The sequence below is a fragment of the Photinus pyralis genome, unplaced genomic scaffold, assembly GCF_008802855.1.
Source record: "Photinus pyralis isolate 1611_PpyrPB1 unplaced genomic scaffold, Ppyr1.3 Ppyr1.4_LG7, whole genome shotgun sequence".
NCBI lineage: Eukaryota > Metazoa > Arthropoda > Insecta > Coleoptera > Lampyridae > Photinus > Photinus pyralis.
The window spans coordinates 3,203,334-3,347,512 of record NW_022170738.1 but is presented as its reverse complement, the minus strand read 5'-3'; the positions used below and the strand labels follow the sequence as shown (position 1 = coordinate 3,347,512).

Sequence of the window (144,179 nt, the reverse complement as noted above, 5' to 3'; positions counted from 1 at the left end):
ACAGCCAACCACAAGAGCGAGCCCACTATTTCGACTGTACTTTATCAACTGAACCAGCTCCCTGGTGGGTGGAGCTCTTCCGAGTCGTACGGGAGATAGGCCGAGCAGACCACCAAGTGCCTGTTCTGTCCTCTGCCATCTTTCAGCTAAAGGTTTAGAGCTACCAGATCCCTGAAACAGAAATCAGGCATTAGATAAGGCTCGACTCGTCTGCTTTAAAGCAAGTTCACGGCGTATTAAATAGGCTGCCCCCTTACTGTGCTACCAATTCCTCTGTAAGAAGGTTACTTCGTCCAATTGGATAGTAAACAACTCTAAACCTTCCCCGTGAATATAATTTAATTTTACGATGAAATTTGAAATTACAATACTACATGTTTCGATTGTTAAGTCATCTTCAGGTAATTAAAAACACCCTTCCGACTGTATCCGCAAAAACGGCGCCTTTAACAATACTTTAGCATTATGAAATAAACGCCCGGTATTTGAGAAATAAATATATTAATATTCAAGTACAGAGCTGAGGACTACAATTATTTTAACGGAATTGAGCAGAAAACTGTCATTTTTATTAACTTAAGAGTATTACAGTTACTCCTGTAATTTGCAAATCACGCAAGGAAATAAATCATTGTCACCATAGGAGGATGTAAAAGAAGCCGTACAGCGAAGTTAAGTAGCCAACACACACCCTTACTATAAAAGCAGGATATTATGTACACGGTTGGGTAATTGGAGGAACGGAAACCGTAGTTGGGATTTCTCAAAAGCTGAAAATTAAGTGTAACTGAAATTTCCTTTTACATCGTTATATACAGTGCCTATATATCAAAACAAAAAAGTCCAACCACTTGTCGCCTCACATCAAATTTATTAAAATACCGTTTTGAAAAATTACTTCTTGCGAGAAATAACAAAAGCAAACTCTTGCATTAAATTAAAATTTATGATTACATGCCCATTGCCAGTCATAAACTAGTGGTGTAATCCATCAACTTCATTCAGAAAGTGTAAGTAAATAAACATACATGGTTACGTATAGTCTAAAACATAAATGGTACCGTGTGAAAGGTCAACGACAAATGCAAATGTAGGTATAGTTATTTAACTCCAGTTAGAAAGTTTCATTTTGTTTTCAAAGTTGGCGAATATTTTTGTGAAAATTGTAAGTAAACATTAAAATTTATTACGACTTTTGAAAATACTCTAATACGCTAACATCCTGTATCTCTATACTCTGGAATCATTTTCGTTGTAGTCTAGTAGGTTAGAGTATTCCCATTCATATCTACTAAATTACCAACCTATTTCACATCTTTGCAAATTATATGATGTAACTGGGTAAGATGTGCGGGCGTCCGTATTTCTGCACTTCCTACCCAGTTTCCTACACACGTTTAAATAGGTATGGGTCGAAGATACTTTTCTTGCAGTTTACCTCAATGGGGGCATCCCGGCTACATTTTTTATTCCTAATCTACAAAGTACATTAAAAATAAAAAGACCCGTGTGTCCTCAATTTTTATTTGCGAGTAAAATAAACCCAAAATAAATTATTGAAAAGCTGTGTTTTTAGTGCTAATTTGAAACACTTCAGTCTAAATACGTCACAAACCTACAACCAATCACGTAGAAGTGAGCCGGCAACCTTGTGCGAGGGTCTGACGTTTGTCGGATTTGACGTTTTAAGAGGCATGTTTAACTGCAAACGCGAAAGTGAACGACAAGTGACAAGTGCCTGTGTCAGATGACGCAAGTTACAAATGACATTCTGCAATATTGCCAATTCGTTATGTCATCTGAATGGCTCTAGGAGGTGATTGGTTGGGCTTATTACGTCACAGAGCCCGCCACAATCATACCGTGAATAAACCCTTAAAATCGCACATGTTCATTATTTTTTTGCTAATCAGCCTCTATTTTTAAATAAACTTTTACTGTCCAAAAAAATGTTTTATGGTTTCAGGTACACGCTTATTAAATTAGAAGTACGGAATTCAAACCCCCATTGTAACATAAATATATGGGGTATGTACTGTTCAATATGTAAGAGAGGACATCCTCCTTCCTTATTTAAATACTGCAACAGTTTTAGAAGTATAATTTGGCAAGGTACACTTTATCACAATAACATTAGCGATCCGTGACACATTTGTAAAAAAAAGTTACTTTGTACCGTTAAGTGATCGCTACCAAAAAACAAACAGTTACAATTTGCATCAAAAAAATTCGTTTCGTTTTGAAATCTAGCTCATACACATAATGAACCGATCATTAGAACGTTCTCCTTTTTTGCAGTGTTTCTCGTTTATGTTGGTTTCCCATCACAAGGATAATTTGTTTTCTTTCAACGAATATTGTTACTTTATTGTGGGATTTGCTCCTTTTGTGAAAAATATTATGCCACTTTAAAATGCAATCAGTGCACTTCCAGAAAGAACAATAAATTATTAATTTATATTACTTTCTGTATCAAATTCCCGATTCCAAATTACGTACTATCAATTTACACGCATAACATGAGACTGTCCACCGTGAATTCGGCTACCTACTGTATTGATCTACGTTTGCAAATAACCTGCATGCCATGAAATGATTATCGCCGTGTACAAATTGGGAGATGGACTACCAATTACAACGTATAACGTCCTGAAAATGACTCGCGCAACAAAACAAAACAGGGACAGATAAAACGTGACTAATTTCACGTACATTTCTAAATATGTATATAGATGTGTTCAAGAAAATTTTTCCTGAGAATATTTGAACGGTAATTCCCTAGAAAAATCTGCTCAGATAATTTCCAAAAGAAATATGGGACTTCTTTCCAAAATTTGAGAACCAAAGAATTGTGTTTCTAAGAAATATTTTTGAAAAAGTCTAAGTAGACTAACATTTCTAAATTTGTAACAGGATCCCTAAGCAGTCTTCTAAGATCCAGGGAATATTTCTAAGAAGATTCATAAGACATGTTTTCCAGGCGGTCGATTTAAACTTTGCACATTTTGACAAATGAACCCATAGGGTCACACCGAGATCATCTGCTCTGTCGCCTTTTTAGACCTCTTTACGATTTTTATCTTGTTGTACTAATTTTTGTCAATCTAACTTTTTGTGTTTGCCATAAGGTGTTTTATAACCTTACATTTTTATGCCTTTAAAATAAAGAAGGGCCTTTTGACATCTCATTCCCAGGAGCTCGTTTGCTATATTTGTTTAGTTTATTTGTGAACAGGACAATTTGTTGATTGAATCATAAGATAACTGCGTACAGGGTGAGTCAACGATTGCGCGGAGTAACTTAATGCCTTGAAGATAAGATTTTTCGATAGAGTGCTTTTGTATTATGATATGGTTAAATATTCTTCACATTTTAAAAATATTTGGAATTATACAGGGTGCGCTCACTACGTGGGGCGCCAAAATGGTAATTTTTTTAAATAAAACCCGCTATATTTGAATGAATTTTTGAATTCTACGTGTAATTGTACGTCTTTTTTTATTATATGGTTCATATCCGAAAACCTAGTAGTTTTAAAGATAATTCGATTTGTAAAAAAAATTGGGCATTTGCAAGCGTCAGTATATTGTCAAAATTATTACTTAAATTTTGATTCCAGGTTTTATATCTTTTATCCTGGGTTAAGTAAAAGTCAAATAAATACTTCTACTATGAAACATTAAAAAAATAGTTTACAGGGTGTTTTTTTTGGTAGGCCCAAAGTTGCAAAACTTCATATTGAAATATATCATTTTTTTTAAATGGGACACCCTGTATATTTTTCTGTCATCTTTTAGCTCTTCCAAAAACTTTCAACTTTTGGTAATAATGTCCTATACCTATATCTGATAGTTTTCGAAATATCTTGGGTTTTCTGGTTTTTATATTCTAATCTTAAATAAGTTAGATGTAATTTTCATTATAGTGAGGTGGCCATGCAAAAAAAGGAAATTTTGATCTATCTCGTCCACAACGAAAATCATATGGATTAATTTATTTTTCAAAGAATTTATTTTAAGTCCAAAAACTGGAGAATAAGTAAAAACATTTGACTACAAAGCAAATTTAATTTAACCCCTAATGTCATCCAGTCAGTGATATTAATTTCAATTTTTTTTCATATTCACCTGGTTATTATGTAAATTAGAATTATTTCAGATTAAAATATAAAAACTAGGAAAGCCAAGATATTTGTTTATGTTTTTACTATCAAATTTATTCTCCAGTTTTTAGACTTAAATGAATTATTCCAGGAATTATTCGAAAAATGAATTAATAAGTATGCTTTTAGCTTTCGATGATACAGATAAAAATTGCTTTTTTTGCATGGCCACCTCGTTATTATTTAAATACATATAACTTATTTAAGGTTAGGATATTAAAACCAGGAAAACCAAGATATTTCGAAAACTATCAGATATAGGTATATAGGACATTATTACCAAAAGTTGAAAGTTTTTGGAAGAGCTAAAAGATGACAGAAAAATATACAGGGTGTTCCATTTAAAAAAAGTGAGATTTTTTAATATGAAGTTTTGCAAAAAAAACACCCTGTAAACTATTTTTTTAATGTTTCATAGTAGATGTATTTATTTGACTTTTACTTAACCTAGGATAAATGATATAAAACCTGGAATCAAAATTTAAGTACTAATTTTGACAATATATACTGACGCTTGCAAATGCCCAATTTTTCTTACAAATCGAATTATCTTTAAAACTTCTAGTTTTTCGGATATTAATCATATAATAAGAAAGACGTACAATTACACGTAGAATTCAAAAATGCATTCAAATACAGGGGGTTCTATTTAAAAAAATGTACCATTTTGGCGCCCTACTTTGTGGAGAATATTCAAACATATCATAATACAAAAGCACTCTATCGCAAAATCTTATCTTCAAGGCATTAACGTACTCCGCGCAATCGTTGACTCACCCTGTACAGTTTTAGTAATGGAAATAAGCCTCATTTTTTTTGCAAGTTTTTTATATTATTTAGCTTTGTGCGTTCTTTGTTCATATTTCTAATTCTATTATGTTTTTGTGTTTTGTCTAATTGCTGTTCCGTGTTTCGAACGAGGTTTTGAACTTCATGTTTGCTGTAAATGCCTGCACCAAGGAAGGAATCTTTTCTGTGCCAGTTGTAAAAAAGTTATTGAAATAAATCAATTTGAATAATTAGAAACTTACCTATGCCATTTAAGTATTGTGCCTATAAATAATATACGCTTGTTGCATTTTGATCCTTGTAAGCCAAAACTCAAAATCTCGATCTAAACCCCAATTTGATTGAAGAATCGCTAAACGCTATGATAGAGAAAAAGAACATTGGTTGTTAGCAGCCATGGTTATTACTAGGGCCATTATTTAATGGGTGGAAATTTTTTCTGGAACACAGAATATATGATCAAAACACCATTTTTTTTAAAGAAAATTTTTATGGTATCCAAAATTATACAAAGCTTGCTACCAATCTACATACTTTATAGGAATAGAACATAAACAATAATTGATGTCACAATCAATGATGATCTCAAAAATATTACAAATAGGCCACTATAATATACATATAAATCTGCTATGTTAATGTTTGGATTTAAATTGATTTTTAGTGAAAGGAGATCAACACGTAGTCAGAGAAAATATTAACATCAAAACAGGCAGACGAAAATGACAAAATTTGTCTTTGAATTTTGGTCGTGGGGGACCGTCTGAATTCAGACGGGTGCGTTCTGCAAATCTGTAACAGATAATAACACAACAAACAAATAAAAGGGGTAGTCAATCGTGCTGCGCATAAAAGATTGCGAAATAGCAATGCTAACGTCTGACACGGGGTCAATGTGATATAAAAACTGTAATTAATACGCAAAAAGAATCAATAGTTCGAATGACTACACTAGCTAAAGCAAAATTTTGATCGACCACGGATTATTCTTACAATATCGGGGTATAAAAGCATAAATTGAAGAAAAGTACTGTAAGATGCATCAATTATTAAATTTCTATTGAATAGCAATGCAATCTAATCAATTCAGAATGTAGATCAGATAGTATAACACATTTTTCAGAGTAAAACAAATAACGTGACTGAAAAAAATTGTATATATCGGTTTCGAACCAAGTCTCTGGAGCTCTCATATCGGTATAGCACAGCTAATCTGAAGGATACAATGCAATCGAATTAACAGAATGAATCTTGGTAGCAATCATAGAAAGTAACGCGGACAAAAGCGGTAAAGTCAAATCTTCGGTAGCGACCAAGTAAAGTACGTAGTATCAGGTATAACGGAGCGATTTACAAAATCGTTAATCTCCAAGGGGTTTCGTTATACCTACTTGCAGTTACGAATTATCTTGGAATCGCCAGGTATAAACTTCGATGTCAGTATACTCTGTTTTTTAACTAGGAAGACGGATTTAAAAGTTCCCGCAAAAAATCTTAGTTTCTATTGGCTCGCGCTGCGCCCGTTTTACACCCAGGTAAAATTACTATTGACATGATTTAACTGTCAAATTTAATCGCGATTCTCATCCTTAACTGTTGTACTTATTTTTGAGTTTTCGTGTGTTCCGAGTCCTTTTGCATAAATTTTAACAAAGTAAAACAGTTCTTTTAAGAACTAAAGTTGATATTTCGCGTCCTAAGTGTACTGGCATTGGTGATGGATTCAACTCCAAGTACCTACCAGTAAAGCAAGCTTGTCTCCTTTGAAAAAACGTTGTCGCTTAAACTTAGGTCATTTTATCAGTCTCCGAAAAGCAGTTTATTATAAACACTTATAAACAAATGTTATCTGATACTCCGGATATGAATTTTGCTACGCTTGTGTTGAAGATTACATCTACCACAGGTAACGTAAATAATGATGTAGGTATATTTTTGGTTATTAAAGTATGACACATATTAGGAATTGCACGATCAACAGTATACCGGATAATTAAAGAAGATCGAATTACTGGGATTGTTACCCCTTCGAAACGTTCCGGTGGTCATAAGGCTGTTGCAAATGTGAGCTCTGACGATTGGCGGAATGGGGGTTTACAGTATAGTTGAATTCCGCAGTTCTAATTTAATAAGCGTGTACCTGAAACCATAAAACATTTTTTTGGACAGTAAAAGTTTATTTAAAAATAGAGGCTGATTAGCAAAAAAATAATGAACATGTGCGGTTTTAAAGGTTTATTCAAAACGATATGATTGTGGTGGGCTCTGTGACGTAATAAGCCCGACCAATCAGCTCCTAGAACCATTCAGATGACATAACGACTTGGCAATATTGCAGGAGAATTTATAACTTGCGTCATCTGTCACAGTCACTTGTCACTTTCGTGCTAGATGCAGTCACAGCCGTCTATAATTACAAGCCGTGCTGAGAATTATGGCAACACTGCATGGTAGGCCGATTTCCTAATTCAACTTGACAGATTTTGAGTGTATTTTATATGTGTTTTGGGTGTAATATTCCAATTTACCTGTTTTAACAGAGCGAAATTGCGACAATTTGTGTTACTCCCTACGGAATGAACAGAAATTATTATTCAGGTAAGTTGCTAAACGAAATATATCGATTTGTTGTCATAACCTCTAAAGCAGGCTACTCCTTACTGGACCCTTTACAAGCACTTGTATTTGTTCAAAGTACCTGTAAGAAGCTCAAATATGACCTACACACTACCTGGTACGTAAGTACGGTAAGTGTTTATCGTGAAAAAATACAATTAGTTTGTATTTCAGGTATTCTAGCACGGACATGTCAAATCGATTTTCTGAAGGAACCTTTCAACTTATCCCCAAGAGTTCATGGTACGGGAATTTGAAGTCTACGGGGCACCCCTCTTTAAAAGCTTCGTACCTAGATCCACTGGAGTAGCGACTGGCTTAAAATCTGCCATTCCGAATCACACCTGGTCGTTGATAAAACCTCGCACATTATGATGCAGTTACCAATTTACAGCGTTCCGAATTTTAAAGTCAAATAAAAATGTTATTATCCATTTTTGTAAATAAGTAAAATATATGTACAATTATAAGCTGCCTAAGTATCTTTCTTCTGTATTAAAACCACCATGGGGAAACACAGGAAAGAGGAAAAATGCAATTTTTGAAGGGTAACAAGACTCCATTAAAACCTATATCGGCCCACCGATTGACTTTCGGACAACGTTGCCAAACTTCTCAGCATGGCTTGTAATTATAGACGGCTGTGTAGATGCAGTTAAACATCCCTCTCAAAACGTCAAATGTGACAAACGTCAGACCCTCGCGTAAGGTTGCCAGCTCACTTCTACGTGATTGGTTGTAGGTTTGTGACGTATTTAGTCTGAAGCGTTTCAAATTCGGACTAAAAACACAGCTTTTCAATAATTTATTTTGGGTTTATTTTACTCGCAAATAAAAATTGAGGACACACGGGTCTTTTTATTTTTAATGTACTTTGTGGATCAGAAATAAAAAATGAAGGCGGGATGACCCCATTGTGTGCAACACGTTATTAAGGAAGAAAATAAGATGTGTAGATTGGATGGCCTAATTGATACACTTATAGAACCATTAATTATTTCCCTCGGATCGGAGGACAGTGACAGTTTTAGTGAACTTTCGGAAGGCAGTGTCTAAATCGCTTATACATAAAACAGTGAACTGTGCTGTTTAATAATATGAATATAATTCCATTGCTCTGAATTTGTTCAATAACTTAACATTTGTTGTAAATTGTAATGTGGATTGTGTAGTATTACAACTGATAAAACATTTAAAACTACAATTCAAAACAATGTTTCAAAGGTCAAAAAATGTATGCAGCATTATTACCTATTATCAATGTATTACCTATTTATTATAATTCGCTTTTAAAAGTGTGATGTATGCATAATATAAAGTAGTTCCTATCAAATAATAACCCAAAAGCATAAATAATGAAATCTATCCAAATGTGAAAGAAAAACACATCACGCAACACACAATACATGTCTGTATAAAATGAGTCTATTATTTTTGTTACTAGATTCTAGTGACATTTTCAGTGTAAATCAGGTTTTTAAATCCGTCTTCCTAGTTAAAAAACAGAGTATAGGTAATCGTCATAGGTAGAATCACATGTTTGGTTTCACTGAAATGGTGGGGAGTCCGCCGGTAAAGTAGAAACTCATCACTATTTTGAGGGAAAGTTGACTTAAGGGTTGAGTGGAGTGTTGAGTGAAGGTAAAAGCCCTAGGTTACAGAAGAGCTAAACACACGCAAAAGGTTGAACTGCAGCTGTCTATACTAGATGCCAGTATATGACAAACAAAGCCATTAATAAGAAAATGTGCATGAACCTGAAAGGAGGGTGACAAGTATGAAGCAATCGACTTCGTTAAAGTAGTGGGAAAACTTTTGTCTAGGGTTTCGATGGAAATCTCTCAAAGAATTTATTTGACACAACGCATTTTACCAAATCAAAGGGTAATCCAGCATCTCTGATGGGTAAAAATCCTTCACCTTGGATGAAGTGTAAGTGCCACCATTTTTAATCATGGTATTTATTACATTTGCCGCTATTTATTTTGTTGGTTATACTGTCAAAGCTAAATTTGAAACGTCACTAATTGAAGGAATTAATGAACAAAATTTCTCGTATAATCTACCATGTAATCTATAAAAAAGTTGAGGAAATGAAGAATAGAGACATCGATTCCATCATAGCGCATTTGCGTTCGTGCGGAACGCAGGCAAATTCCGATTTTAATTTACTGGAACGTGAAATGCAGAGTCTATGCGAGAATTGCATTAATACGCTTATGTCACAACCGATGCTGTTAAAAATCGAAACTCCCGTTGCGATTTGTGGCGATATTCACGGTCACTTTCAGGAGCTGTTACGCATTTTCGAGCGTGGAGGATTCCCCCCAACGATCACGTATTTATTTTTGGGAGACTACGTGGATCGCGGTAAAAAGTCATTGGAAACTATTTGCTTGTTGTTGGCTTACAAACTCAGGTATCCCAACCAGTTCTTTCTCTTAAGGGGAAACCACGAATGCAAGTCTATTAACTATCGTTACGGATTTTACGAGGAATGCGTAGACAGATACAGTGCTCGGCTATGGAGAAGCTTTAACAAGTGCTTCAATTTTTTACCAGTTGCGGCAATAGTGGGTAAAAAAATTTTCTGCTGTCACGGAGGTTTAAGTCCGCACTTAAAAAAGATGGAACAAATCGAGAAGATATGCCGACCCACCATTGTACCAAGAAAGGGCCTGCTATGCGATTTATTATGGTCCGATCCCAGTAAAAAAAGCGGTTGGCGTCCAAATCCTCGGGGACTAGGTGTGCTTTTCGGCGAAGACGTCGTCTACGAATTTGTTCGGAAACAGAACTTAAAATTGATTGTTAGAGCACACGAGGTATGCAAAGATGGTTTTAAACTTTTTGCAAATGACACGTTAATCACCATCTTCAGTGTTTCCAATTATTGTGGCATGAGCAATGATGGCGCCATTGTCTTTGTTAATGAAAATTTCATGTGCACCTTCAAAATATTAAAGTGTAAGAGAAAATAAAACAAACTACTGGTGGTTGCGATGTGTACTGCTTTGTAAGTTTATTTACTTATTGAACATAGTAGACATCAGAACAATATACAGAGTGCGACGACTATTATGGGAATGCCTTGTTTCGTATAATCAAACAGTTTGGAGATGCGCTTTTTTTTTTTAAATATTCCTACAGCCACTACTATACAAGGTGTAGAATTGGTTTACGCACCATAGGTATTTCGATGGTAATTCTCTGTATATTGAAATATTCTCTCCCCTAATTATTTTAAGTTGTACCTAATTTTTTTGTAAATTGTAAAATTCTGCGTCTATTCATGTACCCATTTGTAATTTTTTTGTTGTAGGAAATTTCCGGTTTCCCGAATTAATAAACCGATACAACGGAATATCAAAGGATCCTCAATATTACCATCACTTTTTTAATGACCTTTTATGTTAAGGTTGCAAAATTCATGTGGTCGCCAAAAATGCATTAAATTTATGTCTTGGGCATTGAGATAATACTCTCAGTGCCGGTATTTCCATCTCGGGATAAAGTCAAGTATAAGATATCTTCCAGGTAAACCGACAGTTAGCGTCGCTTCGGGTATTTCGAACCTCGTTTAAATATTATGGGCAGGATAAGTTCTAGATAAAGTTATTGGGTAGATTTTCTACAGTTATCAACATAACCCCAGGATATTGCGTCAAATTTCCAGTAAACTGGTGACGTTTTAAAAATTTGCGAAATTACCAACCGTACCTATACTAAATAGGAAGAAAGAAATTGAAGTATGGAAGTAGAAGTACGCAAATACATACTATGTTTTCTTGAAGGATATAGGTAACCTATTTTAGATTCCAAATGGATCAAGATTTTCTTGACACAAGCACACGATTTTCAGATGTGCTGAAATTAGCCTTTTCTTTCTACGCGGTGCATTTACATCACGATTTTGGTTCATGTTCAGAGTACTCATAAGTAAAGCTTATTCTGTAATTTACGTTTGACAAGTATATTACAAGCATTGAACTATATACTCTGTAACTGGAACGGCATCACCCGTAATCAGACGTTGCCAGGGGCCGTGGCGAATTTTTGTGAGAGAGAGATGGGTAGAGGTAGGTATCCCTTACCTTGTTCCACTCATGTGGGCTTATGAGATGGTTTATACTACGTCTTACATTTTGCTTATTTTTGTCTAAAATAATTTATTAAGAGATTTGCAAGAATGGTCATGAATTATGTTGCATATACGTGCAATCATTTTTATAATAAAAATTCAAATATTCAATTTCATGGGTACGTTTTGATCACATTTTTCAACCTCTACGCGCGCATTTAATATTTTTGCGCATGACGGCATTTGCACCGCTCAGATTTCTTTACTAATGTGTAATGTACACTCACACTCATTTATACTGTCCTTATGAATGATAATTCTTCTTTCGCACTCTTTAATACTAATTCAATAGGGCATGCCACTCGCTAGAGAGCATCATATGAAGAAAAGCGTTAACGCCGCCAAAACCTATAAAGCCGTTTTGACTTACTAATTTGAATATGAAGTTCTTTATTATTTAATTTTTCACTCAACATTATTATTGATACTGCTCACTAATGGGGCGAAAAATACCTTTAAGGATTGATTTTTTTATTTATTACCGATTCCTTCGGCCTACAATGAACGTACATTAGGAGGCGTCAAAGTGTAAAGATAAAATATAAAAGCATACACATATCACACAGGTATATCACAAAAGTTACAGTAGAAAATATCACGGTTTGCATTTTCTACATCCATATCCATCCACATATGCTTTAATGGTGTAGAAGCAATTACATATGAAAAACTTTTTTATTTCCCTACGAAATATTCCGAAGGATTTGCAGGTCTTGAGTTTTTCTGGGGCCAAGTTATAAAGGTGAGTTCCGGAAAATATGGGAGACTTTTTGTAGAAGGTGTAATTCTGACCCCATATAACTCGGCGTACGTTTCATCTTGGAACAAAACTGGGTTATTGTAAGGTAACAATGTACCCGTGCCTTTATTTATGGGAGCGTGTAAACGCTCCTTTACAAATGCACTACATTGACATCAATAGATGTCGCTAACTAATCATTAATGACATTAATGATAACATAATCAAGTGTCATTTCCACTTCCTAGTCGTAGTCCTAATCATGGCTGTATAAAAGGAGGATCCCTTGAGTTTAGAAGACACTTCTATCCTGTCATTTGATGACCAATAACCTGAATCCAGACCTGAAACTGATAATCATTCATCCGATTTCCCGTTTGCATTCGATACCGTTTCCGTTCCGCTTATATCCTTAACCCACCTGTCCCTGCACCCTTAACCTCGCCATTCATTAGAAATCGTCCAGTCCTTGAAAGACGAACCCTCAAACACCCGAGTTCGATACCTGTGGGGCCTGTGACCCGCATGTAGCCAGCTCCCGCTTGCTTGATTTAGTCGTAAGGTTGTGAACAGAGTTGGACTGGGTCACTGGGTCAACTGGGTCACCTGGGTCACTAAATTAAACTGGGTCGCTGGGTCACGTCATACTCTTTTCAGTTAGACCCAGTGACCCAGTTTGACCCAGTGACCCAGTTTGACCCAGTGACCCAGTTTGACCCAGACCCAATTTCACCCGGGGACCCAATTCGACCCAGTCACCTAGTTTGATCGAATAACGCAGTTAAGTCAGTGCCCTCGGTTCAAGTGTACAGATTATGAAATAAATGAAATGCTGGTTTGTTGAAAATAATACTCGATTGCTTGACAACTGCCATTTCTGTGATGTTTGCTTTAATACTGCCGTAAAAAACTTTCCATGTCCCGAAATGTATTAGAATAATGTTATTTATTTGCTTCAGAGCTTACAAGTTTGCTTACAGGTGTTCATTCACATTTAATTTTTTTCTACTCGTTAGCTTAATCCAAATAAATCTTTTGTCTAAATACTTTCATTGATTACTTGACTACAAACTATAAACAAATGCATTTGATTTTTTTAGGTATTAGTTCTCTTGAATGAAATTGGGCTACGTGCTTGTTGCCGAATATTATTGAGGAAGTTTTTTTAAAAATTAAAGGTTACTTGAAATTGTTTTGGATGATACCTAACAATAATTTAATTACTGGGTCACCGGGTCACGACGGGTCACTGAGTAAAGCTGGGTCAAGATGGGTCACTGGGTCAAGCTGGGTCACCGGGTCAAGATGGGTCACTGGGTCAAGCTGGGTCACCGGGTCAAGCTGGGTCACCGGGTCAAACTGGGTCACCGGGTCAACTGGGTCACCGGGTCAAGCTGGGTCACCTGGGTCAACTGGGTCACTCACTGGGTCACCGGGTCACTGGGTCAGTAAACTAACTGGGTCACCGGGTCACTCTATGCTTGACCCAGTCCCACTCTGGTTGGAAACGTTAAGCGGAGGTAGTGGCCGTGTCACATCTTGCTTTTCGTTACCATACTATCACCAGTCCCTTAGATACGAGGCGAGTCAAAGTACGGGAACTGGGAACTGTGGGGCCTTCGACCTGCATTCCTCCAGTTTGCGACCGTTGATTCTGCTTCAACCTCGAGCGTGGTGTACGGGGGTAGTGGCCGTGTCACATCCTGTGTACCACCTCTAGCATAAGTACCATACCGCACTGACGGGTCGAGTATTCGGAAGTGCTGGTGTCATTCACCTGAAATAGAACCCGGCGGCACCAATCATTCGCACCCCGATTCATCGATAGCTTACCAACTCCCGGATAAAAACCCGCTAATCGATAAACTTACAGCTACCGGCCAAATTAGAGTACCGCTGAGCCGAGGCGATCAGCTCCGACATCTCGATACCTGAGATCGTGCCTGAGATCGCCGCCATTGCCCTTTTGCCGCAACCCGAGGCAACGGCATAGCAGAATACTACCGTATCGACAACACCAGGGATACCAACTAAATAATAATTCTGTATTCTGTGGTGTAGATACACGGTGTCCAAAAATAAAAGGAAACTGGTGTGTAAATAAGTTTTATTAAAAACCCTGGGGCACGACTGCAGCTACCCGCGTGCCCACCGAAAAACCCTTACATTATATGTATAAGTAGCGCAATTAACCGTCTGGTCCAATTACCGTGGTTAGATGCGCCAGAAACAAACGTTCCATAAGACCAGTATAAGGCATTCGTCTCAATTCGTTTCCATCTAATGGCAATGCGGTGACCACTACGAGTAAATTGAATTTTTGCTCTTAAAGTAACCATGATTCTTTAAACTCATTTTATTCTGAAAAAAAGTGCTTTTTTAGATTTAGTTTTACCTCGACGCCAATTGTAATATATTAGGTATCTCCTTGCTAATATATTATGTAAAGGGTACCTACGTTGCAAACGAACACAACCAATGTTTATAACTTTATTTTACGTTAATAAGCAAATGGAATGTGTCGAGCCACCGTGAATGACATTAGTTGACATTATACTTTTGTAAGTACAAGAATCAAGTATGTGAGTGTGTGAGTGAGAAATGAATGGCGCAGTTTACCACATTATTAAGTATACTTGAAATCACGAATCTTTGTCCCTGCGTCATTGATTTGTGAATCAATTTCAGACAAGTTTTTTATCGATTTCGCATACTTGACAGATATTACAGTGTTTTAGCGTATGTCTGAAATTGATTCACAAATCAATGACGCAGGGACAAGATTCGTGATTTCAAGTATATATATTTTAAGATATTCCATTAACAAATAGATATTGGCTCTTATAAAAGCATCGGCAAGCATTTATCTTTATCTTTCTAAAGCCTCAACCTTCCAGTTTATTTACTTATCTGTATTTTTAACCAAATACGTGTGATCGGTCCTGCATATGCAATACAAAACAACGTGCCAGACAAGGATGAGAATGCCTACGTTATGCTGGTTGCCTAAAATCATTGCGGCACGCGATTTTGGCGCTCGATGCCGTTCCAGTTACAGAGTATATAGTTCAATGATTACAAGTCACTGAATTTCTTTCCAAAACAAAAGCATTCGTTCAAATTGTCAGGTAGTAAGCTATCTTGCTCTAATATATGGCCCTGCCGTTCGCTATCTTTTTCTATTACAGACTTCTAAAATCGGCAACATTGGCTATGGTTAGGTAGCTATCTACGGGATATATTTATACCGGACGCTGATGGAAATACCCGCAGATAGATAAACGGAAGATATCGGGCGGTATAAGTTATTTTGCAGGTACGAATCTAGTACGTTATCCGAAGATGGAAATACCGGCCCTCAGTCTTTTTTGCAACGATCGCGGTACAAGAATAACAACTTTGATATGTTTTGATAAAAATCCACGTGGTCGCCAAAAATGCATCACATTTTGGTCTTGGGTATCGAAGTAATGCTCTTGGTATATTTCCCAACGATCTTGATGCATGAATATCGATGTTGATATGTTCTGATCAAACTACATGTGGCTTCAGAAAAAGGATTTAAAACATCTTTGAATCAAAGACACGCGGTTATCAAATGTGCATGTGTACATTTTCCGTTGATGCGTTTTAAAGCTTTTAAACTCCAAATTCGTGTGTAAAGAAAAATTTTACTCTGAAACTTTTGACCTAGACACTGGCCCGGTATGGGAGTGCGTACACATTGGTTTTCATTTTCGGTAAAACACAGAACGTACTTTTCGATCGATCTGAAACGACGGATTGGACAGATCGATCGTACCGTGTGTAGGGCCTTTAAGCTGGCTGATACTGCAGTCGTATCGCGACATCTGTGAGGTGCGGGATATCCAATGACCGGCGATAATACCATATATATTTCTTTTTAGCCCATTTCCTCAAAAATAAAAAAAAATGCGCTATGGTGGCCACTTTCTCCGTCTGTTCGCTCGTTCGTTGAGACGCTATTATTTTTTATTTATTTTTTTTGAGTTGGATCCATCGTTCCTCGAAATGGGGGTTGAAATATATTATGTTATCAAAAATCTCTAAACCTTCCCCATATAGTTGGATATATTTCAACCCCCATTTCGAGGAACGATGGATCCAACTAACTATATGGGGAAGGTTTAGAGATTTTTGATAACATAAGAGACGCTATTAGTCCTTTATCTTAAGAACTATTGTTCTACTTTTTTCGCTAGTTCGCTTTGGTTCGAGGCCAAGGAAGGAATTTTTTCTGCGTTTATTGCTAAAAAAGTTATTGTAAAAAAACGAAAAACCCGTTTGTTACTTGTTCCATAATTTTACACTTTTGCCGTTTATTAACCGCCCTAGAGATCGTTTATAATTTTGTATTGCTGTCTGTCTGTTGGTCTGTCCGTCTGTTCCTTTGTCTGTCTGTCTGTCCATGTATCTGTCCGTGCGAATGATCTTTGTTTAGAAATGTCCGATCGCTTTGACATCCCCGTTAGTTATGAACTGAATTGCATGAAATTCAATATGGGCATAGGTACGCAATGCCAAAAGTTGAATCGAATGGATTCAAAATTCACAGATGCCCTTTTCGCATCTCGACCATGTATAAACCGAATTGCAAACTTTTTTATTTAGTAAGTATTTGATACATAGGCGCTTGGAATAAAGGAAAATCAAACGCCGGTTTCAAAATTTTTATATGTATGGATGGATAATAGGTATAATACCGTCCCGTGCCGAATCATCTTGGTGGGAGCGAAATAAGGGAAACTGTCGTCCCGATCCTGCCACGTGGTCGTCATTAATTTTTCGAAAATGTATTATCATATCGCATCCACAAATTGTGGTCGTTCATTGTTGTTGCGTTATTTTATTATATATTTCCTTCTTGGCGAGCATGCAAAAACTTTTGTTCATTATGAGCTGCACGTAAATAAAATTCGTGAACTTTACCGCTGTTTCTCTGCGCTCCTTAAATTGTGCATCTTTACATTTTACGATCATGAGCTCGCCCAGAGAAAACCGTTTAGTTGTTCGTCTCGAATCAAAAATATTTTCCGGTTGAAGACATCTTACGGAATTTGAAACTCAATTTGCAATTCGCTTCACTTTCATCAAAAGCAATTGCAAGTTTGAAGAGATGAGAAATAAATGAAATTAATTTAAAAGACGCATAATGCACCCGTTTAAAAGAGATAGTTGGTCGACCATTGCAATGTTGAGATACATTCTCTAAATAAATGCAGCATTAAAGATGCCAAGTCGGTCGCTGTATTTACACCCGATCCCATACGGGGTTGACGACCTCTACAATATTAATTTCAAACTAGATTAATGCAATTACTAATAAATTCGTTTCAAATTAAACAATTTACGAGTCTACGAATGAAATGAAAATATCATATGGACAGTTAATTAGATTTAAGATAACGTGAAAGTGATATTTCAGTAGCTCTAGTGGAGTATGAAATTTACTACTAGTTTCAATTAGATTATAAAACGATTCGATTTCAATCACATGTACGACTGAGTACGCATTTGTTTATGGTGTTAATTTTTTTAAATTAATTATCGAAAGACGTCTACTTCTTGTGGTCCCCACATACTGAAACAAGTTAAAAAGTAATCGTAAACGATTTACATGAAGCGCATTTCCACTTGTGATTCATTTCCTATTTGTAAGATGCAACTTTTGTTAAAATTGTAAAAATCCGGCCACAAATATGAAAGATAGCGTTGCACATGTGCAATCCATTTTTGACGTGCTACTTCAATTTCAGTTTATAAGAAGAGTTTCATTTCAATGCTTTTCTAAATAAGAAAGTTGGAACTGCACATGCGCAAACCTAAATTTTGAAACTGGTATTAGCTTTTCCTTTATTCCAAGTGCCTATGTATAAAATTTCATCTAAATGCGTCCATAACTAAAAAAGTTGGCACTGCGCATGCGCAAAACCAAATTTTGAAATTGGCGTTAAATTTGCTTTTATTCCAAGTGGCTATGCATCAAATTTCATTTAAATCCCTTCATAAATAAGAAAGTTGGCACTGCGCATGCGCAAAACCAAATTTTGAAACTGGCGTTAAATTTGCTTTTATTCCAGGTGGATATGTATCAAATTTCATTGAAATACTTTTATAATTAAAAAAGTTTGCAATTCGGTTTATAAATGATCGAGATGGAACTCCTTTTTGTTGAGTGTATGAAAGTAAAAGAGTTTGATTAGAACCACGATAATCACATGAGACGCTGTCTACCGTTGTCAGCGCTAATGGCCTCATTCACGAATTTGTGGAGGTCGCATCGTTGGAAAAATGAATTCACACATGTGATTTCCATTTCTTAAAACTATCGCTCATTTTGCTGTTATCAATTCTCCATGAATATGTTTCACCATTTATGAACATTTTTAGCACATACGAATATTATTGCATTAGAAATATCAAATTAAATACCTACATTTTCAAATTTTCTGGAGTGCTATGATGCGGTGCATTTGAAAAGACACAAAAGTGCCTATACATTATCTTAAAAAAATCTCTCTGTATAGCTCTGGTTATTTTTTAAAACAATTTTGAAGACTACATACCTACATAGAATACAGTCAATTTTTTTACTTATACAGATATTTTTTGAAATCTTAACTAGATACTTCTAGTACAGACTATTGCATATAGTAAACATCAAATTTGCGCATGCGCAAACTGCATAATGTTAACTTTCTTACTGCTAGATATTTTTTGTAAATTTTTTAACCATAACTAGTTCTAATAAAAACAAACGCATACATGGTATAGAACGGTTTACGCACCATGGGCATTCTTTATATCGAAATATTTTCTCCCCTAATTAATTTAGAGCAAAGTTGTAAATAGGTTTCTTGTAGCTTGGAAAATTTTGCGTCTGCTAATGTCATTTATTATTTTTTAACTCGAGAAACTGGAAAAAATAAATAAATTAGAATTTAGTAGGTATTTGCGTAAAAATCGGATTTTTGTTTCAATAATTTCACAGCACGAATGATTTTTAAAAATCTTTAGTTTCTCCGATTTCCCACAACAAAAAATTACAAATGGGCACACGAATAGACGGAGAATTTGACAATCTATACAGAAAATGTATTCACAACTTGGCTGTAAAATAATTAGGGAAGAAAATATTCCGATATAAAGAAATTAGCATTGAAATCCCTATGGTGCGTAAAACGTTTCTACACCCTAAATCAGGTATTCAATGAAAACTAGTGTTCCAACCTCGGTTCCAACCTTTGTTTTATTTCTCAAAAACTCACTGCTTCGGTAGTTTTAAAAATATTAGTAATGGCAGAGGAAGTTGTGTACATTTTTACCTAGAAATCGGAAGCGTAGAAATGATTTTTATATCTACCTACTACAGTTTTTGAGAAATAACAGAACTGTTCTTTATGTTCGCTTGTTTCCATGGCACATGGCATACACGATTTGTTACAAGTAAAATTGGGTTTTGGTCAAACTTATTCATGATTTGAAAACAAATAAATCAATACATATTATTTATTTCTACGCCACTGATTTGTATTTACTTGAAAAATTACAAAACTTTCCTTTACTCTTTTTAGCGTATTTTTCATGCAAATTAATTCCACATTGGGAGTTGGAGATATCAGCACTGGCACCTAGATTGTTGTTTTTTTATTATTTAATACGAGATTTAATAGGTTTCAGCATGTAAAGTGATCGAAAAGAAAGAAGAATGTCGAGTTTCCGTTTCTGCCCAAATAAGGGCAGTTGTTTTCTAAGATATTTTAAAACAGAACTTGTCATTAAAGTGAAATCAAATTGATTTCTTCACCTACAGATCTAAGTTTCTGACGTATGCGAGCGATTCATTTTGAAATGATATCCATTTATTCCTTCTGTAAAAAAATCAAATGGAAATTAAGGAACAAACGCTCTTGTCGGTAGGGCCAGGCATCACATGCGAATATGTAAAGGGCGGAATGCTGGAAATGGGTACCTTTCTAACTCTCCAAATCAGTAATAAAATATGGGATGTTCCATTTAAAAAAATGCAAGTTTGATACGCCACTGGAATACAGCACCGCCCCTGGCGATCAAAAATATTTTAGGAACATGTCGGCGGTAATTGTGTACAATTTTGCTCTTAAGCCTTTTTTCGGTATCTTTTATGCCTTTATGGTAAAGGAGTTATGATTAGAGGGATCTTAAGTGCTATACCCTGTATACAGCGTGTCCCTTAAAGCGGAAAGTACCAGACGTAATTTCCCAATGTTATTTCCTTAATCGGCACGATAGTCGTCAGCTACGGGGAATTAGTGACGTAATTAACAGTATAGTCATCCAGTTATTGCACCAAAACGCTGTTGAAATATGAATTTGTTTGGTTATTTAAAAACCATCATCGAAATAAATGGAAGCGGATATTGTAAGCATTGCACAATTACTTCTTTTTGGTGTGTGTTGTGTTGTGGCCGCTCTAAAATTCTAAAATGATTCGTAATGGTACTGATTTGTGTGAAATTGCACATTCGATGGTGGATATGCAATATGTATTGCTTTGGGCATTCTATTATAAGGTCATCATTAAAATCAGCAACGCGTCCAAGTATGACACCCTTCAATACGCTCGACTGCCCTTTTCGACCTTCCTGTTACTCACCTTATATTGGTTGCGCTAGAAGGGAGAAACCCCTCTTTAATGTCCCCCGTATTTGTTGCACTTGTACAGATTACGCGGGTGGCAAGGGTTGAACGACCTATCCCGTTTTATTCTCTTATAATTCAAGACACGATCTTCGATAGGTACGTGATGTTTTTGATATGGGTAGAAGAAATAAAAGTAGAACTATAAAACACTGTCAAACAACATTGGCTTTCATTTCTTTTATACTATTTGCAGTTATTAAGAGATGCATTTAACGACGTAGCGAATTTGCAAACGAGCTATACAAAAAGAAATGAGGTACAGTTTATTAGACTGTGAAATTATACAATGAATAATTACCTATTTCATTGTCATGCAATTCGGCTATCAAATTTGCGGTTTAAATTGCAAACTCATACCTAATTTTTATCGAAGGATATTATGGTTACGTTCCTACTTTTAGTTTTTACTAGATTTTACAAAACATTCCCGATTTTATTTTTCTATCAGTAGGTGATTACGGTTGCATTAGCACAATGCTCGCAATTGCTATGGTACCGAGTATGGTACCTATATGGAGTCATCATTTTTCAAAATGCAGTCCCTACAGAACTATTACAAAACTAAACAACTAAAGTTTATCCGTAAGAGATAGAAGGCCGGTTAAATTAGAGAACAGTGGCACTATCTAGAGTACAGTTTCATCGCTTCAAAAAAGTCATGCCTAGCTTACTAGGTATAAACACAAATCTAAAATGGGTCATTTTGTTTCAAGTGGGATATTTCGATTATTACGTAAGCTGATCCGAAAATGTCTACAGACTGACATAATCATTAATCAAGATACCTATGTATATGTTGTCATGAAAACTAAAAACAAGTAAGAAGGTTTTCGCCCTAAGGCGAATATATCCAGCGCATTTTCCATGAATGATCAGTACTTCACAAAAGGCCGTAGCTATATGCGCTGGGATTTTCTTTACTAGAGGCATACATGGTTAAAATTTCAAAGAAATATCTCTAGAAGTACTACCGAATGCAAAAAGAACGAACTTAATATCTTGAAAACTGTAGGAGGCCACGGGCGGACAGAGAAAGTGACTGCAATAGCGCACTCAACTTTGTTGGAAAATGCGCTAAAAAGTAAACGAAAACGATTTAATGTTTTTTTTTGTCAAAGTGACCAAATTACAACTGTTCCTTTATCTATAGAGTTAAAAAAAAGTTTCAAAGCCCACTTGTGGGTGTTACGGCGTGCACAACTGTAAATGATGAGTCAACTGCCAAATAGACACCATACTAGCTATCATTGGGCAGGTTCGACATTTTTTATTTTAAGTGAAATCGAGAGATTTTGTTATTAAACCAGGTGTCAAATTCTTGACAGAATATACTTTGTTTCACTGGTGCTGAACCTGACGTCATAAATGTGATTCTCTCTTCATTACATTTAAATCGATTGAGACAAAAAAAATTACGTCATTAACGTAAGTCGTGACAAATAAACCAATTGATCTGTCATAATATCAATCCGTCAAACGATTTTCGTTATAGACAGATTTCCAGTGTTGATTAGGTAGTTTGTGTTAAAAGTGAAGTAAATATCATCAAAGTTAAAAACGCTTAGGCAAGTCGACAGTGCAGCAACGCCGTTAATAGACAAGTATTTTAAAAATTTTACCGCATAATGGTTCGATTCGCTCATATCGTGAATTTAGGTCATTCCCGTTACCATTAGGTAAATATGACGAACCGATACACAGAATGAAGATGTTCGCCAGAACACTTAGGTATTGAATTGATTTTATAGGTGAGAATGTTACACTCCGTTCCTTAGTGCGCGTTCACAACGGCGCACCGCACATCGCACTGCACTTAGCATCGCACATAGCATCGCACTTAGCATGGTATGGATATGTTCACGTTGGGGCACTGCAAAGAAGTTTGGAGCATCGCTTCGATAGTTTTGCTCGAAACGTCTCGCGTGTATCATGGCGAATTATTCCGAATCTTCTTCAGATGAAGAATTAATTCTTCTGAATAATCCATTGCACTTGTGGTACATTGAAATGTGAGAAGGATACTGTTCATCCCATAAAGCTATTATGATTATGTTTTGACGCTTATTTCCATATACCCTCTCTTGAGAATACTAAAGTTATTAACTTTTCCTTGTCCATCATATTCGTGCAACCCATACGATGCTATGCAAAATACTAAGCTCATTTAACATAGCATGGTACCATCGCCTCCAACATTGGGCGTGCGATGTGCGATGCTTCGTTATGAACATGTGCATTTAAATGTATGCTTTTATTCGCCTCGACCGGTCGATGCTATGCACGATGCTAAGTGCAGTGCGATGTGCGGCGCGCCGTTGTGAACGCCCACTTACACAGTAATCTTCAACGACTTGATGGCGTAGAAATATCTGCTACCTCTTTGTCCCGCAGTTTGAAGAAACTGAAATTCACGTGGCGGAGATGCACCGTTTCCAATAGATTATTTTTAATGGAACAGCCCTATGCAGTTCAAAGAAGACTACAATTTTTGAGAGACTTTAAACACAACGAAACTTCACTCTTTCCATTACGACCTGTGGTTTTAGACGAAACCTGGATATACAGTAAAGGGTCTTTTAGAAGAAGCTGGCAAGATGGTACTCTCAAAACAGTTAGAAAAAGAAGTGGTGAAGGGGTCCGGTATATACCTAATACTGCATGCAGGATCAGAAGATGGATTTGTGGTGTAGTGTCGTTTTTTCTTTTGTACATACGATTTGAATATGAACATTTGAGAGTGTTTTCTTCACTACCTGTTTTCTCTCACAATTGCGTTTTTTTTTTAAATAAATCGGATGAGAAGATATTCAAGATCCTTATGCGAATATCTCGACTGTGTGGCAAAAGAACAGAAACTGTATGTATGCGTTGTTATTTCAATGAGCCAGTGGTCATTAAAATTCGCGCAACTTAACGCGTATTCTTCACATTGGTAGCATACTTAATTTCACATCAACATTATGTAAACAAAATATTAATTTACGAACTGCCTAAACAAACTTTAAGTTACAAATGTTCCTATGCGTTTTCTGTAACCATCAAACACTTCATCTCAAAGAGTTTCGGATGCTCTGGCAGTATCCATTTGGATTGTCGGTGCAAAGAATCGGTTACATGAGGTGATTACAAACGGTGGAAAAGGTTTAATTCATACCAACGGACTTCCTCTACATAAAATACATGACCATTTAGCCATTATAAAACCTAAGAACAGGAAAAAACCTATCAGGACCAGATGCCTTACAAGTGATTGTCAACTTGGGCGGTCTAATAATGATGAACGATAGTGACACCTTAACAAATAAGTTGAAACGTCAATGTGACAATATGTAAACCAACTACTAATTTACGACCTGCCTTAATTTTGCTATGACGTCAGATAGTGTGACGAAAGGTTCAGCACCCTTGAAACAAAGTATAGCTTCCTAGCTGAAACCAAAAATTGCCAACATATGTACGCACTTACAGACGGGAAAAATTTATTCTTTAAAAGTTGCTTAAAATGATCTAAAACGTCAACATTTGATAAAATTTCGCATTGTACCTAGCTCATGCTATGAAGAGAAAACCGTCAGCATTTTGTTTGCTTTTATTAGAGGGACCTACCATCCAAATTTCGTTAAAATTGCTCCATAAATAAGAAAGTTGGATGTTGCACATGCGCAACACTATTTTTTGCGCATGCATTTTGTTAGCTTTTATTAAAAGGACCTACCATCTAAATTTCGTTAAAATTGTTCCATAAATAAGAAAAATTGCATTTCTGCGCATGCGCAACACGATTTTTGCGCATGAATTTTGTTTGCTTTTATTAAAGGGACTTACCATAGAAATTTCGTTTAAATTGCTTCAGAAACAAGATCGTTGCGTTTTGCACATATGCAACACAATTTTTTGACTTTGACAATTTTTTTCTCCGTTTTTTGATAATATAACCCGGCCCAATTTTTTGTAGGTTGTACACAGGAAAATAAGGTCTTCCAAATAATAGAATAAAAATTTTAGGTTGCTATTTGAAAAAAAAAGTTCGATGCCGTTACGGCGCTCCAAAATTTCTTTTCAAAAATCCGGCCCGTTATTTTTCTGTTCGGTATGCCTAAAACATATATACAAAATTTCAACAAAATCCGTCGAGCCGTTTTCTCAGAAAATTGCCAGCAAACGTACGTACGTACATACAGACGGAAAAAAATTTTATTCTTTAAAAGTTGCTTAAAATGGTCAAAAACGTCGTCGACATTTGATGAAATTTTGAAATGTTCAAAAAACGGCTATCGCAATAGCTACCTAGCACATGCTAGGAAGCTAAAAACGACCAGAAAAAAAATGGGTGCAAAACATTGATATTTACGTTCGCTGTAAGCACCTTAAAACAAGGGTCGGCGCGAAGCAAGGAAACGTACCTGTGCGCGACTGCGCGAGACTACTCCGCGTGACGTCAGTAGCCAGAATCATTTGCCGCCGTGCTGGCAAAGTATACGAATGTTTCTGACTACTGACGTCATGCGGGGTAGTCTCGCGTACAGGTACGTTTACAGCTCGGTTTACAGTTTGATAAAATTAAAATAAATTTAAAGGTTATGTTTCTCATTAAAAACAACTTACCTGCTCATTAGTTTCTAGTACAGTTATTTTTAAATGTTATGAACTTTTTAAGACTGCTCTTTAGAAAATCGTAATAAAGTATCGTATAGCACTGTCCAGGTGTACATGCCACCGTAAGCCGTACGTACAGTGGTATTTACACCTCGACAGTGCTATCAGACAGCAACTTTAACAATTTACTAAACTTAGCTTAAGTTAACTTTTCGTAAAAAATTCAATTTCTCTGCATGATTTATGATGTATGGTTTAATTCAAAGTTAGTTAGGTAACTGTAACTAATCAATGTAATTGCACTATAATAAACTGACTTATGACGCGTTCTCTTTCTTTAGTTTATAGATTAGAAAAAGATGGAGCAATGGAGCATAAATCTTTTAGGAAAATAATAGTAATATTGAAAGATTTTCGCAGTAACGAATTTTCCGACGTAAAAGAGCTATCCGTCATCAATACTTATCGTCCTGGTTCAATCTCGACTGATGTAGCACCTTCTATTGTCACCTTTTTTCTGAGAATCTGAATTTGTTATCACGTTATCAGATATTCCGCTAGATGTAGAAGTTACAGGCTACTACTTTCTTATTTCTTAGGGGCGCGATATTGGATTTTTACGGTGAGATAAAGGACAAAAAAAAGAAAAATAACCTGTCACACTCTATACTTCTATATACATTTACAACAAACATTTCAAATTCAAATGTTTTACATTCATTTCTCAACAAAACATCCACGTGTAACCAGATCGCGCTGAAACAACAATCAACATGCGATGCATTCAAATGAATTTCTTTGTTTGTCTTCTATCTTATTCTGTAAAAATCCAATATGGCGTCCATCAAAAATACGAAAATAGCGGCCTATAGCTTCTAAAGTGTTTTTCAATAACCGCTGGTAGATGTTGAAATGGAATAAAGCGAGCGGTGTATGAGGTATTAACAAAATTCTGTTTACCACCCGCACGTTAGTAAGGGAAGTTTGCATTGAGGTTACAAATGACCCCCCACTTTTTGACGGAAATACACGTTTTGAAGTCCAAGAAATCCGAAAAACAAAATCTCGATGATAATAATAGTACTAATAATATTGCCTTTAATTATCCCCAAAAACAACAGAAATAAACCGATACAACGAAATATCGAAGGATCCTCAGTATTACAATCACTTTTAACGACAATTTATTTTAATCTTACAAAATACATTTTATAGTTAACAAAAATGCATCAAATTCATGTCTTGGGCTTTGAGATAATGCTCTTGGTTTTTTCCCCAACGATCTTGGTGCATAAATAACGATTTTGACATGTTTTGATCAAAATCCACGTTTTCGCCAAAAATTCATCAAATTCATGTCTTGGGCATTGAGATAATGCGCCTAGTCTTTTTCCCAATGATCTTGGTGCATAAATAACGATTTTGACATGTTTTAATCAAAATCCACGTGGTCGCCAAAAATGCATCAAATTCATGTCTTGGGCATTGAGATAATGCGCTTAGTCTTTTTCCCAACGCTCTTGGTGCATAAATAACGATTTTGACATGTTTTGATCAAAATCCACGTGGTCGCCAAAAATGCATCAAATTCATGTCTTGGGCATTGAGATAATGCGCCTAGTCTTTTCCCAACGATCTTGGTGCATAAATAACGATTTTGACATGTTTTGATCAAAATCCACGTGGTCGCCAAAAATGCATCAAATTTATGTCTTGGGAATTGAGATAATGCGCTTAGTCTTTTTCCCAACGCTCTTGGTGCATAAATAACGATTTTGACATGTTTTGATCAAAATCCACGTGGTCGCCAAAAATGCATCAAATTCATGTCTTGGGCATTGAGATAATGCGCCTAGTCTTTTCCCAACGATCTTGGTGCATAAATAACGATTTTGACATGTTTTGATCAAAATCCACGTGGTCGCCAAAAATGCATCAAATTCATGTCTTGGGCATTGAGATAATGCGCGTAGTCTTTTTCCCAACGATCTTGGTGCATAATTAACGATTTTGACATATTTTGATCAAAATCCATGTGGCCTCAGAAAAATAATTTAACATTTTTGAATCACACACATGCGGTTATCAAACGTGCACGTTATCAACTCTTTCAGCATCAAGATAATGCGTTTGAAAGCTTTTACAACTCTAAATTCATGTGTAAAGAATAATTTTGGGTACATTTTGCTCTAAAACTTTTGACCGAGACCACAGAGAAGAGTTATATTGAATTGTTACACATCTAAGAGTCATAGGGAATAATCTAGCGAAAGTCCGAACTCGATACATGACCTAGGGAATGAAATATGTTAATTTTTATTATATTGAGTTCGCAGTTTTTCCTGTTCCCGATTCACTCGAAGTCGTATAACTTTTGTTCCTGTTGAACCAGCTTCCTGAAAATCAATAGCGTCCGTTCTTAATGTCCAACGTACCCGTATACCAAATTTCAACACAATCGGCCACTTTTAAAAAGAGTTAGAGCGCACACGGACGGACGGACGGACGGACGGACGACAATACAAAACTATAAAGGATCTGAGGATCCTTAATAAAATACCACACTTCTACAAGGCGAAGTTCAGTTCGGCGGACACTACCGCCGTCTGTTCTTCCACTTAACCTTGGAACTATTCCGACTGTTATTTACATTAAAATTAAACAAACTACAATATAAAAAATAAAATTACTTTCCTTAGAATCTTCCAATAAATCCGCGATGAAATACAATGACTATGTTAAATTTGGATTTGATGTTTGAGCTGCAATTTGCGCAACTTAAGCTTGAATGATTTAAGCGATAGCAACTTAAGGTTTGCAGGAAGATTATTATAGACCTTTGTGATCCTATATGAAAACTATCTATTGAAAAATTGCGTTCTTTGCACAGGTGGCGTTAGTGGTCCTTTAAAACTTAAATTGAGGTTATGTACATCAGTTCTAAAGGAGATTTTCCGATACAGGTACGTCGGTGACTTGGTAACTATGATGTTGTGATACAGTGCAGCCGTATGCAAGAAACGCCTTTGCGTCATATTAAGCCAACCATGATGTCAGTCGGTCGGTCCGTGTGTACTCCCATTTCCGGCCAAACGGCTGAACCGGTTAGAACACATATTCTCAGGAATAAAAGGAACAGCTAAAAATCGTTTGCACAGAACGCGCATGCCTGCGGGTGATATCTGCGCCATGTCAAAAAAATTACATAATAATCAATGTTTGAATTTTCCAATTCAATACAGTACTAGTAGTCCAATGTACAGAAATTGGCTACAGTGACTATGAATTCATAAATTTCCATTAAAATTATGTTGGGCTTTTCTTAGCCATATTATGATACTTACTAATGAAAACAATTAGCATACACGATCTTTGTAGGTGTACATATGATTTATGTTTTTAAATGTGCACTTGCTTCATGCTTTCTGGGGCGTACTTCTATCTGTCAATGAAATTAACCTACGCATAGCGTGCTTTGAGTAACCTTGCCCCCTATGCACACTTGGTGTGTGTTATTTGATTTCTCAATTTGCTTTGAAGCAGCACTATATCATGTAATTGTCATTAGAGAATTTATTACGTTTAGTATTTGGGAATATGATTAAAATGCTCAAACGAAAGTGGGCGATACCCCATCAACATATTTACATAGAGATCTTCATCGTTAATGCAACTGTGTGTTTATTAACAACCATTTCAGTGATGGTCAACATTATTTTGAATAAACTGTTGTTTTAAAACAAAGTTTAACGTTTTCTTTTCTATTCTAGAACCGACGGAACAGAGTCGCCAATTTTAGAAGAACAAGAAACGACAAATTCGGATAAACCAAAACAGCTTGTAAAATATGGGGAGCTAGTCATATTAGGGTAAGTGTTGTTTGGTCACGTTTCCGAAGTAAGTTGAATCGTTTCAGATACAATGGTTCTTTACCGCAAGGTGATCGGGGTAGAAAAAGAAGCAAATTTGTTTTGTATAAGCGGCAGGATCCAAACGGAGTTAAAAAATCTAAACATTATGTAGTTAAGACGCCTCACTCCTCACAAGCTATATTAGATGCTACACAACATTCTATATCATATACATTATCGAGAAGTCACGCTGTTATTGTTGAATATACATCTGATGACGAGACTGATATGTTCCAGGTATGTATTGTTATCTGCCCACCGTTTATTTAATAGGTAGGTACTTTAATTTGAAGCAGTATTTTATGGAAAAATACATGCGCAATGTCTGGTTCTCACTGTACGTGATCTACCAAAACAGTCATCAGGTGAATCTATCGGCCTACCAGTCATAATAAATCTTTACATCTTGTTGCGACCTTCCATTTTCTCTTTAAGGGTAACCTCTTCAGATACTAAGTTTCTAAGTCGGTTTCTAAGTAATCAGAATTTGAAATTTTGACTCCATCAACGAATGCATTTCATACACTCCCTCAAGCTAAAGCTTGCGTTAATTAGTTACACATTGTTCATAAGAAACGATGTTGACACCTTTTGATATTTTTTTTATGAATAGATTAAAGCATACAGATATTTTAACTCTCCCTCAAAAAATACTCATATTACTGTAGACTATAAGTGAAACAGCTGTGAACTTAGCCTTTGCCCTAACCTTGACTCCGTATCAATCATGGGATCGCGATGAAAATAGTCGCTGCACATCTTTGATAATTTTCTACAAAATAGCAAAAACAGATTTGATACCATTTGCTGCACAGTACTTCATAGTACAAAACTCCAACGGATCTGCCCTTCGATTACTGGATGGTGGCTATAGTGGAAGTACTGGATTCAATTAAATTGATCCCAGCTGCATAACGATGAGAAATAAATCTTCTGGGCTTAATACCTTGTATAAATTAAACTAATTAATTTAATATTATTTTGTAATCTAAGTGACCATAAATGGACCACAATTGTTATTAATTGACTTTACATGACCACGAAAATTCATTTTAGCTAAATGAAAAGAGATAGAAAAAAAGTTAAATACCTAAGTTATGGGGTTTCTCTGAAAACGCCAGAAAATGTTAAGTAAAAAACAAATGAATATCGCAACGTTAGTAAAAAATTCAAATTTGATAAATTTTTAATGGAACGGCCTGTATATTTTTCCAAAATTGAATACATCTTTTCTTTCCGATTACAAAAATGTATATGTTGACATTTGCTTTAGCCGTTTCTGAAATATTTGTATTTATAAATACATCATCAAACTGTTTTACCAATTCGTACTTGCCATGACAAAATAAATGATTTGACCGTCATTATTAATTGGTTATTTATTCTGCTGTCAAAATTATTTTATTCCATTCCTTCTATGAAATCGGTTATACAGGGTGGTGACTTGCGTCGCGCATCATAGGGATTTCAATGTAAAATTCATAACATGCCATTATTGGCTCCCCAAATTATTTTAGAGCAAAAATGTATGAAGGTTTTTTATAGACAAAAATTTTTTACGTCAATCAACCGCGTTAGTTTCCAATTTTTTACATAATGATCTTTTTCAATAATCTGTGATGCCATGGAATTTTATAATACAAAAACTACAATATCCGTCATGCCATGGAATGTCTGCTATAAAACAAATCAAATTCTATCAAAAAGTTTTATATTTAGAACAGCGAATTCAACATAAAGAAAGACCAAATTACTAAAAACGGTTTGCTAATACAACAATTGACAGTAAATGTTCGAATAAGTCACCATTCACTGCAAGACAGTAACCAAGTCGATCATAAAATCCAGCTGCTAATTGACAACTTGACATCTTTTTGTTTTAGAAAATTCCATGGCATCGCAGATTATTCAAAAAGATGCGGGTTTTATTTTCTCAATTTTCCGTCTTTACTATGTAAAAAATTGAAAACTAATACGGTTTATTGACGTAAAAAATTTTTTTCTACAAAAAACCTTCATACATTTTTGCTCTAAAATAATTTGGGGAGCCAATAATCGCATGTTATGAATTTTACATTGAAATCCCTATGATGCGTGACGCAAGTCACCACCCTGTATAGAAGAAGAAAAGGTAGATTATATTACAAACAAAAAATGTATTTATTTTATACTAGCAGTTTCGGCGAAACTTCGTACCTGAAATCCTGTTCCTGTGGGAATTTTAGAAAGCTCGTGGGCATACGTTTAACCATTCCAAAAAGTTTCATCGCAATTGGATTAGCGGTTTTAGGTAGTTATAAGAGACATACAGACAAACATATTTTATTTATATTGACTATAGCAGACATTCCCATATAATGCCATTACAGTATGCACATTTTAAGTCCGTTGAGATTTTGTGAGTTAAGAGACATGTAGGACATGGTGGTGATGTGTTGCAAAATCACACTGTGCACATTTTAAACATTTGGAAGTATTTCGGGTTATCAGATGTTTACTTAAATTTTAGGAATGATAAATCAAATTTAAGTAGGTGTTGTAAAATGTTCAAGCATTTATTATTTGAAAAAATTCGCGCATTTTCGCGCACATTTAGGTGTTATCAAAATCATAATATTTGTTCTGGAAGCAGTCATACACCTAGATAGGTACATTAGTGTATTGTTATTTTACCAGAATCGAGAAGTTGAGATAAACTGCGAAAGTCGAGCACGCTTATTAGCGTTGACCCCGCTGACAAACGTCTCTCATAAAAATACACACGCACTGTTGCCGGTGTATGTTGAAAATGCAATGTGCTCGCACATTTGTGGCGCAAATGCGCGAGTATTTGCTATTGTGCGCGGGGAATATTCGCGCACTTAAGTGTGCACAGTGTCAAATCCAATGACCCCGTGGAGTCACACTTCTTTGTCCCTGCCAAACGCTTGAACCTATTCGGTTGAAACTTTGCACAGTAGACCTATATGCCACATGTAACAAGTCTATTGAAAATGAGTCAAATCCAATGACTCCATGGGGTCACACCGAGGTGCTCTGCCGCTTTTTTAAACGCTCCTTATGGGTTTATTGAACCTATAGGGGTTGACAATTTGGGTCTTTCATACTCAAACCTTTTCGCCTTGATCGAAAACTGTTACTTGTCTTCAGCATAAACAAATCGCAAAATTTTGCTCCAAAAATGGCTTGAAGAGCAATTACAAGACTGACATATTTTATGCAATTACTCCATAAACGATAAGGCATTTTATATATGAGGCACTGTATACATTAAAATTATAATTTTATTTATTACAAACAAAATACAGCACATCTTCAAAGTTCATTGACTTAACATTATTTTTTGACATAGTCCGCCTCTTGTGTAACGCACCTGTGTCTTCCATGCAGCAGTTGTCTAATACCTCTGGCTGCATGGACACCCATTGGTGGACATTTTCTATCAGGTAATGTGATAAGACAACTTTTTCCCTCACCACTTAAAAACAAATGAAAATATGTTTAATGTTCCTTTCTCAAAAAAATGATACACAGTTTCCTTTTTAAAAGCCTATTTCGTACACGATCCTAATAGTCTGATAATGTTTTTTCCATAAGTTATAAATTAAGAAATGGAATAGTGCTATTGAACTTTGCTATTAAGTATAACAAAAAGAATGGTGTGTTCTTATCAATTTTCTAGAAATGTGATATGCAATCAATTTCAAATATGTAATTTCTATTCATTGATGTCTCGCATTACAAAGATAAATGTAATTTGTAAAAATATTGATAGAAAATACTCATTAATTTTTTCATTACTGCTTCTCTCAAGAACTAAATTTAGTCATGTAAAATATAAGTATTATTTTTAACTAAATCAAATAAGGTACAACCCAATTGAGATGAATAACTATTGTGTATGTGCGAGACCTTAGGAAAAGTTAGCATAAAAATTACGCAATGTTGATAGAGTTTTTAAGTTGTATGATGTAAATACGGAAGAGGTAATTTTTTTTACCGATCTACAGGGTGTTATAATTTCACAGTACACACTAAACCTTGAATTTATATATACAAACACAAGATACAATTTCAAATGGGAACTGGTAGGGCCTACTGGACCATTTTAAAAATTTTACTTTCATTTAGCTTACTACTGGACATTGGTTTTTTAGGTTAAAGAAACGCACATGCGATCGTTAGTGTTCGAATATTGCGAGTTTAACGTTTTATATTTCTAAGAAAATGAAAAAATGCGCTAAAAAGCGTGGAGGTACATTTTAATTCTGTGTTGTAATTTATTATAATGACTCAAAACACGAAATATTTTAGTTTTTTGTTTTCCTCGGAAACGAAAAACGTTGGAATCGTAATCTTCAAGCGCAAAACAGCACTAACGTAGCAATAATAATCACGTGGTTTCATCTAATTAAAAATGTATGGGCGGGGCTAACTTCACATTTAACTTTTTTAAGAACGGCGAAAAATTTGAGAAACTTTTGGTTTGGCATTTAATAGCAATACTGTGTGTGTTCATTATTTCGATAAGTAAGTTGGCCCCTCTCCGTTTTTTTAGCGCATTTTTTAAGAATAAAAAAAATGTGCTATTGATTGCGTTTTGTCCGTCCGGACCCGCCTTTGCCGTTTCGAACTACTTCTAGGGGAATGGTATTCTAATGAAAGGTCTGATCGAAAAAAATTGGTTTGTACAAACTATAACTTCCTCGTACGACTGGTCGGGGGGTTTAAAAATCTCTCATTTTATTCTAATTAAAGGTCTCGACGAAAGGAATAGTTTTCTACCAACTATTGCCCTTCTTTCTGTCCTGTTATCAAAGTACGGAGTGGAGGGGGAGTGGAATTAGTTTTATCCTTCATTGAACATTGTAATGAAAGGTCTCAACGAAAGGAATTAATTTCTACCAACCATAGCCCTTCTCCTCGACCTTTTATCGTGATCGGATATATTCCCTTATACCTCAAGAACAGATTGTCTGAAGAGGGTACTCACAAAGGGCGATCGAGACGTCTGCAAGAAATATATCCATTGGTGATGATAAAACAAAAGCTCTTTCGGTTAAAAAAATGCGCTTTATCTGTACAAGAGTTGCGCACAATTTATACTTCTTTTATTTTATGGTATGTCGTAGCGCTAACGATAGCCTTCGAGCACTAACGTTGCATTAACTGTCGACACATTTTTGTCAAATTATTTTATGTGGGCGGGGCCAACGTCGCATGGGTAGGTAGTTTTGTTACATCTAAATGAGTGTAGAACAACCTTGATGTATATTTGTCAAATAGTTAACTCTTTGAGTCTAAATACTTTTTGCTACACTACAGTCATGTCCAAATGCAAATCCATTGTAATTAGGTATGTACAAACGATTAAAAAATTAATGTTTTAATTTTTTTGTAGATCGGAAGGTCATCCGAATCACCTATAGACTTTGTAGTAATGGATACAATACCTGGTGATAAAATAGGAGAAAACAAAGTTGTGCAAAGTACAATATCTAGATTTGCCTGCAGAATTTTAGCAGATCGTAATTCGAAGATATGTAGAATATATGCTGCGGGTTTTGATACTTCTAGAAATATATTTTTAGGGGTAAGTGCACAATTCTGTGAGACTTTCAATCAATATTATTTGTATTAGGAAAAGGCAACTAAATGGCAGGATAACGGCAGAGATATTGACGGTTTGATCACAAACGGTGTCCTTATTATGCATCCCAATGGCAGTTTTTGTGGTGGAGAAGGCAAGTGCGGTCTTTGGTTGGAAACATCGGTTGGCGGCGGCGTATTTTCATTGAGGGAGTCGAGATCGGCGCAACAAAAGGGTCAAGTGGTAAGTGAATTTTGTATTCCGGACTGGTAGTATTGTCATTTGTATTAAATTACAGGTGGAAGGGGCAACGAACAGCTTACAAGATGGCACTCTTATTGATCTCTGCGGAGCCACTCTTCTGTGGAGATCGGCCGAAGGATTAGCATTATCGCCGGTATGTTATTGACATAATAACACTTGCGGATCTAACCGTATTGTTTACAGAGTAAACGAGATCTAGAAAAGGAAATTGATGAAATAAATGCTGGCAGACCGCAATGTCCGGTGGGTCTAAATACGTTGGTAATACCAAGAAAGGTTACAGGCAACGAAAGTCAACAACAACCGTACGTCTATCTCACATGCGGTCATGTGCAGGGGTTACACGAATGGGGACAGGATAAGGATTCGGGAGCTAGAAAGTGTCCAATTTGCTTAAAGGTAATCTTGCTTTCTGTTTATTAAATAATGTCCTAATCGTATTTTGCAGTTGGGTCCTGCCGTGAAAGTTTGTATGGGATTAGAGCCAGCTTTTTATGTTGATTCGGGTCCTCCCACTTTCGCATTTAATCCATGTGGACACATGGCTACAGAAAAGACTGTAAAGTGAGTATATTTAAATGTTGTATAGTTCGTTCACATGTTTTAATAGACATGAAAAGCAAAATGTAGTATGCATAAAAAATGTACATACTCGCATCTGAAAAAGTAAATAAGTAGGTACTAGCCAGGACTAGTTAATTCGTGACGTTGACATGTTAATTCAATACTTGAATTCATTCCCATTTCATATGTGCTTCTTGAATTATTTTGGCTTTTTTGAAATAATTCTTAAATTCTTAAATTTCAGAATACGTTATATTTACAGCACCCGTAATCAATTTTTTGATTACAACACGCCCCTTCATAGATCAATTAGTAGAGGGAAATGCTCCTTAGACAAGAACTACAAACGTATCAAAATACTTTTAAAGGGGATCACAGATTTGTTCATAATTTAGAACCCTATTCCGTATCCCAGCATCTAAATATGTAATGGGTAGATTTGAGTTGCTTTATTGTTGGTGCATTTTCCAACTCATGTTGGAAAGCGGTATTATGGTCACTTTCTTCATCCGTCCGTCCAAGGCGTTCACTACTACAGTTTTCAATATATTTAGTTCGTTCTTTTTGCATTCGGTAAGTAGCTTATAACTCTGAGACCTGAGGCAAGAAAAATCTTGACGATTAATGTTCACATTCGCAGACTGCGCAATGTCAACTTTCATATTTGTAGAGATACATTTTTTTAAAGATACTTCTAGTAAAGGCAAACATCGCGTATTGTAAATACTAGGCGTGCGCATGCGCAAGCTGCTCAATACTAACTTTCTTATTTGTAGAGATATTGTGTTGAAATTTTAACAACAGATGCTTCTAGTAAAAGCCCTCATATCATATATTGTAAAAATCAGATGTGCGCATGCGCAAACTGCACAATGCAACCGTTCCTATTTACAAAGACATTTTTTGAAATTTTAATACAAAAACTTTAAAAAAGTTATACAGAGTGATTCATGACACATGAGAATGCAAAAACTTTGAGTTTTTTTAGGTGTTAACTGATTTTCGTTATTCTAAAATAAATTCCTACTCAAAAAAAATAAGGGCAATTTGTTACGGTTTTTGTAGAAAATGAATGGAAATGATATTTTATGCATGCAGAATGCTCCAAAGAAATGTAATAATGGATCTGTAAATTTTACCAGTCGTAAAAATATATCAAACTGGAAAATTTTTTTGCCCATTGTTTGTAATTGTTTTTAATTTTTATCTTAAATATCAAAGTCGTTTGTATTTTGTCTTTCACGTTGACAGCATTTTAAATGAATGAATAAAAAGTAGGGCATCACAGTTATATTATAATAATGAGTTCGGGTTAACCAACAGTAAAATCTGAAATTGTGGAAAGCTGACAATATTTTAGCTGAATTGAATACATATTATAAATATTATTATTCTTAGAGGTAGTTTATTGTACCCTCTAGTTGTAGTCTCACTCCCTTAGAATGTCAATATCCAATCTAGAATTCTCCTGGGAGCAGCCTGTTGTAGCATTTCCAGCTGCATTTTCTCTTCATTCAACAAACCTGTGCCTTGACCTGTTGTATGCCTCTCAGTGAGATTCAGAATAGTTTATTTTCCTCCTAACATCTTGTGCGAAGTGCCCATATTGTGGAGGTGTCTTTTTATTCGACAAGAAAAGATATTATATCATTCCTACTAAACTTTAGCAGGCACTCCACTCCTTTTCTGAGTTTATCTAAAAATTTATATGCTCTTTTCAATGCCTCCGCTCTTACTACAAAGAGTGGATGCAGTAAGTTTAGGAAGGGTCTCTAGGGCCACCGTAGAGAATGTGGACATTGTTATGTATATCCAACAGGTCATTTTTTAAACTAATCCCCGCTTTTTCTCAAACATTTGTTTTCAGTCCACAGTGCCCCAATATCCTTGTTCATTATTGTATCTAAATGTGATTTAATTGTCAACACCTTTCCCTCCCCAGGGACTTGACACTGTTCTGCATAGAGATAGGCGACGATCTTATAAAATAAATACTACTTAAAAAAAATGAATGAGACTGTCATCCCACTATGCGTCACTAACACTGAATCTTAGATCACACAAACATGGATGGAGCGATGCAATTAGACTATGTCGCCAACATGTTCTGATTCAAGACTCTACGTACTTTTGTGCTGTATCTCTCTTGTCGACGTACTATTTATATGTTGTTAACTTGTTATTCCATATTGTACAGTTGCAGTGATGGTAACCAATCAGAAAATTCAAATTTTTAACCTCACAATGTTAATAAACAATGCAATATTTATTATTTAGGGTAAAAATGGTTCTCAATACATGAATAAATACATCTTTATAGGACAGTTTAGTGGTACAGAACTGTATTAAAACTTTAGTTTCATATATAACCATGTAAAGTTAAGCAAATAAAGTTAAATAACAAAAACAGCTGTTTGCAAAGATACCATGTCAAACGGACAAACGTCCTTACAATCGCCAAGCTTGCGCACTTTTACAATCAACCCGGCAAAGGATAAATACATTGCAACTTACTAATAGAAAAAGATGACAAGTATAAAAATGCACGTTGGAATGTTGGCAACGGTTATCTTATGCTTATGCTTATGAGATAGCTCTATCCATGTATATATCTAAGCACTCAACTATAATTATACTGGAACGCGCGCTCCGTTGGCCAGCGCGATCCGAGAGAGAGGGCCACAAAGAGCATCTCTGTCCTACTTTCGCGCATGCATAGAGCAACCCATTTGATATGTTTTGAATTTATATTAATGATCAGTTTCCTAATGAGTAACAGTGACAGAAATCCCTCTTGCAATATAATCTCTCTCGGCGCGCTACGTTTCTATGGCAAAGACCGGCAGTGCGCGTTCCACTTTAAAGTGATCACTGACATCAAAAGGTCAGAAAAACTAGATTTACAAGCAAAATTGATTTGCTATATTTTCACCATCACATTTTTTAAAATTTGTATTTCACAAATAACCACTTGACTTATCATGCTTACCCAAACTTACAAGAGCCCCAAGATTTACTGGGTTTACAAACACATGTAGCAAACTGTTTAAAAACAATTACAAACACCTTAAATCTAAGATAACACCCTTACTTTCCCCAATACTACCAAAATTAAATCTACCCAAAACAAATTTAATATTCATCAAACACCACAGATGAAAATAGGAAGAAAATGATGGAGCTGTCGGCCATTCTTTTTTCTGTCTGTACGAATTATGCCTTTGACTTGACGCAAACACAGGGATGCTGCTTTCTTCTAGATTTCCACTGCTGTCTTCTTCGATGAGCGCATAATTCCCCATAATGGACTTGTCAATTGGCTTTCACGAACTTGTGATATCAAATCTATGGATTATTTTCTGTGGGGATATGTGAAGTCTAGAGTCTACGCCGATAAACGACAGACGTTGGACTATTTGATCGGCCATTTAATTTTTGTCTGTTGTATGATCATATTTACAAGTTTCCTAATTCCTCTGGATTTCTCTTTTACTTTTACTCTTGGTACTGTGAGACAGTTACTTTTATTGGAACTAGAGCGAAGATTTGTTCTAATAACATTAGTAATAATAATAATAATAGTTTATTGCCATGCATAAATTCATTTACATTGGCATTGTCATGAATGTAGAAAAAACTAAAAACATAAAAAGGACAAACGTTATACATTGAGGAAAATAAGTTGTTAGTGTGTCCGGTTTAATTCGCATCAAGCTCGCCAAAGGAGTAGTAATTTTTTTCAAGTACCTAGATGTAATTTTAACTTTTTTTTAAACAATTGAAGATTCCTTGATTGTTTTATTGCCTTTGGTATAGCGTTAAACACTTTGATGCAATTATAGTAATAACCTCTCTCAAAACGAGTTGTTCAGTGAGTGGGTATGCTCAAATTGTCACCATTCCTTGTATTCATTGCGCTGTAAATATGGCTATTTTGATTGAAATCAGTTATGTTTTGCCACGTACGATCCGAGACGCAGTACATAAAAAGACTGGGGAGAGTTAAAATTTTCAATTGTTTAAATGAAGTTCGGCAAGAAGCTGCACTTGGAAGACCAACCATAGCCCTAATAATGCGTTTTTGTGCTATAAATACGCGACGTGTATCAGAAGCAGTGAACCAAAGTAGTATGCTGTAGGTTAGTACACCATGTACAGCTGCGAAGTAATACGCTCGAATTAAGTTAAGGCTTAGGCGCTCTTGGAGATATGTGATAGCATAGCATGCACTATTCAGTCTGCCCACAACATAGTCGACCTGCTTGCACCACTTCAAGTTTTGGTCAATATGGACCCCTAAGAATTTGGCCACTTCAGTTTGTTGAATGGACTTGCCAGACATTTTTACAAGTAAGGATTGGTCATTAACGCATGTGCTATAAGAGCAGTTTTTTGTGTGTTAAGGATTAAATTGTTATTATTGTTAGAATGGTGTACCATTCTCTACCATGTTTTTTGATTAATGTTAAACTGTCGGACAATTCCTGAGCAGTTTCACTGGCAAACAAACATGACGTGTCATCGGCATACTGAATAAGTGTTGGAATTTGTAGTGATGGTTTTAGATCATTGACGAAGAGTAAAAAGAGCAATGGGCCAAGGATGGACCCTTGTGGCACCCCTTTGTTTAAACTAGTTGTCTCTGACAGTGTTCCAGAACCATTGCTGCTGTTTTCAATATAGACCTGAGATCTACTACTCAAGAACGACTTCATCAACTAGTATGAAAATAAATGCCTACAACTCAAAACCAAAGCTAGAGATGCTCGTGTGAGCTGCCTAGAATATTTGTAAAATGGCGCCATCTATTTACATATCAAGAGCTCATTAATTTTAAGAACCAATTTGTGTCTTGATTTACAAGGCAAAGATTCAACTCTCGCATTGGAGGTTTATATAACCTGACGCGAAAACTAGTCCCTGGAAACAAACCAAAAAAAATTTGACTGGTTTAATGATGAACGACACAAATTAAAAAAGAATTATCAATTTTGTAAGGCCCATCTGTAAATTTATAAATTTTTCAGGTATTGGGCCAATCTTGCCATTCCGCACGGAACGAATGGGTTCCACGCAATTTGTCCGTTCTGTGCATCCCCGTTGGGCGAATTTCCTGGTTACGTTAAACTTATCTTTCAGGATAATGTTGATTAGATAATAAAGTTGTTGTTAAAATTGAACATTTTTGTATCTGTATAATTCGGTACGATGCATGTGAGAATGTATAGGTTTATTTACCAAAGGTTCATCAATAGCAGTTGCGGCTGCGTATCACAAATCTAATTCCCTTTTTATGGAAACAATTTTTTTCCGATACTAAATATCATAAAAATCTTGTACAAATATTCAAGAATGCATTACATATTTATATATCGTGTAAGTAATTGTAACTATATTTGTACATAACGATAATGTGGTATATCTGCTGAAGTAATTTTGAGATGTTTAATTTAATGCTCAAAAATTAGGGTCGGACCTATTAATTATTGCCATGAGTTCTTATGTAATAAGTTTTAGTGATTGAAAATATTTTTGAAATTTTGGATCCATGTCTTTTAATTTTATGTATAATATTTTTTATTAATGCAAGTTAATGGCTAAGAGGAAGGGAACTATTGTACAAAGTTGAAGCTGGTAACGTGTGACTTGCATCTCTGTTGTACCGTTACTCCCTCAGCAATGCGCAACCGCTTGAATTTGAATTTGCTTTAACGCGTGTTTTGTTTATACTACCCTTAGATCATGATCTATGATATTACCACGTTTCCAGCTGACTACGCAAAAAAATTTTATTAATTATTAATGATGAACGAGAACGCTTGCATGTTGTTTAATTTTTAATTCACATAATATATGCCTTCATTTGTATGTTATGTGGAAAGACATTTACTAAACAAAACAGTTCAATCTAAGTAGACACACTAAAAACTAGATGCGCACATCTGTTTATTATTTACCCCTTACCCTTAGTTAGACAGTTCAACGCAAATTCACATTCTAGTGCGCTTGCGCAGTGTTGAGGCCACCGAGAGAGTCACGGTGCAACAGAGATGCAAGTATATGTGTACTGCATACATCTTTGTCTAAGTAGTATTTCACAAAATACGTATATCTCTGTACAGTGTCACTAACTTAGTATTTATAAGTATTTATAATGACACCCAACCTAAATTGAATGTCTTTTTGTTATTATTATTCTTGCGTTTGCTAATTTGGTCTGTGATAGGCTATATCCTCTAGCGGTATTATTGTGTACTAGCTACGTATATTATGTAAATAACAAAAACATTCTTCAGTTATATACCTACCGTATTTTTAATATACTGCTTAATGAAATTTTAAATCGAAGTGCAAATGTGTGAAATGGAAGACTGTTAGAAATAATTAGTTAATATATTACCTATACTATTTATATAACTTTTTAGTTGTCGCTTTACAATAGACTGCTGATAAAATTTTAAGTTCTCATAATTCATTATTCTTGAGTGTAGCCTTTACGACATGTGATTCAAAATAATGTAAATTTCATTACTTAAATTTATTCTTGTGAACATTAACGAGAGATCTTAAAATAAAATGACTTATATTTATAGGACATTTATTAAGTAAAATGAACAAGGTGAAGGAAAAAATGTTCCAAGACACATGACAACATCTTGGTGTTGGATACATAACAGTGCTATACCTATATGTGTTTCAAGAAGGTGTGTGGATGACGTGTTGGTAAAAAATAGTTGTCTGTCCCCAAAAGTCACTGTGTAAGTTGTGACGACAGGCTGGTATTCATATGAACATTCACCCCTGTAAAAATAATTTTTTGGCAGCCTGAACGTTAAGTGTAACGTTTCTGATACATCACAGGGCTGAATGTTGCACAATCATGAAGAGAAAATGACATTTGGTAGGTATAAAAGCTTCAGTTCAATGCAAATCTATTAATCTTGAAATAGAAAGTTGTGTGTCGAAGTGTGAATTGGTTTCCTTCTTGTGAGGTGACCAAAGTTACTATTGAAGTTTGGCAATTCAGTGTATGTGAAGCAAAATTTGTATGTGATGTTTGTTTTTAGCTAAGACACAACCTAATCGATCTTAGGAAGCATCTGTTTGAATTATTAGAACAGGCACCTTAGGATGATAAACTGGTAAATCACCCGTTCAGAAACAATGACAAGGTGTAAGTTTTTGAACCCCTTTTCATGTTTTTCATTCCATTCACATTCACCATCGAGCCTTACTAAATTATGCAATTCCGCAGTCATTTGGAATAAAGTATGCTAATTATTTGAGCAGAAACTGTGAAAATGGAATTTGTTCTCCTAATTCAAATTTTAAAATTCGTTTTTTCCTTTTGCGAAATCATATTTACCCTTCAAAATTCAGTGAATTTGCACAAAACTTCATCTAAAGATCATTGAACAACTGGAATCCTTTCCAACAGTCGCTTCCCCAACCACTGAGTTTTCTGATTTATCATGTGAAAATAACATGTTGATCACATTACATAGTTTTTATACAGGGTGCTTGGATATCTTGATACGACCCTAAAGTACATTTTTTCATACGAACCACCCTATATTGATTTTGTTTTTGAAAAGAGCGTAAAATTTCCTACATTTTGAGGTAGCACTTTGTTATATTTGTATTAAATATTATTTGCAATATTGCATTTTATACGTTAAAATATGTTTATTACAGACATCTAGGTTTCCAAAAACTGTGTATCGCGATGGATTCTACTTAAAGTGTTTCAAGAATTAAGATTTTGTCAAAATCAATTATCTTTAATAATAGGAAAGGTATGAGGCAACTCCCTAGCTGCCAAACAATTAGCTGAATTGTATGTGCGCCAGTAATTTCCTCTTTAAAATTGATTTCCAGACACCTAGGCCCATTTTTTCTATCGCTTAAAATAAAGGGCGTTTCCGTAAAAAAGTGTCCAATTTGGGCCACCTTGTACAGGGTGAGTCAACGATTGCGCGGAGTAACTTTAATGCCTTGAAGATAAGATTTTTCGATAGAGTGCTTTTGTATTATGATATGGTTGAATATTCTCCATATTTTAAAAATATTTGGAATTATACAGGGTGCGCCCACAAAGTAGGGCGCCAAAATGGTACATTTTTTAAAATAGAAGCCCTTGTATTTGAATGCTTTTTTGAATTCTACGTGTAATTGTACGTCTTTTTTATTATATGGTTCATATCCGAAAAGCTAGTAGTTTTAAAGATAATTCGATTTTTAAGAAAAATTGGGCGTTTGTAAGCGTCAGTATATTGTCAAAATTATTACTTAAATCTTGATTTCAGGTTTTATATCTTTTATCCTGGGTTAAGCAAAAGTCAAATAAATACATCTACTATGAAACATTAAAAAATCTCACACTTTTTTAATGGAACACCCTGTATATTTTTCTGTCATCTTTTAGCTCCTCCAAAAACCTTCAACTTTTGATAATAATGTCCTACACCTATCTCTGATATTTTTCAAAATATCTTGGTTTTTATGGTTTTAATATACTAATCTTAAATAAGTTATATGTAATTTACATAATAACGGGGTGGCCATGCAAAAAAAAGGAAATTTTTATTTGCCTCGTCCAAAGCTAAAATCATATTTATTAATTCATTTTTCGAATAATTCATTTAAATCTAAAAACTAGAGAATAAATTTGATAGTAAAAACATAAACAAATACCTTGGTTTTCCTAGTTTTTATATTTTAATCTGAAATACGTTCTAATTTACATAATAACGAGGTGAATATGAAAAAAAATGAAACTAATATCACTGACTGGATGACATTAGGAGTTAAATTAAATTTGCTGTGTAGTCAAATGTTTTTACTTATTCTCCAGTTTTTGGACTTAGAATAAATTGTTTGAAAAATAAATTAATCGATATGATTTTGGTTTTGGACGAGATAGATAAAAATTGCCTTTTTTTGGATGGTCACCTCGTTACTATGTAAATTACATATAACTTATTTAAGATTAGAATATAAAAACCAGAAAAACCAAGATGTTTTGAAAAATATCAGAGATAGGTATAGGGCATTATTATCAAAAATTTGAAGGTTTTTGGAAGAGCTAAAAGATGACAGAAAAATATACAGGGGGTTCCATGTAAAAAAAAGTGAGATTTTTTAATATGAAGTTTTGCAACTTTGGACCTACCAAAAAAACACACTGTAAGCTATTTTTTAAATATTTCATAGTAGATGTATTTATTTGACTTTTATGTTAAGTAAGGATAAAAGATATAAAACCTGGAATCAAAAATTAAGTAATAATTTTGACAATATACTGACGCTTGCAAGTGCCCAATTTTTCTTACAAATTGAATTATCTTTAAAACTACTAGCGTTTCGGATATTAACCATATAATAAAAAAGACGTACAATTGCACGTAGAATTAAAAAAAAATATATATATTCTATTTTAAAAAATGTACCATTTTGGCGCCCCACCCGCACCCTGTATAATTCCAATATTTTTAAAATGTGGAGAACATTCAACCATACCATACTACAAAAGCACTCTATCGAAAAATCTTATCTTCAAGGCATTAAGTTACTCCGCGCAATCGTTGACTCACCCTGTAGATTCATTATGGACAATATGTATTTTATGTCCAGTATGGATATTCTATAAATGTACATTGTGGATGTGATATGGTTGGTTAATATTTGCAATTTAAATCTAAAATGTACAAGGAGTATATACCTAATACGAGGGCTATCCTGAAAGTAACAGACGTTTTGATATAAAAAATTAAGAAAGTGTGAGAAACAACTTTTATTATATACATTTGGAAGCTACACTCTTAGGCTATTTTTCAACATAGTCGCCATTCATATTGAGGCACTTATCATAAAGTGGTACACGTGTTTTGATTTCAGCTTTGTATACATCCGCCGCCTGCGACTTTAACCACTTGTTAACGCCGGTTTGAAATTCGGCATCACTGCCCATGTGCTGTGTTGCGAGCGAGGTCTTCATCACTGGGAAGAGGTGGAAGTCGCTTGGCGCTAGATCCGAGTTGTATGGAGGGTGATCCAAAATCATCCACAGAACTGTCCAGTATGGTTGACTGAGTACGGGCGGGCATTGTCGTCGAAAAACAAAACTTCCACCTTGGCCCAGCGATGAAGACCTGGCTCGCAACGCAGCGGTTCGATAGGGACGCTGAACTTCATGTTACCGTTACCCAGTGCAGGTTAAAATCTCAGGCGGCGGATTTATACAAAGTTGGAGTCAAAACACTTGTGCCACGCTATGATAAGTGCCTCAATTTGAATTGCGCCTGTTTTGATAAATAGCCCAAGAGTGTAGCTCCAAAATGTATATAATAAGAGAGTTTCTTTACAAGTTTACAATTTTTTATTTCAAAACGTCTGCTATTTTCTGGACAACCCTCGTATATGCAATATTATAAGCATTGAATTTATAGATAGTTTATAAATGGACGGCCCAAATGGGTGCAACCCCATCCCCCTTCCCTGACTCAACCTCGATCCAGAGGCAGGCTCCTAGAGCTATAACTGCGGTCTGGCGAGCAAATGGGTAGGTAGTGAGAAAAAGAGGCAGAGGTAGGATGACTCAACACTGACACAACCGCGCTGATGTAGAAAAGCCTTAACCAAAGGCGGGTGTCAGTAAGGCTGGAGCACCATGTAGTAGCTCCAAGCAAGCTGCCAAAAGGCAACTCAGAGTGGCGATTATAGATATCAATAACGCTCTGGGTAGGCTAATGGTTAACCAGGCGGATATGGTACAAAATCATCCTGGCCAAGGTTCTTAACCAGGATCTGTGCGCACTAAAAGGCGCTACACTACCACCCACGTTCCGATGGTGGAGGTACTCTGGCGAGATCCTAATAAGAATATATAGTGGTAGTGAGAACAACCATTCCATTGCGTGGGTGGTTGAAGGAGGTGGGAGGCTGCACACCATAGAGTAAATAATGTTACTCTATGCAGGTAGACCTTTAATTATATAATCAAAGAGGAAGACTGCCTTCCTAGGCTCCGCAAGGTTGCCATCTGTGTCCCGGGGAACCAATTTGATCAGGAATTCTGGTGTAATTTTGTTACAAATAGGCACATAATTGATGAATTTTATTTAATTCTACTGGTAGTTTTACATTTACTATACCTACATTTTGTTAAATAATTCAGTGGTTTTAATTTTTGTAAAGATATAAACGTAAAGAAACATGCGGTTAACTGAATTAAGTATTGCATCTATTTGAGAATTATTTTGTAGATGTCTTATAAGGGGACTTTATCAAAGTAACATTTAATTGATTTAGATGAACAATGGCACATGTGCAAAGTTTGTAGATAAGTGCTCGCATTTCGTCCGCCCTTACCGAAGATGAAAAATTCTGATGAAGATGGTTTGCACTTAAGAAGGCTGAGCGTGGGCTGAGCACGGATCTAACTGGGCGACGTCAGTTCATTTGACTTAGCGTACGTAACAGTCCGTTGCGTCTAAATTCAAATACGCATTTTTCCGGTAGTCTTCCGGTGTCTCGAAATCTTATATTTGTCAGTTCAAGAGGAGGTGATTCGTCAATTTTTAGGGGAATTTTTCGAGAGAAACAAAATTCCCTTTATGTGATGGTTTTGTTTGTCTGTCCGTTTCGCGTGTAACTCGAGAACGAAAAGAGACAGGCGATGTCAAACTTTCGCTAGCCGATTTCTATGAGTTCAAGAATCAGTGCTATAGTTACATAACACTGACAACCTGGTGGTTGTCAAGTGGCGCTTGGAGGTGCAGAATTCCTGGGCAAAGGTAGGCAATTTATGTCTATTCCACGCAGCCGTGAAGGATAAACCTTGGATTCAGAGATGGATGAAATAAATAGAATTTCTCATTTTAGGATGAAAATAATTTATTGTTGTAAAAATGCACGGCTACAGATTTCCAATAAACCTCGGAAAACAATTTCATGCAGTGGTTTTATACATTGTATAATTTAAAAATAGTGCTTATAAAAAATAAAATTTTAAAAACAATATATAAGTAATGACTTAGTTTTTAAGGAAATAATTAAGTAAAGTGTTAGTTCTAGCTTTCTTAAAAGGTTTATCACTAGACTCGTCATGGCTGCGACTCCTCTTCCAGTCTTCCCACAATTCACGTTGAACATCACTAGGCAACTCTTTGAAAACATCTTGGTCCGCATTTGGAGGACATTCAATGTCTTGATTTGACGAAACACTGTCTGAATTGTCACTATCTCTCGAGTTCAGTCGCAATTCCGCAACTCTCAGTTTGGAAGGTGATGAGTAATCTGACTCGCTCAATCGTGCGTTCCTCGTACTTAATGATCCCAGTCGAGATTTTTTGGGCTGAGGTTCAATTTCGATTTCAACTCCACCAGTGGAAGTAGCTGTCTGCAACGAAGTGCGAGGCTGCGAGATCGAATTTTTTCTTTCAATACTTGTAACCGATTGCACGGCTAGGTCGTTAACAAAATAGGAAGCGATGGAGTTTTTCCCTCCGATGCGCTCTTTAAATTTGGTAAACGACAAACCTAGGAGAGTAATGTGGTAGGAATGGGAGGTGTTAACTAGTTTTTTAAATAAACTCATAATGATTGACAATAGCTTTTTCTCAGAGGGCTCGTTCAGTGAAACCATATGTGTGACTTTATCGGTACTGAAGAGACCGGGACTGATGTTACACTGTTTCGTTTCTCTATGACTAACTCTGGAAGCACCGTCGAATTTTCTAATGGTAACTTTGATTGTAGTAGGAACGCGACCGTCTTCACTTACTAGAATGATTAGTCGCATCAGTAACTGATGAAACTTGTCTCTGACTTCAGTTTCAACGTTTAGCACTTTACAGCTGTCTTCTAAACCTATACTCTGCGGTCTTCCCGAAGTTTTCACTACAGAATTATCTCTACCGTAACTTAAATCTATTAACCATTTGGCTTTGTCCGCATTTAAAGCTTGGACTAATGTTTCAAAGTAGCACTTTTGTAAGTCCTCAACGGTTCTAATGTTAATCTTTTCCAAAACTTCATTTGTAGCACTTCCGACACCCGGTATTTCACTAACGTTATTTAAACTTAGAATTAATGGAACTGCGTGGTTTGGTAATACGGTTGTTTGTTGATTTGGTTTGTGTAAAGAGCATGCAAGTTTGGCTAATAGTTTATTGTACGAAATTCCGGCACACGTTGTTAATTTAAGTTCAAGTAGAATACCGTCACGTATTTCTTGCGCTATTAAGGATGCCATTTTAATTCGTTCTGTACAACCACACAAACAAGTTGCGTTATCGTTGTTAAACAGATTCCCTTTAGCATGTACGTTTTCGCCTTGGTGTTTCAAACGTTCATTGACCAATTGCGTGATGTCAACATAGTTTTCATCCAAACCAAGCCTCTCGACTAAGGCAGAATACTTTTGCAAATAAGATGTCACTTGATAGGATGTCTTTCGGTAGTCATACAAGTCTTCTCCGTTTACAATTTCCAGATTAGGGCATATCGTCAACGCATCCGAAATTAGCATGCATTTCTTTATGCCGTGCTTTCGTGCGATATAGTTACTCGTGACGAGAATATTTTTTTGTTTAACACCCAGTGGTACTTGACATAGTCGAGGATCTTTAATCATTTCAACTTGAGCATAAAAACAATCAATGTCGATGTGAATGATGGCTCGGGAATGATCATCTGCCTCACCTTCAATATCATACATCTGAAATGTTATACTGAAATAAGTAAGAGTACTTTTACTCTTAAACCCACCTTTTATTACACTAATTAAATACCAACAGAAGTGTCTCAACACAGCATATGCCTTCTTCCTTATTTTGTATGACCTAACCTCAAAAAATATTCAGTACACGTATTTTGTTAATTTATTTCTAATGTGTCATACTAATTGTTGTTTATTATTCAATTGACATATACGCAATAATTAACACAAAAGTCTAATTAAATTTATTGAAAAAAGCGCGAGTTTTAAAACTGAAATGGAGAAGATGCATAATGCCCATTACTTCTCATTATCTTCCCAAGGGAATATCTACACAGTTACGATACTTCGTTTAGCAAATAATACAAACAAATTATTGGTGGCGTCTTTACGAAGAGAAATCATCTACTTTGAATATTTGCAAGGTCCTACCGGCATATTAATACCGAGTACCAAAGAAGTTTCATTTACGTATCTACCAAGTAGGTATATTAGTAGTAAGTTTATTGCACTTGATTAGATAATGTTTCTTGTAGAAGGGGCCGAAATTATTTCTATGGATGCATTTAATAAATCCGAAACCGCCAATGACTTTGTAATAGGAATTACAATTATTAAAGTAAGTACGATACTTGCGAGCTGTGGGGTGTATATAATGCTATCAGGACCACATTTGACAGGTGCTATATCTATATAAGCATGTGGGAACATTCACCCTCAATTACTTGGCTCCCGATAGTGCCCAACTTTGTACCAATATTTTATCATCTACACACAGATAAATAGCAACAAGCGACAATTGTCTACTGATATAGCACTTTTCATATGGAAATCGTTTGTAATTTTGCAGTATAAGTATAACCGCCTAATTCTTTGGCTTATTTTATGACTAAAAGTTTATATAAACATAGCTGGACAAACGCTTTGATACTGATCTACAGGGTGTTAAATTTTTACAGTACAATTTAAACTATAAACATATGAAACAGGATACAATTTTGAATGCCAACAGTCAGAACTAATAGTCCAGTCAAATTACAGTTTGGGCTGGATGTTGTCATTTCACTCAACGAAACCAAGCGTATCCTATGTAAAAAAATCCGCTGAATCCGAAAATCATAGTCCCCCTGGCCGGAAACGGACGGAACATATTGTTATTAACAAAAAACGAAGAAAAAATGAGAATGTGTCGTGTTTTTTCGCATTTGACTTCGAATATCTCATTAACTATTGCTCGAAGGAAAGAATGAATAGAAATGAACTTGTTTAGAATAACATTTTCTATAAGATACAGCTGGTCCGGAACGCTCATGTTTAACTGTTATTGTTTTTTATGGCAAAATGTAAAAAATTAATCTCTTTAAAATTAACAATTTGTTATTAGTTATTACTAAGTAAAATTCATCCAATCTTTTTGAAAATCCGTATTTAGTAACTTCTTTTGATAACAAAACAATATGACAAACCCGATCATCGTAGGTTTCATAGTAATTGATTAATTAAATAAACAACTAAAAAAAGGGATGCCGTGTCTTTCAAACTGGGGGACTACAAGAGCGTTCCCAATTTTTTTATACATAATGTTACCCTAAAACAATCTTTTCCAATTATTATCCCGATAATTTTTACAAATCAACGGACTGTGGAATTTTTTTAGTTAACTAACAAATGGAATAGCTTCCAAGATATAACAAGAAAATTAACTCTAATATCGGCCCTTGGCACTCGAATTAATAAAAATCACTTATTTTGGTGAAATAGAAGCATAAAAGTTCACGCTTTAAAGAATCGATCGGTGCGACCCGATTTGCAAAATCATTTTTGGTTGTTTCGAAAACTGGCTTCAAAGTCAAAAGCTGATTTCTCGGAACTATTAATCGGATTTGGACGCATTTTTTTTAATGCATACCTCTTTCCGAGAGCTTTCCATTCGCCTATTATAGCGTTAATTTTTTGTTTTATTGCGGGAGTTATTCCATTTGTTAACTAAGAAAATTCTTTGAATTCCAGAAAAAAATTCTACAGTCTGTCGATTTGCAAGAATCATCGGGACAATTATTGGAAAAGATTGTTTCAGGGTTAAACTATGTATAAAAAAAATTGAGATCGGGACTACAACCCCCAGTTTGAAAGACAAAGCACCCCTTTCTTTACTTGTTTATTTAATTAATCAATTACTATGAAACCTACGGTGATCGGGTTTGTCACATTGTTTTGTTATCAAAAGAAGTTACTAAATACGGATTCTCAACAAGATCGGATGAATTTTACTTGGTAATAACAAACTGTTAATTTTCGAGCTTAATTTTTTACATTTTACCATAAAAAACAATAACAGTTGAAAATGAGCGTTCTGGACCAAGACCAACTTTATCTTATAGAAAATTTTATTCTAAACGAGTTCATTTCTATTCATTCTTTCCCTCAGAGCAATAGTTAACGAGATATTCAAAGTCAAATACGAAAAAATACGACATTTTCGTTTTTTGTTAATAATAATACGTTCTGGGCGTTTCCGGCCAGGGGGACTATGATTTTCCGATTCAGCGGATTTTTTTACATAGGATGCGCTTGGTTTCGTTGAGTGAAATTACAACATCCAGTTTATACTACTTTTAAAGCTAATTTGACTGGACTATAAGTAATAAAAACAAGATATTATCCAAATAAAGCCAGGGCCTACTGAATTTATTTTTATTGTGTTTCTCGATAACGGTCACTTCACACTATAGTTCAGGTCACGCCCCGCTCACACTCGGCTCAAGCCGCAGCAAAATATTGTAACTATAGCGCGTTCGCACCTCCAGATGCAGTATAGTGCTTATGGACATACAGTACATGCTTGCCAAACGTGACAATGACAGCACAAAGAGATTATGTTTTGTTTTAATACTTCAATTTAATCATATGTCAATTTGAGATCAATGCGGTTAGAAACAAGGATAGTATTATCGAAGAATGACGTAACTAGTAAGAGAGGCAATTAGTCCATAAGACCCCATACTGCATCTGGAGGTGCGAACGCGCTATAGCTATTTCAGAGGTATATTCACATTTGACGGCCCAGGTCACGTAAGTAAACGTACAGTGGTACAGTACGAATGCTGTGGTGTAGACTGGTTAAAACAGAGACGATCAATTTCACCTCTTTTAAGCGCAACCCACGAAGTTAGGTCCTCACTTTTCCGTCCGTCTGTCCGTTGTTCTGCGCTATAGCGCACTCCCTAGATCACGTATCAATTTTGGCTCTTCGCTATATGAAATCTTCTGCGTTCTCAAGTACAACTATAAAAAATTAACTTTGCCATTCTGGAATCCATCACGTTGTTGCCCAAAATCGTTATTTATACATCCGTTCTGTTTGAACAATATCTAACTCCTATTCCTTGATGCACAAGAAGTGATTCATATGCATTTTTGGTGCCTAAAATATTTTTACTCAAAAGATGCCAATATATCATTAATTCTTCATCAATTTTTTTGGGAAAACGACCAAACTCGATTGCTCGATGCCAAGAAATGATATATGTATGTGTATTTTTGGGTACCAAAATATTTTTACTTGAAACATATGAAAATCGTTATTTATTCACCCATTTGGTTGAGAAAAAAACCAAACTCGATTGCTCGATGGTCAACAAGTGGTCTAGGTATATGAATTTTTGCTTACCATAATGGTAATGGTTTACATAGTAATAATTACTACAACACAAAATATACAAACTGAATTAATAAACACAAAAAAGTAGGTGCAATAACAAAAACGGATATGGAGAACGGAGGAATCTACCGGCGAAGGGTGGGGTGGGGCAGGTGAACCTGCAATCTGTCAGCTTTCATTGCAAGCAACAGGTCATTTCGCGGTTACGAAAACTGATGGTTTTTACTTATCCATATTTCTGGGTCCAGTGACAGGCCTAGACAAAAAATGTGGGGAGCAGACATTAAATTATGGCAACTCAACTGTAAAAATTTCCATCTGAAACGGGTAGTATCTATTATTTATTTATTATTATCCGTCTCTTGTTTTTGGGCCCTCAACAGGCATGCGCCCAATTACGTGACCCGCATAATGCTATCTAGTAGAAGATAGTAGTATTAAATAAATAATTTGTAAATGTACCACTTTTTGTTTATTATAAATTGTGAAAACTGAGATACAAAAAAAGTAATAAGGAAGTTACTGCATAAGAAGAATTCTCCGCTGTTCTAGAAGAGCCCATTTTTTTTAGCGGGTTCTCCAACGTAGTAGAGTGCGCCTTTCTCTGTCCGTCGTCCACCAGTATCCAATGCCTTAACTACTCCTACAGTTCTCAATATATTTAGGTCGTTTTTTTTGTAGCCGGTAGTTTATAGCCCTGGCACATGAGCCAAGACAAATTTTGACAATTAACGCAGAAATTGCGCATTGTCAACTTTCTTATTTATAGAAATATTAATTTTTAAATTTTAACCATTTAATTCCTTTCGTTGAGACCTTTCATTAGAATACCATGAAGGATAAAAGCAGTTCCACTGCCCCCCCCCCCTCCAACACCCTCTTTTGATAAGGGGTCAGAAAGAAGGGTGGTAGGAGGTAGAAAACACTTTAACTGCAGAGGAGGTGTGCACAGTTTGTACTTGTTTAGTGTTATTCGAATAAAAAAATAAAAAATTTTCTTATTTCCAGTCTTTGAGCTCTAAAAGACACCATTGAGAGATTTTCAATGCACGAAGTCTGTTTTCACGATTTGCTGAGTTTACTTGTGTTTTTTTAAATGTATTATAATTCATTCTTTTAGAATAGCACAGATTTACACGCATTGGAAACATTTCTGAATATTTACTCAGGATGGGAGGAAACCAAAGATTTCAACATGGAGGTTATTTCTCAAAATTGCCTAAATAATATCGAATTAAAATACATTCCCTATCAACTAACGCATACCTTTTTAACTGTATGGCTAGGTGACAATTTGCTCAACAAAGAAGTAAGTAGTACGGCTTAAGATATGTTTGTATTTCAGCGGCATTTATATAGATCGTGTTCCTACTTTCCGGAAGTGATTGTAAAATACATATGTATCAGGAGAACAAATTAAATCACACTTACAAGGAGATGGAGATTGGCGAATATTTTCCAGAGTTTTTGAAACCTCCCACTGTTGTAATGTGGATGGACATATATTACTATAGCGAATATTCAAAGTAAATTTATTTAACTATTTTTGTTCAATGTTATATAACTCCAGTGATTGTTTAACATAGATTTTCAAACCCTAGTTCCACTTTTATTAGCAGTCACTACCGTCAATATACAGTGAACGAATGCGTGATAATTTGTCGTGTTTTGCAATTTATAATAGTCAACCCACATTTCTCAACCAGTCGTTAGGAACGAATTAGTTTTACTATAGACATTTCAATTCATAAAATGTTTACCAAAAAACTACAGCTCGCGAGCCCTAGAAAACAGTACTATATTCTTAGATGAATGTTATAATTTACAATTTGTAGGAGACTGACAGCCTTTGGATGTGAATGTGGTTACATGCGACTTTGTTGTGTGAACGTCAAAATCTCTACAATACTGTACAACTTCTCCACAGACTTCAACAACACTATTTCAAGCGTCTACATTTACCCCAACGAGCGAAACTTTAAACAACCAACTTTTATTAAAGACGTTTATGCAATGGAACCAAAAGAAAATACGGATCCCGTTATTAACTTAATAGTTACAAACACCCTTCTACCACCCGTCTGTTTTCGGTATGCCGAATTTTTTATAAAATAATGTGATCTATAAAGGTGTTTTTAGAGATATCCTGCGGCATGGTTTACGCAGGTATGATGCATTACCGAGGCTCGATCTGACTAGCGTTTTAACCAGTACCGAAATCGCCAACGTAAATTTTGACGGAAGTAATCAAATTTTTATCGGAACCAGCAATCACGTAAACCACAAGCAGAGTAATTTTAGATAAATGAAATGAGTTTTTAGGAGCTAATTGCATATGAATGGGACGGTGAAGAATGGTTTGTGTCCAACATTCGTACTTTTGCTTCTCCAATATTTGGCGTAAAATATCACGACATTACTGGGGATGGTGTTAAGGAATTAATTGTTTTGACTATGAAGGGGATTATTATTTTACAAGTAGGTCTCTGCTGTACGTATTAATGACTTATAATTTTTATTTTAGCATGATATTTCAAATGTTAATGAAGTTTTGTTGAACAAACTTAAAACGATATCCATACCTGATATAAAGCGGTTAACATTAAATTAAATGGTTAAATAAATTGTTTTATATATGTAGTCTTTTATTAATTGTACCAAACTAAGGTGTTTTATTAAATTTTTTGTATAATGTTTACTTAATGTGAACCCCATATTTATTTCTTTTGTTTTTGAGTGGGCGGGGTTTAATTTTAATTAAGCATATATATACATATATATGTAATTAAGGCTGCTCTACCAACAACTACAACTACAAAAAACTTTAATACATTTTTGCTCTAAAATAATTTGGGGAGCCAATAATCGCATGTTATGAATTTGACATTGAAATCCCTATGATGCGTTACGCAAGTCACCACCCTGTATACATAGTGATAAAAAATGAGTGACGTCGAATCAACTTTGGAATTTTTGTACATGCACGAACCTCTTAAAAAACGAGGTCCGTGTTCACATGGGAAATCGTACTTAACTTTCCAAAATTGTAAAGGCGACTTGACAGTCACTGATTTTTGATCGCCCAATACATCCAGACCGTTATCCACTTCGCACTGCAGAAGCCAAAATGTCGGGTTCAACCGTATTTTCCAAGATTGACCTTGATCGAACCTTTACGCAGGTGCCCAGTCGATAACGGAGCGGCGGACCTTATCACTAACAACACTATCCTTGGTTTGTACCGCGTAAGTAGAACAGGGACACCTTACTCGGTGGGGTGACGTCACGACCCAGGGCATGACTTTGTTATTCCCCCAGAGTTTTCCCAATTACGTCACAAGGATATTATCTTGGGGTTTTTCACGGTCGTGGCCTTCAACGTTGGCTGAAGGTCATGTATTTGAATTCTGGATCAAGGTTCTTGTCTTGGACGGCCACGACGTTGTAACATGACCATGGAAATCCCAAGGTCAGAATTTTGGTCCAGCATCTAAAGCCATGACACCGAGCGAAAGTTCAAGGCCACAACCTTGGGAAACCTCAGAACCATGGCCTTGTGACGTAACTGGGGAAATCCCAATGTCGTTACGTCACAAAAAGTGGTGGGGTGGGGTGTTGGTGTTCTACTCGCGTACATCGACTTCCTTTGGAATCTCGATATTCCAACGTTTCATGACAGACATACTCGCTTTCTACGACCCAAAGAATAGTCCCTTAGTTTGGCTGTGGATTGAATCACACATAAATGCAAAACAAGAAAAAAGCCCGATCACCTTCACATCATGCACCCTCACTCCTACCGAACGGCGTTACAACACATTTAACAAAGAAGATCCGGCCTACCAATCTATACAGACCACACCTTTGGTAGGATTTTTAAAGCCACACAGCATCGCTCTGTAACTGCTTGTTTTTTTTTGTGTTGTTTAATGCAGCTGTACTAACCTTTGCATTTCTTTATATTTGTGTTATGTATCCAGCATTTTATATTTTTTGTGTTTGAAGTCAATCTTTGATTTTGAAGTTGGATTTAACCTTAATGCAGATTCATGGGTTTGATACCGTTAACCTTTTATAATAATAATTTATTAACGCTACAAGGCATTTTGCATACAAATTAAAATTATAGTGATACACAATAAAATACACAACATAAATCAATAAAACGAAGGACAAGATCGACGTGTAGGAGAGATAGCGAAAAACTTGTTTATTGGATCAACAGTGAATTCCCAGTACGTTTGAAGGCGGCTAGTGGCAGTCCGAAGAAATCGATTTTCAGATGTAAGCTGTTGATCAGGTCAACCATGCGGTTTAAAGGGCTGTTTTGGAAGTATAGCGTTCGGCATTGTCGTGCATGTAGAAGTCGAGCCGAACGAACAAATCGGTACGTTTAAATTAATAGTGGATAAAATATCCGGACAGTTTAGGTGACCATTTAGTAGTTTGAAACCAAAACATGCGGTAAGTAAATTTCTCCTCTGTTTAAGAGTCAGTATTCCCAAGTAAAGTCGGACATTTTCAGTGCGATCCAAAATGATTCCATGAAGAAGGAATTTGTACTTTATAAGGCGAAGAAAATTGTTCTGTATCTTTTCCAACCGATTGACGTGAGTTAAGTAGTATGGTGACCAGATCGTGCAGCAATAGTCCAGATGCGACCTAACCAGGGAGAAGTATAAAGTCCTCAGTGCGGTTATGTTGAAGAAATCCTTACATTGGCGACGAATGAGCCCAACCATTTTGCTAGCCTTCGAAATAACATGATCGTAGTGATGCTGGAAATTCAATTTTGTGTCAAGTACTACCCCCAGGTCCTTGATGATGCCCATATGTTGAAGTTCTTGACCACAAAGATGGTAGAGCGGAACAGAAGGCGATGATTTCTTCGAAAAACAAATTGAACAACATTTGGTTAAGTTCAGTTGCAAATCATTATCTAATACCCATATTTCAAGTTGTACCAAATCTTGTTGAAGGATCAGCACATCCAGGGTGTTCTCGATAGGTCTGTAGTCGAGCTTAAGATCGTCAGCAAAAAGGGCATGATTTGAGGAGAATATCGAAGATATGTCGTTGACGTATGCCAGGAACAAAGGCGGGCCGAAATGTGTCCCTTGCGGAACTCCAGATTTGATGTCAATGGGATCCGACAAAGTGTCATCGATTTGGACTCGTGCTTTACGACCAGCTAAGTAGCTTTCCAACCATTTCACTGCTTGGTTACCTAGACCGTACTTTTTTAGCTTGAATATCAGCAATTTGTGGTTAACCCGGTCAAATGCTTTGGAAAAATCTGTGTAGATCGAGTGCACTTCAATACCTTGATCAAGAGAACCAAAAATCCGGTTCAAGTATAGAAACAGGTTTGTTTCCACGGATCTTCCTTTTGTAAAACCATGTTGATTAACCGATAACACTTGCGAGAAGGCCTGGGTGAACTGCCGGACAACTATGGATTCGAAAAGTTTCGGTATAGCCGACTGGATGGATATTGGTCTGTAGTTATTGTAATCGGGCTTGATTCCATTCTTGAAAATCGGTGTAATTTTCAAATTCTTCCAGGCACTCGGAAAAACACTTTTCTCCAACGAAGATGAAAATAAAAGGAACAATGGTCGGAATATTGATTGAGCACAGTTCTTGAGAAATTTTGGTGGAATTTCATCCGGTCCTGTGCTTCCAAATTCATCAATAGCTGATAGACCGCCAAAAACCTCCTCAGCCGTTATTTTGAACTGAGCGAGCGCGATTTCACTGGTCGTGGAGAACGAATTTTCGTGAATGCGGCCCTCCACAAAAGCTGTAGAAAAGTGTTTGGCAAAATGATTGGCAATTTCACGACGGTCAGATGTGGACTCATCATCTTTTATCATCAAAGGAGGGATAATAGAAGTTTTGTTCATATTATGATAAAATTTCCAGAACGACTTCGGATTTAAAGTAACATTTTCTTCACAGGTTTTAATAAAGGTGTCATAGCACTGTGTGGTCAAGGATTTACACTGAGTTCGCAACTCGGTAAAAACTTGATAATCGATGTTGCTCTTAGATGCTTTATATGTTTTGTGGGCAAGCTTCTTATCCCTAATCAGCTTATGTAGTTTACTACTAAACCATGGCGGGTACGTTGATTTAAAACATTTAATTTTTGGAACACATACATTTAAAATGTCGTAGATGACTGTGTAAAAGTTTTCAACATTTGATTCCAAATCTCCATTGAAAAATAGTGAATGCCAGTCCACGGAACGAATGTAGTCATTGATTTGATCATAAGGAGCCTTCGAGAAATTGAATTTGTAGACTGGTTGTTGATTCGAGTCATCACACTTGAAGAAACCTTGGTGGGTGTGAAGCGCTACACTAAGTGCTGGGTGGTAGGAATCACAGTTAACTAAATTAATATCACAGTTAGAAACGGAAGTATCACAGTTAGAAAAGACTAGATCAAGGATATTGTCATTCACCCGGTTGTTGATTGAGTTGAATTGATGGAAGCCGAACAGGTTGAATGCGTCACATATAAGCTCTGAAATGCGGTTGCGATTACAAAAAGCAGTAAGGTGTCCATCTTCCTCGTCGCTATCCCAAGTGGTATTAGTCAGGTTATAATCTCCTAACAGTATAACTCTGGCTTCCGGGAATTTATCAAGAGCTGATTCCACAGACGTTATGTGGGATTCATAGACAGCAACATCAGAGTTGGGCGGGATATAGGTGCAGCAAACAAGAATGGTCCCCTGAGGACTTAAATCGATTATTGCCCAAATTTCTTCTACGATGGAAACTTGATGTACATTCAGAGGAAGCGATTTGAATGTTGATTTGATTGCGATAAGCACACCACCACCACGAACTTTGACACTCGTTACGGGCGACCTATCTTTGCGGTATACAGTAAATATATTTGCATCGAATAGTTCACCGGAAGCAATTTCAGGAGTTAACCACGTTTCCGTTAAAGCAATAACGTCGAAATCGATGGATAATGAATTACAATAAACCGATTTCACCTTAGTCTTTAGGCCTCTAACATTTTGATAATAAATATCCATAAATGCAGAGTCATTAGTTATCCTTCTGACACCGGCCCCACCGCCCTTGAAAAATTTACGGCAGTAGAATTGATACCTCTTCTAGCAATGAAAACAAATTCACCTTGGGCCACTTGCTCGCATCCAGCAAACTTTTCAAGTGCGATTCCCTTACACCAACTTTAAAAGAGCAGGTGTCTTTATTATCAACTAGTAGAGAAGAGACAACATCGGTAAGATTCCATTTCGATTTAACAAAATCAGTAATGGTATCCGAGGAAGTACCACTTCTAACTCTGCCTACATACACCCATTGACGTCTCTCTGATCCTTCGAAGGTATTGGAATCGGAACCGCCATTAACATTCCCGGAGTCCATTTCCCCAATAAAAAAGAGGCTTTTGAAATCTCCTCCGGCGGGACGTTACTACTTGAAAGTCATCAGTCTTCGGCTTATCTAAATTATCTATGGCATTCGTAACGGCATTATGGACCTGCTCCTGCGATGTTGACGGGATAGCTGTTGAATGTTTAGTAGCAGTAGTAGCACGTGTTGAAGATTTGACTGGCGTATTGCGATTAATGCCTTTAGTAATATTGGCAAATGACATTTGTTGTTTGTTATTATTTGACACTATATCTTCTAACGCGGCGACCTTGTTGATAAGAGTCTTGTTTTCCTTACGAATTTCAACTAATTCGTTTTTCAAATCGACGACCAATACGTTCTGTTTTTTGACAGCTTCTACTAATTCCATTAAGACATATCGATCAACAATTACGGAATCACCATTGTCACTGCGCAACCGTTTTCTCTGATAGCCATCGCCTTCAGGAATTTCAGTAGGAATACACTTAGAACATCTCCATGTGGAACGTTTTGCATGAAACCCTCTTAAATCCGTGATACACACACATGCAGCATGATAACATGCTGAACAATTTGTACACTGAATTAACACTTTTAAATCGATAATCAAATCGGAACACTTAGCACAACGCTCCTCACTCATCGTGCGTTGCAATCCATTTTTGTTTGAAATCGCGTTCATTTTTGGTGTAATATTTGCTACATTTTTGTTTCGATTACATGGTCTTGGGCCCAAAGTTAGATCATTTTTGATCGTTCTTTCAAACATGTGGAAATTATTGCATTGTTTGATGTGTGTATGTGTACTGACTTGTTTGTAAACTATAACATCTTTGCCATGAAGAGACAGTCACAGGGGTGGTAAAAAACTGCTCTCGACTTGTCAACTCAACTATAGGGACCATAATTTGCTGCCTATCTCGGGGGAAAGATTTTGCTATTAAAAACTCTTCAGTTTAAAATCTGTGTGTTTGTGACATATGAATTGCGATTCACAGATTTCTACAAATTTTGTCGTAACATTGAATTTGCCGTACAACACTATGTAATTTAATCTTGCTCTCTCAACAGAAGAATTTTATTGCACCAAAGATTAGTCACATCCTGTGTATTTCACCCTTTCTCAGAATCTTACCTGATGCTTACCTGACCAATTGTTCCAAAAACTTGTTTTTAACCTATATGTCACCTTTTCCTACATGCTATGTACAGTGTGTAAAGCGATGGGGTATAAAAGAGGGAATTTTTTTAAATATTGATTTATAAAAAAAAATTATTCTTCATAATATGTTTTGCTTGCTTTAAAAGTACCAATAACGTTTCGACTGTTTGTGGTTTGATAGCAATACTCTATCTTAATTATAATGTAGAATGATAACTTTCAATAAAAAAAAATTAATTTTATTATTTTACCAGATTTCTATACATAAATTTTAGATTATCGAAACGTTATTGGTACTTTCAAAGCAAGCAAAAAATATCATGAAGAATACATTTTTTTCATAAATCAATATTTAAAAAAAATCCCTTTTGTATACCCCATCGCTTTACATTTATTTATTTACGTTATGCATTCACATCATTACAAACAATTAATTTCAAAGTTTATTCTTGCAATGCAATTTATTTCGACTCATTTTCCGAATTTTCACTCTTAGAATTTTTGCACCTTTACATCGTGAATTGCAAGCGAAATGTTATCTATTAGATCCTTACTTTACTGCATTCATTAAACTCCGCCAATCTGTAGCTGTTTTCATAAAAAGAATGAAGTGACACTGCTTCATTTTATATAGCATACCTTAATTTTACTGATATAATGTAAACTTATTAAGGAAATGAACATTCACTAGACATATTTCAAAAAATTAAATATGAAACAAATATTGCAATAACGTTTTAACTAAATGTCTAAATATATTGCAAACGTTTATTAATAAATTATCCATGTGCTTGCGCACCACACAAACTAGTATAAGCTAAAGCATCACTTAAAAACTTCTTTAAAAAGGGTAAACCACAAGATACTCTATTCATTAATTTCTTCATTTCCCTTATATGCACTTCATTTGTTGCACCATCTCCTTCTATCCTAATTGAGTCTTTGGATATGTTGTCTAATTCGGACATATCGACATAAAATCTCCAACTACTATTTAAAATAAGGTTGACTATGTTAAACGTTCCCCTAAAACGAAACAAATTCATTTTAAAACAAACAAAAGAAACACCCCGCATGTTCGCTTATTCATTTATTGTCTCAATTCTTATATTTTCAACATGTTTCATCACAATTTCTAATGTAATTACGTATTCCATAATGAATAAGTGAACATGGCATGAAAGACATTGTAAACATGTAACGTTACCAATTAATATACAGGGTGTTAATTTTAAAACTTGCAGTCGGCCATATTTCCCCAACTAAAGATATTGAAAATCACACAAAACCGTTACGGGGGTATCGAGGGGAACCAGAATGAAGTTATGAGTGACCCCCCCCCCCCTCTTCAAAAATCCTAAATGTCAACCCCATACTTGTGACACATCGTTGGAAAGCTACTGAAAAATCCTTTCCAGTGGTACCAATAGAGTCAATATTCATCTTGACAATTTAACAAAAATGTAACAATTAACAAAAAAAAACTAAATGTTGACATTGAGGGATTTATGGCAAATTGGCCAAGAACTTCAACCTGAGCTGCTTCATTGAACAATAAACTTTACACGAACAATATAATTAATAAAACTATTGAGAACCGCTGACTCTAAGTAGTAGAAAACTATTGCTCTATTGTTTTCAAGTTCCCATAGTTTGTTTTGAGCGAATCTTGCCCGTATGAAACGGAGTTTCACATTGCATTTCAGGTGTATATTCAATACAACTATCGGTTGCGTTACAAATGACATTTAATTTACGACTTAATGACATGTTACATTGCTCAGTGTACGAACTATAAATGAAGATCGATACTATTGTCACTTACCATATTTAAGCATATAACAATCTATTACTTACATAAACTGTTTATCCAGTTTAAAGTTGTACTTCTTGGAAAATGAACAAAATTCGTTAAAAATATCTAACATCTTTTCCATGTTTATATGCACATAATCTAACAACGTCAATATGTCGTACTTCTCACCGACTCCTGATTTGATGTTCTTTTCAATGAGACGGTGCTTAAAGTGTTTATGCACCAGTAATGCAATTGGATCGGAGGTATCTGTTAACAAAATAAATTAATATATTTGGGAAACTTAAAAACTCATTTATTACCCAATATGCAGTCGTGTAGAGCACATTCGGAAACAATACCATTCATTGTGTTGAATTTTACATCCAGCCTTATAGTTTTATATAAAGTGTGTATTTGACAGAAATCTCCTTTGAGAGATTTGATTGTCCAGTAGCTTTTACTTCTAAAAAGAAACCAATAATAAAACATAGTTATAAGCATTAGATTACACAAATTTGTTATTAAACAGAAGAAATAATTACAAAAGTCTGTAATAAAAATTCTAAGGCGAACATAAGGCCTTTCTGTACACAACCCGCTACAGAGCGGACGTAAGAAAGTACGGTTCGCCTGTTATAAGTGGTCCTTGTATCGCGCGTAACGTGCCCTTTTCTGTATAAACCAGTTTAAAACAAAACAGAGTTAGTCCGTATGCGACTAAAGTAATAAAGGCGAAAAATTTACGTTTCTAGCATGGCTAATTGTTATATGTTGTTTTTAATGAATGGATATAAGAACTTGTAAAGAAAGCGTTCGGGCATACATTGACAGAGGAAAAATGTAGAAATTTGCAACTTAATTCAGGAACTTACTTGGTAAAAAAAAAGCAATGTGGTACTTCCATGTGCAGAGCTTTACTAAAAATGTACACAATCAATGAATTGTAGGAGTGAAATGTAATCAGCCCCAGTTGCACCAACAAAATTACGCCTTGTTTAAAGTTAAGTCGAACTTAAAATCTATGGCAACGATTATTAAGACAATCGTTGCTATGGTATTTAAGTGATGCTTAACTTTAAGGGATACTTAATTTTTAAGGTGCAATTGGCCCTCAGACAATTGTTAATTATATGGAGTTTGAATCCATTATAGGAATATTGCAAAGAAGAATCTTTTCATTTATATTGAATAATCGAATGGCCTACGTAATTTAATATCGCTTTTGTATATAAGTCACAAGTCTAATTTCCTCGAAATGGGTGCAACATGCCGTCGTTGGGTGGCGTGGTCCAAACAACGAATTAAATTTAATGTTGTCAAAATTACACATTGTGCTTACTTATGATTAATTAAAATTGAGCCCTTGTGAATGCGTTCGATCATCAATTTTTTGTAATTGGAGTTAAGGTTACCAATTACGCAAGCTACTAGGAAATTAGATTAAATTTAACTAGCCGAAGGGATCCTTTTGATTGCTTCTCTTATAACCGACTTATATTTTAATTTTACCACTTCATGAATATGCATTGAAGTCCTTCAAAGGAAGTTCTACTGGTTTAAGTTGATTTTGGAATGTTGACTGCGCTTGAGAGACCGCAGGACTTTTCGGTCCTAATACCAGTCCGTGATTTCGTGGCCAATTGGTAGTGGAGTACTGCAATTTATGCGCTCGCTTGTAAGTAGATCGAAAATTAAGGGCCTCAGGCAAGGAAAAAGAAGTTGGCATACGGCTTCACACTCACCAACTCCTAGGTATCCAGCTTTGGTGACCGTGAAACTTAAATGGCATACAAAGCCAATAAATTCTGACCCAAAAGATGAAGGGTCAGTGATGTCGTTGCAGGAGGCTTCTCGCGGTAAAGTGGAAAGGTGGTGCCGTTAGTTTAGGGCATGCCACCATTGTCTACGTTCGAAGAAACCTAACACGGTTTCAGGCACCACGGTGTGCTAATGTCACAATAGCTTAGAACCTGTGACATCTGGTTGTATTGTCTATCAGGCATTGTGATTTAAAGAATAAAGCTTTAAAGATGCCGTGATGTTTTTAATTTGTCTCTGTGATACTTCAAATAAAAGATGCGACAGATGACGACCTCTAAAATTGTAACTTAAAATACTACAAGACACAATGTAAAATCTAGGGTCTTAACACGATCATTTAGGGCCGGTTTTACAATTACACTTTTACGCAGAATAAGACATCCTTGGAATAACTGCCATAGCAACATGTATCTCATTGGTTGACACAATTGTAACCAACGCAACCGTCGACATTTATTCTAGGTATAGCTTATTCTTGGTATATACCTTCATTGTAGAATCAGCCCTTAGGAGATCTCACTCTGAGTGAAGGTGAGTGGTATAATAATCAACCCTGTCTCATTACAGTACCTTAGTACCTATCTGTTATAATTTTTGACATGTCAATTCTACTCTAAAAATTTGAAGATGCAAGGGTCCATTCGAAAATTCATATCTTGAAAAAGTTGCAGGGGCTTGGGCTGGGCTCCAAGTTAGTAATCAAAAAATGTCAAAAACTTTAGTGTTTAGCGCAATTGCAGTTACTTTCTCTGTCCGTCCGCCCAAGGCCTTAACTACTATGTTTTTAATATATTTAGTTCGTTCTTTCTGAATTCAGTATGTAGCTCTGGCATCTGAGCCAAGAAAAATATTGAAGATCAATATGCGCATGCACAGACTGCCCAATATCAGCTTTCTTATTTAATAATGTTTTGTTGAAATTTTAATCGTCTAGTCGAGACAAACACACCGCATATTGTCACGAAAGTGATTTTTCAGCCCAGGAAGAGTCCATCAACACCACCTATTATGTACGTGCCACACCCTGAGGGAAATCGCCGATCTTCAACGTCGGAAGATACACATTATATATCGATGGACCAAGTGATGTGAATAAGTGAAAAACAATATAGTGATAAAGACACCTTGAGACCAATTGTGAGTAACTTTAAAACTAATTAGTGATACTTACCTAATGCGAGTACGTTTAAATCACAAATGAACTATAAAAAAGTCGTTTTTGGTAGACCCGGATACTTGCATATCTTACAGTGATAATTAAAAAAAAAACTGCGGTTAAGACATTTTTGGTGATAAACATTTGTTCATTTCCTTACTGTAAAACATGATTGTATAGTATGGTTTATTTGTATATAGTTTAGTATATACAGGATGGATAAATAGACTGGAAATGTCCTGGAACATCCTGGAAATTCCACTCTATTTTTCACCTTTTACGTTAGCAAGTAAGATTGAGTATTTACCCTCAGTAAATACAAGTCAATTCCTGAGGTCAGGAATTTCTGTGGGAGGAGGCAAATGTCACGAAAGTGATTTTTCTAAATTAATAATCTATCAATTATTAGGTATAATGATTCATGCAAAACCTTAGCTATTATCTTCACTACAATTTACAATCAATATATTAGGAAACAGTCACGGATATGACAACCCCCATAGGGATTTCTGAGCCTACGAATCAGGAAACATTGGTTAGCTGCATTGCGTTAGTTCCGATTTCTCACAACCCATACAAAGGCTGCGGTTAATTAAAGTCCTGGATGTAAGAATTTCCATTGAACAGGGGCGTGAGATTTCCGACCTAATTGCGGCGGCGGGCACCAATAAATAGACGATCCAAGTCTCTTAAGGGGATCAGTCATCAGCCATCAAAATCAGTGATCAGTAGTTAGTACTTAGTGACACAATGACAGATTACATGTAAGTACATTTTTTTATGTTTAAATAAATAATTCAATAACTACATCTTAACATGACTTATTGATTTCGGTTGAAAGTCACACACCTCTGGCTATGCTGAGTGCTAAAACCAGAGCTACCAAACCCCCTAGTGTGACAATATAGTAAAAATCATATGTGCGCATGCGCAGACTGTGCACTGCCAACTTTCTTTTTTATGGAGATATTTCTTTGAAATTTCAACAAAAGATGCTTTTAGTAAAAACAAACACGTATCGTATATTGTAAACATAAGATTAATGTGCGCATGCGCAGGATTCGTAATATCAACTGTCTTATTTATCGAGATATCTTTTCGAAATTTTGACCATAGATTTAGTAAAGAAAAACATACCAATAACCTTTTGGGAAGTACTGATAAAATCATGGAAAATGCTCTAACGTTACTCGCCTTAGGGCGAAACCTTTTTACTTATTCAAATTGCAACTACTATTAAATTTTACGGTCACTATTAACATTCTGTATGCATATGTCCCGTAGTTATTGAGTATTCTTATTTTTCATTACGTATGGTAGGCTTTGGAAGCAATTGTTTTATTTGGAATGTCCTTCGAATCAAATGTCAATCAGTGTTAACCATTATCCACATGGTGCATCTACATCTACATTCATTTCTGGCATTAGTAATAGTATTTGCAATTTGACAAACTGAAGTTTTTGATATTTTTTTATTGCTAACTTTGCAGCCTTGGAAACTTTTTCAAGACTTTCGGCGGTCACTCAAGAAATCCCTTAGACTTTAAGAATTCGATTACAAGAAAAGAGCACTCACTTATCTTGAACGGTTTAAGAGATGAATTTTTGAATGGACTCTTGCATCTTCAAATTTTTTACATTTAAATTATCTTCAAAAATTGACATGTCAAAATCTATGACAGATAAGTACTTAAATATTAATTGTGCTGAATTCGGAATAAAATAGCGCATTTAGAAAAAAAAAAATAGAAAATGGTATGTTTCTATTTTAAAAAAACCACCGGTATTTACGGAAGAGGTGCCATTTGGAAATTATTTTATTTCAATTCGAAATGGTCGATTATGCGGTTGTAAACCAAATTTCATGGGAATGGGCTATGTAAATTTCCGTGTATAGTATGGTTTCTAAAAAAAGTTCAATTTTTGGAACTTATGACTTTCCCTTTTTTGGTTGGCTATAATGGGTGTTAACAGTGCTCAAAGATTTGGGAGCTGAGTCGTGGATCTTGTACTGAGTGTTGTTTGAAGGGGGCGCCAACCTGTCTTAAACCAACTTGCCCAATGACAGGTAATCGGACAAGCTCATAACGTAATGCAAAAACCGATCCTATTATTAATTTATTTAAACAGGTAATTGACTCGGTAGGTAAGTATAACTTGACGATGATATCGATAACGTAATTTTTGTGTTTCAGATTAATGATCATTCAACGGACTTCAATATTGGGCTGATAACTCTAAATAACAATTGACAATTTAAGGACAGCACAACATTATCAAAAATTATCAAAATCAAAAAATATGCTTAATTTAAACAAATAAACTTGACATCTCCTTTCAAATTTTGTTATCTCAAACCTCAGAGCATTGTGTGAAGGTATCAAAGCTCGTACATACAGGTGGACGGTGGGATGGCGGCTTATCACCATAGAATTAAAATCTTATCATCAGGAACAGCGCTTGGTATTCCGCAGTTACTTGTGCAGGTAATAAATTTGCGTCCCACGTGACGTCAGGGGCGGCTACTATATATTCTTTCCAATTTCCAGTACTTAGGGGTAAGAGCCCTAAAAGGTAACGCGTACGCTAATATGACGAATATTCCGAATTAATAACTTACTTAAGGTGACAAACGCGAGGACAAACGGCTCTTGAAAGAATTTTAGACAACCATTGAAATGTAGATTAAGTTATTGCCTAATTAGGTTTGTACCGGAATAATTGCACGTAGTATAGGTAGGTAACCAAAATCCTAAAATTATTTACTGTCAATAAATTAATTTTACATTCAGTAACTCACGCGTTATTTTCGCTACCTAGCCCCACTGACTTAAATAAGTCTCGAATCACAACGTTAATTATTATGTCCGTGGGAACGTTTCTTTTCTACGACCGCCATTCGCCTTTTTCTTGGTCCCGCTCAAAAATCCCTCTTATCATAAGTTGTGTATACATGCATGCGCTCTTACATCAGACATAGTGTCCTCTATTGGTTACACTATTTAACCGTTCCCGCCTCATTTAAAAAGAATAAATTGTTCATAAACATAATCCACAATTTCTGCAAATTTAGAACGCTACAAACTTTTGAAGATGTACCCCTAAACGACGAAACCTTTTTTTACCATTAGCACTTGTGAGAAAAAAAGCATAAATCTTTCCAGGGCAAACTGGCGATTGCATTCTTTCAATTTTGTGTATGCTACGATTAAAAGAAAATAATTACCTTTTACACTTTCTTCTGATTTGTTCCTCATAGCTTAAAATTTCGATGGAATTTTCTGAGAAGTCGCTACTCGTTTGAAGAGGTAGTGAATCTTCGGCCACAATACTTGATGCCCTTTTTAGTACAATTCGCGAGTGACGGTCTTGAAATTCTTTCACCTTATGTTTTTCAGAAAACTGAGTTGCTACTTCTTCATACATTTTCAAGCAAGATTGAAATCTAGTTGTAATGCCCCTATTAGCGGCGGAATTTGTGATGCTGTCTGCTAACTCCTGCACTGAAGTTTCAATTCTTTGTGCTTCAATTTTATGACCATTCCATAATTGATTGAAATCAACGTTGTTTTCATCGGACGCTTTCGTTTGGTTTGCAATGTTTTGGATGCAAGATTGAGCCTCTTGGGTAATCAGATCGAACGTGTCTTCTGAACATTCCAGTAGTGTAATATCTTCTTGGGAGATATTTATAGATTTGCCAGTGTGACTATTTAAGTGTGTCTCTACGTCTCTAATATCAGTTGGTACTTGACTTGACATACTTTTTGACGGTTGTTTCGATACATTCGAATGTACAACGTATGTTGCTTGTAGGCCAAAACTTTTTTTCTTTCCATCTTTCATAGTTTCACGTGTGTTGTTTAATGAAGTTGGAAAGGTGTCACAACTAAAATCGCTTAAAGCCAAGACCTTGGAGTTGATAAAGGACGGATTTAGTTCACCCGTAATAATCTTTGAGAAATCGGACTGTGATTGACAATTACTCAAATTATTACAATCAGTCACAAGAGTTTCCGCAACTGTTCCTTGGACTGATTTGTTTTGGTAACAGTAATCTGGTCTCAGAGGCGACATTTGAGGAAGTGCTGTAGATTTCTCTAGCATTGACTGAGATGCAGAGATGCTTTTGCATTTGGTGTCTATACTGCACGTAAGTTCCAATTTTACATCTTCCATTTCCTTCTCTGGTTTGTTCGCTAATTCTGTACATGTGACCCCACTGATCTCACACTTTTTAACTGGTAATATTTGGCCCCCTTCTTTCTCAAGGTTTATTAGCACACCTTCCTTACATTTCTCAATCAAAATATCTGGACCAGCAGTCTGTGATTCATCTGTAGGAGCAACATTCATTGAATTTTTAGCTGTACGATTTCCATTTGAGTCACTCAGTTCTTTTATTGGAATTGTTTGATCAATTTCCAAATCTGTTTGAAACGAATGCAGTTGACGTGATCTGTTAGCCGCCGTGTTTGCAAAATGCAGTCGAGGTATTTGACAAGCTAAACCAACAGTTTGTGATTCATCAGTGGTTGCAGCATCCATTAAATTCTTAACTTCACCACTACAAACTATACAATTTCCATTCGAGTTATCTACCGAGATCTTCAATGGTATAGCAATTCCATCACGACTTAAGTTTAATTTACTCCGTGCTGTTATTGGAATTGTTTGGTCTATTTCCATATCCGACTGAAATGAGTACACTTCAACACCCCCATCGGCCTGTGCATTATCAAATGAGTTTAAATCACACTGTACCTTCAATGATGAATGATGCAGTTTATTTTTTTCTGCAAAAACCTGCCCTTTAATATAATCTACATTTAAGTTTACCAACAGACTTGTTTTGTCATTCTCTCCACTTGATTGAACTGACTGGAGTTCGCAACAAGTTTCGCCCAACTTTGTAATTTCATTCTGAACATTATTGGCCGAAACTATTCCGCTTGAGTCACAGCTAACCTTCGAAGACGAACAAAGATTGCTGAGTGACACATTCTGAGTCAGTTCTATGTTTACAGAACCTTCTACATTGGTCTTATCTTTGAATTGATAATCAGTCATGGGAACTGTTTGTTCCATCATTGATGGTGATGAATTACATGGTACAAGAGACTCCTCACCAATTCCTCCTGTTAAGTCCATACTAGTACTGTCTGTAATTGATCTGTTAACCACCAGAGGCATTTTTGGAAAATTAAGGTGGGATATTTGACAAGTATATTCAATGTTGGCATCGTATAACGTTACATTCTTGCAATTTTTCACTTTATTGGGGTTCTCGGCAGCCACACATTGCGTATAATCCATAGCTTCATTTATTGGTAGCGTTATATTTCGAACGTTTTGAAACGTTACAGCTCTAGTCAATTCCATGTCGCTATTGTTTAAAACAGTTTTATTGCCCATAAATTGCACACTTGACAGTGCTAATACTTTTCGGTTTCCTTTATTTGAAGAATGAACTAAAAATAAAAAAACTAATTATAATTTTAATTAAACAGTGTAGGATGATAGTTATAAATTGTATGGGTCGAGGGAACGCCAATAGTCGATTTAGGCTGTTAAACTAGCGCAGAGATTAAGTGATTTCTAGTAAACAAAATAGTAAATGTAGCGCTATGTAAAAATATGTGAAACTTTTGTATTGTGCAATAGTAAAACTTTATTTCTGTTACATTTTCGAGTTGAATTTTTCATCCCTCCCCAAGCTCTGTGGTAAAAAGATCTTATCATTTGACTAAAGAAGATGACAAACCCTATAATACTGTAGGTAATACTGTAATAGTCCAGTCGACATGTAGTTTCAGGTAGAAAAGATGTCAGCACTTAGATCACGTAAACATTTGCAGGTTTTTAACGCATTTTTTAACGAAGTTGGGTGCGCTATTACAGCCACTTTCTCTGCCCGCCCGTCCGTGGCCTTACCTACTCCTACAGTTTGCAATATATTTAGTTCGTTCTTTTTGAATTTCAGTTCGGTAGCTTATGTTATTAGTAAAAGCACACATGTTGCATATAATAACAAGTTAAAAAGTAATCGTAAACGATTTATAGAAAGTGCATTTCCACTTGCATTCATTGTAAGATGCAACTTCTGTTAAAATCGTAAAAATCCGGCCACAAATATGAAAGATAGCGTTGCACATGTGCAATCCATTTTTGACGTCCTACTTCAATTTCCGTATATAAGAACAATTACATTTCAATGCTTTCCTAAATAAGAAAGTTGGAACTGCGCATGCGCAAATCTAAATTTTGAAACTAACATTAGATTTTCCTTTGTTCCAAGCGCCTACAATGGGTCGTATGAATAAAAGTAAGCAAATGCTTATACTTGCAAAATTCAAAGTAAATACTCGTAAGTGCTCCTTCGCACTGGGCGACTTAGCAGCCCTTCTAAGCAGAAGGACAGGACGCAGTGCAGCGCTGCTAAACCTTGCTAAACAGACCAGTATGAAGGGGCAGTTACGAGTATTTACTTTGAGTTTTGCAAGTATAAGCATTTGCTTACTTTTATTCATACGACCCATTGTAGGCGCTTGGAACAAAGGAAAATCTAATGTTAGTTTCAAAATTTAGATTTGCGCATGCGCAGTTCCAACTTTCTTATTTAGGAAAGCATTGAAATGTAATTGTTCTTATATACGGAAATTGAAGTAGGACGTCAAAAATGGATTGCACATGTGCAACGCTATCTTTCATATTTGTGGCCGGATTTTTACGATTTTAACAGAAGTTGCATCTTACAAATGGGAAATGAATGCAAGTGGAATTGCGCTTTATGTAAATCGTTTACGATTACTTTTTAACTTGTTCTATATTTTTTCCAATGATCTTCAGTTTCCTAGATCTCTACTGCTACGCTGAACCCTTTCACCTTAGTCTTCCGATTACTGGACCTTTTAAAAGGTTCCCCGGTTCACCAGTGTTTCTCGATGAACTTCCCCCCTCTTCTGCAGCATCGTCGATGTCTTCCGCTTCCCTGAAGTTTATTTTACTTTTTCGAGATCTACATGTATGGCACTTATCGTTTTAGTTCGCCTATTACATGAATATTCCTATACTTTTGTGTTACTTAACTTTTTACGCATCGTCCTTGAACTACAGCTTCTTACGATTGACTCGTACCACACCTTTCTTGATTATTAACTTTCCTCGAGGTCATTGCCGTCTTTAGTGTCTTTAATGATTGCAACTACCTCGACACTCGCGGTTTCCTCGGCTTTCTCAAATTCTGTTAGATTTTTCGGCCAATTTAACATCTTTGATTCTGTCCGATTTTTCAGCATCTCAATCTGTCTCAGTTTGTTCGGTTTCCATGGCTCTTTTTTGGTTTACTCGCTTTTCATTTACTCTTGGATTATTCGCTCTATTCGGTTACATCATTTATCGCTTCTAACGTCTTTCTCGATATCCCCTGATGTCTTAAGTATCTTCATCTGCCTGACTACTTGATTCGTCGGATTCTCTGCTTTAATTTTTTGGTTCATTTACGTTCCACTATTTTTACCTGTTTCAAAAGGTACAGACTTCCCGTGCGCCAAATTTTCAAATAATAGCCAATATGGTCAAACAAATGTAGATCATTCTCTCGATTTCACTATAAATAATAATAATTATTCAAAAACATACGTGTTAGGACTGACGTGGGGGGTTAGTATGTTTTGATTTGTTAAAATTCAATTAGGGTCAGAGAAATACCCTTTTTAATGTTTTCCATTCCATTTTTGTGCTAAAAATTTGCTTTTTACTGCTTATTAAAAATTGAATTAGGCCTTTCAGGTCTCTGTTTCACACTTTTTTCCATGAAACATACATTGAAGGGGTGCCCATACTCCTTAAAACAAAATTAGTAAACATTCTCTCTCTGAAATGCAACCGACATTAATTTTCAAAAAAACCGACTGCGCATGCGGAAAGCAAATTTTTCGATTCGGTATTAGTTTTACTTTTATTCGAGGTGCCTGCATACAACATTTCATTTAAATATCTAACAAATAAAAAAACTGGGATTGTGCAAATACAACAGTTGGAATGCGCATGCGTAATAATTTTTTGCATCTGCCTAAGGTTTAAGGAATATTTACTAACCCAGGAAACCGGACAGTCATATGTGCTTTGTAACAAGAATTATAAAAGAAACCATTTTTTGGCGGTTTGGGCAGTTTTTGGGCTGTAACTTTTTGGCCCGTTGGTCTACGTAGCGGAAAATATAGCGACCTTTCTTATATCCTGAAAAACATGTATTTAATTTTTTAATGTAATTTTCAAAGCGATTGGATGTTTCTACACAGTTACACGGACAGACAGACGGACAGACAGACGGACCAGACCAGACCGGACCCAGACAGGACGGACAGACAGACGGACAGACAGACGGACAGACAGACGGACAGACAGACGGACAGACAGACGGACAGACAGACGGACAGACAGACAGACGGACAGACAGACGGACAGACAGACGGACAGACAGACGGACAGACAGACGGACGGACAGACAGACGGACAGACAGACGGACAGACAGATGGACAAACAAATAGCAATACAAAATTATAAACGATCTCGAGGATCGTTAATAATCAAAACGAAACGTGTAAGTAGTATTAATTCATCTACATGTGGACAACCGTTAACCATTTTTTTTTTAGAAATTCAAGGTGCATCCCGATATAGTTAAGTCATGGGCTGCTTTGATAACTCCTTACAGCGAGGAATGTGCTGCGGAAACTAATGTGAGCTCTAGGGAACAATTCACAGAAATGCTTGGTATGAATTTCCCCGACACCCACGAGTTCAAATGCTTTGGAGAATGCATTTGGCGTCGATGGGGTCTCTACGATCGAGAGACGGGTACTATCCTCGCCATTAGAGATTGCCGGTACGTCATAGTTCACAATCGTATGGTTTAATATGACAATTCAACTCATGTATAAAAAATCGCATAAGCCGCAGTAAAATTGTCACTTTGACAGCGGCAAAAGTTACCTGCACCTTTTCCAGCGACAAATGCACTAGTGGTTTTTTCACTTATTCATTTTCGATCCAATTATCGCATTATCCTTTGCCATATGACTAGTTTGACGTCTGTCAATAATTGATTAGTTTGGTGAATTTCTTGTTCGTTAAATTGTCCTGCCGAATTACACTCGAGGTTTGTATTTAAACCGAGCAAATTTGGGCTGTGGCAATTCAAATCTGTTTCCTTTAGCAATTGGACTCGAAAAACTGTCAACCTAAAAATGCTCCACCTGCGGTGTCGCATTTTTATTAGTTGACAGTTTTTCTCGTCTAATTGCTAGGCAACAGATTGTCATTACCTAAACAACCCAAATTTACTCGGTAAAATACAAACCTCTTGTGCAATTATAAGTGACAATTCAACTCATGTATAAAAAATCGCATAAGCCGCAGTGTAATTGTCACTTTGACAGCGGCAAAAGTTACCTGCAACTTTTCCAGCGACAAATGCACTAGTGGTTTTTTCACTTATTCATTTTCGAACCAATTATCGCATTACCCTTTCCCATATGATTAGCTTGACGTCTGTCAATAATTGACTAGTTTGGTGAATTTCTTGTTCGTTAAATTGTCCTGCCGAATTACACTCGAGGTTTGTATTTAAACCGAGTAAATTTGGTTGTTGCAATTCAAATCTGTTTCCTTTTAGCAATTGAACTCGAAAAACTGTCAACCTAAAAATGCTCCACCTGCGGTGTCGCATTTTTATTAGTTGACAGTTTTTCTCGTCTAATTGCTAGGCAACAAATTTTCATTACCTAAACAACCCAAAGTTACTCGGTAAAATACAAACCTCTTGTGCAATTATAAGTGAAAAATATGAGTCAAATTACTTCCGTAATAATGCCAACTTGATTAGAAAATATACTCCGAGATGGCGACAGCTGTCATTTATTGGCATAGATATATAAATACCTAGATACAGCCATCCTTAACAAACGTACCTCGGTTTTTAAAAAACATATCAAAGAAATTTGTACATCTCTCCATTACTTTCTAACTAAGAAGAAACATGTTCTATCTCTTTTTATTGCATTAACCACTATGTCGTACGCGAATCGGACGCTTAAAACAAACTTAGCGCGTCTCATAAGTCATGTGACATCTAACTAAAGTTATTCGCCCTAAACATGATGGGTGGTTTTTTCACTAAATATATGTAATTATTGCGTTATCAATGGAATACGAATAACATTAGTGCTTGCTATAATGATAGACGCCTCCATAATTGTTATTCCTGAAATAGTTTTATTACATAGAGCTACGCCATTCAAATTTGGGACTATGTTTACCTTGTTTGGCATGATGTGCTGCAGGGAATTCATTGCTGGCTTGCAGAATATTAAAAAAACCGTAAGTAAGTAAAGTTTATGTTCAACATTTTAATTTTAATTGCGTGGTTTTAGGCGCAATGGTAACAGAGATTAATTTGCGACAGGAAGTGAATTCGTTTCCAATTATCATTTTGGCCTATATGATGTTGATGCAGTGCGTTTGTATCATGATCACAAAGAAGGATCCGTGCAATATTCTTAGGAAAACGAGATTTATAGACTGTGTGTGCGTGCAATATCAAATTTTGGTCGCTACGCGTCTGGCCTACCTTTCGGCATATGTCCAATCGGTGGGGTTTCTTTTTGAAATTATAGTGCTAATTGTAGTAAGTAAGCTACACGTGTACATTTATTTAAAATAAATACAACATCTTAGCAATGATATCCAATTGGTGATAATACTCATTTAGTGAACATTCATTACATTTATAAAGTTCACAATCCGAATCATCGTCAGATGAAATTGACAAATCCGAATCATCACTGTCATTATTAACACTTATTATAAAGTTCAGAAACATCAACCAATATAACATCTCTTTTAAATTAATCACTTTCCACATGTTCACACACTTTCTTCCATTTGTCAGCTGTAATTTTTTCAAATTCTTCATTTTCCAGCTTTCTAAGTAACATCTTCCATTTTAAATGTAACATTTCTTGCTACTATGCGATTTAAATAAATAAAAAGGCGGTTTATTTATGTTGTAAAGTCTCAAATCTGATAATTTTCTGTGTGATTTGTGCTAACAATTTGATTGACAGTTATAATAAATAATGCGAATCTTGCCTTCCATGCTCAGGGTACCTCTATAAAGGATAGCGCTATACGTAATTAATGTGCCGAAAGTGATGGTAATAGATGGTACGTCCTTTTGAACTATGTTGGGGTATGGCTGTATCTATGTATTTATATATCTATGTTCCGATCATATCAAATACCACTTCCCGTTAATCCCTTCCCGATTACCATTTCCAAATATTCCCCCAAACGTAACCGGCCGTTGAATATAAAAGCGAGTGTCCCGTCTGTGAGCGAGCTAATTGAGATCACCTTCCTATAGCTCAAAACCTTCTACCAGAACCACCCTCCAGATCTCCTGCTCTCCCTGAAGCTTAGGCCGGTGCTTTGTACCAAAGGCCTAAATTTCGAACCCTGTTATCTCTTACCTGATCCAGAAGCTTAGGCCGGTGCTTTGCACCTACGGTCTAACTCCCGATAGCTACTTCCAGAAGTTCACGGCTGGTACTGTGTACCTGGTCAACTTTCACACCTGTTATTCTAAACCTTTCCCGAACTCTTGGTAACTTAGGGCGGTACTTTGTACCTAAGTCCTGAAAACCATCCTGTTTAGTAATAATCCACATCCAGATACTTTTGTTGAGTTAATTAAAGAACCCTTTTCATTTTATTACGTCCAGTCAATTTTGTTTAGAACCCGTTTCATTTTTTTTTGGAATTCTGTCTAGGTAGAATTCCCCCATAGTATTACATTAAATAATAATCAACAAGGTCACTCACCTATTGTTTAAACAATCACTTAATTACTCTGAATTTATTCGTGTTAATTATACTTCCGATTGTTAAAGGAATATAACAAACCTAAGAGGAAACACACCGTATCCAGCATCCACTGGAAGTGTCGCACTGACCGTTCCACTTCAATCCGAGCCAGTGACGTGCGGAGGCAGTCCACAGAGGCGTGCTTTTGTGTACATTATTTTAATTTTATTTTGTTTTATTATTGGAAACAATATATGTATTAAGCGATCTCCGCTTTCACCTGGTTTTACTACCGAACCCTGCTGCGAATTGAGCTACCCGAACCAGCACTTGTGAACTCTCAATTTTCCCACCCCGATTCCAGTAGCAGTGGAAAATTGGGAGCGTTATATCATTTACTTATGACGTACCGGCAATCTCTAATGGCGAGGATAATATACTTTCTTTCACTGGTACTGAACCTGACATCATAAATGTGATTCTCTCTTCATTACATTTAAATCGATTGAGACAAAAAAATTACGTCATTAACGTAAGTCGTGACAAATAAACCAATTGATCTGTCATAATATGAATCCGTCAAATGATTTTCGTTATAGACAGATTTCCAGTGTTGATTAGGTAGTTTGTGTTAAAAGTGAAGTAAATATCATCAAAGTTAAAAACGCTTAGGCAAGTCGACAGTGCAGCAACGCCGTTAATAGACAAGTATTTTAAAAATTTTACATAATGGTTCGATTCGCTCATATCATGAATTTAGGTCATTCCCGTTACCATTAGGTAAATATGACGAACCGATACACAGAATGAAGAGGTTCGCTAGAACACTTAGGTATTGAATTGATTTTATAGGTGAGAATGTTACACTCCGTTCCTTACACCAGTAATCTTCAACGACTTGATGGCGTAGAAATATCTGGTACCTCTTTGTCCCGCAGTTTGAAGAAACTGAAATTCACGTGGCGGAGATGCACCGTCTCCAATAGATTATTTTTAATGGAACAGTCCTATGCAGTTCAAAGAAGACTACAATTTTTGAGAGACTTTAAACACAACGAAACTTCACTCTTTCCATTACGACCTGTGGTTTTAGACAAAACCTGGATATACAGTAAAGGGTCTTTTAGAAGAAGCTGGCAAGATGGTACTCTCAAAACAGTTAGAAAAAGAAGTGAGTGAAGGGGTCCGGTAATATACCTACTACTCCATGCAGGATCAGAAGATGGATTTGTGGTGTAGTGTCGTTTTTTCTTTTGTACATACGATTTGAATATCATCACTACCTGTTTTCTCTCACAATTGCGTTTTTTTTTAAATAAATCGGATCAGAAGATATTCAAGATCCTTATGCGAATATCTCGACTGTGTGGCAAAAGAACAGAAACTGTATGTATGCGTTGTTATTTCAATGAGCCAGTGGTATAATGGCCCGTATGAATAAAAATAAGCAACTGCTTATACTTGCAAAATTCAAAGCAAATACTCGTAAGTGCCCCTTTATACTGGTTTGTTTAGCAGCGCTGCACTGCGTCCTGTCCTTCTGCTTAGCAGCGCTGCTAAGTCGCCCAGTGCGAAGGAGCACTTACGAGTATTTACTTTGAATTTTTCAAGTATAAGCATTTGCTTACTTTTATTCATACGGGCCAATGACTACGCTTTATCTCAAATTTGTAAGATGTATAAATGCGAAAGGCTTACCGATAAACCATGGCCTATTCTACTTCTGCAAATGGCTAGTTAAGGGTCATTAAAATACGCGCAACTTAACGCGTATTCTTCACATTGGTAGCATACTTAATTTCACATCAACATTATGTAAACAAAATATTAATTTACGAACTGCCTAAACAAACTTTAAGTTACAAATGTTCCTATGCGTTTTCTGTAACCATCATACACTTCATCTCAAAGAGTTTCGGATGCTCTGGCAGTATCCATTTCGATTGTCGGTGCAAAGAATCGGGTACGTGAGGTGATTACAAACGGTGGAAAAGGTTTAATTCATACCAACGGACTTCCTCTACATAAAATACATGACCATTTACCCATTATAAAACCTAAGAACAGGAAAAAACCTATCAGGACCAGATGCCTTATAAGTGATTGTCAACTTGGGCGGTCTAATCATGATGAACGATAGTGACACCTTAATAAATAAGTTGAAACGTCAATGTGACAATATGTAAACCAACTACTAATTTACGACCTGCCTTAATTTTGCTATGACGTCAGATAGTGTGACGAAAGGTTCAGCACCCTTGAAACAAAGTATACGCTTGACCTAAAGAGAGTTGAAAATGTCCTACTAGGATTTAACGCGGACATTCCCCAAGAATGCTTTGGAAAATACAAACACATTGTTGATCACTGCGAGAAGGTTTTCTCCACTATTACCTGTGGTGTTGTGAACCTTTTTAAAGGCCAATAGTAATATCCTTACAAATAAGCATTAGATGCGTTGTTACATGATATAATGATTCCATAAATTTTGAGTTTCCTAAAGTACCTAACCTGTAAATTGTAAAAGCTCTTATGAACGGACAGTCCCATCTGCGAATGAATAAAAGGATTAGGACAAAGAAGTGTAAGTTTGTCTTTAGCAATCGCTTCAGGATTGTTGTTAATATGAAAATAAAAGGCATTGATGATACTATTGGATATAAGATGTTCAACTTCTTATTTATCCTGTCAAGTACCCATTTGGTGTCTGCGTAATTATAAATCCGGGCAGAGTTAAAGGTTCTTACTTGAGGTTAATAAAATCTAACCGTGTCTAACCTTCTACTTATTTCGGCGAGATTTGACTTTGAAGCATTATGTAAGTATCAGCAACAGCTGGGAGAACAAAATATTCCTTATTGTAACATTTCAAGGCAGTCACAAACGACAGCGCAACTGAAAATTTAAAAACAAAACTTTCCGACCAAACCTCATGAACCCCAAGACCATTATTATGTTCTTGTGGTTAGAAGGTCTGGTAAATGTTAATGAGCACTGAAAACACACTTCCCACTTTATTGACCTATTTATTCCATAATAATGAAGTAAACAATACTCGCGTGGTACCATTACATGCTTGTCATTTCTCTGTCTACCGCCAGGAGGCGACAACCATAGATATTGAAAAATATAGACATTCCATTGACATAATAAACATTGAATAAATACATTATAGTCTCCCACGCTAAATAAAAACATAACGATTACTGAAATATGAAAAATAATACAATATGAAATATTTCGAAAATGATCAGTCTCGAACGTAATCTTGAAAATGTCTCGGAACCTGGCGCTGTCTTTGTGACCTTCGAATTTGAACAGCTGGCGGAGCCGCTTGAGGAACAGCTTCGGCTGGGGGAGCCATCACAGGAACATTTCCTTGGTCTGGAACTGCAGCATAATTGTCGGGTCTGATAATAATTTCTTCTAATTCCATTGGCTTGGGTTGGTCTTCGATGTTGTCCTGGAATGTGACCTTCTTCTTCGGTTGCACACTAGATTTGATGAGTTGGTTTATGTGTCGTTTAAAAATATAGCCATTGTCTAGTCTGATTTGATAGTGTAGACGACCATACTTCTTTAGAACTACTCCAAATTTCCATGTAGGCTTCTGGTTAGTGTACCAACGAACTTGGACTCTCTCTCCCACGCTGAAGTTTCGAACTCGGGGAAGGTCAGCTGGTTTACTGGCAGGTTCTTTTGATGGACGTAGTGCATCTAGCTTAAGTCGAATGTCTCTTCCAAGATAAAGTTGAGCTGGTGTTTTACCGCAATTCAATGGTGTGCCTCGATATCGGTACAATATCTCACGCACTTTCTGGTTCATCGAGAGCTTTTCGTCTGCCATGGCTGTAAGTTTCTGCTTAAGGGTTTGAATATTCCTTTCAGCGAGACCATTTGTGGCAGGGTGCCCTGGTGCAATAAACTTTTGCATGATTCCATTTTCTCTACAAAATGTTTGAAATGTATCACTATGGAAAATTGTGGCGTTGTCTGATACCAAATTTCTTGGCAATCCATGTACACTAAAAATGTCTTGCAAAAGGTATATTGTCGATTCTGAAGTTGGTGCTTCTTTTATTACTTTGACTTCTGCCCATTTGGATTTTGAATCAACGAGTACGAGGAAATAGAATCCCTGGAAGGGTCCTGCATAGTCGATGTGGACTTGTTCGAAGTTTTCCTTGGGCTCATCCCAGTGGTGTACTGGAGCTTTTACAGGATCTTTTTTGATGAGGGCGCAATTTTCGCATTGTCGAACAAGATTTTCGATATCCTTGTCGATATTTCGCCAATAACAATACCTCCGGGCTAACTGCTTCATTTTGACGATACCGACATGTGTATGGTGCAACTCCTTTAAAACTTCTGCACGAAGGCTCGTTGGTATTACTACACGTTGGCCTTTGAATATAACTCCATCGTGAAGACTGTAGTCTGGATTATTGAGATTTCCATGTATAAGGCTTTCCTTTATTTTTGACAGTTCTGGATCTTGCTGAGATTCGAATGCGATTGATGTACTTGTGAGAGAATAAGTTGAAATTTGATTTATCACCTGGTCATTTAAGTTCTGTAACTCTTGGTCTAATGTTGTTTCTATTCCAATTGATTTTTCATTAGAAGGTGCTCTTGAAAAGAAGTCAACATTGACGTGATCTTCGGCTTTCCGATGTTGGACTTCATAATTGAACTGTTGTAGAAAGGCAGCATAACGAAGTAAACGAGCTGATGTCATCGCTGGCAGTTTTGCATTCTGATGAAAGATTCTTGTTAATGGACGATTATCCGTGATTAGGGTAAATGGTTGACCATAAATATAATTGTAGAATTTGCCCACTGTAAACACGATGGCAAGAGCTTCGCGATCAAGCTGACTATAATTTGTTTCGGCTTGTGTCAGTGATCTGGATATAAACGCTACAGGTCGTTCAACTCCGTCGATAATGTTTGATAATACTCCCGCAATGCCTGTTGGGCTTGCATCACACGCAAGTGTAATTGGTAAATTGGGATCGAAGGGAACCAGTACCCGTTCACTTGATATTTCGGTTTTCAGTTTGATAAAAGCTGATTCGCATGATGACGACCAAAAAAATTGTTTGTCCTTACGCAGTAATTGTCTAAGTGGATGTGTCATGGTTGATGCATCTGGTATGAAACGAGAATAGTATGTAACCATTCCCAAAAATCTACGTACTTCATCTGCATTTCGAGGACGTGGAACACTGTTGATCGCTTCTACCTTTTTTGGACATTTAGAAATCTTGTTCTGACGAATGATATACCCTAGATACTGAATTTCGGTTTGAAAGAAAGTACATTTGTCTTTGTTGAGGTGTAGATCATATTTTCTTAAACGCTCTAGGCAGTGTCTAAGTCGATTCTGGCATTCTTCATGTGATGTTCCATGGATTATGATGTCGTCAAAGTATGACATTGTTCCCTCTAAGCCTTGAAGAATTTGGTCCAATATTCGGTTAAATTCACTTGGAGCTGTTTTTATGCCAAATGATAATCTGTTCATTTGATAAGTACCTCGATGTGTTGAAATCGTTTGTACTGCTCGACTGTCTTCATCAACTCGTACATGTAGATATGCTTTATACAGGTCTAATCGGCAAAAATAGGTTGAATTCCGGAGATTGTTTAAAATATCATCGATGCGTTTAAATGGATAATGAGCGGATTTGAGCTGAGGATTAACGGCTATTTTGTAATCGACACATAACCTAACATTACCATCTGGTTTGGGAATAACGACAAGTGGTGAACCCCAGTCGCTAAGATTTACTTTTGTAATTATACCATTTTGTTCAAGGTCATCTAATTCTTTTTCTACTTTTTCCCGTAAAGCATGTGGAACTTCTCGTTGTTTAATAAATACTGGTTTAGCATTTTCTCGTAATTTCAAGGAACACGTAATATCTGGAATACATCCTATTCTGGGTTCGAAAATTTCTTTATATTCTTCAAATAAAGCTGGTACTATATTGATGGATAAGATATTAGAAGTATTGGACATCGAGTTTCTTTTGTCGATTTCAGCTAAGTCGATTTGCAAATGGCGTATCCACACGCGACCTAGGATAGGAGGGAATCTTGAAGGTACGACGTACATTTCCTCTTGAGATTTTCGCCCTTGATACTCAACTTGTACCGAAACGGAGCCTACTGGAGTGAAGATGTCTCCTGTGTAAGACCGAAACTTTGTATTGGACTTTTTTAGTACTGTTTTTAGACGTAGTTTAGCGTAATCGGATTCTGGTATAAGTGTGAAGCCTGCACCTGAGTCTACTTCAAAGGTTTGACGTCTTCCTTGGATATAAACATTTGTGAAGTATTTTTGAGCTTCATGATTGGACGTTCTGGATTTTTCAAAAATATCGACGATTTGATTGATTCCATCAAAATGGTGTAGAACTGGCTCGACGTAGTTTGTTTCTGCAGTTGTAGATGGTTTTTGCCTCTGAGATGTTTTTTGTTTTAATAAGGTTTGGATGCACACTTTTTCTACGTGACCTACTTTCCCACATGATTTACATTTAAGTGCATTGATTTCGATTCGACAAGTGTTCGATAAATGATTATCTCGACTGCAACGTAAGCACAGATTTTCGATACCTAAACTTCTGTAATTAATTCGCGATTTTGACCGTTTTCGAAATTCACTCTGATTGTTTTTAATGTCTCTTGACCGATACCGACTCTTAGACCGATGATTTGCGTTTTCACTACTTCGATTACTTGTATGGTACCTTGATAACCGATTAATGTCACTTGATTTATCCAGATTATTCGAGATTTGTTTAGTATCGAGTTTAGACGCTTCCAGTGCTACTGCTTTATCCACGGCTTCTTTAAAAGTCAGCGTACTAATTTGCAAAAGTTGTTCTTTAATTGATGTATCGTTAATACCGCGTATAAATTGTGCTCTCAGGAAAATGTCTGCTATTGATTTGCCGCACTCACAATTAAATTCGCAACCATTTACGTATTTTCTTAGTTTTGCTACATATTCAGCAATTGAATCGTTACTGCTCTGTGATTCACACAAGAATTTGTGTTGCTCGACAATAATATTCTTTTTTGGGGAAAAATGTTTTTCTAATAATTCCATTAGCTCGTCATAAGTCAATTGTTTCGGATCCTGTGGTGCCGCTAATGAAGTAAGCAAGTCGAAATTAGCTGAGCCTATATATTGCAGCAATAGATTAGCGCACAGCGGTTTATTATCGATAACCCCTTTTACTCGAAAATGTATTTCCAATCGTTCTTTATAGTTTTTGAAAGTTTGGTGTTTTGGGTCGAAAGCTTCGAAATTTGATATCAATGTAACGTTTGATTGCTGATTTGCATTAGCTAGCTGTTGTTGTTGAATAGCAGTTGTCATGCCCACCATTGCGGTTATTAATCTATCGAGTTGAGTAGGGTCAGCCATATTCGACAATTTATATGTATTTGATAATAAAGTTGTACTTACAGTAGTCGTGATGTTTACGTACGGCGCTTCTAATCTTAACCTTTCCTATTAACCCGCATTTGATATCATCTTGCTTCTCTCGTCGCCACTTATTATGTTCTTGTGGTTAGAAGGTCTGGTAAATGTTAATGAGCACTGAAAACACACTTCCCACTTTATTGACCTATTTATTCCATAATAATGAAGTAAACAATACTCGCGTGGTACCATTACATGCTTGTCATTTCTCTGTCTACCGCCAGGAGGCGACAACCATAGATATTGAAAAATATAGAAATTCCATTGACATAATAAACATTGAATAAATACATTACAACCATCTAAACATAATTACTTAACCTAAAAAAAAGAAAAGATAATAGGACCACGTACTACGTTGTGTGTAAGTGCTAGAGTTTCTACAAGGCTTTGGTGCCGAATTTGTATGGAAAGGCCAGGTAAACATCAAAATAAGCTATTTGCAAAAATTAATTTTACCCTCGATTTTTCCCAAAATCGTCATAATTCTCATTTAACTTAAACTTTGTGGAGGGGGGGGGGGTAACGGACAGGGGAAAGCGTCGTATGTTCTGGAAGAAGCAGGCATGCTGCTCCCAGTAACCTAGAGAGCGAAATAAAAACTTGCTTCAGCGCTTAGCTACCCAGGGCGATACCTGGTGACTAGCTATCGACCAATCTCCTAGTGATGCCCCCTGGTAACAATCCCAACACTCCTAACGGAACTCTGAGATTGGCAAATCATAGTAAGGTGAACCAAATCCAAGTCACGGTGGAACAGCTAGCGCCGAGGACTACATGGCCAAGGTAGAGCTTGGTCGTTAGCCAACGAACTCTGGGTACCGGGCGCCCCCCTGTTTCAAGTAGCCTTCTGGTGGTAAAGTCAAGCTGCCAGTGATCGTTTAAAAGCCCAATATTCGTGGGACCTTCATGTCCGACTTAAATACAGGCACCATGGGTAAGAACCCTCATACCAAATGGTATCCTAATTCTGCAGGGGCTCTGATCTACGTAAGGGGCAATAACAACCCCAGGGCAGCAGTTTCCGAAACTAACAACCTTCCTTCTTTCGGAGTTCATAACAAAAGACTTGGTGACTGTGGTGGTCGAAGCGCCAAGAGCAGTGGTGTTGCCAAAATAGTGTGTGCTTCGGTATACTTCCCAGGGAACAACGAGGAAGCATTGCCTCCGCCGCCGGAGGTACGGAAGTTGAGGAGATACTACACGGATAAGGGGCTGCATCTTCTTATAGGATGTGACGCCAACTCCCATCACCTCCACTCGGGCAACTAGGGATACTCAATCAGACAAAAGAACCAACATCTGTAACCAGGAGTAGGAAGGCAGTCCTGGATATTACCTCTGCATCCTCCTTTCTAGCAGGCAGAATAATGAGATGGAGGGTGTCTGACGAGCCCTCCCTATCAGACGATAGACAAATCTGCTTCAGTGCAGGAAAGGTGCCCCGCTCTGGCGATAAAAGCGCACCCGGACAGCTCGAGTACACTCTAGTATGCAAATACTAGAAGCCTAGAAGCCTCAAATCACCATGGCGATCAACAGGGCCACTACGGCCTTAATCAGCTGACGAAGCCTTATTGGGATGAAAGGGGGCCTAAATCCTCAGTTCTCCTACTGGCTATACACCACTATAATTAGGTCCATTTTGACCTATCTTACGGTGGTTTGGTGGTTCAAAGCGGAAGTAAAAACAGCCCGGACTAAAATAAACCTGCTACAACGAATAGCCTGTTTGAGTATTACTGGAACTATAAGTACTACATCCACAGCTGGAGGTTTTGCTGGGGCGCTCCCCTTTTCACTTAGTGGAGAAGAAGGAAACAGGGCGAGGTGACCAATTATATTGTTCCGAAGCCAGGTGGGACGAATACACAAAGCTGCAAAACACTTAGGAGTGTCGGCGCCCTTAGGCGACGGTTGCTCCGACAAAAGTGGGGATAGGTATATTTGAGAGAAGGGCATATAAAGTTTTTCCTCCGCGTGGTGTAGCCACCATCATGGAGTGGACGAAGGCGGAACGCGCGTTCGCCGTCGAGGCATACTTTTCCAACGGTCGCTCAGTCATAGCCACGTAACGTGCATTCCGTACTCATTTTAATTTTTTTTTCTTCACATCACCAGTTTCCCTAAAATTGTGTACCCACGAAACAATCGATTGTCGGCCAGGAACACGTCCACGTGGCGCGATATTAAAATACAGATCGGTAACGTTATTTAGAGAGGCTAACTTGTTACTCGAATGCGTTTGAAATCCAATTTCTAAGTTTTTAACTGCACTGTAAAAGCAATACCTGTTAGCATTCGGCTGTTTGAATACGGGTTTATCATTAACGTATTATCCTAGAGTTTACTAGATTATAGTGAGATCAAAATATGAATTTTTTCGGAAACAACAAGAAAAAATTTATATGCAGTTGCTTGAACGTTTTGGTTTTTCTTTGTAATTGAAATCCATAATTTGTCATTTTTAAAAAATACATGGCTTAGGTGTGCAATATGGCATCTCTCCTTCTTTTTTTTCTCTACCGCTCCCTCTTCACTCGGATTATTTTACTTACACTAATTTTTATTTGCAATAGTAATAATCGTTAAATTGATACGATTGCTAGTTTTCCTAATTCAACTTACCTACTCTATTGTGTATTTTTACAAATGTGCATGAATGAGAATGACTAAATAATTTCTCATCATCCAAGTTCTAATTACCTAGTTTAAAATTTGTTCTTTATCAATCACCTTTTTATCAATTGTTTGTGTATTTTGAGGGCCTGCTGTTTAAAATTAAACTGAAAATTTAAAAAAAACGGTTTTTGAATCCATCCGAAATGATGCTTAATTATATTAGTTACATTATGAACTTTAACAATAGATTACTTGATCTCATTCTCACTAACATTTCTATCTGTTAAGTGTCCCATAGTGATGCACCGTTAATTGCAGAAAATGTTGACCAATTGGACAGTAATATAATTACTAGCAAATCAAATCTATCAAACTGTAAAACGATGAAACCTAAAGTACAATTTTTATAAAGTGGACTGTTGCAATTTATACCATACTTTTAGCTTTGTTGATTGGTCTCCATTAAATCACCATTGCGATTTTAATTCAGCTTTTGATGAACTGTATACTATAATTTATGCTGCTTTGGATACCATTGTGTAAAAATATAATAATATGAAGCGACATTGTAACGAAGCACCTATTTTCCGCCATGAAGTTTACATACTTTGGTGGACACCCGGCATCTGGAGCTCTTTATTACCTAATGTCCCTAAGGTATTTGCGTTGGTTCTAGAAGTTGAAGACAGAAAGTAAAGATAATTGACTTAATTTCTAGAGTTGTTTCAGCCGCCGTTACCCTAAAAAAACCTGTAATTAATTCGCCAATGGCAATCGTTCGCTATTGCAGTCTCGCCCTTAGTCTCGAAATCAAATTCTACGGTGACTATCTTCGCAGCTCAGTACCGATGTAAATAAAAATTAATTGTGACCAACACGGTGAATACATCCGTAGACCGCTAACAAATGCTTCAAAAATATCTTCCTACAATTATCTATTTTAATTTCTTTTCACTCATTAACGCTTACAAAGTGGCGACTTATTAACTCAGACATCTTTAATCGTTAATTCGTTTGCTTAATTCTCCCCCTACGATTCAACCAAGAGTTAAGGCAAATCTCATCGTATTTCTCAAATATGCCAAATTTCCACGATGCTGAAGGGACATCATGCCAAATTAGCAGTTGTAACCAAATACCTTTAATTAAGATGACAGAATATGATCTGAATTACCGACATCTAGTTTCCAGACATCCGGACTTTAAGAAAACAATGCTCTACAAAATTCAGAAGGACGCAAACAGGACGGGCTTCACTTCCACCATGTTATTGCTATTTTTAACCATGAACCTACTTCATAGAGCATCATCTTCTTTTTTTGAACGCTTTCAGTATTCTCATGATTTTGAAGGTCTATCATAGGGTTCTAAAAAGACTCTAGAAAGAGAAGTGTTCTAAGATAACCATAGAGTAGATAAAATATTTGTTTACTTAAACAGGTAAACATTAAAGTGAATTCGACTTACGAAAGTTTAGTCATGTGGTCAGAATACCAAAAAGCATTCCGCAATAGAAGTTTCAAAAACGTTAAACCAATTTCTGACTAAATAATTTTGAATACGAGTACGATTATGGTCTTGCTTCAGTTCATTTTGTGGCCATACGTCGGACCGTTTTGTAAGACGAATAGTTACCAGTTACATTTATCGGTTTTTACTACTCCACCTTCTCGTAGTTCATTAAACTTGTATAAAAAATTGAAAAAAGATCAATGTCTGACAAAGTTATACCATTTCCTGAGATATCACAATAACAGGAAAGAAATGCTGAAAACAAACAAACAAAACGTAATTCAATTAGTGAAATCTATACACCTCTGTTATCTTTTGTATTAAAAACCAAAACCAAAGTTTGGGCATATAATTTAAGAACAATTCAATAAAACAAAACAAATAAACAATTGCATTATTTAGTATATACCTCCTTATGATTATGAAACAGGAAATCTTAATATTATTATTTTTGTCAATCCAGATAAATCCAACCGTATAAATACAAACGGTCCTTGCGAAAGGTTGTTTTACTTCTGTTAAGTAACTACTGTACTGACCTCGTGATGAAAACTGCAATTTTAGCCTTTATGCTATTTTCTGCATGTTCTGCCTTTGTAAGTCCATCTACATGTGGACAACGGTTTAACCTTTTTTTTTCAGAAATTCAAGGTGCATCCCGATGTAGTGAAGTCTTGGGCAGGTGTGGTAACTCCTTACAGTGAGGAATGCGCTGCGGAAACTAATGTGAACTCCAAGGAACAGTTCACAGCCATTTTTAGTATGAATTTTCCCGACACCCACGAGTTTCACTGCTTTACAGAATGCATTTTGCGCCGGTGGGGTATCTACGATCCGGAGACGGGCGCTCTTGATCTAAAGAGATTTGAAGATTCCGCAGTGGGATTTAACGCGGACATTACTCAAAAGTGCTACGGAAAATCCAAACATATTGTCGATCATTGCGAAAAGATTTTCTCCGCTATTAACTGTGTTATTACAAACCTTTTTAAAGACCAATAGTGATATCCTTACAAATAAACTATTAGATGCGTTATTGTACGTTTTAAAGGTAGTAATGATTCTATATCTCTATATGTATACCCTAATTTTTGCATCCTAGAGGTCCGCCACTTTTTGGCGTGTACATTACCTGTATTATGAGATTCAAATCCCTATGATTGCAACAAGCATTTCATTATACGATCTGAATAGATGGGAGAGCAGCAACGTCAATCCTGGGGATGAATCATTACTTGAATATATGACAAATACTAATCCTAGAGATAATCAGTCAGGACCAAAGTTCATAACTAGCTGAAGCCAGACTGTGACCCAGAAATCCGCTCAAAAAGGTTATCGCAACCCCAAGCTACCGGATATTACCCTTTACAGACATCTCCTTGGAGAAAAAGCTCCCTCTCGGGAGACGTTTTTGGAGTCCTATCGACCTACGCTCTCCAACTCTATTATGGAGTTATTTGGCATGTCATCTGGGAACTAGACCCTAGTGCTGCAGGGCTCTCAAAAAACCAGAAAACTCAGTTGGGCAAAATGCTCAAAAGGAAAGGAAATGTAAAGCTAGAGTCGACTGGGAGCCCATAAGGTAAACCTAAGGCAATATAAGAAGGAGATTAGGAGACGTCAGTGAGAGAGAGAGAGACATGGAAGAGCTTTATAGAATCCACACCCTCTGCATCCCGCTTAAATAAAATTCTAACAAAAGGTTCATATTATAACCCAGCTAGCCTCAGATGACAGGATGGTTTCTACACGAACAACCTCACAGAGATAGCCGAGGTATTGAGAGACGCTCACTTTCCTGGAATCACCACAGAACCATACCGCAACTAGTCAGCGGCTTTCCCCTTCACTCCCAGGGAGAATGACTGTTCGGTTGCCAGTGCATGGTAAATGTTACGAGGGTGCCCTGGACGGTGTTTAATCGTTCTCAGCGTACACCAAGATTGGACGACATAATACCGGAGTAACGGAGCTAGTTCTCTTAACAAAAAAGGAAAAGGGAAATGGCCTTGGAGCTCACCCGTTATGCCAAAAACACCTCCAATTTTCACAATCAGTGAAATATCTAGGCATTGCGACAACACGAACACGCGGTGAGCTTCAAAACTAAGGAGTAAATGACGGACTCGGGCGACACCAAGCGAAAAATTTTGCACCTGGTCGAGGTCGGCGGTAGCAACGGTCTAGCGGATCGGCCTCGGTAGCCTCGGGTAAACGGAACCGGACAAACGGCAACCAGGAATCGAACAGTACTTACAAATGTTATTGAACGCGTTCAAACATTATTTTTTATTTTTTAAATTTTATTTTGCCTTTATTTTGGGCGGGGTTTCAGCCAAGGCTGCTCTACCAATCCAACCTACTATATATTTACAAATATCCGTGCCCGAACCCGGTTTCGAACCAGGGACCCTTAGCACCACAGTTCAAATTTAACTGAACTGCGCCACACGGGCCGCCCGGTAATTAAAAATTCTTTAATTAAATACTCCACCTGCAATTATCGGAAAAATATGGGATCGATATCAGACTTCAAATTTTTTTTAGCGTGATTCTTTTGAGAAAACGCCCAGCTCAAATGGACGGGTTCTTCTGCAACTCATTAAAATAATTGCTACTAATTATACTAAGGCCTAAGTATGCGTGAACCCTGTCCACCTTCCTATCGTAATCCAAAGTCCAGCTTGTGGAATCTTCTTAGACTCCCCTGAAGGTCATGTTTGACATTTCTTAGTATTTGTAGGTCCTTCCGTGAATCTTGGAATTTTCGGAACATCTAGGACCTTAAGATCCGTTAGAATTTTTAGTGTTCTCGCAGAATCGCTTTATGGTAATTTAGAAACTTGTTAGGATTTCCTTAGAAAAAATCCTTTTGGAACCTTCCAACAATTTTCTTAGAATCCCCCTTAAATTTTCTGGAGTCTTAGTGGAATCTTATTAGGGCCATTAGGACCATCTCCATTTTCGCAGAATCTTCTCTGGGTAGCGTTTTAACATTCTGTCAGAACCCTTTTCAAATTGTACGCTGACAATTTCACATTAAAGGTAGGTAGTCAACAAAAGTGGGGTTATGTTAATATACTATTGCAGTTGAATTCTTTTAATCAAAGTAAAGTAAAACATTAAAAATTTCAAAACAAACGCCCCCCCTCCCCCCCACATCATTACTTGGGATAGCAAAATCGAATATTTATTCAGTTAATAAATATATAGAATGCAGGATTATGGAAAAACAATATTGCTTAGTAAGGAAATTTCATGGGACATGGGACATGATTAATAAGAGTAACTATTTTCGTCCTATATGTTGGTACAGACTGTACAAACACAAAATGGATATTTGTTTTTTCAATAAAATAAGTAAATAACACAAACACTTATATCATCCCCATCATATTGTTAACTTAGTCAATATGAACTTGTTCCATTACATTATCCTCCCTAATCCAATTTACCTTTAATAACACAATTATTTTTTGCGTACCCAAGTCGTATTATTACGGTTGTATTACAAGAAGATAATTGAGGTAATTGTTTACGCAGCCCATAATTTATTTATCGGTCGACGGAGCTAACTGTTTGTATAATGGGAAAGCTTTAATTTATTTATAAACTAATTATACCAAATGTAATTTCTTACTGTATAATTTTTCTCACGAATGACTGAAAATATAACAAGAATTCTCTTCATTTTACGGGAATTTAATTCGGACAAGCTGACGTTTTCCTTTGTAAGGTTAGTAAATAATTGAAATCATGCAAATATTAAGTATTAATCCCTCTCATAATGAGATCCCTAAAAAACGAACGGCGTGCCCATATCTTTGTAGGGGTTGTTTAATAAAAAAACTAGAGGAAATAGTTATGTATAAATAATGTCCCTACCCATATATACAGCCCGTTTAATGGCGTTGTCGATATAATTCTACACCTTAGCTGGAAACTGTGTAAGTATATATAAATGTCTTTTAAATTTATGTCAAAAGTTTTTACCTCCTAGAATAAACGTGCACTTTTCGCTCTATTTTCTCGGTCCATTGTACGCGAATCTAGCGGTTGACACGAAAATTTAACTCTTGTAATTATTTTTTGCTTATATAGTCAGGCGGAATGTAAACTATTCGTTAAGGTTGCCTTATATTCCCATGAATTCCTTTGATCGCGGTAATTTTGTGTCCTTTAATTTTTATTTTGACATTTCTTTGTTAAGCTTAACGAATAGGTAACATCCTTGTACGTCCAAACGAGAGCAATCAAGGTGGCATTCGTATCATTCTTGAAAACAGGCGAACAATACAAAGAACCCACAATGTTATATAGAGTTATTTCGCGCCTGGCCAGTCTCTTTCAGTATGAGCCCCTTTGATACACCGACATTGTCCCGAAAAGAATCTTTATTTTCGAGGTAAAAAAAGGAGCATTAGCGAACCAATTGTATTTCGAATCATTTCATGTCTGTTAGCAGAAGTAAGCTGAGAGAAAATTAAAAAAAGAAAATTGTTTTTGTTTCGACCTTGCGATTCTAGACGTTTCCCTAAGAACATTTTGAAATTGCTAGGAAATCATTACTGAATGCCCGTAAATCAAAGTATGAAGATGCTTTTTCTTGCTAAAGTTTTCAACTTCTGCAGTGCTGAAATAATTTGATTAGCGACCTACGACCTTTCCACCTTAGGTATATTCAAAGCCTTTGGTGATATTGTTTAACTATTAACGCTTAACTTATGCCCAAAGAAATGATTTAGTGTTATTATTCTTTGGTCAGGTGAATATTAAAAAAATTCAAAGATCTATAATATATATTGGAGTCGAATGTGGAATTCATAACATTCTTGAGATTAAAATTAGTAGCGACATCTTTAGAACTAGCGTGTCACCTCCGCATAGCGCCATCCCATTGAGAACAGGAACGAACTACATTATTGATTGACTTAAAAATACCTATATGTCCCCAATTCATTTTCTGTAGAATTCCTTTTACCATTTGATTAATTCATTACAGATTTGTTCTATTCTTTCAAGCAGTAAACTTTACATTCTATTATTTGAACTAAGTAATGTGTGTTGTCTACGTAACTGGAAACAAAGCTCATAGGTACTACACTCTTTGCTGGAAAAGACATATTCTCACGCAGAATTTTCAATCAGTCTTTGTTTGTGAAGAGTATGCAACATAATACAAATACAATTGCAGCGAATATAAATTCGATTATGTAATAAGGGTAGGTCCCATAATTATAGCTATAGGCACAGAAATTAATCTGTGCTATAGGATACAAGTAGATTTCAAGTACGAGATTGAAGGCAATCGGGACTATTTCTTCACCTTGTAACTTGTGTCGGATTTGACTGTATGACTATGGAATGCCGTTTTAGTAAAAAGGCATGAAATTATCAAAAAACAATTTATACAACATTCATAAAACATATTAAAAAATTGTTAAATCATATTCGAACATTTCAACAAATTGTGAGTTGTAAAATATTTAAATACAAATTTATAACATTCTTTAAATTTCTGGCATTTTTACTAAAACGGCGTTCCAAAGTATTACCTGTAAAATTATTAGAAATTGGATTTGGCTGAATATAATTGCAAACAACACAAATTGACCAACTACAAAATGTTGGTGTTTTAATTTATTGGAAAAGATAAAAACGATTGAAAATTTCATAAATATCGCAAAGCTTTAAGTTAAAAATAGGTTCAAATAAAACATATGAACATATTTTTTTAACTGTTGTAGAAAAACGTTTGGGGTGCTTTGAAATGCATACTTTTGGCACACGGATCATCAAATATAATATTACTTAAAAAAAGATCTTAACGTTTCATAGAATACAATTTTGTTTCTCAAAAATAACATCATAAATATAACACTTGTAGAAAATTTGTATTCACAACACGGGTTTAATATTTTTACATTTTGAAAGATATGATTTACATATATACAAATTATTATACGTATAAAATAAAGAGTTGATGAAAAAATGAACCTTAACACAAAATTTGATGTAAAGTAAGATTTAGAGATCGACGATACGCCAAAAAAATAACACTGCTAAAAATGAAGTTCAAGTATGAAAGTTTCTTTAAATGTTATTAAAAAAAATTTAAGTTGAATTTGTTCGAGTGTTATAAAAACGAAAATTGTAGAGTTAAATAATTTAAGAGTATAAAAATATTTAAATGTGGTGTTTTTACATTTCAGGAAATTAAATTGTAAAGATATACAAAATAACGTTTATAGTTTTTTATTTCAGTAGATCTTAAATGTTGTAGATTGAACATTTGAGAAATATAAAATAATGATCTTAAAAAGTTAAACTAATATTTTTTTAAGTTCAATATTTTAGAGTGTTATAAAAATAACAGTCGATAATTTTCAACTTGCATTTTTATTAAAACGGCGTGGTAAGTATCGACGCCATCTACCGTTACGAAGATATGCAGACTTCTACCACCGTTGACCGTAATATACTGAAATAATATTACAGATTCCTTTGATTTTCACCCTAACGGATACTGAGCTATACGATCAGCTGTTTTTTTTTTAAATTTAAATTTTGTAAAGGCAGGCGTTACTTGTTTTATTTAACTTCCTTTATGAAATTTGGGCAAAATGAATGAAATTAATGAACGTGACAATAACATTCTGTTAATAAAACGAAGAATTAGGCGGGAATTGATGGATGCAGAATGCAAAATTGTTTTACCACATGTTATCGTTTACTACACTTATTTGTGGTAAAGGTCCACGTTATCTAAAGACACCGCTTTGGTTACACGCATACTGGTTATGACCGTTAGGGTTAAGATCAAAAGAATCTGTAAAGCCGCGAAATCTCCATCAATTCCCGCCTAATTCTTCGTTTTATTAACAGAATGTTATTGTCACGTTCATTAATTTCATTCATTTTGCCCAAATTTCATAAAGGAAGTTAAATAAAACAAGTAACGCCTGCCTTTACAAAATTTAAATTTAAAAAAAAACAGCTGATCGTATAGCTCAGTATCCGTTAGGGTGAAAATCAAAGGAATCTGTAATATTATTTCAGTATATTACGGTCAACGGTGGTAGAAGTCTGCATATCTTCGTAACGGTAGATGGCGTCGATACTTACCACGCCGTTTTAGTAAAAATGCAAGTTGAAAATTATCGACTGTTATTTTTATAACACTCTAAAATATTGAACTTAAAAAAATATTAGTTTAACTTTTTAAGATCATTATTTTATATTTCTCAAATGTTCAATCTACAACATTTAAGATCTACTGAAATAAAAAACTATAAACGTTATTTTGTATATCTTTACAATTTAATTTCCTGAAATGTAAAAACACCACATTTAAATATTTTTATACTCTTAAATTATTTAACTCTACAATTTTCGTTTTTATAACACTCGAACAAAATCAACTTAAATTTTTTTTAATAACATTTAAAGAAACTTTCATACTTGAACTTCATTTTTAGCAGTGTTATTTTTTTGGCGTATCGTCGATTTCTAAATCTTACTTTACATCAAATTTTGTGTTAAGGTTCATTTTTTCATCAACTCTTTATTTTATACGTAGAATAATTTGTATATATGTAAATCATATCTTTCAAAATGTAAAAATATTAAACCAGTGTTGTGAATACAAAGTGTTATATTTATGATGTTATTTTTGTGAAACAAAATTAAATTCGATAACACTTCGAGATTTTTCTTTATTCGGTATAACATTTGGAGAAGTTAATTATATTTGAATATATGTTAGAGTAATGTGATTATAAATGTTTTAAAATGCTAAATATTTATAGTTGAAAAATTTAGTACTTTTTACTAAAACGGCATTCCATAGTATGACGATACATCGAAAATAACTTAAACTTGTGATTTTAAAGTATATGGAATCATTTTCGAGCACACGTTACGTAAAATTAAGGTAAAGGTAAATGACAATATATATTTATTGTCCAACATTTACACAAGAGCCAACCAATGAACCAAACACGGCATATATTAGTTTATATCATTGAATCAAACGTTCTAGCACGTCAATTTTAGTTTTGAGGGGAACATCTAAATTAAATAGTATTATTTACGTATCAACAACCCTAATGACGGGGTTTTTAAATTTTAAAAGGAATGAAAGGAATGTTCAATTTGTTTTCAGCCGCGTTTCATTTTTTAAATGCGATTAGTAGCGTTGAAATAATTGTACAAGACAAGTACAGGGTGTAAATCGAAAAGTGGAAAATAGGCGACTTTTTCTTGTACGCAAAAAAATTAATTATAAAGATTCTGTTTTCACGAGCTTTGGAGCCATGGACTATGATAAAAGAAAAACATAATCCATGGCTACTTAGACTAAAAACTCGTGAAAACAGAATCTTTATAATTAATTTATTCGCGTACAAGAAGAGGTAGAATAATCGTTTCACATGATTTAGATGCAGAATTTATATCTCTATAAGTTTTATTTGAAGTATTTTTGCGTAAAATAATTAGGAAACGTTTGCGCAAAGAAAAAGTAATTTCCCATGTTAAACGCCTATGTTCCACTTTTCGATTTACACCCTGTACAAGAAAACTGGCAACTTTATCATGTATCAAGTGGTCAACGTATTTTAAAGAAAAACAAACTTCATCCGTATAAAATAAGTTTGGCACAAGAGCCCATTGGACATGACTCGACCGCCACTCATTCTTGATCGCCCGTTACTATGTTACTACTAGGAAGTAATCTCCAAAGGTAGTAAAACAACGCTACATTTGGTCCTTCGAACCGAATACTGCATTCGAGGATGTAGCGTTAGGGTTGTAAACGCTAACGTACACCCAAATGTAACGTTAAGATTACCTAATTGTAAATACTAGTGCTCGCCCAAGCAAATTTACACAAGGTAAATTCGGTCGCGGATTATCTTATAACTCCAACTCGGTACGTACTCGACAGTCGAAGATGATAATGTTTATTGAGATCTATTACAGTCTATTTATATCACAGATCTTCCTTAACCTATGTCAATTACGCTGGTATGCAGAAAATGCTTAATACGTCAACCTTGCCAACGATGTGCGTAAGATTACTACCTTTGCAGATTAGTTCCTAGTAATAAAATAGTAAACACATTTCCGTATTGGTCTGCATTTTCCTTGTTATTCTTATATTCCTTACTTTTGGCGGTCGCTTTAAATTGCCCCTTAAGTGAATATCTTGGCCGCCGGCAGGAAGGCAGGTCGTTTTTGTGGTGATACGGTTGATGGTGTTTCGGCTTCCAGCTCGAATTGTGCAGGTGCCTCCCCTGCATTTTGAAGTACCATATGTCTTAGCTCTTCATACTTTCGCAGGACTTCAACCTGAACTCCGTCTGTAGAATGCGAGCGCTTGCCTTTTTCAATTCGTCAACTTCTCCTTTTAGTGGCAGGCTTACTGTATAGGTGTTGTCTATATTCCGTGTTGTTAATTCTACATTTTCCTGCGAAAGGGCCGCGTTAAAGAAAACGGTCAACTCCATGGATTTTACGGGTAAACTGGGGTCGAAGTCACTAGCGAAATAATCTAAAACAGAATTACGGCACACGGAAACGGTACCAATTTCCCAAATCTGAACAGAAACACAAAGTAATTAACGGCATCTACTAGCTACGGGTAAACGAAACAAGGGAAACAAACCCTTTTATAATTTAAGCTCGCTTCCAACCATACCATACACGATCTATGCTTACTCAACCGGTCTGGTTGAAATTCTAAAAGTCGGTAGTCCAATTAAAATCCATTGTTGATTGAAATTCTCCGGTCAAGCGGAGGCGGTGGGATATTGGTTTCATCAAGCCGTAAAGCAAAATAGAACCAATGTGCTCAGCTACAACTTTTTAGCCATATCTACCATTTTTACAAAGGTTTCGCATTTAAGGCCACGGAAAGAGAGTTTTAAACATTTTCCTATTTCAACTGCTCCGCACAGGGAAGAATATCCACCTACACATACCTATTTCCGACTCTTATGAAGGCAAATTATTATGAGCATTGGTTATTGCTTTTTTTTCCTTTTTAAGCATGGCCGAAGAACTGTGGATGCTATCTCATGCATCTCCCCTTTCTTGGAGAACATATTAATAACATGGTTTCGAGAAATAAAACTTAATGGCAGAACGCAAACCAGATCCACGAGGGCGGCCGTGTGCTGCTGGGCTGAATCAACTCTTAAGATTTAATAATAAAATAATATGCATTGTTGGGTGAAGGGGGGTCGTACTAAGATACATTTTTGGACATGAACCTATATTTTTGGAACTGATAAACCAGATTCGATAGCATTAAAGTCTTTATGTCAATAATATGCGCGTGAATCGGGATGTAGAAACACAAGGAGACACTGTTACTGAAATCATCGATGAAGGATCTATTCGACACCTGAATATCTACCAACTTTTGTGCAGAGTATTGTGTCAAGACCGAAAACTGGTCGACTTCGGGGAAGACCTCTTGGGTCACCTTACGTCTTTAAAAAGTGCAATATATCAATAAGTATTATGTGCTTTCTAACAAATGCCAAGTCCCTGGCAAAGACCATCTCAGAAATAGGTATCTCACTTTCGAATGTTAGCAAAGACCTCTTTGTTCTGAGAACTCTTGGCACAATATATCTGCCCAAAGAATGGAAAGAGGGCATTCTATGGTAGACCGGTTCTTCAATTCTAAGCGTTACACACGGACCTCAATCAAATGGGCCCTTGAAGAACAAAGTGTTATTCTCTACTAGTGGCTCCATGAGTATTAAGCAGTCCTATTAAAAGATTCTTGTAGTCAAAGTCGTAAAAAATTCAATGGCGAGTTCAAAGAATGCTCAAATTTGAAAATTTGACCATTTTAACCATACTTATATGATAAATTCCAAAAACATTTTGGAATGTCCTAATAAATGTTAAAACTTTCTCGGCCTCTTTGATGTGGTTGGACATCATCTTGCCCAACCTCATCATCTTCTGGATTGTCTTCCATCTCCCCCCCATCAATTCCTTACTGAGTCCCTCCTCTTCTTTCTCCAATGGATGAGGGGTGCTGGTGAATACTTCTTCCTCAAATGGAGCGTTGGGGGTCGTCTGGGATTTACAATTCCCGCAGATTGTCGGACATTTAAGTCCTGCTTTTCGACAACTACGGAGAAAATTCCCAAAGTTAACATTTTTCTAAATTCTACCCACTATAGGCACATTTCCCATTTTCACGGAATATAAGGGTCCTCACATATTAGATATGCATGTGGCCAAAGTTTTCAATAGTTTACTCCAAAGTTAAAGTATCTACTATGTTTTGGAATGTGGCAGTCGCCCTGCATTCTACAATTGCAAGAGATTGAGTGAAGCACCTCGGTGGGGGAATGTTCCTCTGAAGTGATTATTGGGACAATGCCAGCCCGTGTGGTTTTGTAGGTACCTCAATCGAGGGTTATTGCCTTCCACACCATACCTGGTGGTACGCGCGGAGGGAGTGATCCCTTGCTACTGGTGAGTTAACTTCCTATTCCATCCATGGAAACAACTTTTCATATTCTTTATAATAGGCTTTACTGGATTTGGATTTTACACCTACCAACGTTTGTATAGATTTTACAACAATCGATTTAATGGACGGTGTATTATCTTTTTCAACGGAAATCGTTTAATTCACAAAGACGATGATTTTTATGAGCAAAGTCAAGTGACATTTCCATGGCAATCGTGAAATTACGAACATCCGCCCACTTAATTAGACATGTATTCGAGTATAACGTCAATATGATTTCATTGTATTTCCTATTTTTAAATTATACTGCAGGTATAATAAAAAATACTATAAGATACACGTGTATACTTGGTCTTTAAAGTACTTGCAACGTTAAAGGCACTACGCTTTGCGTCGTGCCCTTAAACTCGTTGCGCGTGCTTTAAAAACTTGATTATACACTTGTATCTTAATGTACTATTTAACACCTTTCATGTTCTACTCAATTAGTTTTATGTTCACTTCGAAATTTACCGGTGCAACTTACTATTACAATACTGCTCACAACTGTCAATAGTTTAGTTTGAACGATTATCATCTCCTTGGTTACGTTAAAGGAGTTTCAGACATAATAGGTTTGTTGAGATATTTGAAAATGCCTGCTTTCCTTAACACCTTGATTTAGTAGTAATGAAAAAGCAGGGAGTTGTTTTTAGTTGCTATGTATAGTTAGTTGTAGTAACACAAAATTGCTGATTGAATCTGTTTCATTTTAGTCATTACATTTTTCCATATTTTTGCTCATTCGTGTTCATTAAAGTGTTTTCTACTTTCCTTGACTATCGCTTCTTAAAAGAACTCCAAAAGGTTATGGGCCCAGCGAAGTCATGTTAGGAAAGTAAGAGTACTTGTAAATCAGTTTTACGTACCTGGAATACCTGTGTCAAAAATGATGGATAGTAAAGTAGACATCGGCGTCATTAATAAGTTTAATGGACGAAATTACCAGCAGTGGAAATTTCAAATAAAGTGTGCTCTAAGAGCAAGAGGAGTTTTCGAGGTAGCGAATGGCGATTGCGAAAAACCAAGTGGTGCTGAAGGTGAAGGAACAGCGAAAGAAGTTGAAGCATGGAACAGGAAAGATGCCATTGCAATGTGTATCCTGACGTCTGCCATGGAACTTTCGCAAATTACATTAATCGAAAATTGTGGAAGCGCTAAAGATGTAATTAGCAAAATGGACACAATTTACCAGCAAAACACGGAATCGAATAAGATGATGCACCAGGAAAAGTTTCACCAGTACAAAATGGATCCAGCTGATTCAATTGCGTTGCATATTGCGAAGGTGGAAAATCTTGCTAAGCAAGTTCGAAACTCGGGAGACACCGTCAGTGATATAGCCATTATGACAAAGATTTTGGGAAGCTTACCTCTAAAATACAGAAATGTGCGGCAAGCCTGGTTATCTGTTGATGAGAAGAATCAAAATATACAAAATCTTACCATGAGATTATTGGATGAAGAGGCTAGTCTCACAACGATGGAATTAGAAAACGAACAAGCGCTGGCTACGACGCGAGCTACCAAACCAATGCAGAACAAGAAGAAGAGGCCTCCTGTTACGTGTTACAACTGCCAGAAGAGGGGCCATTATGCAAGAGAATGTCGAAATAAGAAGCAAGAACGGGCAAACACTGCAGAAAAAGAAAAGGGACAGGAAGGAAATGTAACAGCTTTTACAACAGAGGAGAAAGCATTTGGATTAACGAGTGATGCATTAGCGATATCAAAGGACGATGTTTGGATAATGGACAGCGGAGCCTCGTCGCATATGACATACCACAAAGATTATTTTTCATCCTTGGAAGACAGTGACATAAAATCAGTGACACTTGGTGACAATAAAAGTCTCAAAGTGTCAGGTAAAGGAACAATCAAAATCCGTAAGCTGATGCACAATAAGTGGTATGACGCTATTTTGACAAATGTGTTGTATGTACCAGATTTACATAAAAATCTCTTTTCCGAAGGTGTCATTACCAGTAAAGGCATGAAAATTATTAAGGAAGATAAGTTTGCATTGGTGTATCACAATGAGAAGGTAGTGGCATGCGCATACCGAATGGCAAATATTCTGTATCATTTGCAATTTCAAACGATCAGATATGAAAGTGAAGTTAATGTGACCACAGATGCAAATATGTTAGCTTTGTGGCATAAAAGACTAGGACATATTAATTTCAATACTGTAAAAGAAATGGCATCAAAAGGTTTGATAAGTGGTGTAAATGTGAACGCTGCAGAGAAAATCTTTTGCGAAGCATGTGTATATGGCAAGCAGCACAGATTAAAGTTCTCAAAAGTTCAACGAATCACTAAACCCGGAGAAATGATTCACAGTGACGTGTGTGGCCCAATGTCAGAACAGTCCATAGGAGGTGCGAACTATTTCGTGTTATTCAAAGACGATGCTACCAGTTATCGTGTTGTATATTTCATAAAGCACAAGTCGGACGTTCTCGAAAGTTTTAAAGCGTACGTTAATATGTGCAATAACAAATTCGGTCATCGAGTAAAAGTGTTGCATGTTGACAATGGAACTGAATATGTGAATCATTGTTTTAAAGACTTCTTAATGAAGATGGGTATTGAGATGGAAAGAACAGCACCCTATAATCCAGAACAAAATGGAAAAGCGGAAAGGGATATGAGAACTATCGTTGAAAGTGCCCGCTCAATGTTATATGAAAAAGATTTACCTACGGAATTGTGGGGTGAAGCTGTGAATACAGCAGTGTACATTCTAAATCGCACTCAGAATCATCAAACAGTAGGGACATCCCCATACGAATTGTGGACAGGTAAGAAGCCTGTATTATCTCATATTAAAGTTTTTGGATGCGTAGGTTATGCACATCTACCAAAGCAGAAACGAACAAAGTTAGATGCCAAGAGCAAGAAGTTCATTTTTGTTGGATATGATGGCAACTCGACCAATTATCGTTTGTTTGACCCAGAATCAAGAAGGATCACAATTGCAAGGGATGTGATATTTAATGAAGAATTGATAGAACCTTCTTCAAGAAGTAATAATGTAAAGATTACATTGACAGATGATGACAGAAACGATTACGAGGAAATTCCTACATTGACAGATGATGACACAAATGATTACGAGGAAATTCCCGACATTAACAGTGAAAATGCGGAAAACGGAGAGGAAATGGAACCACAAACACAGCAACAGGCAAGATATGAGTTACGGCCACGTGAAAGTATTTCACCACCAACGAGATACATCGATTATGCAGCAAATTATGTAGAAGTGGATGTACCGTCAACGTATGAAGAGGCCATGTCAAGCAGAAATTCTAAAGAATGGCAAGCATCCATTAATGAAAGTAGGTATAGTTGGAGAGTTCTGGGGCCTCCTCCTCATTTAGGTCAAGGTCAGATTACCCCGTTCCCCCCTCCAGTTCTGGGGCCTCCTCCTCATTTAGGTCAAGGTCAGATTACCCCGTTCCCCCCTCCAGTTCTGAAAGCTCCTCCTCCTCATTTAGATCAAGGTCACAATCATTACTCCTCTTACATAGAAAATGTATCCCTGGTTACTACCAAAAGAAAAAAATACCAAAAGTAAATTAATCATTTATTAGATGTTGTTGTCAGTCATTACAATAATTAAGAGCAATTTATAATTATAAACGACAATACAAAAAAAATATTTGTGGAAATTTCATCCTTGTGTAGTATATATACCACACACATCTGTATTGGGTGGAGGCGTATTGTTAGATTTGTTCTGAAGGATTTTCGCAAAGACGCAGTTGGTTGACCATCGGAGGTGCTCCCGTAGGGGATTATCTTGACGTTCCCATTTGTTAAGTCGCACTTTACAATGAAAACATTCTACTTCGTCACCATATTTCGTAAAGAAAAATCCTACACTTGCCAAAGATGTGGGTGATGGAATTCCGCTCCAATTATTATAAGTTAGCAATCGTTTATCATAACACGCGTAGTCAGGCGATACATTGTCGAAACACATGATTATTCGTGCGAGAGACAACGTGTTATTAAACTTTACCTATGGTACGTGAGCTAATATAAGTAGTTACCCCCTCTACTACATTGGCTTGGAGTGTAAATGTTGGGGAGGAGGAGGAGGAGGAGGAATCGCTTAAGGCTAGATGGATAATTGGAGGGGAAAATTGATTCCGAAAGAGTATATAAGAATTGACGAAAAGAGAAAAGAGTAGTTTATTGTACAGTTTCTATACAGTTTCTATACAGTACTACAATATCATGGAGTACGAAAAAATTTTACGCCAAGCTGCAGACAAAATTAAAATTGATCGCACCGTACCAATGGTAAACAACGACATGAACTTAATAAACGAATCGCGTTACGAATTAAATAAAAGTGGGACAAAGTACGTGTGCGTTGGACTCTCACCACAAATATTATTTACCCCGGCAGTGAAAATTTGTGGAAACAAATCTCGTGGTGTAATATTCAACAGAAATGAATGGTGTGCTTTGGTGGAGAATCAAGGAATAATCACTAATTATTTCTACTCGGTAGATTCTCCATGGGTACCAATGAAAATTGGGTCTAAAACCATCTATTTCGAAACGATCAACAAAACCAAAGTAATTAGAGTGGTCGATTTTCTGGACGTTGAAATTTACTTGGGATGGGAGTCCTTAGAACAGCTATGGAAAATTTTGAATATCGTGGCGTATAGGATAATCTGTCTTGCCGAATTGAATTTTAATAGTTTCTACAACAACGTTGTGAATGTAGTGGTGGATATGGTTGGAGACGTTAAAGAAAATATTAACCAAATTATAATCCCATTACAAGATGTGTACGATGAAAAAGTGTCGTGTATGATGGAGGTTGTAGAGTTTGCTGCGAACAAATTATATGGTGATATCGAACATGCTAAAAACTTTGGAAGTTCTTCAAAGTAGGAGTGGGGAGCATATTATATAGGTGTAAACCTCTAGATGAGTAAATAGTATTAGTAAAGATGTGGATGTGTTATGCCGAACAAAATTGGCCGAAAGCATGTGATGGATATACAGCTGTGCAAAGGTTGTTCGTGGAAATGGATGCCCTCCAATTAGACGCAGACCATGAGATGGTATACGGAAGGGGAATGTATAGTGACGAATATTTGCAAGAATTGGTTAACAAGTACGAACAAGGTAAAGTGTTATGTGACGGGTTTTTAAACAAACATGACGATAAATGTGCACCTAATGAAATATGTCAGAAAATGAGTTTGTCAAATAATAAGGAATGTCTTTCGTGTCTTACGGAGTTAGTAGAAAAATTAAAAAGTGTTTCATTAGCCAACTTTGTCAACGTAATTGAACGGTACTTGTTAATTGCCTCATCGTCTGCGGAAAACATCTCATCAGATGAAGAACATGTGTAGTGTGCGGTTTGACGAATCAAAAAATATCGTTCGGATTTTAGTGGTGTGGCAGTATGCTTATCAGGAAGCTCGAAAAGATAAATGGGGAATGTACGTGCGAGATACCGCTCGGTTTCATCGACGAATTCAACATTTGGACAGTATTATATCTCCAATTCTTATGGAAGAGCATAGGACTTACATATTCACATCTAGATTTAATAATTTAAATGGTTGAAGGAGTAAATATTTAAATGTACTAAAAGTTAGGTTAAGTGATGTTAATTTGTTAGGTTAGGTTAGACGATGTTAGACCTAACATCGTCTAACCTAACCTAACAAATTAACGTCACTTAACCTAACCTTTAATAACCTAACAAATATGTTATTTAAAATAAATAATATGCAATTAAAAAAAATATATATATATTGTCGTCATTGGTATGTTTTTCCATTTCATTTACAGTATATCGACGTTAGATATCCAAGAATTATGAGAAGCGTCAAATCCTAGCCATTTAACGAAGGATTTATCACCTTTTTTTCGAATAACACGTTCCACCAAGTGAATATCGGGATATCGAACTTTTTGCAATTCGAGTTCATAAAAACGTCCTTTAATGTCCTGATGGCGACTATCTTGTAACGTATAAGTAGTTGGGTGGGAGCGCTTAACTGATGTAATTTGGAAGATCTCATAACTCCAGTTGGGGGTGTATCCTTTCGAAAATATCGTTCTGTGCTTGCTAATTCGTACAAAATCACCTTTCGCAAATTTTGCATGTTTGCTGTCAATTATTTTTCTGTAGTTGTAAACACGTTTTAAAATTTTTTGTTCGTTGTTGAAGTTAACGTCGACCGGTCGATGACCCGTAGTCCTATGTGTAGTGGTATTGTACTGCGACACTATTTCGGGCAAAAGCGTTAACCATTTGTATGAACCTTGTAGACTAAACGCTCTCCACATCATGGATTTTAAAGTTCGATTTACTCTTTCTACAATGCTACTTTTAAGGTGCGAATAACTACTGTAGTGATTTATATTAAATTTAGACATAACCTTTGAAAAATCCTTATTATAGAACTCTTTACCCATATCCGTTTGCAAATTCCGAGGTGGTTTCTTAATCTCCGATAAAAGCTTATTCATTGCATCCGCGAGCAACTTACCATTCTTGCGTTTAATAGGTATTGCCCAAACGAATTTCGAAAATGCGTTTATTACTACTAAAATGTATCTAAACCCTTTATTCATACGAGCATAGGGAATCATTTCTACCAAATCGGCTTGAAATAAATCATTAAGTCCTTTTAGAATAACGGGTCTCCTTTTAAAAGTTTTTCGAGCCGCTTTATGTAGTTCGCGTACTACCTGTTCTTTTGTCATTTTTTGATATGCATGCTTAATACTAGTTCCAAAATAAATAACTTGTCCGGATTGAATTGCGCACACTTCGCTGTTATGACATCCTCTTTTTGAAGTGTTAACCCGTTTAACTGTTCAGGTTGACTATAAAACCTTTCGTTTACGGTAATGATTGTTCCACGACAAGGAGACCACCCGGCTCGCAAAATAACAGCCTCGGTTAGAGGAAACTTCAATACTTCTGGTGTGTCAGTGGTGGTCGCCCACTTAATAACTGGCGTGTCTTTTACTTGCTGTCCCACGAACCACAAACGTGATTCGTACGTAAGCGACGACACCTCGTCTGATTTTGAACGATATTGGATGTGTCTACCGAACTTATCAATACTCATGCTGGGTTAATAATGATTGAATCATAGTACGATTTCAACATTTATTCAATAAGTCCCACCTTATTTTATTATTTTAGCAGTTCGTAATTCGTCTACTATATATATAATTTCGTTGTGATTGTTAGTGTTGCCGGCAGATTGAGATCCTAATAAAAGTTTTAACCATTCAACTAACTTGTTTGGATCTTTCCAAGGTATAAATTCAATTTTGTTGTTGTTTAAATGCAACATTTCTACACCTTTTCCTTTTCTTGTACTAACAGATGTAGTGCGCAAACGCGGAACTACCGGTACATGTGATGATGATGATCTAATAGGATTAGGATTTACGAGCGGTTTAATAATGTTACTGTATTTTTTGCCGGTTCCTAAGATTTGTTCTTCCGCGTTGTAATTACGTCGCGCAGCATTAGTCCTCAGTAAAATATCGCGGTAGTTAGATTCGTCCTTGGTTTTGAATCCGAGCGGGTTTCTTTTAAACAACAATTCGTAGAGTCCTGGTGTTCCCGAATAGTGTTGTTGATCTCCCGTAGGTTGCGTGAGAACAAAATCTTGTTTATTAAAGTATAACTCTGAATCTCCTACGTAAAATTTGTTAGCTCTAGGACTATACCGAACTCCATACCGATGATCAAATTCGTTATCTCCAGATCTGAACATATCTTCTACATAAATCTTCGCCAATCCTTCATATTGATCTAAGTATTCTTCAAATGCAGGACTGGTTGCGGTTTTAGATAGCTCAGCTCTTATCTCATCTAAAGTAGGAATTGGTGGTTCGTTAGAGTCGCGTGTATGGTCGATAAGCACGCTTGTATCTAAATATTGGGGTTCATTGAATTCACGCAAAAGGTTTTTAGGTATCCGGTAAGAAGTCGAAGTTTTTTGTGGGGTGTCAAAAACGGGTGTAGGAGGCTCTTCGGTATCGTATGTTTCATTTTCTTTTTTGACATTTTCTAGTTTAACACTTCCCAACTGAGTGTGAGTAAGCAATTGTTTTAGTGGTTGAGTAATAGGCTTAAAGTGTCGTTCGGCATCTCGATCCGCCAACGATCTGTCTCGTTGCAATGTTGTATATTTGTGCTTCACAGATTTTCTCGCTTCGAGAAGGTCCCTTACTAAACGTGGTTCCATTAGGACTACATTTTACACAGTGTTGTGTTCTCATTTATAGCACCATGTAAGAATCGAATCCTTTTCTATACCGACCAGAGGTTGGGTCATTTTCTTTATCGATAACTAGAAATCCGTATTTATCGCTCCAACAATGAGCGCATAAAGTTTTAAAACGATCAAATGACATATCAACGTTAACGTGATCGTCGTAAACATGCTTTAAATTGGTTTGATCCTGCTGAAATAGCACTATCAGATTCGCGTTGTCTCTAATTAATTGTTTAGGAATAGCCGAATACGTTTGACAAAGGTAAAAGCAATCGTTATTTTTATGTCTACCAAAACAAAAGTGGTCTCTTATTTGGTTTTGTTTATGACAAGCAACGTCGTCGAAAATCATAACGGAATTCGGTTGTGAATCGCTTGGTTGTACTACATCGCTATTATCATTGTATTCAAAATATTGGATTTCTGTAAGTGGGTCTAATAATTTGCGTAAATATTCGTATTTCGGCTGATTAAGAGATTTACAATACACGTATACATTCTCAAATCTCAATCCGTTAGGGTGTTCTAACAGTGCTATCATTACGTTGGTTTTACCACATCCTGAAGGACCAACGATAATACCGCGTTTACAACCACCTTTCAACAGATTGCTGTGCTTAGAATATTGCTTCACGGGAGAACATGTATCGTAGTTTTTTATAGGTAGTAACGTTCGTTGAGGTTTAAAACGTATGGTGGACATTACACTACTAACCAATAACCGCAATATTTTGTAGTATATATTCACAAACAACATATATTTCGCTTAGTCGTGTTATAATCATCAAGGTATGACCTTTATTTGCACTACTAAGAAAAAAATTAAAAAAGGGGCGGGCTTAATTAATTCCTTAATTAATAATTTACCCGTTGAATTACATTTACCCGGATATCGATATTGCGGTCCCGGAACTCGTTTACAAAAGAGGCTTGCTCGGGGCGATAAAGGAATTAATCTATTAGATGAAGCCTGCAAAGAACACGATATAGCTTATTCAAAATCGAATAATCTCGGTGATCGTCACGTTGCCGACAAAACGTTGCAACAAAAAGCGTGGGAAAGGTTTCGATCAAAAGACGCCACCGTTGGAGAGAAAACAGCCGCTCTTACTATAGCTGGTATTATGAAAGGTAAAAGAACATTAGGTATGGGTATGAAAAAACGTCACATGAAAAAACGAGCCTCTGCCTTGTCTTTTAACGCCGCCATTCGATTAGCTAAAAAACGTATAGGGGGTAAAATCAATTCAAATTTAAAAGCAAGCGTTCAGCGTGCTATGAAAGTTTTGAAGAAGAAGAGTATTAGACCACCCAAGCATCGCATTTTACCTATACCCAAAACCGGTGGACTTGTTCCTCTAATTCCACTCTTTGCTGCATTGGGAGCATTGGGTTCTTTGGGAGGTGGAGCTGCGGCTGTTGCAAAAGCGGTAACAAATGCAAACAATGCTGCAAAACAACTAGAAGAAAGCAAACGACATAATCAAGTAATGGAAGCGGCAGTAATAGGAAAAGGAATATATATAAAACCTCATAAAAAAGGTCTAGGCCTTTATCTAAATCCATACCAAAAAAACTTCCAATAAAGCTACCACGTCGCCCTTTAACCGATCGCGATCTATCGAAATATACCGGGAAGTTAAAAATACCACATTTTAGAGGAATTTTTATGAGAGATTGTTTACCAAAGTCAATACATCGTTACGAAAGTGGTATAATAAATCTAGATGATGAAAACAGCGTGGGTACGCATTGGACAGCGTACGTTAAGCGAGGCAACACTATTTCATATTTTGATAGTCTAGGGCGTGTAAAACCTCCTCACGAGGTGATACATTATTTTCGGAGCGATGGTAGCGAAAACACTATTACATACAACTTCAACCAATTACAACTTCTTAATACTTATAATTGCGGTCATTTAGTATTGAGTTTTTTATACAATAACACATCGTTATTAAGTCAGTAACATCTATATCGTTAAGGTGAAATGTCTTATACCTTTACATTTACGGGTACAACGTCGACCTTAAGCGCCTTTTTTCGCCCTCCTATATTACTTGAAGAGGAATATGTAATGGGACTAACCAACTTTGAAACTTACAATAGTATTCATAACGTCACATCTAAAAACAATAAAGTAAAATTTGGAGAAAAAACTATTACAATACCACCGGGTTGCTACGAAATAACTGATATTAATAATTACATAAATTCTCAAATTGAACGAACGGCTGGAGATTATGTCGAGCTTCAAGCTAATAACAACACCATGCAATCAGTTCTTAAAGCCAGTCAACCAATTGATTTTGCGATAAAAGATTCAATAGGAGAACTTTTAGGGTTCGGTACAGAAACGCTTAGTTCACGTGTTACTCACACTTCTCGTAATCCAATTAACATTCTAAAAATTAATTCGTTGTTAATTGACTGTAGTATTACTACGGGAAACTTTAAAAATGGTGTACCGGCTCATACAATCCACCAGTTTTTTCCTAGTGTGCCCGCGGGATATAAAATAATCGAGCGACCTCTTAGTGTAATTTATTTACCTATTAACGTTTCCACACTTTCCAACATTACGCTTAAAATACTCGATCAAGATGGTGACGCTGTTAATTTCAACGGAGAAGTGATCACGATAGGATTACATTTGAGGAAAAAACATGGTGAACCGCTATAGTTCTTGTGCGTGCAAGTGTGACAAGGATTACCCCAAACCCTGTTATAAAAAGCGTCAACCTCGTTCTTTTTGGACCAGTAAGCGTAGTTCGCTTCAACAATTAACAGCTGCCAACAAGTCCTATTTGCGAAGTCTCGGTTTCACCGTTATACAATGAGCGTCTTGAACGTTAACGAATCGGTTCGTGTTGACAACGCTATTATCAACTCGGAACTTCATACTCATCAACCTTATACCACACGATTTGGAAACAATGACGAAATTCGGATTCCTATTCAAGAAGACATGTGCACCTTACCTTCTCAAAGTCACCTCTATATTGAGGGAAAATTGTTGCGACAAGATAACACGGTATCATTAGGAGCCCGTTTCATTAACAATGGAATCGCATTTTTATTTAGCGAAATTCGTTACGAGATGAACGGCGTTGTGGTCGATTCTATTAGTAAGGTAGGGTTGACCACCACCATGAAGGGTTTAATATCTCTTACACCAAATGATGCTGCTAGATATGAAAATTCTGGATGGTTTCCCACAACCAATAGTACAATTGTAAGCCCTACGGGACATTTTAACGTTTGCCTTCCTTTGGGAATGCTCCTCGGATTTGCGGAAGATTATCGAAAAGTCGTGCTAAATATACGACAAGAACTCGTATTAATACGCAGCAATTCAGATACAGACGCCGTGTATTCTGCAACTGCCGACGAGGCTTTGAAGGTTGACATTGAAAAAATTTATTGGAAAGTACCCCATATATTGCCGGCGCTTGCAGAGGAATTAGCACTCACTAAGTACATTGACAAAAATATAAACACCCAAGTTGCGTTTAGGAGTTGGGAAACTCACGTTTATCCAGCTCTTCCACAGACCGATAAACACACGTGGGCAATAAAAACGGCCACTAGCTTAGAAACTCCTAGATACATTATATTAGGATTTCAAACGGGGAGAGATGGTAAAGTCAATCAAGACATGAGTAAATTCGACCAATGTGGTATTGAAAATGTTCGTGTATTTCTTAATACGGAACGTTACCCATACGATAATCTGAATATTAATTACTTAAATAACCGATACGCCAGTTTGTATGAAATGTACGCAGCATTTCAATCGTCCTACTACGAAACTGAAGGTCAACCTTTGCTAACCCCTGACCAGTTCAAACAAAATGCACCGTTAATAGTAATAGATTGCTCACATCAAAAAGATTCTTTGAACTCGAAAGCTGTCGTGCTTCGAGTAGAATTCGACACGTCGGCCAACGTTGCCGCTAATACCACAGCGATGTGTTTGATTCTTCACGATAAGGTTTTTACTTACAATGCATTAACCAAAGCAGTTAGACAACTGTAGCTATAAAAGATTCACCGTTTAATGATTCTACGTTAGTACCATGGTTGTCATAGTAGATATACAAGGTTTCTATACTTCTGCGAAACACTTCACCCCTAAAGAATTAGCAGTGTACGATGGGAATCAGATAGCTCACTTTGTCTTTAAACCACCTTTTCCTTGGACCGGTTTGGATGCCACCTATCAACGACAGGCACACTACTTGATTCACAATCATCATTTTATTCGATGGGATGAAGGTTACACACAGGTATTCTTGTTTCCGAAAATACTTCGCGAAACGATACGTACATCGGATGACGTCTACGTTAAAGGTAAGGAGAAAGCTGATTACATTAGAACCATTCTCAAGAGACCAGTTTTTGAAGTTGAAGAACAACCAGCTGTCCCTTTACTAGAAGCGTCTTGCAAATATCACACGCAATCATTATGTCATTGCGCTTTATCTAATGTTTATCACTTGTATAACAACTATGTAATCCATTAATCAAAAATTGACTATTTAATAAAAACATTTCTTTTTTATATATATATTTTTTTTCTATATATTTGCCCTCACATACAAAATAAATTACAATGAAACGTTATGAAACATGAAAATACAAAAAAAAAGGTAATTAAAAAATATTAACAACATTATAAAGCAGGTGAAAATACAAAACATTTAAGCACCCTTACGTTACAAATTAAGCATATTAAGGTATGTATTTAGTAAATGAGTGGATTGTGGGTGATAATATACACCGAAGTTAAATGGTAAGTATGCTGGAGTGTGGTGGTGAAAATACAAAAAAAAAAGGTAATTAAAAAATATTAACAACATTATAAAGCAGGTGAAAATATTAACAACATTATAAAGCAGGTGAAAATACAAAACATTTAAGTATGTATTTAGTAAATGAGTGGATTATGGGTGATAATATACACCGAAGTTAAATGGTGATTGGTAAGTATGCTGGAGTGTGGTGGTAACTGGGAAGTATGATGTGAATAAGCGAATATGTACAAAATTATGATGTGCTTTCAAAAGCTTTAATCAATCCATCTAAAAGTTCGTCACTTATGTCCATTGAGTCATCATCATATAAAACGTTAGGATTTTGAAGTATATTGTCAAGATCGATATAGTTTTCATACCTACGAATATCCCTATGACCCCACGCTAACGTATCACAAGTGTTGGGTATTACGAAACGTTTGTCATCATACGAACTTAGTCCGATTTTATTTACTAATTCAGTGTATATATCATGCAAAGTTGATTTAAAAACCAACATTTTGCAAAAAACTTTTTTATCCGTTTGTTCAGCTACACATTTATAATCGAATTCGCTCAAATCTTTTTTAATGGTAATTTTTTTCACACCTTTCGCTTTCTTAATTACGTCATCCTCAGTTTTTACACAATACGATTTCGCACCCGCACCATAAAATAGATGAATAGCTTTACCCGCATATTCGTCTTTCATTTTGCCAACTATAGAAGGAGTTGTGATTACGCCGTGTAGATTATTTTTATAATTAGAGGTATCGTATTCGTTTAAATTGTTTCTCATATGTTCATACAAGTCGTGAGTTTTAACCTCCAAAATAAACGAATCGGTGTCAGTATACAACAATGAAACATTTTTTCCATAATGGGCGCGTAAAATGTCATAGAAGAAACGATACATTACTATTTTAGAAACGTCTAGAATGGTAAACCCCACATAAATTGGTTTGTTATAAACTACTGAAACTTTTGACATTTCAACTGCAAATAAAGTATGACTGAATTGGGTAAATTTTTTAAAGTGAGGCTGCGTTATGAAACTTTCTAATCCACGACGTCGACCGTAATTTTCCCAGTGTGTTAACAATTTCAGTATTTTTCGTTTATCCACATTCTCCATAGTCTTACCAAATACGCCATTGTTCATTAACTTGAAGAAATCTTTTTCGAAACTATTCGTAGCTTTATTCCGCATTCTCGTATTTAAATCGATGTAGTCGCGTAACCACGGTTTTTGATTGAACTTAAGAATGCGATGAACATGTGTGAGTACGAGTCCATGTTTTAAACATTGTTTCAAATTTCGATAATGAATTACATATTTTGATTTATCGTATAAATTTGGAATTAATTTCGTTTGTTTGTACTTCGCTCTAGGGGGCAAAATATTTTCTGGGCAAAATGGTAAATCGTTGTGGGTAGAATGTAGTTCTAGTGGGTAATGCAGATCAACTTCCAAAATATATCCGACGTCGGATTCGTCTGATATATCGTGAACGTTAAATTTTTCAATATCTGCGCGAGTTAACCAAGAAAACCCGTCAACTGGTAGATATTCTCGCATTGAATTTCCATATAAGTTCGTCGCATCTAAGTACTGAATAAAGACCTTGGCCTGATTAGAATCATAACCAGGCACAAACTCATTATTAGCGCACGACTTTCTTTTAATACAAGTGCTAACACCACCACGAATTCCCTTTTTAATCATGTGGTACATGTCCATGTCCGTCAGTAATTCTAATTTTACTCGTGTAAATTTTAGCATAGCATCCCAAGTTAATCCTGGGGTAGTTACGTAATGAGCGGCATCTACTCCGTACACGTTCATACATAGAGATCTAAAATTTTGAAACACATCCGCTAAAAGTAATACGTCCGTTTTGAGATAAAGGTCCGAATAATCCCCTAATGTCTTACAATTAAATACGTTCCAGATGCGTACCACCCTCTCGTATTCATCGCGTGATATATGTTCTTGGGTCATATCGTTATAAAATTTTGTATGAGAAGGTATATCTTTCTCGTCTAATTTTGACATACAATCTACATATGAATAAGGAAAGCAACCTTTCTTTCGGAGAAGTTGAAATTTATTAGAATCATTAAAAAATTTTCTTATCTCTGCGCACTGTTCCGAAGTTAAATTTGTGGATAGTTTATCTAACGACGTAGGCATAAAGCGAAAACTATCTATAAATCGTAATTTCATATACTTTCGTTCCTTTTTACCCGATTCCAAATCTACTTCATCTACTAGAACCCGTTTACTGAAAGTGATGTACTTTTCTGTACTTGTAGGAATAACGTCAATGTCTTCGGTATCTGCTCCTAGCTCTTTAACGAACAAATGGGAATCGTATCCGCTAAGATTATGGAACACGACCGGTATAAAGTTTGGAATTTTATAATTTAGATTACACGTTGCGTGCGCGCTACCGCGATATTTACCGGTAATGTGACAATGATCTTTAACTTTGGGATTCGTGGAATCGTTATCAAACGGGTTTTGGCAAATAAAACATGTTCGGCTTTCATCATACATTCGCAATTCATCTTCTGAAAGAGGTTCCATGGGACGAACGTTTAGCAAATATTCGCGATATATATTTTTAATATCGTTTTGTAGTCGCGTAATAAATATTTGTGCCGCATTTTCACCTCGATACGTTTCCAATCGTGACCATTCGTCATTATACGACGATTTAATATAATAACAAAACGAATACGGTGTGTGTTTACATGTTTTTATCGTAAAAGATTTTTTGGGGTCTGGTTCGGCGGTATCTAGAGGTTGTAAAATTGACTCAAAATCTGCATAAATAACAAAAGGTAGTAGCATTTGCTTTTGAAAATTCGTAAAGGTAAGAAGATTTTCGGGACGCATATTACCGGTTTTGTCAAGTTTTAGGGTTGTGGTTGGTAGTATAGTAGACGTGTGATTGCAATCTTGCATTTGATGTTTTTTTAGTTGTTGTTCAGTACGAAAATAATTAATGCACCCGTCACAAAAATGCGTTGCTCCATTACGTTGACTTATTTGCTTGCTAACTAACCGTGAAAAATTGTTTATGTATGTATAGTGAGTGTTACCTGCCTTATTACTAATTAATAACATGTTTACGTGATTAATTTTTTTTGACTTACTGTAATACAGCGGCCCTATTACTTGAATCTCTTGCTTTCCATCTTTATAGACGCACTCAATCCCATAAACATTAACGGAAATTTTAGGGTTGTTGGCCTCAAACGTGGGTATTGACGACAACGGTACTGGAAATTGGATACCGTCCCAATTAAATATTTTTAAAATATCTGGATATGATTCTTTGCGTTGCGGTTTCCCCGTAGGATGAATCAACGCCGATGCGAGCGTCCATCCGAAGCACATCTGGTCGTTGTTGTCAACGTTGATAATAGCCTTTCTTCTTTTAAGAGAAGGAGGTAAATCAATATATGACGACGCTTTTATCGGATTAAATTGTAAGAAGTTGCATTCCAAGTATAATAAATCTACTAACACCCATCCTGAAATGCACAAATATGTAAAATAAAATTACTGAAATTATTATTTACCGGAATCGCGGCCTTGAAATTCCGATTCTTTTCTGCTTAAAATTTCAACCACTTGTTCCACGTATTCTTCCAAATTAGTGCCCAGAGTTGTAATTGCATATTTGGTTTGAAATGATTTAATTTCGACCTTTTCTTCCAATAAATACATTCCAAACAGTTCAAAATTGGTTTTTAGCGATGGGTACGTCTGTAACTGTTTGTTACATACTTTTAATACTTTGTTTTTTACATCTTCCATAAATGATTTCACTTCATTATGTTTACCAACTGGTGATATTCTAAAACTCATTATTTTCTTCTCAAATGAGGATCTAATAATTTCAATTTGGTCATCTATCACTAAACAAGCATTCGATTTATGTCTGTTACTACGCAAATGTCCTTGATAACCAGATCTTGCCACATCTTCAGAACATTGTGCGCAATGCACTGTAGGTACTCGCACCGGTGAGTCATCGGTCGATATTTTAACCTTTTTTAGGGTCGGTGGATCCAGACGTGCTCCAGTTGTACACGATACGCGTTGATGTCTTTTTAAGTTATCTTTGCGCGAAAATGCTCGACCACATTCACATTTGACTAAAATTTAGGTGTACATTATCACACAATATGGTTACAAAAAAAAACAACTATATTAGTAAGTAAAAACTAAGGGGTAGAATAAAAGATTAGATCTAAGGAAACTACACATCAGTCAATGAATACTTTAAAGCGTTAACGCTTTAAAGTATTCACTGTCCGGTGACGGGAATCGTGGACCCTGTGTAGCAACGTCACCGGGAGGGGATGGAAAGGTTGGTATGTAGTATGGGAAAAATAAAGATTAATAGAGAAACTTTCATTTTAAATGTTCTAATAAAGTACTAAAATCCTCATAATTTAAATGTCTTTTCAGTAGTTCTTTCGTTTCATCCGACACGTTTAAACTCTGACAAACTGTTTCTCTTTGTAGTCCTAAGCGCTTGTATCTCGCGTTCAAACGTTCGTACGCGTGCACGTTGGACAATAACTTGTTCATCATTCGACAGCGCGCACGATTCACGTGTATTACATCACTATTTAAGAGAAACAACTGTTCAAGTTTATCATCAATATTGTCTGGTAACAAAATCCTCGAGGAAACGTGTCGTTTTACATCCGCTACATTAGGAGGGGAATTACGGTGGATAGGGTAAGTTAGAGGGGGTGAACTTGGACGACTTCGTTTGGGATTAGGTTCTCCCCATTCGCTATCAAATTGAGTGGCAAGAGCAACGCACTCTTTCACTTCAACGTCGTCTAGTAAATCACCATCATTTACATTCACACACGTTTGCTCTTCCACTTTTGTTGATACCGCATCGGTTGCACCTTTATCTAGATAAACATGCGTAGATTGGGGGGATGGAATAGGAGAAAGGCATTCTAATAATCTATGGTACCATTCGGGTGGTTCAGGACTACTTGTGGATGTATTTTTGGGATCGAAACCGTCTCTATTGTTTGAATCGTTTATCGGAATAAAAGAAATATCTTGCAGTATTTTAGTTTGTTCAAGCATTACACATTTATTAACTTGAATAATAAACTTACCAGGAACACGATCACTATTCACAGCACTAGTAGACGGGTGGGATTGTTCAGCGCGCGACATGTTGAAGTATGCGTCTCTTATGAAAGTGCACTTCTTATATACGTTTTTCCTCTCCCATTAGTGTCGCTTTTATCGCCTGGGGCACTACAAGTACTGCACCTTTTTGCAAAGAATGAAAAAAAAAAAAAAAAAAAAAAAACAAAAACAAGCTTCATCTTGGTACAAGGAAGCTTGTTCCCAAAAAAATTTGCTGTAACCCCCCCTCCGAAACCCCATTTTATGCATCCAATTTGTCAGAACTGGTCATTATTTATGACGTCAGAAATGTGACGTCATCCCCTAGAACTATATATATTATACAGACTAGTGTGAAACATCGCATTTTGTAAATGACTGCATTACCAAATATCGAATATATAATTAATCATTTAAAAAACCCTAGTGCTACGTATCACAAAAAAATTGTTGACGAGTTTGTGTCAAGTTGGTGTGCCCTTTTAGATTACAACAATATATATTCGTGGGGATTACAGGTAACTATGAATTTATAAATTATTACCTATTTACGCGTTTGTATTCCAATTTAGATTCCGGGTCCGATTAATACCAATCAATATAAAAATTATCACCACATCCCAACAGGTCGCCGTTCAATTGAAGAATGTTTCCTTTCTGAAATTGACCGTTTTAGAAATACGTATAATCGCTGGGACATTATACGATTTTTAAAGGCGCGTAATTCCGAACAATTATATCGCATTTTTCATAATTCCATTTCCTGCATTTATTGTATCTCAAGTACGTCTTTACTTTTACACGACAAAGAACGTCGATTATCGGAGCTTTTAAGTGTAAATTGTCAAAATTATCCGGTTAGGTTTCGATCTAACCGCCCTTTTAAAAGTTTTCTAAATTAAATTTTGTTTTTTTTTCTTTGTTTCAGAAATGCAAACATTAAAGGAATTATGTATGCAAACATTAAAGGAATTATGTTTGGGAAAGTTTTCAAAATTTGAGAAGAGGTGGCAACGACGAATGCCACCTACTCTCAAGCCGTTACGTCGCCCTCGGACACTGTCCTTAATACTTCGCCGTAACATTCTTCAAATGAATTAATGTCCTCCTCCTCTTCCTTCAACATTTACACTCCAAGCCAATGTAGTAGAGGGGGTAACTACTTATATTAGCTCACGTACCATAGGTAAAGTTTAATAACACGTTGTCTCTCGCACGAATAATCATGTGTTTCGACAATGTATCGCCTGACTACGCGTGTTATGATAAACGATTGCTAACTTATAATAATTGGAGCGGAATTCCATCACCCACATCTTTGGCAAGTGTAGGATTTTTCTTTACGAAATATGGTGACGAAGTAGAATGTTTTCATTGTAAAGTGCGACTTAACAAATGGGAACGTCAAGATAATCCCCTACGGGAGCACCTCCGATGGTCAACCAACTGCGTCTTTGCGAAAATCCTTCAGAACAAATCTAACAATACGCCTCCACCCAATACAGATGTGTGTGGTATATATACTACACAAGGATGAAATTTCCACAAATATTTTTTTGTATTGTCGTTTATAATTATAAATTGCTCTTAATTATTGTAATGACTGACAACAACATCTAATAAATGATTAATTTACTTTTGGTATTTTTTTCTTTTGGTAGTAACCAGGGATACATTTTCTATGTAAGAGGAGTAATGATTGTGACCTTGATCTAAATGAGGAGGAGGAGCTTTCAGAACTGGAGGGGGGAACGGGGTAATCTGACCTTGACCTAAATGAGGAGGAGGCCTCAGAACTGGAGGGGGGAACGGGGTAATCTGACCTTGACCTAAATGAGGAGGAGGCCCCAGATTGCGTAGCGGCGTCGAGCGGTCGGTTAATATAATTTTCAACCGTGATTGGTGAAAAGTGTTCCTTTTTAAAGCGTAAGGGAACAAAATCGTTTCGTTGGATTATAGGATTAACGTGTTCGCATTTAAATAAGTTGTTATCACCAAAGCGTTGGGGTCTAAGGTGAAAAACGTTCATTGTGTATATATTCTTTCTAGCGGTAAGTAAAAAATTCAAATTCTTCCACTCTGATGGGTCTGGTTAGTCCAATCCTTTTGCCGTTTGAAACTTACCTTTAACCTTCTTGCTTCAATCACCGTTGCTGTAAGCCTGTTGAGATGTTCATTATACACCAGTGCTACCAATACTTCTCCAAGATCGGATTTCTGTTCCTGAATTTCCTGAAAGGCAGAAAATTGTAAATTAGTTCATGGCCCCTTTTTATTTACGAAACGATTGAATACGTGGATACAACTGGAACTGGAAACTGGACATTATCAGTAGGTATAACTGCTTTGGATTTCAAAAGAATGATCCCTCTAGGATGTTGGTGTTAGGATTACCCGTGACATTTTGGTCCATTCGAGCACGGATCGGTTCGTGGATTAGAGTCCATTGTAATTAGGTATTGGTTGTAAACTGTGATTGGCTGATCATGAGCCAACAAGGTGATGACATGGATCGTGTGAGACTTGGCAACCAAGTAAAAATACCGGTCAGGTGTGGTGAACGGAGCTATTCGGGTGACCAGACGAGGTTAATGGGGCGGAGAGACATCCGGAGACCGCTTGGACGTTACGACGACGGGACGAACCAAGACAATAGTGTTAGCAATACAGTGCGTGTACAGAATACAAATTGGTCGATCAAAAGAAAGACTTAAGGCCACGTTGGAAGCTAAATAGAGATTCGCTGACCTTTAGGAGAATAAGTTAGCTTCAGAAACCGAAACTAAGGAGGCCGAGGCCGAGCTTATAGCAAGAACAACAAGAATAAGTCATAGAGAAGCAGCTCGAGGGCAAGGAAACGTATATGGAATTGATGGATTGGATCAACAGGTTGGAAGAGACATTGGATTACCAGTGGGCCTGAGTATCATTATGCGTCTATTCACAGGCAGTCAATGAAGAGAGATACGCCTCTCTTCTCTGGAAATACGGTAGATTGGTTTGGGTTCATTGAGCGATTTAAACATATTGTGGATGCATGTCATAAGCATCACATACTCCTTCACGAGGACAAAGCAAAAGAGGAACCTGAACAAGTTGGAAGCCTTGTTCAAAAAGTAGGCACCAAAATTAACGTTTGTAACGTTATTGTAACAACAACGGCCATCCTGGATGATGGCTCAATCATTACGATTATGGATCAAATCTATTGGACGAAAAGGAAATCCAATCCTGGTGGGCTTGGAAGTGGCGAGTTCATAGGTACAGAGGCATTTAGATGACCGGCCGTGGTCAAAGGAAGACATAAGCGTGCGAATCAGAGCATGGAGAGAAACAGGTTTGCTCTGACACGATGAAAACGTTTGTCTTCCTTAAAACAGAGACCAAGGTTTGAGACGTTTCAATCTTCTGGAGAAAAGATCCGAGAAAAAAAAAGCTCACAATGAACCAATGTTCAAAAAGTTGATATGGACAATTGGAGTCTTCAATCCCAAAAAGTCAAATGAAGTCAGAGTGATTTTTTATGGGGTCGCAAAGAACCATGGTGCGAGTCTCAACGAAGATCTTCTCATAGATCCTTCCCTTCCCGGGATTTAGGTGAGTTCAGGGAGAGAAGAGTTGCCTTCATGGTTGATATCAAAGATATGTTTCATCAGGTCCTCATTCGAGGCGTAAAGGTTCCTCTGGAGGAAAGACAAATCTCAGCCTGTTGAGGAGTGGCGCAGATGAAGGTTTATCATTTTCCGGACTTTAGGTCAAAAACAAAAATGCAGAAGAATTTTAAAAGAATCACTCGAGAGCACTTAAACTCATCATTGATTCTCACTACATGGGACGATTATTTGGATTGTGAGATTGAGATTTGCCCCTGGGTTTCAAACTCAAAATATTATGGATGCCGTTCCTGACAACCTGAGGCGCTTTGATGTGTCGAAGCTCAAGTCGTCGAGTACTAGGATTATTTTTGAGGACGTATTCACATTCTCACTGAAGCTCAGAGAGCTACCTGGGGATGTAGCGGATGGGAAACGAATGCCAACAACGAGGGAACAGTTGAGTGTCGTCATGTCAGTGTTTGAGCCTCTTGGCTTTGTGGGGCAGTTCTTGGTTAAGGGATAAATACTGCTTCCGGAGGTGGTGTAGCGGAACGGAATTCGATGGGATGAACCTATGCCGCAGACACTCAGGGTGGACGTGGGGGAACGATTGCTCATGGCTAAAACAGCGGTTGCTCCTGTGAAACCGTTGACAATACCACGCTTGAAGCTTCAAGGAGTCGTAATTGGGAGTCGCTTGGCCATTAAGATTAAAAATCAAATGGAGTTGAAATTTAACTCTGTACCTTTGTGTACCAATTCATGGACTGTACCTGGTAGGCTCAAGTCGGAGACAAAGTATTTGTGGCAAGTCGCGTTGGAAAGATTCTCGAGTTCTTTCAAGGATTGGAACTGGGATCCAACTTCCAAGAATGTAGCGCGAGATATGGGATGCCAAGTTCTTGAGTCTACACGGTTGGGGGGCCCAGAATTTTTGTATCATGAAGGAGATAGGTGGTCAAATAATCTTATGATTAAGAAAGTCATTCCTGAATCAGCACAAGAGGTGAAAAAAGAAGTGATGGAAAAGTCAAGTTCCTCCGTTCAACCTAACATTACACGGTTTCTTAAAGTACAATCGGTGCTTGAGGATAATGGCTTCGATTTTGAGATCTGGGAATAGGAATACGATAAATGGAATTCCTAGTCTAGTGTTTGAAACTATGGAGTTGGGAAGGGCCGAGCGTTGGCTGGTGAAGAATGTTCCAATGGTGTCATTCCCTACGGAGTACCAGGATTTGAAAGAGGAAAAGGAGATTCCACTCTCCGTTAGCTCAATCCTTGTTTGAACGATGAAAGTTCAAGCAAGGATCGATCGATCACCTGACATTGTGAGCGAAATGAAATTCCCAATGATACTAGATCCTAAACACACCTAAACACAACTGCTTCTTCAACATCACGCGAGTGGGACACACTGGGAGTAGAGCGTCTCCTCAATGATTTGCGTTCTAAGTGTTGGGTACTCGTGGTCATGTGAGTACTTTGTGGAAGAGATGTGTGGAATGCCAAAGGAGAGGAGCTCAAGCTGATACACATGAAACGGGTCTCCTCTCCCTTTCCCTTTGTCCATTCACTTACACAGGAGTCGATTATTTTGGACCATTGTTGGAAGGCCTTTCCGTTAATTTGAAGATTGCTAACAGTCTGGACACTGACTCAACAATCATGGCTTCTGGACGATTGATGGCGAGACCCAAGAAGCTTAGGAGTGATAACGGGACCAACTTCAGGAGGGTTTCAGAGGAACTCGAAGAAGCTCTTCTTGAGTTAGATAAGGCTGTGACTATGCAGGGAAGTGAATGGTCATTTATTCCTCCTCCAGCCAGTTCCGACATGTGTGAAAACCGGGAAGAACTCGTTGAAACTGCAAAAAAAGCACTTTGGTCTGTTCCTCATGAAGTGATTCTAAGGGAGGAAGTAGTGAAGACCGCAATGGCAGAGGTGGAGCACTCTGTTAACAGCTGTTCTCTTACGCATGTATCGGACGATCCTGAAGTGCATCACTCCATCTCACTTAGTAATTAGAATGGACTCGTGGAGCATGAAGCAGATGTAGTACCGAAATGAACTATTTTGGGTTTTGCTTTCAAAACAGTGGGGGGGGGGATATGAGGGGTGTTATCTAGTAAAAACACTACTGTCATTTGTCACTTTGTCATTAAAACAAAACGAGTTGTTATGTCAGTTTATTTTATGTGTTTGTTTACAATGAACGTATACGTAAAAATTTCATAAACCGTAACTCGTACATATCCGTATCGTTTTCGTAAATTTACTTCGCTGTTTACAATAAACCAAAGATCATACTAGATAATAGTATGATCTTTGACCGTACGTAACTTTGAACCATTTTCAACTTTTGCGACCATGCGCAACACTTACATATCGCTTACGTATACGTACGTAAAAATTACGTTCATTGTAAACACCTTCGTATGTTTCTATACAGTTCAGCTTTTTAAGTTTTATGTATTTTTTACGTATACGTTCATTGTAAACAAGCACTAAAGCATATGTTAAATTGGCATTTTAATAGGTTTGAATGAGTGTAGGCTAAGCCGTTCTTTAACCGTAAGGGTAGATAAAGTGAAACAGATGACTGTGCATTCTAATGACATTTGTCATTTTTATTTCAAATGTACGATATAAAATGACGTTCAGAACCTATGACAATTCTGTTTCTATGGAAACGATGCAACTGCAGAACCTAAGCTTGCTAATTTTGATGTATATAAATTAAATTCAGAATTGTCACAAGCATTACAATGGGCGCGTTTAGCCGGGCCACTGCTGTCGCAACGCCAAGGTAGCGGTCATTTGGCGTCCACCTCCCCTCACCTCAGTAAATCGGCTGAAATTTAGCCTACTCATTCAAACCTATTAAAATGTCGTTTTAACATATGCTATAAAATAAATAACTATTATTTACTGTCCTCAGCATTCTTTCAGGAGGTCTTTCGAAAATATTGATGTCCATTGGTGCTACAACTGCCTCTGACACGTTTAATGTTTTCATTATTTAGTAGGAGTATAACAAAACCCATTAAATTCTATTTGGAACAAAGATTTGGCGAAGTAAATTTTTGTGGGGAATTTATTTGCATTGTTCCTCTTTAATCGCTAGCGCTGAACAACCCTCTACTTCCTTCCTACCAAATTTACATTCGTTTAAGAAGTTTTAGATATGAATTTCGACATTACTCTGTAACAATTTCCATAACACTGAACCCTATTATGAATGAAAATTACGTACCTTCTCTAAATCAAACTTAAACAGTTGCTGCTCCGTCCCATCTCCGACCTCCAAGTCCTTAAGTTGAAAGGTGACGTGCCCAATTTCCGATTTTCGCTTCGTCCGTCCAGCGTCAATCACCGTCAACTTGAGCGTGTGGTCAGTCATGTCCTTTGCGGAAACCTAAAATCCAATTAAAACTTAACGAATAATTAGGCGGGCAACACGAAGCTTTTAACGTTAATTTTAGACACAAAATATTATTCGAGGCGTACACTGCACCGTTTGAGTTTAGCCAGGAGGGTTAACAAAGTTATCTACTATTCCATGTTTACATTCTGATGGGAGTTGTACGTGTAGCTTCGTAAAATTTTAATTAATAGGCGCTATCTAAACTTTGGGGTTAAAATTGATGGGGATCCCTTTTAGTGACAAGCTGTAAAGGTTGAAGATGACACTGATGACTTCAAAAGAGCTTAATTGTGCACGCTCACGGACAATAAAATGTGTTCCACTCTTTCGAGGCAATTGATCTTTGTCAGATATTGTACAGTGTAAAGAGACGTTCTTTGGGATAAATTTATTTAATAATGGAAGGGTTTCGTACACCAAAATGGTTATTTTGCATTTTATTTGTTAGCATCAAGTTTACTGGATATAAATATTGCCATAGTCATAAAATTGATAGACAAATGTAACCGTCATAATAAATATTTAATTTTAAAAGATCTTGTCTTAGTCAATAATATTGGTTCTTCGACCCGGACAATATAATCACATAACACGTTATTAGGTAAGAGTCAATAAGATAAAGTTTTTGAATGGGAAAGCTCACCTGAAATACTAAGGTTTCGTCAAAGTACGGATTGCACGTCTTCTTCTTTTGCTTAGACTGCAAAAACCTCCTCTCGTCGGGCATGAGATGTAACCTAAAGGAAAACTTGGAATAACTAAGCTGTTAATCACGCACAATAAAGGTTTGTGTACCTTACGAACGGGTCGCAACTGTTAACCGTTCCAATACTTCGCGATGGCAGATTTTTTGCTTTCAGCAGCGACACCAGTAGCTTTTCAGTTGAAGGTTCGTATCGAAGCGAAAACCAAATCCTTCCGATGTGTCCCTCCGGCCACTGTAGTTCGTCCAAGTTCAAGGTGCTCTTGTAGAGAGCAGGTTCAATCACACCCAATCCGTAACAGCCTAAAAAAAGTAGGGCAATTAGTAGCTATGTACCGCTTTAGGCGATAATAATAAAATATTGTAGAGGTAGACCTTGAGACGCCATGAAAGTTTAATCATCAGCGATAAAGAACGAAGGTGAATGTGACGCATCTTTCCGGGAAATATGATGTGCTTTGCTAAATGTTCAAGGGCATTCGGAAGCGTTCGGGAGCACTCGAGAACATATACAAAAAGATTGTTGTTTGCTATATAAGCAAATCGAATTGTGTTTCGAGTCAGTTCCAACATCAATGCGCTCGTTTTATGTGAGTGATAAATACTAATTAACTGTAACAAAGTAATCCACTTCAATACTGTTATAAATTTATTGTTAAATAAACCCCTAAAGAACATCTAAAAAAGCGGCAGAGCACCTCGGTGTGACCCTACGGGGTCATTGGATTTGACCTATTTTCAATTGGCTTATTACATGTGGCATATAGGTCAACTGTGCAAAGTTTCAACTGAATAGGTTGAAGCGTTTGGCAGGGACAGATAAGCGTGACCCGACGGGGTCATTGGATTTGACATATAGATACATTCCTTTTCCCACAAATTGAATACACTGCATCGTAGTCACTCCTTTGATTTAGTGAGCGATTTGTGGGGAGATACTCCTCGTTTCCATTACAAGGTTTTAGTCCTTCTGCCAACTTATTGTACTTTTCAAGTGGCGACTCCTAAGACTATATCTGCGAGAAATTCCGTACTTTTTCTCCCACTCACCACATCATCTTCATTCAATGATTTCTGCTTATTGATGAGTGAGCACATAATTTGATAATGAGTGCGGTTACATGACTCACATCGGATTTTCTTCTTGCATTTCCTCTAGAGGTGACCAATTTTCAAGCACCTGAAGCAAGCATTTTTTCCCATTACTTTCTGCTTATCTACATAGGTCATTTTTTTCGCTTTCCAAGATTTGGCCGCCGTGATAAAATGCAGAAATTCCTTTTCATCACATTTTGTAACAATCCGGAAGCTGTGGGAGCATTATATTCTTGAATATTGTTTTTATTTTGACGTTCTCCCCTCCTATCATTACATTTTGATTTGTTGTGTGGGGGTGTATTTGAACCTGCAAGGGAAATCCCCACACATTCTTTATTTCGTGTCGCATGAAGTCTTGTGCTGAAAGTGGGCTTCTCTGACAAGCTCAAAGTAGTGACTCAGGAAAGCTTGAATTCAACCAGGGGGTTGTGTCGAGTTTTTCAAGTTATAGAATTAAATGAGTACTAAAATTGCCACGTATACGGCAAAGACTAAGCGTAGAGAAGTAAGGGATCCTGATCATATGACTGGGAAATATAGAGGATCAGCACGTAATAAGTGTAATTTAAATTAAAACTACCCAATTTTATTCAAATTATAATTTCATACTTTAAATAATTCTAAGCTATTTTTTGAGTGGTTATTAAAGTGAATTCCAATCTTCTTATCCTCGGAGGTCTTTGACCAACCTGTAGTAATCCTCCGTGAGCACGTGGCTTATCATTCTGGGTCGCATTGTCTATACGCTTTTTCACATTTCCCTATCTTCTTGTACTAGCTCGAAGACCAAATTTCGAATGCTTCTATCCTTACTTTTGTGTTCCCTGCCTATTCTAATATTAAACAAAATTTTCTTTTTCCAGAAAATGGTATTTTCCAATTTAAAAAAAGTGAAGAGCAATAGTATATTGAAAGACAAGTGTTACAATGCGACCTATTGTAATACGACTATCTTGTGGCACGAGTGGCGACGCGAAGCGTAGCACGAGTGTCCGCAAGATAGGAGTATTACAATAAAGCATTGTAACACGCGTTTTTAATACTATTTTTTCTATTTCGGTGCTTTAATTTAATTAAAAAAATCATTATCAGAAACTATACCTAGGGAACATTAGAACTAATATGTTTTATGTTGGGAACACTTTTTATGCCGTTAAGTTTTAGGTTGGCAGCGTAGTAAGACTGACATTTTGAAGTTCAAACATGGAAGTACCCAACGAAGTACCTACGTGTACAAACTAGTAACTGCCAACTTAAGAGATGAGTTCCCAAAAAAAACGACTGTTTTCGGCCGAAAACAGTTGTACAAAATCATCATTGTGACACCGAAATAGAAAAAATAATTTTAAAATGTTCAACCTGCAATTCAAAAATGAATTGATTCTTTGCGGTTCAAGGGCGGTTGAAAGTAGACCTATGCTCTTTTGTTCTTTTTTTGTAGGAAATATAGTCCTCTACAATTTACCTTCTATACATTTTGTCGTATCTATTACCGTTTATCTTGCGTTTTGAAATAAATGCCCTCGGTTATGACTTTCCTACGAAAACTCTAAAAGGTTCCTGTGCCTATAATTTCTCTTGCATTGCATCGACCATAAACTGAATACACTTTGTGCTCATACTAAAGTTTATACACCTCTTTAGAGAATTTTTATGTCAATTTATTACACATTTCAGAAGCCATTCGCTTTCAAGTAATACATCAAAGGTAAGGCCATAAGTTTATTAGGAATCTTAGCAAAAGCGAAGTTATGAAGTTCATTCTTGTCAAAATATCAAAGTGATTAGACCCGAGCCACCCTCGCAGCTAGCCATTAAGAGCATGTGTTACGTCGCGGAAACATTAAAAACCGGCGTTAAAATGGTCAAATGCCCGTCGCTGTAGACAGGGCATTTTTCAAGATACGTAGCTCAAATTTGGAATAGAGTACCTTCAAATCTTGAGTACAATATGTCTGAATTAGAATATTAAAAATCGCGAGTGTTTTTGCAAAAACTACCCTTGAAGTATGACGTTAATGAGAAATATAGTCAATGTTTGACATATTTTTTAGAGGGTTAGAATAATAAAAGTGGAAAAACAATTCAGTCATAATGGAGTTTAGACTGCTATTTACCTTTAAAAAAAATTGCGAGTCATTACAGTTGATAATAAAATAGTTCTGGGATCGGGTAAAAAGTATGTTTTCGTCATAATTTTTCCGTGATCCAGTATTAGTTTCTCCCACCTTACATTCGCAACAGTTTGGTGTGTAATCATTCGGTTATACCCGCGATCGTACGGTTTTATGGGCGTTTATAATATTAAAAGCGACACAACGACTGACAATCCAAAAAGGAAGGAAATATCACGAAGGATTAGAAGTGTACTACTGTACTGTAGTTATTATTCTTCTTATTACTTATTATTATAACATTTTTGCGTTACGAGGTACGTACGGGATTGTGACTTGACGAACGCACCATAGGAATTTCAATAGTAATTTTTTAATTTCCGAATTGGCTTCCCTAATTATTTTAGAAATAAAGTCTATTTAGGTTTTTTGTAGAGAAAAAAATTACGAATCCGTACATACTATTGTTTCCTATTTTATAAATTCAGAAACAGTAAAAATTTAAAAATTAAAAACCGTCGCGTTTAGAAAGTCGGTAATGCCATAATGGAATTATGAATTTAAACAAAAGCGCTCGCATTGTGTTTATGGAAAAATATAAAAAAAGAAAACTCGAAAATTAACAATCTGTTTTTACTAGTAAAATTCATCCGATCAATTGAAAATCCGTATTTGGTCAGTTCTTTTGATGACAAAACAATAAGACAAACCCGATCACCGTAGGTGCCACAGCCACTGAACGAGCTCCTAGCGAGTTTATAATTTTGCGGTACCTGTCCGTCTGTCCGTCCGTTACCACGATTTCTCGATAACGAATGGACCGATTACAATGAAATTTTGTAGGTGGATTCATTATCAAGTTTGTAGATCGGAGTTCGTGAATTGGTAATGTAGGTCAAAAAATAAGGAAGGCCCTTTTGACATCTCTGTTAGTGATGAACCGAATTGCATGAAATTCAATATGCGTATAGGTTTAGCCATATAAAACGCAATTCCAAAAATTGAGCCTAACCGATCAACATTCACAGTGCCTTTTTCGCATCTCGACCATTTATAATCCGAATTGCAAACTTTTTTATTTATGAAGGTATTTAAATGAAATTTGATACATAGGCACTTGAAATAAAACCAAATTTACCGCGAGTTTCAAAATTTCGGTTTGCGCATGCGCAGTGCTAACTTTCTTATTTATGGAGGGATTTAAATGAAATTTGATACATAACTACTTGAAATAAAAGCAAATTTAACTCCAGTTTCAAAATTTGGTTTTGCGCATGCGCAGTGTCAACTTTCTTATTGATGGAGGCATTCAAATGAAATTTGATACATAGCCACTTGGAATAAAAACAAATGTAGCGCCATTTTCCAAATTTGGTTTTGTGTAGGACGTGCAATGCCAACTTTCTTATTTATGGAAGCAATAAAATGAAATTTCATACATACATAACACATAATACACTTTAAATAAAAGCAAAACTGACATCGGGTTTAAAATTTGGTTTTGCACATGCTATAGCCATACCCAAGAGCTCGATTTTTATATTTGTTTAGTTTATTTAAATAAACAAATTTTAAAAAACGATGCTTTGTCGCATGCTCGGGTCGCATCAAGCGATTCTTTAAAACGTGAACTTTTTTATGCTTCTATTGGAGCAAAATGTACGATTTCTATTACCTAATGAGAGTGCCAAGGGCCTATTATAGAGTTACCGTTCTTGTTATATTTCGGGAGTTATTTCATTTGTTAGTTAACTAAAAAAATTCCAGAGCCCGTCTTCTTGCAAGAATCATCGGGCCAATTTTTGTAAATAGGGTTCCACTATCTGTAACAACATTATAAACGCTCTGGGAGTTACCCAGTTTGAAAGACAAAGCATAATTTTTTTTTAATTTGTTTATTCAATCATGCAATGACTATGAAACCTCGTATGAAAATTATGGTGATTGGGTTTGTCATATTTTTTGTTATCAAAAGAAATGACCAAATACGGATTTTCAAAAAGATGGGATGAATTTTACTTAGTAATAACAAAATGCGAATTTATTTCTTATATTTTTCGATAAAAAACAATAAACAAAACAATGTTGTATTAAACGTACCGTAAAATTCCCAAAAGGCGTTATGATATGGGGATGTATGTCAGCAAAAGGTTTGGGGCACTTTGAAGTTATCGACGGTACTGTAAACGCAGAGAAATATCAAAAAATATTAAGGAATAGAGTTCTCCCGAGTGTCAATAAGCTGTATGGCGAAAAAGATTTTGTTTTCCAGCAAGACGGAGCCTCTTGTCATACAACCAAATCAACTCAAAATGGCTCTCTGAGAATGGGATAACAGCTCTGTCATGGCCTTCTACTTTCTAGTAGCCCAGACCTAAATATTATTGAAACCCTTTGGCATAAGATGAAACAGCAGTTACTAAATAATCCCCAGAGAACAGTTCCAGATTTAAAGTCAAAACTGGCAGATATGTGGACTAAATTGTCACCTGTACACTGACTAAAAAAAAATTGAGAACGCTTTGGGAGTCGCCCAGTGTGAAAGACAAAGCATCGTTTTTTTTTAATTTGTTGGTGTAAATAAACGTGTAAACAAATACAGCAAACGAGCTCCTGGGTAGGGCTCTAGCATGCTCAAAACTAAATTTTTAAACTGGAGCTACATTTCCTTTTATTCCAATTGTCTAAGTATCAAAGTTCATTTAAATGCTTTCATAAATAAGAAAGTTGGCATGCGTAAAACCGAATTTTGAACCGGCATTAGATTCGATTTTATTCCAAATGCCCAAGTATCAAATATCATTTAAATACTTTCATAAATAAGAAAGTTGACCCTGCGCATGCGCAAAACCAAATGTTGAAACTGACATTAGATTTTAGTTTATTCCAAGTGCGTATATGTATCAAATTTCATATACATACCTTCAATCTTCATAAATAAAAAAGTTTGCAATTCGTTTCATAAATGGTTGAGATGTGAAAAGGGCACTGTGAGTGTTGCATGGGTTAGACTCAAATTTTGGAATTGCGTATTATATGGCACCATTCGGTTAATAATTAACGGAGATATCAAAAGGGCCTTCCTTATTTTTTGACCTACATTACTAACTCACGAACTCCGATCTACAAATTTGATAAAGAAACCACCTACAAAATTTTATCGTAATCCATCCATCCGTTATCGAAATATAACGCTAACGGACGGACGGACAGACATCGCAAAATTATAAACTCGCTAGGAGCTCGATAATAACGGAAACATTAAACGGCTTGTCTTAACAATTAGTTTTTAGGGCTCGTAGATTGTTAATTTTCGGGATTACTTTTTTATATTTTGCCATAAAAAACAATAACTTTTAAAAATGAACGTTCCATACCAACTGTATCTTATAGACAATTCGAGTATAAACAAATTCATTTCTATTCATTTTTTCCCTCAGAGCAATAGTTAACGAGATAATTGAAGTAAAATGCGAAAAGAAACGACATTTTGCCATTTTTTCTTCGTTCTTTGTTTTATAACAAAATGTTCCGGGAGTATGATTTTCAGATTCAGCGGATTTTTTTACATACAGTAGGTACAATTGGTTTCGTTGAGTGAAATGAGAACATCCAGATCCAGCCCAAACGGTAATTTGACTGGATTACATGATTATACCTACATTTTATTTTAATAAGCGTTGAGTTGTCTTTGCTTTTCTCTTTGTATTTGTAATTCTAATTACATACTTACAAAGGGAAAAGAGAAATATTGTCCTTTACAGTCAGCGGTATAGAAGATTATTGCATCGTGAATGCATATTCAATATTGTATAATGCAGTACATCAGTATCAGTATACGCGATAACGCGACACGAGTGCATGATCCCCTTCCCAAATTTGACTTTCCTCTAAAAATGTGGCGGGAGAAGTTACTGGAATTTCCCCTTTCGAGTCAGGCCAGCCGACTTCAACGCTAACGTTACAAATGCTCTTAAGCAGTGTTAATTAATAATTGGACCGCTACATAACTTCACCAGACACAGACACAGACACTAATCGTTATCTTGATGATTTTATCCGTGCGATTAGTTACCAGGCCTAGACCTGAGTTCTCACAAGATTACACGACCATAAAATAAAATATATATTTATTCTGTAAATTAGCAAACACACACACTAAGTAATGAACTCATGCCATTGCACACAGCACTATATTAGAAGCCAAGAGACGTTTGAAAATGTTCTGACTCGAAATTTCGTAAGCTGAACGGATAGAAATAAACAAGTCAGGTGTTTACGTAGAGACAATTAATGAAGTCCGATTCGACATGTTGGGATAAATTTTGCTGCCGACTTCCACATGTCGCCTAGTCCGATTGTTTATACATATTTGATCATGAAGGTCGGAATTTTTCCTTAAGAGTAGATATGTTGTAACAGTTTCTCCCTCAGTTTCTACAAAACCCCCCACAAAACCTAAAAATTCGGGATGTAGCTCTTCTGCTCTTAAGCTAAATATTTAGGATTCTCCCGCCCTACCCATTAGGGGGTACAAAATGTTTGCCAAACGGAAGGTATATCAAATCTCTACATCAATTTCGGGAATTGGAACATTTGTGTATTTGTGCACGTTTCGCACTTTTAACATTGATGGAGTACACAAGGGGATCAAGGCAGTAACTTTGATGTAAGATCATCTCCGTCGGGGGTGAGATTTTTAAAAATTAAAAGCCTCATAGAAAACGCTTTTTGCGAGGCTTTTTGATTGCTTTCCAATACACGTAACATAATAAGGTGTTTCTACTAAAAACGAAAAATTAATGCCATAAATTGTTGTCTAGGTTTATTCATGTTTGGCTAACCTTGGATGTCGTCTCTGCGTCATCGTACTGGCATGTCAGTTAAATTGGCTTTTAATGTAAACAACCGAGACTCCGATAACAACTAGGCATTAAATTAGTCTCACAATTGTAAAATATTATAATATGTTGCTAATCGACATCTAGGCCATTAACAATTATCGATTGTCAGCCTTCACAACAAATTTGTATACTAGTAAAAAAGGACCAAAAAGAATATCAGGAATGCAAAGAAGTATCAGACATTACTTTTTCAGAATTCGGAGATTATTAACCCCATAGATCTTTTGAAAGTAACTTTCTGGATGCATACAGCATAACAGCACGATCATTTCTGTATTGTTTAGTATTGAAATGCCGTCGGAATGAAACATTGCATATAATTAAAACTGATGATAGACTATAATTGATCGTCCGCGGTTCTAATAAAAAAAATACTCGTCATCGATTCGTCATTCATTATTTACAATGAAACAAATAACCGTAGGCGCTAGAAAATAAATATTGACTTAGCTTTATATAAACCTGCCTTAATTAGTCCAAATGTTTTAAATAATTGATGACACTTCCGGTAAACCATCTGTTTTTCGTATGGAGCTCTAATTATGGTACGCATTACTCACCTACAATGACAGTAGCAACACCATCCTTAATCTCTTTGGTAGCATTATTGCCCACATGGAGAAAATCGGAAAGTGACAGTGAGGAGGCGATGATTTGTCGCTTCTCTTCGAAATTCAAATAATCCAAACTGTTACTTCTTTGCGGAGCGACGATGGCAACGGTTTTCGTTTTGGTAACTGCGTTATTTCCGCTTTTATCACTTAAAACCTGTGATGGAACTAAGTACACACCACTAAGTTTAATAGACATTTCGCGCTTCGGTTGTTGCCTTTGTCACCTCGCCACCATTTGTGCCCTTTTTTCACTTTCACTTCACGTTAACAAATTTTCGCACACACTTAATAAAACTCATTTTAAGCCACCTGTTGTTGCATCCAAAGCGAAAAGTGTAGATATCGCGACGCACGCACAACACCTTCTCAGGTGCACGATATATAAATAAAACGGCGGCGGCTTCGGAATTTTTCGCGGTTAAAAACCTCACATCGCGGATGATTCACGCGGTTTCCAATCAAACCGAATATTCGCGCAAATCGATCTATACACCTTCACTTCGGTTTAGAAACAACAGAAAAATAATATATCGCATTATTACATGACACGCATTCCTTTCGATCGTTCGTTCGTACTGATCCGGCGCCAGCATTCATGTTTTCCGAAAGCTCACGGTCTCCACGTCCCCCATTTCCTATCCGCTCTACGTCGAATCAACAAGGATGCGGTTATTTCACTCGCTCCGCATCATTTAAAAGGCAATTGAAGTAGTATCTTGAGATACATGTGTGTTAACTGACAAGGTATGGGGGCACTTGACGCGACGTCGAGACGGAGTAACTATGGAGATGTGTGTGCAATGCATGCGGTACTCGCCCTTAAATGCGTTCATCCCTAAATAAAACAGCGCGTTTTTAAACGAACCCACCCCGCTAAATTTGTGCGACATACCTACGCACACGCAAAAAATTAAATTTATGTTGTCGGCTAACGATTATGAGGGCTGTTCCATATTTACACTCAATAAATTTTTATTACGGTAATTTTAGTAGTATTTATTGCTACAATGCGATTACAGTTAGTGTGCAGATCATACCATCCCTCCAGTTGAAATATTGATTTATGTGCAACCATCCACTAATGCGTCGAGGCAGGCAGGTGCGTGTTTTACATACACGTTGGTAGGTATAAGGTGCAAAATGTTCGCAGAAACATCTGCCACTAACCGAAATGTTCCCCATTTACAAACAAATTTCGCGCGAAAAGGTTTTAAAAGAAATAAGGTGAAGCTCGTACTGGTAAATGCACCAATTACGTCAATGCACATATACATAATATCGAGCATAATATATCCCTTAGTAATTCTAGTAATGTCTTCTCGTGTCTTGGTAATTTCAATAATTTTTTTGCAAATTCCGTTAATTTTTTCGAAATTTGAAATTGTTATTCGTTTATTTTTAGCGATGCACCTATGTATTAGTATTTTGCAATTCTTCTGATCAATTTTTCTTTGGAGATTTGTCCATTTGTCCGCACACACATCTGCGGTACTGAACTGCCTACTTTGAGGGAGGGAGTAGGGGAGGGGGGTTGTTTAAAAAACCTGAAATATTTTTCAATTTGTTCCACTTACTTTAAAGAGGGGGCTCGCAATGAAATCCTTCATTCCAGGCTATTTTGTCAGTAAAATTAGCCTTTACTTGTGTCCAGTAATTTAGTTCCGTATTTTGGTTTAGGACTTTTATGTTTCACTATGTTTGTGTGCCTTTGGATTGGGAACCGTGGCGCTTGAAATCTGCACCACATACCTCTGTACACAGTCTTTTTGATTTTAACTGTCACAGCGGATATTTCGGCTATTGTTAGAGATATTAGAATATTATAGAAGAATGGTTAATTTGGCATTGGGTATCTGTTATAGCCACAAAAACAATTGATAATCAAATGTATTAGGTGCAGAAAATAATTCAAAATTTTAAATTCTGAAACTGTTAAAAATGTTTAAGGCTTGTTTGCAATCGGCTTTCAGTTTTTTAAAGTGGGCAGTCCAGGATAGTCGTCTATCAAGTATCATTCCTAAGTATGTTACTTTTTCTATATATGAGGCTTTTGTTGTTAAGGTGATGATTAGGATTTTGAGGTCGATGTTTTTTAGCAAAATTTATGCATTTTGTTTTTTCAGGTGAAAAATTAAATCCTGTTGTTTGTGTCCACATGGTTAGACTGTTTAAGGTTCGTTGTAATTCGTTTTCTATGTGGTTCGTATTCTTGTCGGACATATAGATAATAAGGTCATCTGCATAAAGCAGGGATTTTACGGGATGTAATATTTGTTGTTATATCATTCATTGCTATTAAGAACAATGTTATACTTAGAACTGAACCTTGAGGGATTCCTGTGTCTTGTGTATATTTATTAGAATGTATGGACCCTACTCTAACTTGGAAGGTTCTGCCATCTAGGAAATTTTTGATAAAATATAACATTTTCCCCTTTATGTCCCATAGTCGGTTAATGTCTTAATTATTTTTCCTTTAGAGACGGTGTCATACGCTTTTTGGATATCTAAAAATATGGCAACTAACTGTTCTTCATTTATAAATGCATTTCTTATGTCTGTTTCTATCTTCACTATATTGTCCAAAGTGCAATGATTTTTGCTGAAACCGCTTTGGTATTTGTTAAATAATTGTTTGTATTCTAAGTAGTATGTTAGCCGCTGGCTCACCATTTTCTCAAAGATCTTGCACATTGTACATGTTAGGGCTATTGGCGGTAGCTTGATGCTTCGGATTTATCCTTACTTGGTTTCAATATTGGAATTATTATCGCGTTTTTCCATCCCTGTGGAAGTATTCCCTCTGTCCAGATCTTGTTGTATAATTTTAGTAATGCTTCCTTGTATGATTCTGGTAGGTGTTTAAGCATGTCATTGTGTATGTTGTCTGGTCCTGGTGCAGTTTTGCTACAGTTGTCAATGGCTGATTGTAGTTCGAGTGTTGAAAATGTTGAGTTGTATATTTCATTATCCGGCAATGTCTGTATTTGTAATGTGTCGTTTTCATTATTGTTATTTCCAATGGTTTTGAATTGTAGAGCTAATATTTCTGCTATTTGTTCTTTTTCAGTTATTATTTTGTTGTGTTGTGTTTTTAGTGCTGTTATATCGAAATGTGAATGTCTACCTTTTAAACTGCGTATTTTTTACCACAAGTCTTTTGTTGAAGTTTGTATGTTTATGGTACCTATGTAATTTTTCCAAGATTCTTCCTTACTAGTCTTAATGGTTCGTCTGGCTATAGCTCTTAGTTTTTTAAAATGAATTAGATTCTCGATGGTTTTATATCTTCTATATATATTGAGAGCTTTATTTTTTTCTTTGATGACATCGGCGCATTTTTTATTCCACCATGGAACTTTATATTTATAAGGTGAGCCTTTTTTCATAGGTATGGTTTGTAGAGCCGCATTTAAAATGTTTTGTGTGAGTGCTGAACATATGTTATCCACTGTTTCGAATGTAGAGGCTTTCGGTGGGTTATTTTGCAAGAGTGATTTGTATTCTTCCCACTTGGCGTTCTCCATTTTCCATTTCTCTAAATGTGAAATATCGTGCCTATTAGTGGGAATGTTTGTGGATACTATTATTGGGAAGTGTCCGCTATTATGAAGACTATGATCTGTTTTCCACGTGGTTAAGGATGCTAGTTGACTATGGCAGAAGGATAAATCGATAGCTGAACAAGTGTTGGTCCCTGTACTGAAATGAGTGGGACTCCCATCATTTAAAAGAATAAAATCGTCAAAATTATCTGATAAAAAGCGCTAATGGAGATTGCGAAAATTGAAGCAGGTGAAAATGGGTAGCGAGAAAGAGAATGGAAAATGGAGGAGAAAAAGAATTGGCTGATAAATCCGAAAAGCTGTCGATTGCTCAAGGATGTGTGTGTGTAGCTCTAAGGATCGGCCAACATAAATAAAACAATCAAATTCAATTTAGAGTTGTCCTCACACGAGAATAGCTCTAGGGACCCTGTACTAATCTAAAACCTTCCCTTAACAAATAATAAAATCCACTCTATAGTGTTAGGATTAGCTGAGCTAAATGGAAATTCCCCAAAACGATTGCAACATAATTCGTAATTTAAGTGACTTCGCAATGAAACTTCTACGTACATGCGAAAACATTACGTATGTACTATCCATAACAAATAAACAAAGGCGCCCCTCAAGTACCCACCCTGCTTAACTGCTAAACTCATTCACAATTAATGCGTAATTTTAAAAAAAGGCTCTGCCAATTTCAATTTATAATAAGCATCTATGAAATCAACAGCAAATAAACAATACTTATTTACATAAAAGTCAAGAAAATGACACATTACTGGCGACGAAAAATGGAAATGTACTTGAATTAAGTTAAGTAGTGCATTTTTTGTATTAAATTTACCCGAATCATATTTTAATATAACATTTTGCTGGAGATACTACAACTATAGAAGCCTGTTGAGGGCCCAGAACAAGAGAGGGATTATAAATAAATAAGAGGTTAATTTAAAAATCGCATGTGATTATGAGTGTAGAATTTGGATTTGCGAATTAGTGAACCAACTCAAATAAAATTAATCAACCATCAAATAATAACAACACACAGGTATTAAAAACACGATTTGGCACTTCGCTCGAGCGCGATGACGCATTTTATTTAATAAGTAGGTCTTTATGTAGAAAGTAAAGTATATAATAAACGTTTTAGGCCAGAAATCATCAAATTCTTCTAAACAAAATCGGACATGGGACTTTGGAGGCTATATCCGGAAAACGGGAAAAGTCTCAACATTTTCATTTCTTCCCTGATATTTTCTAAGTAATCACAACATGTAAAAGCGTAGAACAAATTGGTTTTTCTAGGTTCTCAGTATACCTATTCCGAAACTGTCCCGATTTTATCAAATAATTCCAATCTCTATTATAGATTGGGCGCCTATCCACAAAGGTGCGAAAAATTCCGATAAAATTAATAATTAAATAAATAGTAATTGATATAAACGGTGGACAACAATTTTCTAGGTGGTCATCCCTTTGGTTTTTAGTTATAAATTTGTACGTTAGTTTTCACGAAAATGATGTTAGTTTTTCATTGGTGTTAATGTTTTATGTGTCAAATTTTTTGAATCTTTTTTTAATTCCTAGAAATATTTTTTCCAATTTCTTTCTCTATCAAAAATGGATCTTTCAAGATCCAGGATTTCAATCCTGTACAGTGATAATGTCTAGTCGTTAAGTTCACAAAAGTACCTCCGTCACTGTCTTTAAAAAAATAATATATTTTCAAACTCAACTCCTAATTGGTTAGGGCACCGTTGTAAAAACATAAGCCCTGCGCCTTTGTGGATAGCAACTTTTGCATTTTTAACAAACTCCTACGGAAATAAATAAATTAATTGCCTAACCTCTTCGCGCGTAATGGAAATAATATTTCTGTAAATTCCTAAATTTGTTTGAAATAAGCTAATTTCCACGGATTCCTTTAATTACCACCAGTTTTTACATTTAATTTGCCAATTACGACGAAAAAACTTAATTTGAAAACGAGATTGCCTATTATTGCTAAGTGTGACGTTCGCGAGTGTCGAAAAAAAAAGGCGACGTTAAATGATCAGAATTTAAGGGCGAGGTATATACGCCGCGCTTTGACGGGTCATATTCCAATATCGAACTATAAACAAGGGGCGTGTTGTTTTCCTAAGTTAAGTTAATAATGTTATTGTAATAAGTTTCCTCTTTGTTTGTGTTTGTGCGAGGGTACGGAGGTGTATAAGGGAGGGTATAAAGCTTAAGAAATTAATTTTTTATAAGTTCGGCAAAGCGGTATTTTTAGAGCGACCCCGGCGTGAGCGTGAATGTTGTTCAGGTTATAAAAGTGAGTTACGGTTTAACAAATTGTATTCAAAAAATTTACGACGGGTTTAAGAATTAGATTAATTATTATCCTGTGTGGCTCGATAAAGTTTGTGATAAAGCTAGAGCGTTTTCCTTTTTGTATGCAAAGATACGCCAGGGGAAACGTTTATGACTTTTTTATTTTCTTATTTTTGACGCAATTTTTTATTGAGATGTTTCATTTTTTTTTCGTTTGATTTGAAAATTTACTATCTGCCCCGTTTTCATTGACAAAATATTGACAACAACTTCGGTGGTTATACAATAATTTCTTTTGGAAAATTCCCAACTTGTATCACTACACACTCAAAAACTAAGAACAAATTCTGGATGTACTGTGATAATAAAGTAAAATGTACAATTTCAATAATTGTAATTGTAAATGTGCATTTTACCTTCCAAATCGAATGGCGGCTGTAGCTTTCCAGACGTTGTTGGCGTTTTTTAAATCTCACCGATTCCATTTTGTTGAAGTTTGAGTCATTTTTCTTAGTAACGAAGCGCCCAATTACTCGTCCATATACCAGGTGGTCTTTAAAGCCGGTGGCTTCCCTTAACGTACTTCATTTATTCTGATATATTTCCCGTACGAGAACGAGTGCTTCGTTACACGGCCTGTTCGGCACTAAATTTAAAACTACTATCCATCTTTACAAGTTTAATAACAGATGTATCAATGTGTGTAATATATCACAAATTGACCCAACCAGATCTTTACTCTGCCTAGTTTTGTGTCGAATTCGCCTACGGTTCGCTAGGCACTGGTTATAAAACTATTATTCTTCTTTGCAAGTTTAATAACAGATCTGTAGCAACTGCCTAGGTTTGTTTCAAATAAGAACTGCGTCCTCTAAATCCCTTAAAATAAGTGGAACCACTGGCTGTTGAAGTTGCAAAAAAGTAAAACAAACGTACAAATAAACCACAATAATAGAGAATTCGTTTTTTAAGTTTTGCTCATAGGGATTTACATGTTAATTTGGGACCCCTATACTATTTTCCGTTCTAGAAATGCTAGCAAACAAAAATTACGCCCACTGATAGATACGGTAACGGTTGAGGCGAAATAATCCTGTAAAGTAGTCGCAAAAACACACTACACATTGATGAAAATCGAACTGCAATACGTTAATATGTTAAGAATTTCCATGCGCCGGTCTTACCGGCAAATGGTGTCCACAAAAACACCAACTTAATACCAATCGTAAGTAGGTGGTTAAATCGGCTTCATATAAGTATACACAAAATGTTTTTAAACTGTTCGGTACTTAAATACAAAATAACTACAACTCTGTTTACATTCTGTGCCTGTGCTACGACGCGATTAAACTAAAACTTTCATAAATACCTCTAAGTGTTTGTGCAGCAGGAGCACTAGATCTTTTTGGGTCACGACTTTCATTCGGAATGGAAATTATTGGCCTTCTAGTTCTAGCTGCTTTCTGCACGGACCACGGACTTCTCACAGATTGTTTCTTTGAAATGGAATTGAAAATAGTTTCCCAACTGTGCTCTGCACGAAGCGGTTATGGAATCCTCTGGGGTGTTATCGATGGACAAGAAGAGGTAGCGACACTCCCATTAGCTTCAGTGTCAGACGCGACTAGGTCGACCACAATATCAACAGCACCGGTTGGTATGGGAAGGCACTTGAGCCACCTTTACCCCTAGCGGACCCAATGATTGACTTAAGGTTGCACGGCACGCCTTAGGAAAACGATTTCA

The 144,179-nt window shown here is 36.3% G+C and overlaps 11 protein-coding genes across 14 annotated transcripts; 5 read left to right on the top strand and 6 right to left on the bottom strand.

Moving 5' to 3' along the window:
- The first annotated feature begins 9,380 nt into the window (after positions 1-9,380).
- On the top strand, positions 9,381-11,667 carry LOC116177181 (serine/threonine-protein phosphatase alpha-2 isoform-like). Its single transcript, XM_031496076.1, has 2 exons — positions 9,381-11,369; positions 11,431-11,667. Exon 1 carries the CDS (start codon positions 9,608-9,610, stop codon positions 10,547-10,549), a length of 942 nt encoding a protein of 313 aa, XP_031351936.1. The 5' UTR covers positions 9,381-9,607; the 3' UTR covers positions 10,550-11,369; positions 11,431-11,667.
- Positions 11,668-29,456: 17,789 nt separating this feature from the next.
- Positions 29,457-41,983, top strand: LOC116177081 (protein pellino-like). Its single transcript, XM_031495947.1, has 8 exons — positions 29,457-29,616; positions 29,664-29,895; positions 35,060-35,251; positions 35,300-35,491; positions 35,547-35,645; positions 35,696-35,911; positions 35,961-36,076; positions 41,104-41,983. Exons 2-8 carry the CDS (start codon positions 29,887-29,889, stop codon positions 41,228-41,230), a joined length of 951 nt encoding a protein of 316 aa, XP_031351807.1. The 5' UTR covers positions 29,457-29,616; positions 29,664-29,886; the 3' UTR covers positions 41,231-41,983.
- A 5,967-nt stretch (positions 41,984-47,950) lies between these two features.
- Positions 47,951-49,983, bottom strand: LOC116177079 (DNA polymerase iota-like). The gene is made up of 2 exons (XM_031495942.1): positions 49,847-49,983; positions 47,951-49,796 (listed from the first exon to the last, which is right to left on the bottom strand). The coding sequence occupies exon 2, from the start codon at positions 49,794-49,796 to the stop codon at positions 48,111-48,113; it is 1,686 nt and encodes a 561-aa protein (XP_031351802.1). The 5' UTR covers positions 49,847-49,983; the 3' UTR covers positions 47,951-48,110.
- Positions 49,984-50,043: 60 nt separating this feature from the next.
- Positions 50,044-56,093, top strand: LOC116177080 (KICSTOR complex protein kaptin-like). Of its 3 annotated transcripts, none has more exons than XM_031495943.1 (8): positions 50,044-50,278; positions 50,333-50,415; positions 54,578-54,766; positions 54,817-54,983; positions 55,293-55,547; positions 55,597-55,732; positions 55,780-55,935; positions 55,982-56,093. In XM_031495943.1, exons 1-8 carry the CDS (start codon positions 50,074-50,076, stop codon positions 56,066-56,068), a joined length of 1,278 nt encoding a protein of 425 aa, XP_031351803.1. In that variant the 5' UTR covers positions 50,044-50,073; the 3' UTR covers positions 56,069-56,093. The 3 variants fall into 3 exon arrangements, with proteins under 3 accessions (XP_031351803.1, XP_031351806.1, XP_031351804.1); XM_031495946.1 differs by having other exon boundaries at positions 50,141-50,282; XM_031495944.1 differs by having other exon boundaries at positions 50,150-50,278; positions 50,317-50,415.
- Positions 56,094-57,848: 1,755 nt separating this feature from the next.
- Positions 57,849-61,252, bottom strand: LOC116175507. Its single transcript, XM_031493666.1, has 3 exons — positions 60,926-61,252; positions 58,175-60,560; positions 57,849-58,119 (listed from the first exon to the last, which is right to left on the bottom strand). The coding sequence occupies exons 1-3, from the start codon at positions 61,250-61,252 to the stop codon at positions 58,073-58,075; spliced, it is 2,760 nt and encodes a 919-aa protein (XP_031349526.1). The 3' UTR covers positions 57,849-58,072.
- A 1,528-nt stretch (positions 61,253-62,780) lies between these two features.
- LOC116177077 lies at positions 62,781-72,313 on the bottom strand. Of its 2 annotated transcripts, XM_031495941.1 has the most exons (5): positions 71,649-72,313; positions 70,028-71,597; positions 64,145-64,287; positions 63,884-64,091; positions 62,781-63,052 (listed from the first exon to the last, which is right to left on the bottom strand). In XM_031495941.1, the coding sequence occupies exons 1-5, from the start codon at positions 72,214-72,216 to the stop codon at positions 62,806-62,808; spliced, it is 2,736 nt and encodes a 911-aa protein (XP_031351801.1). In that variant the 5' UTR covers positions 72,217-72,313; the 3' UTR covers positions 62,781-62,805. The 2 variants fall into 2 exon arrangements, with proteins under 2 accessions (XP_031351801.1, XP_031351800.1); XM_031495940.1 differs by having other exon boundaries at positions 70,028-72,310.
- Positions 72,314-81,787: 9,474 nt separating this feature from the next.
- On the bottom strand, positions 81,788-84,501 carry LOC116175373 (uncharacterized protein K02A2.6-like). The gene is made up of 2 exons (XM_031493448.1): positions 82,246-84,501; positions 81,788-82,164 (listed from the first exon to the last, which is right to left on the bottom strand). The coding sequence occupies exons 1-2, from the start codon at positions 84,195-84,197 to the stop codon at positions 81,921-81,923; spliced, it is 2,196 nt and encodes a 731-aa protein (XP_031349308.1). The 5' UTR covers positions 84,198-84,501; the 3' UTR covers positions 81,788-81,920.
- A 6,309-nt stretch (positions 84,502-90,810) lies between these two features.
- LOC116177538 lies at positions 90,811-91,341 on the top strand. Its single transcript, XM_031496555.1, has 2 exons — positions 90,811-90,901; positions 90,948-91,341. Exons 1-2 carry the CDS (start codon positions 90,851-90,853, stop codon positions 91,305-91,307), a joined length of 411 nt encoding a protein of 136 aa, XP_031352415.1. The 5' UTR covers positions 90,811-90,850; the 3' UTR covers positions 91,308-91,341.
- A 21,633-nt stretch (positions 91,342-112,974) lies between these two features.
- On the top strand, positions 112,975-114,177 carry LOC116175504. Its single transcript, XM_031493654.1, has one exon. The coding sequence runs from the start codon at positions 112,975-112,977 to the stop codon at positions 114,175-114,177; it is 1,203 nt and encodes a 400-aa protein (XP_031349514.1).
- Positions 114,178-114,769: 592 nt separating this feature from the next.
- LOC116176003 lies at positions 114,770-119,297 on the bottom strand. Its single transcript, XM_031494422.1, has 2 exons — positions 118,526-119,297; positions 114,770-118,477 (listed from the first exon to the last, which is right to left on the bottom strand). Exons 1-2 carry the CDS (start codon positions 118,812-118,814, stop codon positions 115,188-115,190), a joined length of 3,579 nt encoding a protein of 1,192 aa, XP_031350282.1. The 5' UTR covers positions 118,815-119,297; the 3' UTR covers positions 114,770-115,187.
- Positions 119,298-121,146: 1,849 nt separating this feature from the next.
- Positions 121,147-136,765, bottom strand: LOC116175503 (synaptotagmin-15-like). Its single transcript, XM_031493653.1, has 6 exons — positions 136,516-136,765; positions 127,932-128,142; positions 127,780-127,873; positions 126,966-127,127; positions 122,238-122,345; positions 121,147-121,230 (listed from the first exon to the last, which is right to left on the bottom strand). The coding sequence occupies exons 1-6, from the start codon at positions 136,763-136,765 to the stop codon at positions 121,147-121,149; spliced, it is 909 nt and encodes a 302-aa protein (XP_031349513.1).
- Positions 136,766-144,179: the final 7,414 nt, after the last annotated feature.

Bases quoted from the DNA above. Each gene is read 5' to 3' on its own strand.
- LOC116177081 (XM_031495947.1), top strand. The intron at 35,252-35,299 runs GTAAGTGCACAA...TATTTGTATTAG, and splicing joins CTAGAAATATATTTTTAGGG to GAAAAGGCAACTAAATGGCA. The intron at 35,912-35,960 runs GTAATCTTGCTT...CGTATTTTGCAG, and splicing joins AGTGTCCAATTTGCTTAAAG to TTGGGTCCTGCCGTGAAAGT.
- LOC116175373 (XM_031493448.1), bottom strand. From the start codon at position 84,197: ATGAACAGATTATCATTTGGCATAAAAACAGCTCCAAGTGAATTTAAC. The intron at 82,165-82,245 runs GTATGGTCGTCT...CATCAAATCTAG, and splicing joins TTTGGAGTAGTTCTAAAGAA to TGTGCAACCGAAGAAGAAGG.
- LOC116175503 (XM_031493653.1), bottom strand. From the start codon at position 136,765: ATGTCTATTAAACTTAGTGGTGTGTACTTAGTTCCATCACAGGTTTTA. The intron at 127,874-127,931 runs GTACACAAACCT...GTTTTCCTTTAG, and splicing joins AGTTGCGACCCGTTCGTAAG to GTTACATCTCATGCCCGACG. The intron at 122,346-126,965 runs GTACGTAATTTT...TCTGCCTTTCAG, and splicing joins TTAAGTTTGATTTAGAGAAG to GAAATTCAGGAACAGAAATC.
- LOC116177077 (XM_031495940.1), bottom strand. From the start codon at position 72,216: ATGGGCAATAAAACTGTTTTAAACAATAGCGACATGGAATTGACTAGA. The intron at 64,288-70,027 runs GTAATTATTTTC...GTTTCTTTTTAG, and splicing joins ATCAGAAGAAAGTGTAAAAG to AAGTAAAAGCTACTGGACAA. The intron at 64,092-64,144 runs GTAATAAATGAG...TTTTGTTAACAG, and splicing joins TCTACACGACTGCATATTGG to ATACCTCCGATCCAATTGCA.
- LOC116175507 (XM_031493666.1), bottom strand. From the start codon at position 61,252: ATGGAATTAGTAGAAGCTGTCAAAAAACAGAACGTATTGGTCGTCGAT. The intron at 60,561-60,925 runs GTAGTAACGTCC...AAATTTTTCAAG, and splicing joins CGAAGACTGATGACTTTCAA to GGCGGTGGGGCCGGTGTCAG. The intron at 58,120-58,174 runs GTAAGGATTTCT...CTCCCTGGTTAG, and splicing joins TGGGCTCATTCGTCGCCAAT to GTCGCATCTGGACTATTGCT.
- LOC116177538 (XM_031496555.1), top strand. From the start codon at position 90,851: ATGAAAACTGCAATTTTAGCCTTTATGCTATTTTCTGCATGTTCTGCC. The intron at 90,902-90,947 runs GTAAGTCCATCT...TTTTTTTTTCAG, and splicing joins TTTCTGCATGTTCTGCCTTT to AAATTCAAGGTGCATCCCGA.
- LOC116176003 (XM_031494422.1), bottom strand. From the start codon at position 118,814: ATGAGTTTTAGAATATCACCAGTTGGTAAACATAATGAAGTGAAATCA. The intron at 118,478-118,525 runs GTAAATAATAAT...TGTGCATTTCAG, and splicing joins ATTTCAAGGCCGCGATTCCG to GATGGGTGTTAGTAGATTTA.
- LOC116177080 (XM_031495943.1), top strand. From the start codon at position 50,074: ATGGAGAAGATGCATAATGCCCATTACTTCTCATTATCTTCCCAAGGG. The intron at 55,548-55,596 runs GTATGCCGAATT...AGGTGTTTTTAG, and splicing joins CTACCACCCGTCTGTTTTCG to AGATATCCTGCGGCATGGTT. The intron at 55,733-55,779 runs GTAAACCACAAG...ATGAGTTTTTAG, and splicing joins TTATCGGAACCAGCAATCAC to GAGCTAATTGCATATGAATG.
- LOC116177181 (XM_031496076.1), top strand. From the start codon at position 9,608: ATGAACAAAATTTCTCGTATAATCTACCATGTAATCTATAAAAAAGTT.
- LOC116177079 (XM_031495942.1), bottom strand. From the start codon at position 49,796: ATGTATGATATTGAAGGTGAGGCAGATGATCATTCCCGAGCCATCATT.
- LOC116175504 (XM_031493654.1), top strand. From the start codon at position 112,975: ATGAGCGTCTTGAACGTTAACGAATCGGTTCGTGTTGACAACGCTATT.